Raw genomic sequence first — 105,267 nt, forward strand, 5'->3', positions numbered from 1 at the left:
ATGATCATGCTCTGCTTCGGAATGTCACAGCAGATGTTTCCCTCAATGAGCAGCAGCTCCCAAGGGCCAGCAGCACTCATGCAGCCCCAAACCATGACCTTATCACCACCATGCTTGACTCTAGGTGAGATACAATTATCTTTACTACTCACTTGTGGTGCCAGCTATATAGGCAGTAATGGCTGTGTGTTGAGGCATGTTCAGTGGCTAGTGAATCTATACTGCTATACAAGCTGTACACAGACTAATCTAAAGTATATACTGTATATAGGTTTCATTTCCACAGTTTTGTCCCCTAAGAATATATACTGTAATACAAATTGTTGAAATGTTGTGGATGTACTCTCCTTTGTGAGATACTGAGCATGTTTTTGGAATGTGGGAGGAAACTGGTTACTTCCCAACCCACTGGCACAGAAAGGCCTGTCTCGTTCTCCTTTGAGGTGATACTGGTAATCACTGTGATACCAGAAGAATGGGTGAAATGCAACTCAACTCTACATATATAGTCACAGTTCTTTTTGGCAATATTAATGCATACATTTTTTCATTTTTAGTTGGTATGGTTTGGGGCAACAGTTCAGTCAAATAGAGACTAAGAGTATTAAACTATTATCTGCCCAAGCCCCACAGTCCCCAATAGATAAATCGCCCCATTGTCAAATAGAAAAAAAGTGTGTCAAACAAATGTTTATTTTTCATGACAGCACCCTTGGGTGGGTGGATACAGCCATTAATCACATCCCCATACACAAGCTATTGCATCACCCAGATGGCTAAACTATACAGACAACGGCAAGCCCATAATTATGGGCTTTTCAAAAAGTGTAATTTTAGCCGTTGGCAAGGCTTGGTCACCATACCCACACACTTAAGTACAGTATTTCATTTGAACCCTTCTTTGAGTTTTGGCAAGGCATGATCATGATCTCCGCATCCTGAGCCAGATTCAGTGGATCTGACTGGTACCTACAGCAAATGGACTGCAGATGTTGTTCTGAAGCTGTAAACACTTGAATTGACAAAATTACATCAATTACTTTTGGACTTGACCAAGATGGAGTGTAAACAAATGATACCTCATCCCACAGTACAATAGTTCTGGAATTGGAAGATTAGCAGAAATCAACTACAGTACTGGGAACTGTACTCCAAAGAGTCTTGGACAGAAGTGGATCCACTTTTCCTGTTGACACTGATCTTGGGCCAGATTTAACAGATGGAAGTCCAACCGAAGTGTTTACCTGGCCAGTGGGTGGCTTGGCTGGGAGGATTAAAGGAAAACACCTTTTTGGGGGGGATTTTTTCCCATCATCCACAATCCTTATGTGAAACATGAGCACACATGTCTTTCCCTTGTCTGTGCATTCTAAAAAGAGAAAAACAGTTAGCATGAGGGAGGTAACAATGCACGTTATGGGACACACCTGCTGTATTTCAACTATAACGCCCTCTAAAAACCTCCAGCAACGTTTTATCGTTTTATATACATGTTGTGACCATGCACTAACAGGTACATTCATGATAACATGCAATACTTACAGTATTTTGCCGTATTTTGATCATCTTAAACATTAACAGAACTTCTTTCCTGGGCACATTGATTTCACATCAAACTCTACTTCCACCAACAACAGCAGCATGTAAAGCGTGTGTCTGTTTGCTGCTACTAATAATGGAAGACTTTGTGAGAGCCGCCGCCAGAACCTTATCTTTTTGAGCCTGAATATACGGATGATGACCTACAGAAGAGCGAGTGAAACTTTGAAGGAAGCAGATGGGGGGCAAGTTATTATACCGGCATGACTTGGTGGCGTAAATACGGAGCTTGTCTGGATAAATAAACTGGAAAAGACGCCTCAGACCAGCTGGACCAGGCGGACAACTGTCCATCGAGTAAGTCAACATTATATTGATTGTGATACATGAACACATAGCACATGATATCACAACACAGTCCATCTAGCCGTATATAAACAAAACATGGAATGTGGGGTAATACTTTACAGATAATTTGCTTGTCTATTCGTAGTTGTTCATATGCTTTTTCTTGTCGTAGTGGCGTGAGGCGCTGCGTCACTTCGCCAGAAAAATAGTTCTTTGTGTTAGCTAATAACAATGTTGCTGTAACTTGGTTTATATACAGGTCAGTTATGTAAATAGAACATTGTTGGTGTTTTTTTGGGAGGCTTTTTTTCAGGGCTTTATAGTTGGAATACTGTAGGTGTGGCCCGTTATGTGCACTGTTAGCTCCCATATGCTAGCTGTTTTTTAGCTGTTTTTCTCTCTTTAGAACATGCAGAAAAGAGACACATGTGTGGTGATCTTTCACATAATTGTGGATGATGGACAAAATTCCAACATAAGTGCAGTGTTCCTTTAAGGTCCATTCAGGTGGAAGGCCCAAGACTATTATCAACCCAATTTTGAGCCAATTGGGCCATGCCGACGACACCAGAGTGACCACAATTCTCAAAATAGCCTGACACTGGTGCAGAACATACAAACCCAGCTGTGATGTGAACCCAAGAGATGTGGGAGTAAAGAGCAGTTGGACTTCCCCTTGACCAGAAATCCCAGTTTGCTGCAGTGTTGAGATTAGCTGTGACTCCTTTAGAACAGCTCTAAAGCTAATTAGGTTACATCTCTATTAGCCTGTTGGACATGCCTGAGCTCAGAAATCACACTCTTCACAGTGAATGTGAATGTGTCATCAGTTAGTGGGTCCTGTTTGCACTTATTATCTGAAGTACTTTGCCTATTTTCAAACAAAATAATCAGAGTATTATTACCTTTGATGCATAAATATCCTCACAAGCCAGGTGTATTTACATGAGAAACCCAGTAATACCACAGGAAAAACAATAATCCTGTAAATCTTTTAAGCTGGCTACATCGTGTAGCTTGTGAGCTGAATGTTTGCTGCGCGTAGCAAGACAGAAAATTCTCCATCGCTAAAATCACTGCAAGATGTACATCCAAACATAGTCTCATATCTCTTTCAGTAACTATGGAAGAGAAGAAGAGCCGTTATTGTAGCCGTACATTCAACATCGCATAGGAAATAATGTTTATTACCACATTAATTTCACTGTAGCTGTTGGGACTACACCCTGTGGTGAACCACAAGCCTGTGAGTGAAATGAATGCAATTGTATTCTGAAGATTTAAACCAGACAACGAGAGGAGCCTCATTTAACACAAGGAAAATATCTAACCCATCTCAAGGGAAAAAAGGGAACGTAGATGCTAAAATGTGTTCTACTCTACTAGTTCATCAAAGAGAAAGCTCTGTTAGATTTTGGATCCGAACAGATTAGTGAGTGGGTATTCATTGTTATTTAATTGCAGCAGATGTAGATGTCAGCCACCACCAAAGAGTGTGAGGGCGTTGGCACTCTTAGAATAACTGTGGCAACTATTGTGGTTTGTGCTAACACCTCATGTTGCCTATATGTGCATGACTGCACTTTGTGGCTGAATGGGGAGAAGAGCAGATGGCGTTTGACATGTGAAAGTTAATCTTTCTCAAGCATTAGTCTCCATATAGGGCATGAATCAAATCTGATTAGATTGCTCAAAATCTGATTTGATTTGTGAAAAACAAAAAGAGCAGCACAACTATGCACAACCCTATTTGTTATTTTTCCATCTTTGCATTTTCAATGATTCATTTGAAGAGCGATACTTTAGAAAAAATGGAGCATGTTTTCTGACCTGTTATAAATTGCCATGAGGTAAAATGATTAAAGTTTTATTTCCGCAATTAAATATGACCTACACCTAGCAAAACTCCATAGTCTTGGGGATTACTAATAAATTAAATTAAAATGTGACAAACTTGTTATTGCTGAATTTGGTGTGTGACACTGGTGTTCACCCAATAAAACTGTTAAGACACCCATTTTGAAACACAGCAATTTAAGAATCATCCATGGAAAAAGGGCAGTCACATGACTATCGGTATGATACCACCACCTAGTGAGCGCACAGAAAACATAACCCTACAGCACGAGGATGCAGTCCAGACTGTGCAGTGTCCTTGATTCTGAGCAGATAATTGTAACATGAACTTAGACCAAAATTAACTCACACACACACAAACAGCAATGGAAACTTTTAATAAAGCTTCGTGTGCTTTTTTGTGTATGTATGTATGTATTTATTTATTTTATCATCAGTGAAGTAATGCTTTTTTGGTGCACTTCATTTGAATGGATGGGTGTGATATTGTGTGCAGTCTGTCAGCTAAACTGCATTAGTAGGACAACTTTCTCTACCTAAAAAAACGTATTTAGGTTTCTTTTTCTCCCAGTGGCAACACCATTTCTAGTTTAGTACCATACTAGTACCAATAATAGTATATATACTATTATTTGGTGAGAAAATTACTAGGGGTACCCATTTTGGTATTGATCGGAGTAAATATGTGACGTATCAAGACATTATATAGGTGGTGTTAAGTAGTTCTATTTTAGCTCAGTGCCAGGCAAATGTAAAAAATATTAAACTTCTATAAAACAAATACATATAACAAATAAATAAAAATATACAGTGTAACAAATGGAGATAAATGGTAGGACAGTAAAGGTCCCCCTTCCCCCAATGGTCACGTGACTGCTACGTGTACTGGCCCTTTAACAACTTACCACTGCGCTATCTTGCTATTTAGTTGCTTGTTTTCATTGTCACTCTTCGAATCATGGCTACCCATTCTACCGAAGAGCCGTTCCCCTTTCACGGGTTGCTGCCTAAAAAAGAGACCGGCGCCGCGTCCTATATCAGCCGGTTCCCCGAGTACGATGGCCGAGGGGTGCTCATCGCGATCATGGACACCGGTGTTGATCCTGGGGCCCCCGGCATGCAGGTACAACTGCCCGGCGTTAGCTACAAGCTAGCTGGGCAACTGTAGCTAAAGGCCATATAATCTGTACAGTCACTAGCTAGTTAGCTAGCCTGCTGGGCTCGACAAGTAGCGTACACAGTATGACATTTCAATCAATATAAAAATGACAACTTAATATACACAAAGAAGATTTGTCTCGTCTACTGCAGTTGTCAGGAGTGATTTGCTATCAGACAAACGGGTTGTTAATAACCGTTAGTAGATCGTCTATTCGCACAATAGCCTAGCATCCAACATTTGACCCACTTTTATGCTTCATGTGACTATTTTAAGTTTTTACTTTTTATATTTTATTAAATATTGTTTAGAAGTTACGATATACTCAATGTAGAAACTTTTTTTAATTGTGACGTAAATGCATAATAACGGTTACGTTTTCTAAAAAAAAATAATAAGAATGAAGTACGGTATGTTTTGAATTTAGATACTATTTTCTACTACCATATTTGTTTTATTAAACGATAAAGTTGGATCATATAATATTATGTACAGATATTCGGATGAGACAGGGATGCAATGCACCTGCAACATATTTCTGTCCTAAAAGGTCTGCTGATTTATGATTGTGTCTTCATCTCCAGGTGACCACAGACAGGAAGCCAAAGATTGTTGATATTATCGACACAACAGGCAGTGGTGACGTGAACATGGCCACAGTGGTAGAACCGAAAGATGGGACAATCACTGGCCTCTCTGGCAGAATACTGAAGGTTTGTAGATATATAGTAGTTACTAAATTGCAGCTGTTTGGGGATTAAGAATTTATATGTTTTTATTTCTGAATGTGGTCTTTTATTGTATACATTTGTTGTATTCTTCTCTAGTTTCCTAAACGTTTCATACTGTCTTTTTATGTCATCCAGATCCCTCCTGCTTGGGTCAACCCATCAGGGAAGTATCACATTGGAGTTAAAAATGGCTATGAGTTTTTCCCTAAGGCTCTTAAAGAAAGAATACAGGTAGGAAGATGTAGTATTGTTCGTCTTTCACACTGTGCATGGGTCATTCGGTGACTATCCCTTTGTCAGTGTTAAATAACTATCTTGTTCACAATCTAATCAGAACATTAGATTACAGTATTAGAATTAGAATACAGTAGTTGTTACACAACACATTCTTTCTGATAGCGTCCACAGTGAGTCAAATGATACAGTTAATAGGACTGACAGCATTGATTTAAACACTGTTGTACATTTTTTCCTTTGTTGATGTTGTGATTTTATTTTTTAAATTCTTTCAGAAAGAGCGAAAGGAGAAGGTGTGGGACCCAGCACACAGAGCAGCAATAACTGATGCCTGTCGCAGAACAGAGGAGTTTGATCTCACACACCCGACTCCATCACAGGTTGGACATGCTTGTTTGTGTCTGCAACCTCTATTGGTGCTTACCTCTTCAAGCTAGCTTGCATGAGTCATTAAGCCTGCTTTCTGTCTCTAGGTAGAGAAGTTACAGAAAGAAGAACTGCAAAGTCAGTCAGAGCTGCTTCTGTCTCTAGAAAAGAAATACAGTGATCCTGGTCCTGTATATGACTGTGTTCTTTGGCATGATGGTGTCACATTTAGGTAAGTCTTACATATTTAGTATTTACTGTATACAGTATTTAAGAGAGATGTTCGATATTCGCTTTCTTACCGATATCCGATATTGTCCAGCACTTCATTACCAATATCAACCGATACCGATATAGGCAGCAGCTCTTTCCTGAAACTGATGTTGTGATCAACACATTATGCTTCTTCTTCTGTGATGCCACAACATACATTTCACAAACAAAGACTGTTTGTGCAAAATGAGACACATACTGCAATATGCAACACAAGTTGTCGTCCCAAAACGCTGCGTGTGACTTTGAGTATTTGAGTGACCAGTGCTTTATGTCATTACAGGTTTGACTTTAGTTTTGGTTTTCCTAAGTTGTCACGTTGTTTCATATTTTGTGCTCTTATTTTGTTTTTTAGTTCCTGTTTGGTGAGATGGGCAGCTGCTTTGCAGTTGCTGGAAAGTGCGTGCAGTTGTACCTGTTTTCATGAGTAGTCAGCTCAACTGACAGTCAAGCCGCATTAGGTGCAAAGAGCAAAACTTAACACTTTATAGTCATTGCAAATTGCGTATTTACAATCTGAAGGTGAAACTTGGAAATAATTGCAGACTGGTCATACTGAGCTATCAAGCTTGTTGTTGCGTGGAGGCGGTGCAGTTTGATGAGGTCTCACTTGTGCACTGATATCAATATCGACAGAAAACTGATACAGATATGATCCAACATCTCATTTTTATGCTAATATCGGCCAATAATATTGGTTGGTCAATATTAGCAGACATCCCTTATATTTGGTCTTACTTGTAATGATTAGCGATGTCCTCATGTTGCTGCTTTTCCTTTTAGAGCTGTAATGGACACATCTGAGTGTGGAGAATTGTCAAAGTGCACTGTGCTGAGCTCCTACAGAGAGTCGCAGGAGTATGCAACATTAGGGAATGCTGAGATGCTAAACTACTCAGTGAATATCTACGATGAAGGAAACACGCTCTGCATCGTCACAAGTGGAGGTGAAGTCTTTGAAGATACACTGTCACCTGACATGCACCAAAATCAAATGTTTGGATCGTTCTGCATATACGAAAAGGTCTGATACTGATTTTCTTGTGTGTATTTCTAGGGGCCCATGGAACACATGTTGCAAGCATTGCAGCAGGTTACTTCCCAGAAGAACCAGAGCGTAATGGGGTTGCCCCTGGTGCTCAAATTTTAGCTCTGAAGATCGGAGACACACGGCTTAGCACCATGGAAACAGGCACAGGACTCATCAGAGCGGTATGTTACCTAGATGCAGTCAAAACAATCTTCGTATACCTTTTGCATATTCACTGTCATGCTCCAATCCAAAGATGATTGAAGTGATCAACTACAAATGTGACCTGGTTAACTACAGCTATGGCGAAGCCACCCATTGGCCCAATTCAGGGTAAGTGTTGTGAAGGATTACACAAAGGTGTGTAGATAGTGTGTGTGTGTGTGTGTGTGTGTGTGTGTTGGTCACTTTCATATTTTTTTGTGTTTTTTTTTTTTTTTTTTTTTTTTTTTCAGGAGGATTTGTGAGGTGATCACAGAGGCTGTGCACAAGCACAATGTTATATTTGTTTCAAGCGCAGGAAACAATGGCCCCTGTCTCTCCACAGTCGGCTGTCCCGGAGGAACCACCAGTAGTGTCATAGGTAAACAGCAATGTCATAAAGTGTTCTTTACTGATTAATACACAACAGCAAGCCACTGGCAAATTAATGTATTTTTGGACCTCACATTAATTGATAAAAATCTAGAAAGCCTCTAGTCGTAATAAATTAATACAATATTGTTAGTGAATGGCTAATTTGGGAAAATAATCCACCACAATACACCAGTGAAATGCACTTCTTCTACTTAGGTGTTGGAGCCTATGTGACCCCTGACATGATGGTGGCTGAGTATTCCCTGAGGGAGAAGCTACCCCCCAACCAGTACACCTGGTCCTCTAGGGGTCCCAGTACAGACGGGGCACTAGGAGTCAGCATAAGTGCCCCTGGTGGTGCCATTGCATCTGTACCCAATTGGACTCTTCGTGGTACCCAGCTGATGAATGGCACCTCAATGTCATCCCCTAATGCATGTGGAGGCATTGCTCTTGTTTTGTCAGGTAGGTCAGGGCTTCACACTAGAAGGTACTGTGGACTTCACAGTTGTTTATGCTACTGTGTGACTTTGACAGGATTAAAACAGAATGGCATACATCCCACTGTTCCTGGTGTGAGGAGAGCACTAGAAAACACAGCTTTGAAGGTTGATGACATTGAAGTGTTTGCACAAGGCCATGGAATCATTCAGGTAACCCACCTCCTGCTGCTTGTGGATGCTTATTTTTTATTATCATATGCTTTACAGGAGGTCGTCAGTCAATGACCGAGTTTCGTTTGTATGGCGCCGTTATAGGTTGAGTTTTAGTGTAAGTCAAAATTTAGACCTACATTAACACCTTCTGTAAGTCACTCACACTGTACACAGAACACATGAAAGGCATATACAAGTACAATGCAGTAATACAAAGATTAAATAACAAAATTAAATGAAACAGTAATAAAAAAAAAAAAGAGAGTAGTACTCCATACTTTTATCCTTGTGGTTGTCTTGCATAGTGGAAGGTGTGTTGCAAGGGGATGGAGAAACAGGCTTAATGGGGGAAAGAAGTCTCTCTTTCATAGGAGCAGATCCCTTCACATGTTGAAGGATATAATCTTTATCCTTGACCTGGTTGTCATGACGGTCAAACGGTTTAGACCAAACATGCAGGTAATGTTGGTCTTTTCTTTGATGCACTACCATTAGAAGAGTATGCCTTGCAATTGGGAAACATAACAAAGGGTAAAAACGTAACAAAAAAGAAGAAAAGTGATGTCCTTCCTCAGTGGAGGAACAGGCAGCTACGTATTATTCCACCTCATACACTTAACTAGTTCTCTTTTTCTTTTTGCACAGTATAAATAATTTATGAGAGTGCGTCAGAACCACGAAGCATCGTAATGCGAAACGTGGTAAACCGAGGACCGCCTGTATGTCCATTTCATAACATATTTTGTCTCAAGTGTGCTAGTTCATCCATGTGTTCTTCACATATGGCCAGGTGGACAGAGCATTAGACTACCTCACACAAAATGCCTCCTTGCCCACCGCCCATCTGGGCTTCTCAGTAACTGTGGGAACACAGAGAGGCATCTACCTCAGGGATCCAGCCCACCTTCTGTCCCCCTCAGACCATGGTGTAGGAATAGAGCCCATCTTCCCAGAAAACACAGGTATTTTGTCCTTGACTACTATTTAATCACTGTGGGATTGTGTACAATTTCTCAGCTACAATTTGTAATACATTAGCCTGGATTTTTTTTTCATGATGTAGTCATTTTTGTTATTTTTTTTAGATTCATTGTTGTTTGATTGTGTCATAAAAATCTGCATTGTTTATAATGGGCCAAACTATCTGATCTGTCCAATTTGTTGTGCTTATGTAGTATTTATTTACATTGTATGCCCAAAAGACGTCCTGGATCTGGACATACCTTACCTTTCTTTTAGATCCTTGATCGTAGTCGTTGACTCACTGATTTTCTGGAGGTGTGCACTGTCTGAGTACTCTTACTTTTTCCTTTCATTTACAGGAAACCTGGACCGAATCTCCTTGCAGCTACACTTGGTCCTTACGTGTGCCGCTCCATGGGTTCAGTGCCCCTCCCATCTCGAGCTGATGAACCAGTGTCGTCATGTCAATGTCCGTGTGGATCCTGTTGGACTGAGAGAAGGGGTGCACTATACAGAGGTAGGAAAAAAGAAATGAGGAAGAAGAAACTGATTGATTTCTGTGTGTCTTTGTGTCAACTTGTGTGTATTTTCAGGTGTGTGGTTATGACACAGCAGCGCCTGGTTGTGGGCCTCTGTTCAGAGTCCCAATCACCGTTATTATTCCCACCAAGTAGGTTCCTACATATATTGCTATTTGTCTCAATAAGAGGCAGGTGGAAGCATGTTTGTGATTGTTCTCTTTCTTCCTTATCTGTCAGGGTGACAGACAATCGGAATCAGCAGTTGTGTTTTGAAGACATCCACTTCAGACCAGGACAAATCAAACGGCACTTCATCACTGTGCCTCAGGGAGCCTCCTGGGCAGGTTTGAACAATTTATGGGCAGTCATCAATCATGCCATTTAGAATCTGCTGCTCATTCATGTTTCATTCACATTATTAATGGTTTCAAATTACAATCCACAGCTACAATAACTATGTAACTACACTGACACATAGTACTTTAGATTTCAGTGTAACTAGTTCAAGTTGGCAGAACTCTGCTTAAATAAAATGTACTTGTGAAGTCTTGTTATCCCTCTTGTTTCCAATTTCAGCCCTTCACCTCTGTCTCCTCCTTTTCCCCAACAGAGATCACACTGACCTCTCATTCAGGAGACGTGTCCTCAAAGTTTGTTCTGCATGCGGTGCACCTGGTCAAACAGAAAGCTTACAGAGCTAATGAATTCTATAAGTTCTCCTCACTTTTGGAAAAAGGCTCATTAACCGAGGCCTTCCCTGTACTGGTTCGTATAGTTCTTTTTAAGAAGCTTTTATGAAAATCATAAGGAACACATGGAGTATATTATAGTGGAAACCCAAAATGGGGAAAAAGGTTATGATCATTAATTCCGCTGTGTTTTTCCCCTCTCCAGTCAGGTAAGATAGTAGAACTGTGCATTGCACGCTGGTGGGCAAGTCTGGGTGATGTCACAGTAGACTACAGCATCTCTTTCCATGGACTCAGTATTTCTCCTTCACCGCTGCACATTGTTAGTAGAGCAGACATACACACACATATGAGCAAAACTTGAAAATGACATTCCAGACATCATCAGTCACTTTCCTCTGTCTTTTGCCAGCATGCATCAGAGGGAGTGACAAGTTTTGATGTGTTGTCGCCTTTGAGGTATGAAGAAGTGTCTCCGACTATCACCCTCAAATCTTGGATTCAGCCCCTAAGGTAAGTAAGTTCAGACCACTTTTTTCCCTTGTTTTATTGTGGCTGGTTTCTGGTTCATTTTGATATCTTTTTTTTGTAGGCCCTTAAGTTCAAAGATAAAACCTTTGGGAGGGAGGGATGTGCTGCCTAGCAACAGACAGCTCTATGAGATTATTCTCACCTACAGTTTTCACCAGGTACTGCCAGGACCATCAGCACAGCACTCCATAACTTTTATTTTCTTTTCGTATTTGTAACTTGATTCCTCTTTCTGCACAGCCTAAGAGTGGAGAGGTCACCCCGAGCTGCCCCATGCTGTGTGAGCTGCTTTATGAGTCTGAGTTTGACAGTCAACTATGGATGCTGTTTGATCAGAACAAAAGACTACTGGGCTCAGGGGACGCTTACCCACATCAGGTACATTTTTACACGCTTGTTTTGGGTTTGTCTTTGTAATCTTAACATAAAACAATGCTTGGTGTGTTGTTATATAAAACACACACAACCATTATTATTTTCCCTCTTCAGTATTCCCTCAAGCTGGAAAAAGGCGACTACACCGTGCGGCTGCAGGTGCGCCATGAGTTGTCAAGTGAGCTGGAGCGCCTTAAAGACCTGCCATTTGTTGTCTCCCATCGCCTGGCTACCACCCTTAGCCCAGATGTCTATGAGACGCACCGTGCGGCCCTCATGGCCAAGAAGAAGGCAAACTCTGTCACCCTGTTTCCAGGAGCCACACAGCACTTCTTTGTTACGGCCTTGCCGGATGACAAGTGAGTTGCCATTGACACATTAAAATAACATTTATTATATTAGTCCTCCCTGACAAGGTAGCTGAGATATATATGTATATATGTGTATATGTGTGTGTGCGTGTGTGTATATATTGGGGCTGGGCGATCATTTTTATATACCGGTATACTGGTATAAATTCTTCCAATGATGAGAAAATGACTTATACAGGTATGAATGATCATTTTAAATGGGAAAAAAACAGAGTTGATGACGTGTTTTTCCTGCGACTACGCGCCACGGTGTGCTGTATTGGCGCATTGGCGCCTCACGTGTACCACAACATTGTCCAGCGGTGGCAAATGAGAGAAAATGAGCATGGCTGAATGCGGACAAACCAAATACTATAGACAAAGAAATTGCTAAACGGGGAGGTATCTATGGATTATGGAAGTGGTTTGGTGTCGATATAGCAGAACTGGAGCAAGAGACCATAATATGCAAAGTTTGAGAAGCAACAGTGACGGCAAGAGGTAGGAACACCACAAATTTGTTTTACCATCTCAAATTGTAAAGCACATTAATTGCTTTACAATTTTACATCTTTTGGATCTTAAGGAGGTTCTAAGTAGAGCTTCAAAATGCAAAAAGAAGAAATAAGAAATGGGAGTCAGACAGTTTTTGGGGGGAGTAAGCAATTTATTGTAAACAAGCATTAAACTGAAAAGGGCTGTTCATCAGCTGATCAAAAGACCACAGCCTTTAAAAGCCAAAATCTTGGCAAAAAAGTGGATTCAATTTTACTTTCTGTTAGGTATTCACACTGTCAGGATCTCTTGATGGCAAAGGCAAAAAAGCTTTCTCTCTTTGAACGCAGTCAGTTTGTGGAGCTCCATAAGCAAGGCTTCTCGCAGTGCGCCGCTGAAAGACAGTCATTTTAAACTTCTGAAAAGAGCTTAAGGGTTATGGAACAGAAAAGTCAATAAAATGCAAATTATGCAAATTAAATAACGACGCATCATTCATTGCAGTCTTGTATATTCAGTGTAAACACTGAATTGTATACAGGCACATAGTTTTTGTATCCACTCGCTCTCTGTTTAATTATGTTATTTTTCTGTCTCCGTTGCCTGTGTTTGTCCTTTCTTCAGGATTCCAAAAGGGACAAGTCCAGGATGCTATCTGTCAGGGTCTCTTATTGTGGCGAAGAGTGAATATGGGAAGAAAGCAGTGAGTGACTTGAGTTCTTTAAGATTTGTCAATTCTGCCCCGCAGATTATACAAATAAATGTGATCTCAGTTATTGCGAAGACAAATCAGATAATTGAATATGTTTTAGGTTTGGGGTTTTCGTTTCAAAAGTGTGTCACCTGAGCTGGTTGATCGTGTCTGTCAGTGAATCAGTGGTTGATGTGGAACTTGCGTTTATTGCATGTGAACATGTTATCCCCTTTCCGCTTTCATTCATCTGCTGCCAAAAAAACATGTTGCTCTTGTGCCTCAACCCATCTGGTTTTTCTGGTGTGTTTCTGTAATTAGATGACACATTTATTAGTCATAATATTTTTGTGTTGACTTCTGACTATGTGTCTTTGGATCACATGTTCACCTTTGGCCACAAGGAAAGCTCTGAGGAAATAGGAGAAAACAGTTTATAGGAAAACACGATTTATGGGGAAAATACAATTTTATACAACCATTATGTGAAACAAATGGATGAAAATATTAGATGATGTGGAAGACCATGACTTGCCCTGACCTCTAGCCATCAATTAGCTCCAATCTGACAAATTCTCTACTGGATCGATAAGCAAATATTCCCCACAGACACTCAAAATCTTGTCTTACTTTTAGATTTAAATGTGTTGTTGCTGCAAAGGAGAACCACCTCAATATTTGATCCTGTTTTTACTTCATAGGGCCATGTTTCCTAATACCTTTGTTAGTGTAGTTGTCTTGGCAGAAAACAACACAAGTATTTTATTTAATAGTCCAAATCTACATGTGTGAGTATTGTTGGAAGAGCCTTAGGCATAACTTTCCTCAGTGGCAACAGTGCAAAGGCATATTTTTATTTTTTTTGCATTGAACTGCTGAACATTTTTCTGTCTTCATCTGAAAGGTTTTTCCCAGTGTGTGTGTTGTTTCATACACGGTAGTGTCAGGGTGGGAGCGTGTCAGCAATGAAAGTTGAAAAGTTGTCTTTCAGTTTAAAGTTTGTGTAAGTCTAACAGGTAAGGTGGCTCTACATTGAATCCCTAAGTGAGGATGGAACGTAAATGAACGAAAAAGAGTCCTTTTTGGTGTGCTTGTATTGTCTCTTCCTTACTGTGTGTTATTCTGACCACCAGGGGCAGTCCTCTGCAAAACGACAAAGAAAGTTTAAAAAGGTACTGGATGAGCTAGAAACACCGTACAACAGAGCGCCCTCTGCTCTCCTACCTTGTGGAAATGGCTTCTACCCCACGTTTAAGATTGTATTTGTTTCATTTATTTCCACTTTAAGATTGTATTTGTTGCATTTTTTTCCAATTTTTCTGTCAAAGTATGTCAGTGTGTCTTAATTGAAGTCTTACAAATCTGGTGATGAGTGAAATTTTATGACTGGTTCTGTAATCACAGATATTTTGTGCTACCACAGACTTAACTAGCTTTGACTAGCTGACTAGCTGTTTTGACGGGACCTCATAGTATTTTGTTTGATCTGTCTATCTTGTCAGCATTAACAGTTAGTTAACAGCAGATTTTCTTCCAAATAAAAAAGCATGATTGTCAGATGTAAGCAAGAGCCCTATTGATTTTGTGGGTAATCTGACTCAAAATGGCAGCGTTAATTGAGGTGTGGTCAGAATGACAGATCTGCTTTAGAGCCTGCAATGTTGAAACTCTTGCGTTCAGACTGTCATGAACTTTTGTTTATTATGAAACCAAGGTCAAATCTGTACACGTCCTAATCTATTTTATGGGAATAAGATTCAAGATTCAAGAGTTTTATTGTCATATGCACAGTAAAACAGCAGTTATACTATGCAATGAAATTCTTGTATACCAGAGGATGTTTGAAATATCTGGGGCCAGAGGTTATATTGGCATGATTTATATTTTTTTGGCGCAGGTTGCAGTGTTGATACTGATGTATAGTTGTTACTTGACTTTACCACTTTTTGTGTTTGTGCAGGACATCGTTTCCGTCGTCTACCACTTAATCCCTGCACCAAATAAAGCAAAGAATGGAGGGAAGGAAAAGGACAAGGACGCTGACAAAGAGAAAGACATTAAAGAGGAGTTTGCAGAAGCCATGAGAGATTTGAAAATTCAGTGGATGACAAAGTGGGCATTTATAAACAAGGTTTCCTTATAATGCATTTTTATTCTTAGTTCCTTTCTTAACCAGCATGTTCCCCTTCTGTCAGGTTGGACACAACGTCGCTTTATGATGAGCTAAAAGAAAAGTACTCAGATTACCTTCCTCTACATGTGCAAAGATTACATCAGCTGGACTCTGAAAAAGTAATGACCCATCATTGACACCTACTTGTCAATGTTCCTTATAAAATAGAATGTATAAGTTTATACTAATGTTTCCTTCTGGCACTTTTTTAGGAGCGTGTAAAGCGTTTGAAAGAAGTGGTATCAGCCGCTGACATGGTCATCTCCCACATCGACCACACAGCCTTGGCTGTTTTCTTCACCATGAAGACAGACCCTCGACCTGATGCTGCTTCCATCAAGTCGTATGTGACACTGAAGTTGCTTATTTTACCACAAATACACATGAAGTCACAGTACCAGTAACAATAATGTGAGTCTTGACATGCCTTTACACTTATAGTGACATGGAGAAGCAGAAGGCCTCTCTTCTGGATGCTCTGTGTAGGAAGGGCTGCGCTCTGGCCGACCAGCTTGTGACGCTGGCGCCCCAGGACAATAGTGGTGCTGTTGGCACAGGCCAAGCTGATGCTGAGGACGTTGGTGTAGAGTTGGCAAGCAGTTCTGACGACACACTGCAGGGTGTGTCTGACACTCTGACGGAAACATTCTGGGAGGTGCAGAAGTGGGCGGAGCTGACTGACTCCAAGGTTTGTTTTTTTTGAAAAACTGGTTTAGAGCACTCAAACCTAATTTTGATTTAAAACTCTGCCTGTATGGCTGTGTTGAAGGAGAAAGTTTGAATGTTACAATGGCCCAACAAAGGTTCCTCAGTTTAAAGAAAAATGCTTTTATTAGTGTACCATATACCGAATGTGACACACAAATGTCACATGTTAAATAATGGCACCTCCCCAAGAGGCAGCCCTTTGCATAATTTTGCATAATTCCCCTAAAGCCTAGGTTCCCAAAGTGGGGTACGCCAATTGTCACGGGGTACATGGAAAAATTTTTTTTTTTTAAACAATTGGCGCCTGACACTCACAATTACGCATGTGCTTGAACGCCGCAGAGCGCACAGAGCAAAAAGAAGGAAGGAGACAGAGCATGAAGTTCTTCATTGCTCTGTGTGAGTTGTATTAACATATAAGTACGGTAAGTTGAATGATTATGTTGTGTATTAAGAGTGTTTAATCTTGAAGATTTAATTTATATTGGTGTTCCAATTCCTGCCCTGTGAAAACTTGGTTTGGTTGTCAGGGTGCGAGAGTGGGGATTCCCCCGAAAATTAAGCTTTATCGCTGGTTGTATGTATTTTTGTACTTTGGATACTACTTTATTATGTTTGTTAAACATTCCCTTTCAATTTGGCATCAAATTAATATGCAGACTGCGTGTGGACAAAAGTGAAGCTCAAGTTCAACCCATTCAAACCGGATTTCAACATCCGGTTGAAATAAAAGATGTAGGACAAATACTTAACAATTGTTTTTTTGTTGGGGGGGGGGCCCGCACGGTGGTCTAGTGGTTAGCACGTTGGCCAATACAGGAACAGCCTGGAGATCGGGAAGACCTGGGTTTGATTCTTCCCCTGGGCATTTCTGTGTGGAGTTTGCATGTTCTCCCCGTGTGCGTGTGGGTTTTCTCCGGGCACTCCGGCTTCCTCCCACATTCCCAAAAACATGCAGGTGAGGTTAATTGGCGACTCTAAATTACCCATAGGTATGAATGTGAGTGTGAATGGTTGTTTGTCTATATGTGCCCTGCGATTGGCTGGCGACCAGTCCAGGGTGTACCCCGCCTGTCGCCCGAAGTCAGCTGGGATAGGCTCCAGCATGCCCCCGCGACCCTAATGAGGATGAAGCGGTATAGAAAATGGATGGATGGATGGATGGATGGATGTTTTTTTTTTTCCCTGGCCAGCCATTAGGGCGGATATTATTGTTGATATAAACAGATTTGCTCTGCCAGGGAAAAGTGTGAGATACTCTTCCCCTGTAATACAGAATTTATTTAACTTTGATCTTTGTTGTTATGCAAATTTGGAGCGACCGGAGCAGGAGGGGATAGAGAAGAAGAGATAAGAAAACAGGGTGGGGGGGAGTGCGGGGACAAGAGGGAGGCAATAAAGAGAGAGAACAGGACAACAACTACAACAGCAACGAACAGGACTACATCAACAAATGTCTGTGACGGCTATAAGACCATGACAGAGAAGACAAAATAATATCAGCAACCACAATGATAATACTGCATTGAAACAGTCATACATATTAGTAGTAATAGTAGTAATTAAATTGATAACTATGACAGTGAACTCGGCTCACAAAGCAGGGTACGCGTACCCCAAGGGGTACGTAGATTGCCGTAGGGGGTACATGAATAAAAATGTAAAATGGCTTGATACTGAGATTTACAAAATGTGCTCGTACAGTAGTTGCATTGTACTGATTATTTCTATGTTGTTGCAGACCAAATCACAGCAAAAGATGAGTTCACCACATCTTAGCACATCTTATCACCACTTGTTAGAAATAAATTCACCAAACAGAAGAAAAACCTGCCAGGAGATATCTTACACCTCCTAAACCCCTCTCCGTTTGAAAAATAAAACACATGATTTTTTTCAATGTAATGTCATAATATACAATATCTATTTAATTTTATATCATATTTTGTATTTAATTTTAATAATATATCAAAGATGTCTCATTGTGTGGTTTGTTTTTTAAGTGTGCAGTGTTCCAGTCAGATGTCTGAAGGGGTACGTTACTGTGAAAACTTTGGGAACCACTGCCCTACAGCATTGTGTGATCTCTCTAAGTATGTCTGCTATCTAAAGGTTGTGATGAACAAATGTTTTTTTGTTTTGTTTTGTTTTTTTATTTCAGGTACTGATGTTCTCCTACAAACACGCTCTGGTGAACAAGATGTATGGCAGAGCCTTAAAGTATGTCTCAAAGATGGTGGAGGAGAAACCCAGCAAAGAAAACATGAAGAACTGCATCCAGGTATAAGCAACATAACGACGTCTGTTTTTGATATTTGGGTTTTTTATAATTACTGAGGGACGTGTCAACTAAATAACACTCACTTCCTGTGTTTTTCTAGCTTATGCGTCACCTCAAATGGATGCACTGTGCTACTTTCACTGAGAACTGGCTGCCTGTCATGTACCCAGTAGACTACACTCCCTTCTAGAAACAACATGCACTGCATGAGCAGCACAGTCCATCGCATGGTATCACAGCCCCTCAGGGTCACGTGGTTGTGGTCACCTGACCACACCTCCTCAGACGATTTTCTTTACTTTCTACGACAATGAAGGCCGACGTGGAGTTGACAGGTCCTTTTTAAAAGAACTCATTGAGTCTGTTGATCCGAGTGCCACCAGCAGCACAACAGCAAATCATTCAATTTACCGGTATTTATATTCTTTCAAACCTTTATAGTTTTACAAGCTGTAGTTGATATTGTAGCTTAGTCTTTTTTTGGTACTCATTTATTCTGGATCATCATACTTCCTCCTGTCTTCAGTACTCTAGCAACACCGGGGATAGCGTCCCATGTCTTTGTGCCATGCTTACTGGGCTTTAAAGTTCACTTTTAGACTAAAATCACCAGACCTCAGAACATACACCAGTATTGTGGTGCCTTGCATTTTACTGACGCAAGGTGAAAGGACGTGCTTACAAAAGAGCTGCATGATGACATTTAGCGTCAGTCCACACTCAAAGCAGCATAGAGATGCTCCTCTCATCAGCCTCTGGTGTCAAACGGACCACTTGTGACATGGCACCACAGCCTCACCTTGAGTCCTCTTCTTCTGCGCCGCCAAGTTTGCTGAGCTGCGGCACGTGATGACCTAACGGACCTCAGCAGAATTCTGGAATATGCTCATTCGCTGTTAGTTTTAGTTTAGCTTTTCTGTGCAGCATTGAAAATGTTGCTTATGTACACAGTGTCCTAAATGTATGTACATACACACATAAGAAAGCATAGTACAACGCAATAAGTATATACTGAATACAAATATTATAATTGATGTATTTTGCATTTATGCATGTCTTGTAGGATTTCAGGAAAAGTGATTTTATTTTTAAGCTAATTTCAGTTTGAATGATTTTTAAATCTCAAGCAATTTTTTTCATTCTCATAGGGCGTGTGTGTGTGTGTGTGTGTGTGTGTGTGTGCGTGCGTGCGTGCGTGTGTGTGTGTGTGTGTGTAACTGAATGACTGCGAAACTTTTTTCCTTCAATTTCATCAGTTTGTTTAAAAAGAGTCAAATGGTGTTTTTGTTTGTACTGAGTGATTTTTTTGCATGTTACTAATATTTTACCTCAAGTTACTTTCATTTTTTTAATCACTGCTCCCCAACTTGCACCAACTGTGACATTTTGGATGTGTTTTTCCTTCAGTTTAGTTTGATATTAACATACTTTGCAAACTAGAATTGTATAGTGAATATAGACATACATATGCCTGAATGTTTATCAAAAGTCCTCAGTTCTTTATGCATTCGCATTGCAGAATGATTTGAAATGTCATGAACTGTTTTCCAGCGACAATGAAGCTGAAGATGTGTTCACTGGAGGGAAAATGCATCTGAAAATGTCAAACTGGGCAGCATGTTTCTGTTACAGGCCAGTAAACCATATTTTATAGATCAGCTAGACACTGCTATGGACCTTTTAAAATATACAGAACAAACAATGTACAAAAAAACAAATGACAAATCTTGTTTGGCTGGACTTGGAATTGTTAAGAAGGACAATATGCCATCAAATGTTTGTGGTGAAAGAAAAACAGGTACGGTACTTGATAATGTTTACTTACGTTAGAATGCTGTCTTCTTGTTCACCTCAGTGTATTGTCTTTAGTAATGGTATTTTTAGTCTCTTGAGTTTATGCTGGTATTCTGATGTCATGACAACTTTTACCACCTGCACAGTTCTTTAGTTTATTGAGTTGTGCATCACTCTTCCCTTCACACCTTTACCTGTATTTGTGTGGGTCTCTGGTCAGAGTTCAGGTTTCTGCTCTTTGTGGCGTGTGTTGCCATTGACAGTCTCTGGAAAAAAAAAGGCCTTAACTTTCACCATAATGAATGCCGTCCATTTCTTGCACCAAATAGAATCCTTATTTCTGTTTCTCTCGCTCTCTCTTTCTCTACTGGTGTCAGGATATTTGAACGGCTTCTACTGCTGATGACTTTTGCAGTTACAATATTTTAGGTCATAAGCTCTAGTAAAGGCAAATTAACTCTTGATACTGATCCATTAGTCTTCAATGACTTGTTTAAAAAAAAAAAGAGAGACCAGAGGGAAGAAGGTGATGAAGAAAAAACACAAAATAAAATCTTTTTCAAGAAAGAGAATCAGTGACCATTACTTAATGTGTGATAGAATTAAATGTTAATGTCATGCAATGATGGTACACCAAGGTTTAATGCATTCATGTGAAATTGTGTTGTGACTGCAACAAATCTGTTTTTTTTTATTTTGATAGGACTATAGTCTTTCCCATAGCCCATTCTCTACTGAAAGCATGATGAATGATGGTGGAGCTTTTTTTTAATTTTTTTTTTTATAGGACAAAGTCTTACTAATAAGGAAATAACAGCTCTGTAATTACATATTTTGCATCTAAAACTAAACTACATGCCACAAAACTACTGGAATATTGTGTTAATTAGTAGCTTTTTATATAAATTTATATTTCTGTATATAAGACAAAAATGACTATTCTCCAGCATTCTGAATTACTGCATGTTTGGTATATATGCACATTATACACATTCACAATAATGCAAGGGTTCCCAACCTTTTCTATAAAACATATAATTTTCATGCATCTCCTTCAAAAGTAATGACATTTGAAGAAAGTGAATAGACAGTACATACTAAATTTGAATTCAGAATTCAGTCAAATACAATTCAAAGTTTTAAATGGCACGATGCCACTACCATAGAAATGTTACAACACCACCCCAGGTCAGTATATGTTACAATTAGTGGTTTCCCAAAACAAACTGTACAAAAAAAATAATTATTCTTCACAATTACCAGGTCAACTGAATGAGATTTGGTGCTTGGACAGAAAAGGGGGAGTGGCATTAATGGCTGTCACTCACTCATTCACGGCTCGTGCACAGGCTCGTGCCCGTCGTGCGCACGCACATACACTTACAAGCAGTCGCAGAGAAGCCCACTTCACCTTTCCCTGCACGTGAGTGTTTTACGTGGGGTGTGGCTGGGGTCTTTACGCAATCCGTACCAGAAACGCCATCGATTCTGCGCAAGCGCGGGACCATGTCGCTTCCTCGCAAATTTTTACGACAGTGCTTCTGCGACGTCACGTTGTATGGTAGTTATTATTTTTTATATGTATGAACATAAATGGTCAATAATCATATTTAATATATGTAGTATATTGGGGGGTTATTTTATTAGTAACGCTTATTAAAAGACTTGGTTAGCATGCAGATGTTTCAATCGTCTTTATTCACCAAGACTGAGCTACGTTAAAACTTACGCAATGCGCCGCAGACGCAAACGCCATATCCGGTTACGTATCTATGCATGAATAAATACCATAAAACAACATAAAATGCAGTGATATTTGAATGTAAACAACCATAAGCAGAGTGTTATAATGGATTAACCTAGAGGATTCAGCTAGAGTTTTTTTCTAAACAGAGAAATACCATCCATCCAAACATATCTCGCTAGCAAATGCTTTTGTCTGTAGCTTTTCAGTGGAGAAAAAAAACTTAAAATAATTTATGGAACCAACAAAAGAGTGCTTATAATTTATCCACTTGCACCATGGATACGAAATAAGGAAAAAAATCACTAACTATATTCTATAAAATTGATTATGTTGTAATTTCTTAAATCTTAATAAAATTTATTGGGAGGGGGGAAGTCTTGGTGCCTGACGTCCACGCTCTGCAACTACTGAAAAAGAGATCAACAGATTACGTAGATTTCACAAGCGTAATAGTACAAATCCGTTTGCTCAACACATGACTGCCGAAAAATAAGTCAACCGGATGTTCTGCGTTTCCAGTACGGATTGTGTAATGACAGCTTGTATGCTTTGAGCAGGAAGAGGGCAGGATATTTTACGTTTGAAAGCTAGCGCCCCCATTGCAGTACCCAACCATGACAGATAGCACCTTTGAGGTAATACTGCACACAACAGATATTTGTGAATTTATTGTTGTTCGTCAAACTACTCCAAATGAACCTCAGATAATGAGAATAACGATAAATATGTTTACATGTATGTAGTCAAGTTGTTAGGCGATTGTTTCTATTGTGGTGATGTTAGCGGTACGGTATGCGTGTCTTTAAAGAACGGGACTGGCAGGACGTTACACGTTATTCAGTCAGTTGTCCATGTCTCTGCATCTTCCCATGTAGATCTTCATCTCTTCATCTTCATCCAGCAAACTTGTCTTAAAGGCCTCCTTAAATTTCTCTGTGAATGTGAGGTCAGACTCCAGCCTGACCTTGTTGGCCCAGATCAAGGTGGTCCCTGGCTGACAGAAGTGCTTCATGGTGGCCAGAAGCTCAAACAGGAAGTCATGATGGTAAACCACATCTGCTGCAAGAACATAGTCGAACCGATGCGTCGATGTGGGGAAGGTGTGCTCCATGTCACCCCCCCAGGGCAGCGCCACCACAGTGGGTGTGAACCTGCAACGCCCCGTAGTGTTCCTCATCACATTTGACCTGAGGTTACTCAGCACCTCAGGTAAGTCTGTCGCTGTAACTGCAGCTCCTGATGTCACAAATCATATCATCGTAGCAGTCAATGCTTGTATGGAGAAGTTGTGTGTGAGTTGAACTGGTGGCTGCTCACCCAACAAACTGGCCACAATGGAGACCAGTCCAGTTCCGGCTCCCAGTTCTAGCACCTTCTTCCCCTGTAGGTCCACTCTGTGCCTGTTGTTGTCGAGAAAGGAGCACAGAGCCAGTGCCTGGAAGATGAAGAACGCAATAAATGAGGAGTAGATGTTTAATGTTGGGATAAGTGATTCTCACCGCCGGCCACATTACAGCTCCAAAGGAATCTATGGACTCGTGAATGACAATATCCTGTCCTGTGTAATGATACACATCTTTACCAAAGCTGCTGTTGATGCTGGGGACCCAGGCTGGTGTCCTGTCAGGCTGGCTGTGTTTGGCCTCATGAACGTCTCCTAAACAGATAAAGCAGATGCATCAAATCATCAACAGATTGCACACATGGAACATGCACAAGCCAATGGCATTACAAATTGTGCCTTTATGAAGATAATAATGCTCAGTTCTGATTGACACTGTCAGAGAGGTGCAATATTTCAGATTGATGCTGTGTACACCATCACAAAAACTATAAGAATGGCACAAACCTCCTCCAAGGCCAAATAATCAGTCTTAATGACGTATTTCAGGCCTATGCAAGAGGTAGGTGTAAAATTTAGTCAGGACAGAATGGAATATGTGGTAGTGACATAACACTATTTAATTATAAATTGAATTAATACATTTTGTCCATTTGGTTAATATTCCTCCCGTGCCACCAAACGTGAAGCCTGAGCTGTCTGAATGGCTTTTATGCAAATTTGAGTTTTTAGTGCTTGGTTTTCATGACACCACCAACAGAAACCATCCTTCCTCACGGACACGGTGCCGTCCCTGAGCTGCCCCTCGCTAAATGAGTTCACACCTTGTAAATGCCCACCGCCTCTTGGAAAACAGCATTGTAAAAAAGCAGGCTTTGTTACACATCTTAAAATAAAGCCAGTAGCTCCTCCAACCATCCGCCAGTCATCTACAGACATGGTAGCTGTAATTTCAGAGCATTGAGAAGATGTTTCGCCCCTCTTCTGAGCAAGATTCATCAGTTCATGCTCAAAGATTAGATAGGACAGCTCTTGTCTAGTCACCTCAAGTCTGAGGGGATGGTACAAAATCTAAGCAGTCTTGATTAGGACGTGCTTTTACCTTTGGGAATAAATGATTGTATCTCGCACCATACCCTCACACTTGAGGTGACTACAGTAGACAAGAGCTGTCCTATCTAGTCTTTGAGCAAGAACTGATGAGGCTCGGATGAAAGGCGAAACATCTTCTAACACTCCAGTTGCCATTGATTCAATGCCCTGAGAACACAATCACCGGTATGAATGACAATATTTACAATCATGGGTGCTGTTTTTATCATTTTGTTGTTTCTCAGTGAAGGCTAACCTAGCATGATGACTGGTAACTGCTAATGCTTTAATGTTACATTAGTATGTATGCAGCACTTGTATCGCGCTTTCCCACCTCCACTCTGTTGCAGACAGGTGGTGACAAACACAGCTCATTAGCAGTAAAGCTACAGACACACAAAAACCCTGTTCCCAGTAACGCTTACTAAAAGCACTTTTAAACAGTTTAAATTGCAGTATCAAGACTAGTGTTTGAGCAATACACTGAATAGACAATTGTGTGACTTTTGGTCAGATTTAGGGGTCTCAAAGTCGTGGCCCGTGGGCCATTTGCGGCCCGCCGAGTCACATTTTGCGGCCCGCGACTTGTCTTCAAAGATGACTGTAATACGGCGTGCGACAAGCCAATGTTACTCGTAGGATGCACACATAAGCTTACGCTGAACTAAGAGTGAGTGAGTCACTTAAAAAATGTGGTAAAAAAAATTCCACCCATTTTCTATACCGCTTGTCTTCATTAGGGTCACGGGTAAGCTGGAGCCTATCCCAGCTGAATGCAGCAAAACATCAACTGTGAAATCATTTATTTATTTATTTGATTTACCCTATTACTGTATCAAGATATTATTGTTATTGTGAGCCATGTATCGCGTGTCATATCGTGAGGTACCCCGAGATTCCCAACCCTACTACCCAATACTTGATGCCGCTCAGCCTCAGTCAGACTCTACCTCCCGCAGGTAAATTGTGTTTGAGACCCCTGTTTTAAATGATTAAAAATATTATAATATGTGTCCTAAAGCATTATAATGTCAACAAACCTCAATGAAAACTCACCTGAAAAATCTTCACGTGCAACTGAGATGTTCTCAGCCCAATTCATCTCATGTTCTTCTCGGCTTCTTCCCACAAAGCTCACTGATTGGCTGGTCTTCTCCGCCTCACATTCATCATTTCTTCTAGCTTGTCCAATTTCTGATTTGATGACAGACTCTCCATCCTTGTTTCCATGGAAACAGCCGCCCTCCCCTAGCTCATTTCTCGTTCCATCCTCTCTGCAAGTGGCCATGAAGATCTTTATCTCTCCGTCCTCATGCAGAACCCTTGTTTTAAAGGCCTTCTTGAATTTGTCTGCGAACGTGAGGTCAGACTCCATTCTGACCTTGTTGGCCCAGAGCAAGGTGGTCCCGGGCTTGCAGAAGTGCTTCATGGTGGCCATGAGCTCCTCCAGGAAGTCATGGTGGTAGACCACATCAGCGGCTAGGATGTAGTCGTAGCGGTAGACCGATGTGGGGTAAGTGCTCTCCAGATCGTATCCCCATGACAGAGGGGCCACCTGAGGGGTATGTCGGCACCGCCCCCTGGTGTTCTTGCACAGGTTGAATCTCAGGTTGCTCAGAACCTCTGGAAGGTCGGTGGCAGTCACCCAGGCCCCTGTAGACCACATAGGACCTTTTGAATTGTGACAACTCACAAGTATGTCTGTTAACCGGGCCGGTTCTCACCTACCGAGGAGTGACGCCACAATGGACAGAAGGCCAGTTCCTGCACCAATCTCCAGGACTGCTTTGTCCACAAGACTCAGCTGGTTCCGATGAGAATCCAGGTACTGACAGAGAGCCAAAGCCTGGTGCAAGTGAACACAACCTTTAAAATGACCTTTTTTGATGATGACATTTTAAATATGTGGCAAATGGTACTCACCGCTGGCCAGATCATGCCTGCATATGAGTCAAAAGCCTCCTGGATGATGATCTCCTGCCCGACGTAATGATACAACTCTTTGTCTGGCCTCTGGAAGAAACATGGAGTCCATCCTTGTCTATGCTCCTTGTGTGAACCATCTATATGACACAAAAGACAAACCCAGACTTTAGTCACATGCGCTACATTAGTCTGTGAGACATTCACTTACCCTTTTCCTTCTTCCCTTTTTGCTCTTCATCTTCCTCCATCCCCACTCTGCTGCTCACACAGCTGCTTTCCCCCAAAGGGTATGCGGCCAAAGTGTCCATTCAAAATCCCGTGTACTGCTTGACAGCCACAAAAAATACATCATAATTATAAATGATCAATTCATAAAAATAAGCTTTGCAATCGTATAACACGTTCTTTGAACTTGACTGAAAACTGACGAAAAACCTGACAAAACGTGCTCATTTTTTGCAGTGTTCAATCACCGCCACATCATAAAAAACAAGTTCATGGAAAATAGTGGCAAATAAAACCTTGCACTCGCCGAAATATATATCAGTGATAATAATTGTGAAGATTTGGACACAATACATAATTAACCTAATAACGTTTTATTCACATAGAGTAAGATCACCCCACAACTATAGCTTAGCTTCTTGCTTTGCAACTGGTGTGTGTTGGAAGCAAAATAGAAGGCGTTCAAGACACTTACCATGCTAAATAACGCACGTGATAGATATATAGTTATTGGATTTCCTGTAATTTGTCAATGTTATCTGTATAGCAGAAATCGTGTGTGTATTTTGCATACAGCACATCAATAAAGACTTCCAGTGGAAGTCATTTGACAGAATGCAATCACAGTTAATATCATCCAGGATTAAATCATTAATGAAGAAAAGGCCAGTATATTCAATATAACCATAGAATTTCCATTTGACCGTCGACTAACAATTTCAAAATATACAGTACCAGTCAAAAGTTTGAAGACACTTACCCACACACGTTCAATGAGAAAGTGTGTCTAAACTTTTGACGGGTAGTGCACAAAGATCGGAAGACCCTTGTAAAGATCTCTGCAGGTTCGGCAAGATGTGTCACATTGCCATAAATATGGCATCGAGGCTGTGCATCTAAATGGAAGAACGCAAGCTCTAACAAACAAACCACAAAAACATCACAGGTTTGATCTCCCCTTGTCGAATCCCACCTTACCTCTGACCTTTAACCGACCTGCCGCAGAGCTTTATTCCTGAGCGCAATCAGAGTGCATTTGGAGTCATCTGTTCACGAGCGTTATAGAGACTCAGCATCTTGCTGGACACTCCCATCATCATCATCACCATCATCACAAGGGCACGTGGGTATTTTTAGAGCTGCAGCCATGATAAATAAACACGAGCGGCGTGAGACACAGACACACACACACGTACATGCACACAAAGATGATTTGCGAGGGAGAATGACAGGTATGTCATGATAGCAACAGCAGGCCATGAATCTGCTTCCTGTCTCTTCAAGAGGCCTCCTAAATGTCCTGGATGGAATATAATGAATGTGCATGATCTGGCTCGGGGATTTAGCGTATGCTTCATTTACTTCAAAACAATGACTGTTGCTTCCAACTGGTTGACCGATCAGGAACAGATGGGTGAAGCTTGCTAAAAATATCCCCGGCGACTCATAAATACTTGATTTGTGTTTATGTGACCCGAATGTGTTTTATGTCTTTAAAAAAACACAAGGACACGGTTTTCTTAAGCGAGGTGTTACTTGTGAGGTGACTGTAGGTGAAAGGTGGTCTGATCCTGCAACAAGTATAAAAAAAAAAAAGGTGCACGTCGACTGAAATGTGGTGGCGGCTTCGGTTTCTTCACCAGAGATGGACCGTAACAGGATCAGGCTTGCATGCAACCCCACCTATCAGCCCCCTGAGACGGAAAAGTAGGACGCAGCTACAACATAAACCCCAATTAGAGCTCACTCACTTACTTTTTAATAGCCTTTGACCTGCGAGTTTAGTTCACGCTCAGGCACCCACCTCTGCTTTGACATGTTAGCTGGAAATGCACAGTGGTTAGATCATCGCTCCACATTTATTGGTGATGTGGAACAGCCGTATATGGGGAAAAAAAGAGATAAGACATTTTTAAAGCTTGATGACAAGCAGCAAATTAGCTGTGTGCCTCAGCAGGAGCTTGTTTACAATGTGTGCGCCCAGGGATTCAGTTTTCAGCTGCTGAGTTTGTTTTGACAAAGACAAGCGGCGCGTCGGTCTCGTTGGATCACGCAGCTTCTGCTCTCTAATCCGACGTTCCGCTCGGCGCTCCGTTCAGCTGCCAAGTTCATGCCCATCACTTGGCCACCGAGACAAAGTGGTCGGCAGAGCAAAGACTGCAGAGGGATTGTGGATTCATAAATTTTATATGAGATTTAATGTGTCAAACAGCTGGCAAGTGGCTCGGAATCCACAGCGCAACGCTGCCAAGATAAAGCGTCTGCAGTACAGTATTTAACCGTGGTATGTCCGTATCACCAAGGCCTTTAATGCACCAGAGACAGATTGTACAACCCGCTAATGAGATCATTGATAAATAAAGAAAAGTGGAGCTATAGTCATCTGTTGAACTTATATTGTTACTGTTTTCTTACTGAACCATCACTCTCCAATGTCTCGGCTCACTTGTGCGATGTGCTAAGATCCATTCATGTTTATAAGATATTAAATTCAGCCTTTACAGAAGCACTTAAGGTGCTAAAACCTGATCATACTGTTCATACTCTTCATACATTCATTTAGATCCAAGTTGTCAACTGACTCCTGTAGGAGAGATTTTATAATAACCCGTGGTCAAAGATGACCCTGTCAAGTTGGCCCTCAACCTCAGGGTCACTGAGGGGAGCGATAAAGTCCAAATACAACCACAAGGCTTGAGTATTAAAAGACATACTGTCCAAACAGATAAAACAGCTTGCTTGAATGTTGCCTTGCCAGGAGAAATTAAAAACTTCCTCAACTTCCTCAATTTTGACAGTTCTGACAGTGTGGAAGCATATGATATGGGTCACAGAAGAAACTAAAAAATCACCATAGAATATATTATTTATTCATCATTGTGAAAACCGCAATCCGCAATGCAAAAACTGGAATCTGTAAGCAAGATTCTCTGTGTGTGGAGTTTGCATGTTCTCCCCGTGCGTGCGTGGGTTTCCTCCGGGTGCTCCGGTTTCCTCCCGCATTCCAAAAACATGCATGTTAGGTTAACTGGCGACTGGTGAATGGTTGTAGTCAGCTGGGATAGGCTCCAGCATATCCGTGACCCTAGTGAGGATACGTGGCATAGAAAACGGATGGATGGATAGTCATAAATATAGTGGTTCACCACACATTCACGATTCCACCTTTTTTTGTTTTTTTTCCGCAGAAAAGACATCTCATTCAATGGTAGTCATTTAAAAATAAGTGATAATACAGGTGAAATGTATAGCATACACATAACACTGTTAGAAAGTCCACTGTTTTTGCATGTTTATGTCTTTATGCTTCATTGATGATGTTTTTTTTTTGTCAAGCATTGAAATTTCGCACTTTGTTTGGTGGATCTTGAACGCACCATAATTGTGTGTTGTGAGACACAAAAGTTTGTTTGGCTAGGGAATCACTAGCTTCAACAGCCAATCGTGCTGCAAAACTTTCAGTGAGGTGAACACAAGTTATGATATGATTGTAAGTCGTTAATGGAATTGCAACAGACAAGCAGTGTGGATTATTTAGATTTGGCTTGGAGAAACGCCTTCTCTAGCCTGCTAGCCTCTAGCCCAGGGGTAGGGAACCTAAGGCTCGGGAGCCAGATGTGGCTCTATTGATGACTGCATCTGACTCTCAGACATTTCTTAACACCATAAAATGTGTTTATTTTGATTTGTTGTCCTGACATTTTAAAGTAAAACATTACAGAAATCACAGTGTTAAAAATAACATTAAAAATATGCATTCTAATGCATTTTAATACATCCATTTGATTTTCTAGCGCAATGCCAGCTGACCTTCCCATGTTTTCTGTGTCAGACACCAAAACTCGATTATCATTGGGGTCGTCCCTCCTTTAATCAAATAGTCAGCTAGCTAACTGTGCAGACACAACCCCTTTGACAAAAAAGAAAAGAAAGATACGGAGTAGGGCGCAAAACCATGCAGCACCAGAAGTCACATTAATGGTGAAAAGTAATTTATTTATTATTGGTTAGCTTCAATATAACAACATTATTAAAAAGAATAAATTCAGAGACTTACTATATTCTAAAATTGTTGGTCTTCCTTAAATATACACACATTTGGTTGTATTTGGTGTTAAAAAATATGATATGGCTCTCACGGAAATACATTTTAAAATATGTGGCTTTCATGGCTCTCTTTGCCAAAAAGGTTCCCGACCCCTGCTCTAGCCTGACGACCAAGCTCAAGGCCACACCGTGAATACAATTCCATTTGTTCATAGACCATCTTACATTGTCATTCATTAGTGGTGAGTACCTGTACGTTTTATACTTTAAATGCTTTTAACAAGTGTGTGAGGCATATTTAGCACTTAAACCTGGATTTCGTTGCGAGAGAACAATGCAATTGAAGAGAAAAGGGGAGGGTTCTGGAAATGAATCGCATCTAATAATTCCAACGGTAATTTTTATTGCAAATGCTGATCTTGAAATTAGAGAACATCAGTGCAGAAGGGTATTGGGGGTGGGGATGGGGTTGTTGTGTGTCAAAACCTGACATTTTTACGGGCATATAACTTTTTTTACCATTCGCTGGTGGTCCCGGAATGTGACCCCCACCAGAAGCAGGGATCCTCTGTACTTTTTTTGACTAGCAAAATAGTTTTTCTTAAATGTCACTTTTTATGTCAGACGAATGTATCTTAAGTACAAAAATTTGAGGTGTATCACGTTAAATAAGATAAATAATCTGCCAACAGCAAATTATTTTGCTTAATAACTATAAAAATAAGTATTTTTGACCTTTATTGCAGTTATTTAATCGTGCTTAGACTCCAGTTTTTGCATATACACTTAAAAAAAACTTGTATTATGAAGAGAACAAGTTTACAAAGGTCTCCATATACAATACATTTGTTGTTCATAATTCGGACGCAGTAAAACAGCAACTACAAGGACAAACACAATTAGCAACGTCACACTCAAAATATATATCCACCAAACTTTCAACAAGGATTGCACATGGACCACGGGAGACGTCATTCAATTTAGGTGAGAATCTGGATAGAGGGGCTAAAAAAATGAATTTATGATTACAGTTTGAGTCACCATGGCATCAAAGGAACTGTACACCCTCCAGAATCATTATGGTACCGCCGTGTGTTTGTCACCCTTCATGAACAAATTCAACAATTCAGCCTTGGTGGAGGTCTGCGCTCTCCCAAGTCCTTCTAGTTCATGTGGTCATTAAAGTACTTCTAATCGTTTTGTGAAAAGAGACATTTACGTGGGGATTGTGAGATTCTGTCTCCAAGCTGAAATGCGAAAGAAATGAAGCACATATCACTGCATATCATAGCAATCTTCAGTAATACAGAGGATGGCGTCAGAGCAGTCCAGTGGCAGCATTATTGTTTTTTCCATGAAAATGCATTCAGAACTGATCAGTATTTGAGTGAAACAATTTACGCATTTTGTTCGCTGATTAAAGTTCAAATCTAGTGGGAACATGTGACACCACCGACGACATTAATACTAGCATTGTTGCAAAGCGTACAGCGGAAAGTTGTAAACAGTTTAAAAAGCAGCCTCTTCTTGGTTCTCTGTCCCCGTGTCCCTCCTCCAGGCTCGGTACAGTTTGATGCTGAGACTGGGGAGGTCGTACAGCTCCTCCAAGTGAAAGCGCTCTCTGAAACGGTCCACAAAACTGTTCTCTGCGTCGAGGCGGAAACGCATGGCCCACAGGATCTGTGTGTTCGCTTGACACAGGTGAATGAAGGTGTCCAACAGCTGGTCCAGGTAGGGGTGGGCGTACACCACGTCCGCAGCCAGGATGTAGTCAAAATAGTGTGTGCTGTGGGGGAACCTCTGCTCCACCTCTGGGCCCCAGACCAGTCGTGTGACCTGCCAACCACATACGAGGCAAAGTATATTTGAGTTGTGTTTTAGATGTATCAGGAACTTTAAGACCATACCAGGGGGGTGTATTTACACCGTCCTTTTGTGTTGCGAGTGATGTTGCACTGGAGGTTCCCTAGCAAATCTGGGAGATCAGTGGAGGTGACCTTAGCACCTGAGCACGTAGGACAAAATGAAAGAGACTTTGACTGATTGAAATAAATAAATGCAAACAAGATTAGACTTGTTGGAACAAAGCGTGGAATGGTTTTATTATACCTAGAAGGCTAGAAATGATGGATACGAGACCAGTTCCTGCACCAAGTTCAATCACATTCTTGTCCATCAGGTTGTACTTGCCACAGTTGTTCTCCAGGAAGTGGCACAACACCATAGCCTGGAGGGTCATACAGTAGTGTTAAACAATCTTAGTCCTTACATACTGTTCATATTTTTTACCTTCACAGTATGGTCCGGGTCAAAATTGACCCAGGACCCAAGAATTCCCTTGTAGCAAGTATTTCTACCAATTTTTTTTAAATACAAACTTATTCAGAATGTTTAAATGCCACTATGCCACAAAAACTAATGATTAATCCTTCATAAATATTTCACAGGGCAGGGAAAGTGTATTTTTGAAGTTTTACACCTCCCGTTTTTGGTGAAAAATATCTAACACACAGTATAATGTTAAGAGTTAAATATATGCAGGAAAAAAAATATAAAAGCCATAATGATTTGAACCTTTGGACTTCAAAATATAACCATTGAACACTGTCCCCACCGCTACAACATGAGATATTCACAGCAGAGGTGTGACACTTTATCCTTGTGGATGCTGCATGTGTTCCCATATTTGCAGCTTAGTTGTCTTTCGAGTCTTTTTTTGCAAGGCAGAAGCTGCATCTCCTTCTCTTTGTTCCCTCGTGTTTGCTTTTGATCAGGCCCAGGGTTAGTTTAGATTGCTGCATTTACCAAGGCTGATGTGTGGTTGTGGTTGGTCATCACCTCCCTCTCAACCCAGACAGATTCTAATTTGTTACTCTGTATGTTTAGGTGCTTGCAGGTGCACATATTGTGTCTCTGTGAAGGCACCATCTAACCTCTGGACAACTTGTGTTTCCTTTACCATACAGCCTCAGTGTGCATAAATGTGTAGCACCTACGCAAAACTATAAAGTAACAGAATATGTTTATTTTTATGGATTTTAGGTCACTTCAGGAAAAGTCATCAAATTTCAGGCTAAAAGAATGACGTTTAGGGTATTGTTATTACTGTCCAATGTCAAAACGAGTCAAATTTGACCCGAACAGTAAGTAAGCGTTAAGCAGCTCCTTACTGCTGCTGTCAGCTCCGCACAAGATAAGCGGTATAGGCAGTGGACAGATGGGTGGAAACACATACAGACGGCCAGAGTACAGCTCCGTAGAGGTCTGTGGATTCTTTAATTCGGATCTCCAGGTCAGAGAAGATGTAACCCTCCCACGCCTCTGGGCCCAGGACAGAAGGGTGGAACTGGTGGGCCATGATGGCTGTGGCGAGGTCTGCATCCACAGTAGGGTCTACTTGGATTGAAAGAGTCCATTATTTCATCACTTTGTCATAGGATGGATGCATCATCACATAGATTCACGAGTTCCATTCAATGTTTCATGAAGCTCCAATTTGCCAACTTGCGTGCCCACACTTTTAACTGGGGTTGTACTTGTCAGTGTAGTATGAATATATATGAATACAGCATTTTACTCACATATCATTCCAACTCAAAACAGAAAAATTACAGAACAGTATTTTCACACAATGATTTTTTCATGCTAAATATTGCCATGTGTCCTCAAATCCAGCCGATGCAGTGTTTCCCACAGAAGCACCTTAATTTCATAGTCTCTTCGCTAGACTTGTCGCTTTCTTGAAAAAGAGTATCTTAAGGGGTCTGATTACTCGCTAAATATAGAGGCAAAGTTGGAAAAATGATCCCACCCACTCCATCCTCTTAGTCTGTGGCAGACCAGGTGCGTTATGAGCGAGGACGAACATGTAACGCCAAATCTACAATGGTGGAAAAAAAGTATTTGCCCTCTTCCTGATTTCTTATTTTTTTTGCATGTTTGTCACACTTAAATGTTTCAGATCATCAAACAAATTTCAATATTTGTTTGAACACAAAATTCAGTTTTTAAATGAAACATTTTATTATTAAGGGAGAAAAAAAAAATCCAACCTACATGGCCTTCTCTGAAAAAGTGATTGCCCCCACCTGTTAAAACATAGCTTAACTAAGATTAATTGAGATGTATCATTGGTTAACCTTCCTTGGAGTGGCCGGCCAACCAAAATTACCCCAAGAGTGCAGTGACGACTCATCCAAGAGGTCACAAAAGACCCCACATCAACATCAACAACTGCAGGCCTCACTTGCCTCAGTTAGTCTGTGTCCATGACTCCACCATAAGAAAGACACTGGGCAAAAACAGCCTGCATGGCAGAGTTCTAAGACCAAAACCAATGCTGAACAAAAAGAACATTAAGGCTCGTCTCAATTTTGCTCGAAAGCATCTTGATGATCTCCAAGACCGTTGGAAAAATGATCTGACGAGACAAAAGTTGAACTTTTTGGAAGGTGTGTGTCCCATTACATCTGGCGTAAAAGTAACGCTGCATTTCAGAAAAAGAACATCATACCAGCAGTAAAATATGGTGGTGGTAGTGTGATGGTCTGGAGCTGTTTTGTTACTTCAGGACCTGCAAGACTTGCTGTTTCAAATGGAACTATGAATTCTCCTGTCTACCAAAAAATCCTGAAGGAGAATGTCCGTCAATCTGTTTGTGACCTCAAGCTGAAACCAGCCGAGGTTCTGCAGCAGGACAACGAGCCAACAGCAACACAACAGCAAGTCCACCTCGGAATGGCTGAAGAAAAACAAATTGAAGACTTTTCAAAGTCCTGAACTGAATCCTATTGAGATGCTGTGGCATGACCTTAAAAAGGCGGTTCATGCTGGAAAACCCTCCAATGTGACTGAATTACAATAATTCTGCAAAAAGGAGTGAGCCAAAATTGCTCCACAGCGCTGTAAGAGACTCATTGCAAGTTATCGCAAACGCTTTATTGCAGTTGTTTCTGCTAAGGGTGGCCCGACCAGTTATTAGGTTTAGGGGGTAATCACTTTTTCGCACAGGGCCATGTAGGTTTGGATTTTTTTTGTCCCTTGATAATAAAAGGTTTCATTTAAAAATTGCATTTTGTGTTCAGTTGTGTTGTCATTGACTAATATTTACATTTGTTTGATGATCTGAAACATTTCAGTGTGACAAACATGCAAAAAAAATGTGAAATCAAGGAAGAGGGCAAACACTTTTTCACACCACTGTATATGTGGCAGTCCAAATGTTTTGGGCAGGTAGCTTATGGGAAACCGCAAAGTGTTTTTTAAATGGTAAAGCAATATCCCAAAATGATAGTCAATATTGAACAACCGCACCAACGTCATGGTGTCAAGTACAAAGTATTGTATTACAAAAACATAAATGCTTACAGTTGGAATTTGATTACAGAAAATAAATTGATCACGTGCCTTCCTATCATCCTGGTCTTCATCCAGTTTGTGTTTATAATCATACATCACACTGCTGCTATGTGTCAGCGCGACCTGCCATATCTCACGCACTACCTGAGTTATGTAACACTAGCCTGGAGGGAAGGTCGAGGGGACCCCATGCAGTGACAACCCCAGGACACTTTGTGTGTGTACACCTCCACCGGGCAAGACACAATTGTTGGTAAGTCACATTTTCATGGTTACATAACCCTGTCATGAATTACATGCTCACTCCCACAACTTGCCATGATCTTGGCAAATGGCGTGAGGCTTGCAACTAATGTGTGAAGCTGGATGTTTACCATTTACAAGAAGAGGTTATGAGAGTTAAGAAAGGATGCAAGGCAGCCTGAGAACAAAGCACCGGTCACTCTTCTAGTCAAGCTGTAATGAATCCTACTGCCATTATAAAATAAAACAATTGAAAATCATTGGATTAAGAAAGATCCTCACCTTTCTCTCCAGTCTTGCAACTCTCCTCGCACCGCCGAGTCTCCATGTTCAAATAAGAAGGCAAGATTACCCACAAGAGAATAAGCGTGAAAGCCAAGAGCCGTTTTCGGTTTCTCGTCACAGTAAATTCCTACGGGATTAGCTCGATCAGGGGCCAAATCTCTGGCAGGCCTCTATCTACCACCTGGTTTTAGGTTACACTGAGCCATAGCACCAAATCCAGCATTTCCCAACTTCTTATCCAAATATCTCATCTGGCCTCCACCATGCATTTCAAGCTCTCCGAGACTCTGGACGTTTCTGACTGACAGAGACAGCTGCCTGCTGAGCTGAACTAAATAGGACACCTTTATGGTTTTAAATAAAGACAATGTGAAACTCTAGCGGCAGGTTTATAAATAAATAACAGAGTTTAAGATCTGTGAAAAAGTGACATTACGGATGTCTTTGTGAGGTAGCTTTAGGAGCACGGACAGGGTCACAGAAATAGAGCTGAAAAGAAATGGAACACTCTCAGCCTCACTGAATGACTGATGTGAAAACTGAACTACAGACATTAAAAGAAAAAAAAACATAAAAAGGGTTCTTCAAAAGCTGTTGTACTGCAAATGTTGACTGATTTGCATGTTTACAAGCGCTGTAATGACTACCGCAAAGGTACAGCATATTTCTTACTCTTTTGTTTGCAAGCAGGACACTTCCTGGATCAATGAGAATGGTGAGCAGATGGGTCATTATGATTCTTTAGAGTGGACTGTCCAATTTATTCTATAGGGACTCAAGTAAGTGTATTAATTAAGCACTACCACAAAAAATATTTTCTGTGAAAAAATGGGTCAGCAAAGCCAGTGGCAGCCTGCACTGTACTTTCACTGTCGTCTAAATTTAAAAAAAAAGTAATCAGGTAATGTATTCATGATTACAATTCAATTCATAGACTGTATTATTACATTACAATTATACACACAAGGTGTTTTTTTAAAAGTCATTTGTAGTCGTAGTAGTAGTGGTCTTTCAGCTTCTCCCATCAGGTGTCGCCACAGCAAGTCACTCGCATGATTTAATTGGCTTAGTTTTGACACCTGATGCACCTTCTGACACAACCATCCCACTGGAAAACTACAATGGCTGTGTGCCGGGACCCTAGGCTAAGAACTCAATCCATGCCCTCCTCCCAAAAGGCAAAAGCGTGGACTCCTGCAACACCAGGGCAAGTCATTTGTATTACATTATTCAGCAAAAAACAATTAATGTTTTCAGTTTTTCTTTCCCCTTCCTCTTCCTCTCCTGCTTTTCGCACCACATCCTCTCACATTTCCCTTAAACACAGATCGGGCAGTCACCATCGCAACTTCAGCATCGTTGTCGTCTTCGCTGTCCTCGCCAGAGCTGCTGTTGCTCTTGATGCTCTGTGCCGTGTTCTGTGCTACTGCCGTGGTAACCTTTGGCAGGCGTGACTCCTGGATGGTGCGGGTCACATCGTTCAGAGATGTAATCATAGTTTCTTTACTTCCCTCTGAACCCAAGAACCCTCCTCCGACCACAGATCCTTCCTCTTCTCTCACTTTTCCATGTGAAGCTTTCCCCTGGCTCTGCTCTATTGTCTTTCCCCTCTTGGATTTGGATGGAGACACAATTTCTTCCTCAGACTCCTCATCTTCCTCCCCTTTCTCCTTTCTTTTCATGCAGGTGATGGCCCGGCGGAGTCGCTGGCTTCGGATTGCCTGCTTTTCTTGTTGCTCTATGCGGAAGAATGTGTCTATCCTCAGCTGAGTCTAGGATAAAACAGTGTAGAAATGATGCAAGGCTACAAGGTGGATGGATTTCCATTCCTACTTGGAATGGAGTCTCTCAGTACGACATCGACCCAAATTAACTCCTAAAGTTCAAGTGATCCTTGTTGTTGAGTAGCTTTTAAATAGTGTACAGTGTATATATATATATAGCTATAGTTATAAGATATATTTCACTCTTTACTTCTTCTACTGTCAGCTGTTACAACTGATAATGAATTATCTGTACTTTTAGCTAGAATGGAACTGTTCTTTATTACTTGTTACTCTCTTTTAATATACTAGAACTATAAATGCATGGTTCTACATGACCACAAATCATACATACTGTATCCCCTCAGTATGTGCACATACATTCCAGTAAGCAAGTACAATGACAATGCAGTGTAAAATCTATCTATGGTGTGGAGTTGCCCGAGGGAGAGGGTTTGTGGGGGCTAGATGAGCATCACCCAATTTGTATAATTGGCCATGACACAACTCAGGCCAGAGTGGAGATTTGTGTTTGTGTGTGGACGGGTAAAACTGAACTTTTTGATTTGTGTCATAAGAAATGTAAGACATAAGCTCATGTTTTTAAACCTTACTTGACGACAAAACACAAAGTTATTGATTATGGGTGTTAGTTTCGCCCATGCGTGCGCCTTATAACACAAAGGCGTGATTAAAAAAAACATGAATTATGTGTGCTGGGCTCCATGTAACTGTGCACTGATTTTAAAAATAATGTACACTTCACTGTACAGCTAATATCTCATTGCAGTCGTCCACCATTTATCGCGATTAATTGGTTGCAAACCTGATCACGATAAGTGAATTTCTGCAAAAGTAGGATTCAATATTAAGAAATGGAAGATTTTTGTAGTTAGAGTATAGGAAACCTGTTTATGACCTTCTAAATACAATTTTTAACATTAATATCAGAGCCCAGAAGACATGAAGTAACATCCCGATAGTCACCTTTATACTCGCATAACCTAATATAGTAGACATGATAAGCGATAATAAAACATACTGTAACTCACATTATACACCACTGCTGGCTTTGTTTACACCACATTGCACAACTCTTATGTGGAGGCTACGGATCTCTGCAGGAACATAAGAGACGGCCGCTGCTTTAAGCATAGCAAGCTACCGGGCTAACTAGTTAGCCTCCAATTTATTTATTCTAAACTTAAGAAAGGGTTTGAAACTGAGTCGGGAAGAAGGACAATGTAAGAAGCTAAAAACGTACCACTTCCACAAAGAATGGGAGAAGAACGTTTTTCACTGTGTCATGTCGTACTCTACATCCATGGTTGACTCTATGTGCAGTGCAACTTAAGGTAATGCTATGTAATGTCACGTCTCATCGATGTAAGATTACTACTAGTGACCAGAATACTACATATGACTTGTCTTTCAATATTTTTTGACTATTAAGAGTTCATAGTCAACGGTTAAAAGTTACATGTCATTTAAGTTAGCGCTTAATCGTTGTTACCCATATAGAATGGCATTTCATGTTGTGTGTCGACTTACCTGTGATGAAGTTGGCTGTGGTATGTTAGTATGAGGTGTAGTAAGAAGCAGAGGTACGATGCCCGCACAGAGTAGCGCCAAATCTATCTGTGGCGGTCCAAATGTACTCATGGCGGGCCACCACAAATAAATGTAATTGTTCTACACCTAGTAGGAAAGTTGCTAACATCAAGAGTAAAAGGGAGTAACGTCTGAATGTCACACCCCAGGGTGCACATACCACTCGTTCGTGAGAAAGTTACCTGCTGCATGTTGAGCTGCTTGATCACAGGCTGAAGGGTCTCCGTGGTTTTTTGACCGCTCCAGCCGAAACGAATTTGACAGAAAGTAAAAAGGGGCCGGTCAAGGAAACTGTGCGCCACCAGTATTCTCATGCATTCATTCAATCAAGAGTGAAAAGATATTCTTTGATCATGTCCAGTTGTGGGCGTCCCCAGCTGAAGGAGCTGTCCGACTGGTCGACAGCCGGCTGCAAGTAAGCTTGAGCTACCGCAGGGTTTGGGAAGCCAGGCTGAAGTTTGAGCTCCCTGAGCTTCTTCTTCACTTTGGTGTCCCGAGGATTAGCGGTCAAACGCTTTTTCTCTTGAGCCTCTGACCACCATTTGCTACGAAGACAAAGCCATATTATAACATATAGCTAATACTACAGCCATTCTTCATTGTGTTCAGTACAGTTGTTAATTTTAGAAGAAAAAAAAAGCATATTAAAATTTTGAATCAGCTTAATCATGGTTTTAATTAATTAATCATGATTAATCACCATGTCACACTATGCTACCTTATATTACCTTATCATATTACCTTACCTTATCATTTTCCTACGTATTTTAAACTAGCAAAGAGTACATTTGGAATACAGGAAGTGAACAAATGTACTGCAATTGATGTGAAATGGCCGGGTGGTAGGATTAAATAAACTTTGCTTCTTCATACTCCTTTTTGGACATGTAGAACAGTAAATTATACTATGTGATGTATTCCAATGTAACTTGTATGCATGTTCAAAATATTTTAAACCATTACCATAATCATGTCTAAAATATGCACATTTTTACTGTATTTTATTGAAAGAAAGATAAATGACTGGGCAGGATTATATATATTTGTATGTATTAACAGCGCCAAATTAACTTCAAATTTAAATCAAGTTAAGAGATGGCACACATGTCTGACAATCTATTTACTTAACACTGGTTTCTTTAATAGCAGAATATTTGAATCAGACTTTAACTGTGTTATTATGAGCAATGAGGAGTTGTGTTCAAATACACCACTTCATTTAACTTAAATTTACATTTAGAGTGAATTTACAAAGTGAGTGATAAGAATATCCACTTATTGATTTTCTTTGCATATCTGTTCAGGCAGTGGTTCTCAATTATTTTCTGTCATGCACCCAATGGGAGACAGAAATGTTTTCGCACCCCCTTCGATTTGAAATACTATGGAGAAATTGATAATATCTATTTATTTATCTGTACTGTACAGACTGAACTCGAAACTGAAACCAGCAAAATGGAGAGCAGTGAAGCGTACAAACGTATTCAAGAGTCAAACTGCATGCCGAGTATGACAAATTCATACATGTTGATAGGTCTGCACTAATATTGAAAGTCCTCCCTGCCTCTCCAGATCCCCATGCCCCCACCACCCCTGCCCGACAGCTCCTCACGCCCGCCCCACTATTTGAGAAGCACCGCCTTAAGGTGTATATAGATTTTGCTAAAATCGGGTTTCACCAATTTTGTGATTTCTTATGGAATTGAATCCTGAAACACACCAGAACTCTGTTAGTGGCTCCAATCCGGGTCCCGGGAACTCGTTGAGTATTTCCATGCCAGTCACATACCCAACCCCGGGCACGCCCTCAGTGTAGTCACTTCCCAGCAGGTATGCCAGGTTGATCAGTTTTGTTCTGTCCAAACCTGTGTTGGAAAACAAGAACGAGACAGAGACGGGACATGAAGAGGACAAGCAACATAATTACAGTTCAGACATTACATCACCGATAAAGCTGACTACACTGACACCTGTTACTGACATATGAGATGTAAACATATCAGATGGTGGGCTGTGTCTTCATAGCAATTTGTCAACACAATTTTGATTTATTACAATGTATGCATACATAGCCTTGGAACTAGAATAACAAATAGTATCAAAAACAAAATTGGAGCTTTAGGATTGCTATACAGCTGAAAAGGGTACCACGGGCATTCTTCCATCTGTACAAGCGCTTGCACAGACATGGCTATCTGCACTTTGGACAGTAACCTGACGGAATTCATTAACTATCGTACTGATACGTATAGAAGACTAGTCTTTTTCAAGACCTGTTTTTAGAAAAAGTATTTTTAAGACAAAGACAAAAACAAAAAACGCCAAATGTATATTTTTAAAAGATCATGTTTTCAATATTAGTGAAATGACTGGGAGATTGCAAAAAAATTAAAACTAAAATCTGAGCTGTCTGATGCCTTTGCTTCATTGATCGCCATTATCTTAAAATGATCATCATAACTTCACCAGTCTGCTAACTTACCCAACATTTAACCCAATTTTTTGAGCTGCTGACCAAGGTCACTGGCGTGTGTGTGTGACAAGAAGAAAACCTTTGACTTGCTTGGGGAAAAGTCATTTGGTGCCACCTGTTGGTTTGCATGTATAAATCTAAGACGGCAAGGAGAAGACGACCAGACTTTTTTCCAGGAAAAAAAAGCCAAAAAATGTTCATATTGTCTTATATTCAGGTCAGTACAGTACTTCCAACTTTGTGGCAACCGCATTTAAGCAGCTAGCATAAAGTTACAAACGGAAGAACATAATGTCTCAAGGACACTTGGCCTGGGACGATAATAAATAAATTAATTAATCACACAATAAATGAAAATGAACTTGATTATTTTGCCGCCCTTAATATCTTTCCATGTGTATGCGTGTCTGTTGTCGCCGTCTCCCGCCTCCAAACAGGCAGGAAGAGGGTTCACTCTATGCATTTGTTCCACAGACCATCGAGATGAACCGAGTGAGCCCTTTTGTCAGTGATACGGTCTCTTTGTCTCGGTGGGTGGGGGCGGGGCCGCTAGCGTACACACACAGAGTGCTGAAGAGTGTAACGTAGTAGAAATGAAATTAGTAGACTGCAATATATTGTCATATTTTTTTTTTTTTATAGATTTTTTCATTCTACTTTTCTTAAAAGTAATGTTCAAATCTTGTCTCGTTCTTGTAGACCCAATCTCGTGTACCGTCTTGTTTCATGAACTTAGTTTCTCGTGACACCCCTAATTATTAGTACTGTATTACTACTTAAGTAAACACTGATTATAATGATGGCAGCCACTGACCCAGTTGGTTCTGAAGGTCACTGTACTGGTAGTGCTCCACATATTTGTTGTGGCTGAAGAAGTTCTTGTAGACGTGTCGCCCTCCAAACAGCCAAACATCAGAGTCGTCAGTGATGGTCCCGTTAGTGTGGTCGGTTCGGTCTAGTGCAGCGCACTGCGCCTCTGCCTCCATTGGCGCCACAAGGAATGGAATCCCAAACAGCCGCAAGAGCTCCTGGTACCAAGAAGACAACACTCACGCACTTTATTTACACGCACATTATGTTACTAGCACTGTTGAGGAGAGGTGCCACAAACATTTACTCAGCAGGACACCAGAAATTAATTGCATCACAGTAGAAGTTATGATGATTTGAACAAATACTGTTTGTATTTCAAAAAAATGTTGATGTGTTCTTCGGTTCACCTGGCTCTCCAAGTACATCTGCCCTGTGACCGTGTTGGCCATCCTCTCCTGCTGCTGTTTCTGCTCCCTCAAGCTGCTCTGTTCCACCTGCAGAGAACTCTCGAGAGACTGCAGCTCGTCCTGCAACACAGAATGCACAACCACTGCATTAGCTGAGACACGGTGTTGGAAGACAGCTACACAAACACTTCATACACTGGAGGAAAACTTTGATAAACTAGAAATATGCGTACAGCAACAACAGCAATGTATTCCACTAAGCATCTCTACATTGCTGTGCCATAAAAGTGGTTCAACAAAATAATCTAGTATAAATAATAAGGTAGGCTTAAGTGAAACCGAAACTGAACGTATGAGGAAAACACGTTATATAACTTCATCGATGGCAGCAGACTTTGTGGAGGGCCGACTATGAATCTAATATAGAATACAAACATATATATATATGGCATCAGATGTGAGGAAACCAATAAAGATGATTTTACTTTAAATATGTTCTGGGTTGGTTACAGTTAGTGTCTGATTTAGTATTTTATGTCATTTACCACATCAAAATCTTCCCATTCATTGACTGAAGGAGGTCTACATGCTTTCTCTTTTCCCTCCTCCAACTCTTCCCCCTCTTCAGTGTGTGTTTTGTTGTCTTTTTCTTCTTCCAATTTCAAAGACTCTGCAGGACTGACAGGGGCATTGGGCCAACTTTCCGCTTGCATGGTCTCATCTTCATGGACCGCCTCTGCATCCTCTTCAGGTTTCTCTTCTGATACTTCATAGAAGCTGTCTGGAATAAAGAAAAACATATTTAATTACTCTCAAGTCAGCTGTTATGAATCAGCCTGCTCTTAATCCAGTCAGCACCTTCTGAGTCACTCCCGTCGTCACGATTCGTCTGTGGAATAGCGGGTTCATTATTTTGCTGCTCAGCGTCTCTGGGAGGTTTTCCATGCAGCTGCACTGACACACAAGCAGCCGTTTCAGGATGGGTGTGATGTGCCTTCTCAAACATTAATCCCTGTGCCCAGTCTCCTCTCTCATCAAGTATTTTTATTTGACTACAACTTCCAGCCAGCTTGGCTTTAAGCATCTCACTCCTCTCCCCACGGTCCGATGCTTCATTCAATTCCTGAAGATCTGCTGCAAAGTGGAAAGCTTTATTTCTCTGTCCGATTACTTCGTCCATATCTTCTGAACTAATGTCTAACAAGATATCAGGTACATTTATGGCTGGTGGGTTCTTTGTAAAGTCAGACTTTTCTTGGGCTACATCTCTGATAGGTTCTGTCTCTTCGTCAGAACTGCTAATTACTATTTGTAACTTGCTGCTTTGAGTCTTGCGCTTTGCTTCATCCTCGTCCTCCTCAGCCAGAGCTTGTTGGATGGCGAGCAGCGTACGGGGAGAAATGTTACCATCTCTCCTTTCCTGCTCCACAGTTTCCACATCTGAGTCGTCACTCATAGCAGCCTGGATAGCCTTCAGTGTGCGAGGCGAAGGGGGTGATGCTTGTGTAGATACTGAGGGTTTACAGTCTTCTGAACAGGAAACTTTCTTTTTATCTTCTTCCTCAGACACCGGACACCAAAGAGGCTCTGGTTTGTCCACTGCTCGCTTTTTAAAGGTTGAGTTCCCAGTCCAGGCGGCAGTGGCAGGCTGGTTCTCGGGGGGCTTTTTACATTTGTTAGAGCCTGCATAGCAAAAAAACAAAAACAAATCACAGTTTTGTCCTATCTCTTAGCAAATCAAAAGCATCAAAAGAAGCATTAGTCATCATTAACTTATACTTACAATTTATGCAGCCCTCACTTGAAATGAGCTGTTGCAAGGACCTGCTGGCACCTGCTACCTCTCAATGACTACTAAAGGTTTATATATACAGAATGCTAAATGCATTTATTAGACCACCAGTCTGTGTAAGCTTTATGCCACCGCTGCCCTAAATGAACAGCATTGATAATTACCAAATCATTTGTTTGCCACATTTCTATAAAGGTTCATACACCAGTATGTAAATGTTCTTTTAATACTGAAATATAATTATTATTGTTACCCATGTTTGTATACATGTACAGTACAGGCCAAAAGTTTGGACACACACACAACACAACTCCATGGTCCCAACCCCATTCATAAGGCAAGAAATTCTACTAAGTAACCCTGACAAGGCACACCTGTGAAGTGAAAATCACTTCCGGTGACTCATGAAGCTCATTGAGAGAACACCAAGTGTTTGCGGCGCTACCAGAAAAGCTACTTTGAGCAATCTAAAATATAAGACATATTTACAGTTATTTCACACTTGTTTGTTGTGTACATAATTCCACGTGTGTTCACTCGTGTGTTCACCACGTGTGTTCACTCATAAAAAAATTAAGAAAACAAACTGAATGAGATGGTGTGTCCAAACGTTTGTCCTGTACTGTACTTTTACAAAAAAGGAAAGTATTATTTCTTGATTAGTTCTTCTTCTAATTTTTAACATTCCTGAACAGAAGGAATTTGTTTTATTGTTTCTTACTTCTCAGAGAAGCACAATGAGCCAGCTCAAGTTTGGGTATAAAAAGGTTCGTTCACTTTGACGTTTAGATTTATAAAATATTAATTGTTTCTCGTTTTTATGACAGGTGGCTGTTTTTTTACACTTCTCTTTCACCATAAGTCCACAATTTTTACACGTTTGTTCAGCAGTCCTTGAATGCACCACAGTTGTGTACTGTGACTGGCTCCACCATGATTCTATAGAGTTTTGGTTTTGTGAGTGTCTATCTTTACATGATGCAAACAGTTAAAAAAAAATCTACCCATTGTCTGATATCCTGTTCCTCTTGGTTAATGAACTCACCTTTAATAAGGATGTAGTGGGAGTTGTCTTCTGAAACAAGTCGACGTGACTCCACGTCATGACTCTCCTGGTCCTCTCCATAGACCTGTGCCATACTGCCAGCACTGCGCTGGTTCATCTCTTTCTCCACTCCCTCCAGATGTTGATTCAGCTTGTTCCTATGCAGTAAGCCGGCCAGCTGGTACTGAGAGAAGTCATCAGAGAGCTAGGAAATAATTAAGAGGTTAAGATGTTTTTACGAGTCTAAGTTGCTGTGCAGACTCGGAGAACATGGCTGAAGTACCTGTGGAGGTGTGTGGTACAGGGTTCGGCGTCTTTTGGAAAACTCTTTCATGTCTTTGAGTATCTCGTGTTTCATTTCCAGTGGAAGGCAGGCAAACTCCTCAGAGTTGATGTCCATGGAGTTGGGGTCCGCATACATTTCTTCCACCTGAGAGACAGCAATATCATTATATAAAAGTTAGGCTGGGTCTTTATGTAAATTATCTAAGCAATATGAACACATCTATACTCACAGGCCACATCATTAGGTATACCTGCACAATCTAATGACATTCAATACATGTTTCCTCTTTTGTACAATATTTGGTCATCCTCACAACCATATAATTCTTAATTTATCTAGTGCAATCGTAAATTTGACCTCATACCTGCTCAACCACATCCTCACACTCTTTCTCTTCCTCTTCCTCTGAACTTTGACAAACAGGGAACACAGCATTTAAATTACAGCTTGACATTGAGAAAAATCTGATTGAAATAGGGTTACGTTTTTTTCCTGGGCTTCTCACCTGCTTTTCCGCTCCTCCTCTGCAGGTGGCAGAGCTGGTAGAATATACATGTCATCCACCTCATTTCTCCTCACAGTGGAGAGGCTGGGTAGAGGATCCTTACTGAGGAAAGTGTAAATTCAATGGTTTGATATTGTAGTTTGATATTGACACAATTTGTAAAAAAGGCATTGTATTTGCTTTTTACTTGTTGTCTCCAAGCACAGCTTTGATAGCTTGTCTCTTCAGGAATGTCTTGAGGAGCTTCTCATTAGTCTTTTTGGACTCTTGGCTTAACTCTTCCTTCCTTTGCCTCCTCAAGGCCTAGGCAAGTTTAGTTTATTTATAGAGCACAATTCATACACAAGGTAATGTAAGGCCTACATACAGTTCCATAAAAACCGATGTAGATGTGTCTCAATTAGGGAGAAAAGGCGTGGACCTACCAGTGTCTGTTTCTTAAGTAGCGGAGCATCCCCATCAAACACAAAAACTGGTCGGATGCGGAAAAAGAGCAGTTTGCAAATTCGGTGGAAGAGCGTGAGGAGGTGGGCGTTCTTGACACTGTTGCCTTCACGGTCCCGCACCCCTTTCACTGCCTGATTGAGCCATATACTGATATCTAGTGGTGTCATGTTAAGTTTCATATTTAACAGATCAATAGCAACAAGACATTACACATGAAACAAAACTTGTTGATGAGATGCCTCAAGTTTGGATACCAACAGCAAGAATCTTTCCCTCCAGTGTCTCGGGATTGACGGGTTTGCCTGTACTCTCCAGCAGCCTCCAAAGTCCGTGCACTCCCATGGCTCCTACTGTAACAGCACAATGTGAGCAGAATCAAGCTATAACAACACAGCGATACAAACTATGCACCGTCTTGACAACAATACCACTGTCCCAGTGTCCTCCCAGCAACAAGTGACAGTACAAAGGTTCCGTTTAAAACATGAGTCGTTTCTTTGACATTTTCTTACTAATCCCCAAATTACCGCTCTCAGGCTGCTCTATTTGCGACATTGCTCAACATAATCTACGCACTATGAAAAAAAAATCTATACAATGATATAATATGACTGTCAAACTTAATAGGTTTTTAAAATTAAAATAGAATAAGTATTATTGAAGAACGGTCTACCTGAGAGTCTAAGAATAGGGCTTGAATAGGACCCGAATAATGCTGAGTATCCGCTTATCCTGTAACAAAATGAACAACACCAGTGTGGAATCGAATGTTAGCTTAAATACAGCCTGGGAGTCTTACTTAAACCCCGTATACAATTGTTAGTACGACTATTGGCTGAATTATTTTAATTTGTGGACGTTTGGCCATTTTTACCTCTCTCATTCTCTACCATGCCGGTGAATTAGCTCGACACGAAATTAGGCTTGTAGCTCGCTAGCCTGTCTTTATCTTATCGACACTTGGGCTGTTAAACGTGACTGGGAAACAACTATCTTATTGAACCCACAACCAGTGACTATTAAGCAACATTTTCTTTTTTCAATTCGAATGCGTCCCAAGAGGAGTTAGAGAAAGTCACTCGGTCTGGATCCTGATAAACTCTGAACCATTGAAACAACCGCCATGACAGCTGCAATCAGGGGTATGTAACAGTACGTTTTCACACTCCGACTTTATGGTCGCTATTTTACCATAAGTGAGCTATTTGTGACTGGTTTTCATTAGGATAGAGATTCTGTTCCGTTTTATTGTCTTTAAATATCCAAGCAACTCAAGCAACATTTACCACGATAGTATTTAGTGGCAACCACTCAATCTCCATGTATTTATTGTTGATTGCTTTAGCATGTTTAAGCCTGTATCCTGACAGGCTTGTATCTTGTTATTTTTCCAGAATCTGCCCGTGTCCCAGTCCGAGTAGCTGGTGATGGCATGGAAACGGAAAAAAACCCCTCCATCTTGGAGGTCAGCGCAGATAAGATGCCACTTGGGCTGGCATCCGTTCCCCTCTTGCAGGCAGCAAGTCCCAAGCACAGCACAAAAGTTTCCCAACTTCCTCCCCCTATTACGCCACAACCTCTTGGGGTGCTCCACCTGGGCAAGGTGTGTAGGGAGGCCTGCACAGAGGTTGAGGCTGTAAGGATCGTTGTCCCTCGTGCTGCCATAAGTAGAAGTAGCCGTGCACCTGAGGGGAAAGGAGATGCAGGGCAACAGGCAGAGGAGCGAAGTTCATCCCCGCAGCCTATGGTGGAGGACTGGAGAGGCCAGCTAGAGAAGCTTCAGAACTCAGAACGCAGGCTGCTCCAGGACAAGGAAGGCCTCTCTAATCAGCTGCGTGTGCAGACAGAGGCAAGGCCCAGATATACTTTGACATCGGAGATACTTTTGCAGGGGTAGACTTATCGCTGTTGTTTTATTATATATGACAGGTGAACCGTGAGCTCAAGAAGCTGCTGGTGGCGTCTGTGGGTGATGACTTGCAATACCAATTTGAGCGTCTGGCACGCGAGAAGAATCAGCTAATTCTGGAGAATGAGGTTTTGGGTCGAAGTTTGTCACACACGGCAGAACAGCTGGAACGCATGAGTATCCAGTGTGATGTGTGGAGGAGCAAGTTCCTGGCCAGCAGGTACGAAACATACATGGATGGGGACCTTTTTTGTTTTAGACTACCACCACCTGCAGTTTTTCCCTCAGGAAGATTACTATTATGTATCCAATCAATCTAATGAGGTCCAATACAATGTTTTTACAAATAGTAATGCATGGTTTTAATTGACACTGCAAGACATTTTTGTTTATGATTGTAATTTAAGCTGGCAGTGTTGTTGAACTGATCTACATCTTTCTGAGAGCTGTTTTGTAATATTTGGTTACCCTATTTAGGTACTTGGGGTTGTTGTCTTAAGGCAGAATTATCTGGCACCACTCTAGTTTGTGATCTCATTAGTCATAAGTCATGGACACATTCCAGAATGTCACAATTACCAGCTGAATGAACACATGCTTCATTGGTCTACAGAGTGATGGCAGAGGAGCTGACAAATGCCAGAGCAGCTCTGCAGCGTCAGACCAGAGAGGCACAAGGAGCCATCCAAGACCTTTTGTTAGAGCGAGAAGAGTACTCAAGAGAAATGGTGCACACTCACAGGTAACGTCAACACTGTGTGTCACACCACTGGTTTGATGACTTGAGTTATAAAACTGCAAATTCAAAATCATTTTATCTCAAGGGCAGCCTCCAATTGTTAATTTTATTATACTGCAGTGTTACCCACAGAATTGCAATCTAATATATATCTAATAATATCTCATTTGCATAATTGGCCATGTCACATGAGTGCTTTGAGACCATGTCCACATGAATATGGGTATTTTAAAAACGCTTATTTTTCTATGCATTTTGGCCGCTCACCCACACGCAAACGTTGGCTTTTGTCCTTAATAGCTGAGCTTCTGAAAAACCCAGAAGTGGAGATTTTTAGAAACTCTGGATCATTGTATGTGGACAATAAAACTGAAAATGTTGGTATGTGTCATAAGAAATGTGAGACATTATTTCATGCTGTTAAACCTTATTTAACAACAGAACATTAAGTCATTGAATTACGTGTTTTGGTTTCATTTTGTGCAGCAGTGAACGCATGTGTGGGTGCCTTTTAATATGCGCAGGCTTTAAAACATATTTATGATGTTTCCGGGGCTCCATGTAAGTGTGTGCTAATTTTAAAATAAACTCATGATCGTGTGTGCCGCAGTAAATGTGTTCCGGTGCTAGTAGTGGAGCAGAATAGATGGCGGACGGGAAGTGACTTTGGGTGTTCGTAGATGAGGTTTAGCTTGTCGTGGGTTATGGCTGCAACAGTAGTCCGTGTAATTGTCAATACGATGATGATTATTGTTATTGTGCCTGTTGTACATTCACAATTTGAATAATCTTAATGGCTTATATTTGTATTTTAGTTCATTCAGCCATTTTTATTGATCAATTTTGGCAAAAAATGTGCTCGATTATGCATATTTTTTGACTAATTGACTAATATTCAACCACGAAACAGCATGATTTAATAAGCAATATATGTTTGAAAAATGTTAATGCTTGTCTGAGAACAGTGTATAAAGTGTATGGCGAAAGGTTTTACAGCCTTAAAACATATATAATAATTGTACAAAAATATAGTTGGCTTCTTGTGGATTTCTCTTATTGCGAGCTATTTTGGGAACCCATCCCCTGCGATAAACGAGGGAACACTGTAATAACAATGGATACAATGGATTTTTATACATTTACATATATATTCATTGTTTTCAGTAAATAACGTTCATCCATTTCATCAAAGTGTACGCACAGCGTTTTAACTTTATTTCATGCTCAGAGCTAGTGAACATTGTACACTGTTGTACGCCAAGCCCCACCCACCTCTCTTGCTAACCATCATGGTGTACTACACTCTGTTCCATTCATTTGCGGTTGAGTCGACAGGTCTTAAATTCTAGTGTCCTTGATGCTGACGCAACATCGTTGTTGTTGTTTTTAGATCTCTGGAGCAGCTCTTGGTTTCTCTGCAGTGGGGCAGACAGCAGACATACTACCCCAGTGCACAGCCGCTAAGCACAGGAGAGCTGGCAGCGGCCAATCACAAGCTAGCAGACACCATCAACTGTCACCTGTTGGGCAAGGACACTAGCAGGGTGGTCAAAAGTAGCAGAGAAACGTCTGAGCAGGTCTGCAGCACACCAGCAGAGAAGATGGCTGAGAAGGTACAAATTTGTCTTATTTTTAGAATATACTCAGTTTCAGTTGCCCATGTTCATGAAATCCAACAATTTTGAGTTTTTTTTGTATTGTAGGTGCTGAAGATTTTAGATCCAATTTCCTGCACAGAAAACCAGACAGAGTCTGCGCTAAGTGACTCACCCCCTTCGACCTTTCTGAGCAATAAGAAGAGCATTGGCAGGTTCCATCCATACACTCGCTATGAGAACATCACTTTTAACTGCTGCGAACGCTGCACTGGAGACATTCTCGTGCTGTAGACAAGCAGCAAAACAGTACACACCATCTTTTCATTACATTATCGCCAAGCAATAGACGTTGGATGTGATCATGATCGTCTTCATATTATTGGCAGTTACTCTCAAAAGAATAACCTATCTGCAGTGTATCAAATGGTATCAAGTATCAACACGTGCCGCCCAAGGTAGTGGAGGTCACGGGAGAAATGAACCTGTTGTTTTCAGGACTTGACCAGTGAAACTCAAACTTTCTGAAATCATTGTTCTTTGGAAGAATGAACACTCTTAATACTTTTATATATCAAATCCAAGATCCTTTGTACCTTAGGTCCAAAGTCATGTTGTACATTTTTTTTAGTGCTCTGGCAGTTGCAACTGTCATCAAATGTCCTTATTTTTCCTCAATGATCTTTGTGAATTGTGTTAACTGAAGTGTAATATATGCTAATTACTATTCTCTCATACCAGTGTCTTATTACATTTTTCTGCTTATTGTATTTTATGATTTGGATGAACTGTTGAACATACCTTAAACTTTTGAATATAATTATTTATAATGTAATTATGAATTTAAAATCTTGCTTTAAGTTAGAATTTTTGAGTAAACAATGCATTTCAGAGCCTGGTTCACATTGATGACAAAGCCAGTGGTGTCAATGGTCCCACTTTAGGATCTTCTGTAGATATATACCGGTTTATGTTCTATGTTATAACATGGAAAAGACCTTAGCCAGCTATGACATGAAATTATTTTATTTAAAGGACTTTAATGTTACAAGTACTCTTCAAGTAAACTTTAACTTGTATTTATCTTATTTTAAAGTTTTGGAGAGAATATTTTGTGTTAAGGATGTTTTTCAAAACACAGCACAAAGACGTGTAATTGTTTTTATTTACAAAGAAAGCATTCTCTGAAAATAAAGATCAAAGTAGTTTCTACTGTTAAAAATGAGTCAAGTATTTTGTGAAAAGTATTTTGATAAGGAAAATGATTGCAAATAATTGATCTACTTCAGTTTGACATTTCTGCAACGCAACACAGTGTCCTTAGACATCATCATCATTCCACCACATCTTGCTTTTGCTTTCACGTCTCTTCTCCATGCTGGTCTTGAGAGATGTCCGTACCTTGGGTGCAGCTTGTGGTCTAGACGCTTTGTCTGTCCAAGTAAACCCAGACACTCTCTGGGATTTATACGCACTTTGGTCCTCGCCACTAGAAGTCTTTTTACATTTTTGCTCTTTGGATTTTGAAGACCTGTTTTCATAATCTCCTGATACAAGATCAGTGGCATGCTTCCTCTTCGGTACAAATTTCAGGGCCTCCTCCCATTTCCCTGTTTCCTTGATGGTTATCATGATGCGAATCATCTGGTCCAGGGTCAGGTTTTTGGCTCCAAGCCCCCAGTGAAGGAACTCATCCAGTGGTAGTCGGGCTGTGGCCAACTTTTGACGCTTGGCATTGGCCAGTGACACACCAGAGAGGATGGACCTGTCCACTAGAGCACCAATGATGTAGACTTTAGAGTGGTCGTAGGTGCGGAGAACATTGGGGGAGTCTGCAGTGAGGTAAACAAGGCGATCACGAGGAAACAGGTCTACCGCCTGGCGCTCTGTGTTGGTGATGAGCAGGCGCTCCCAGGCGTCTGCACCATAGCGCTTGAGGAGCTCCTTCATGTAAGGTCCATCTGGCTGGAGGTTACAAAAGTGTAGATGGTAAGGCTCATTGGCACGTCTGTTCCACCCTTCCAGTTCCATCAGCTGGGAGATTGTGTTTTCAATCTCCCGCTTGGACATGTTGGACTCGTAGCTCATGTCAAAGACGAGAGGCTGATCAAACAGCATGCCCTGGGCGCTCCTCCAGCCCAAATGACGGTCCAGGCTCCGTCCCCAGAACTGAAGAAGGAATGTGTTTTTAAATTCTTTCTGGTTCTCATCTGGTTCTTTTCTCTGCTCCAGTGAGGCTTCCCTTGCCGCCGCCTTCTTCTGCTGCTTCTCCTTCCGTGATCTTTTATGACCTTCCTTGATGGCCAGGTACTTCAGGTACTTTTTTCTAGCAGACTTTGTGGTGAGGTCTGCCACAGTCTTTAACTCTTCATCAGTCATCTCTTGAGGTACCAGTCTACGAGATAAACGCCACAATGCAACCATCTCCCGCATCGTCTCCAGACTGTTGTTCAGACCTTCTCCAGGCATTTCCTCATCATCACTTGCATCCTTATCCTCAGCATCTTCTTTCTCAACTGGTGACGCTTGGGACTTCATTACTAATTTCCATTTGTCCAAGTCCATTTTCTCCTGTCTCCTTGGACTCCCAGTATGGAAGGGACGACTTAGAACATATTGAGGATGGCAAGAACCAAGGAGTGGCGAAACCGTGGTACCTTCCCACTTGATGACACGGGATAACACAAATCTTGTGTTTTTCCATAGTTCGTTCACACATGTTGTACAGAAGAGTCGTCCTAACATGGCAAAAAAAACGGTAACAGCCGTACAACTAGCAGCAGCAACAGGAATGGGAGGATTTTGCCTTTTTCACACTGTCTTTATAGTACAAAATTCCGTTGAGCCGTGTGACTTGTCCATGACAGCCAATTAATTGCCGATGAATTGCTTATTTCGCCTTCCATGCACTGTAAACGTTGTTGAGGTCACGTTGTCTCCGTGTGCCACATCGTAATACGTCGTACTAAAACAGCATCGAGACAACTCTTTTAGTTTTATTTTGATATTACATTATAAACACAATTTTGTGGCTTTCAATCTCCCAAAATGTTAAGTTTACGTTACTATTATTACAATGTCAATTGTAATTTGTAAGACTTTATCTCATAACATTATTTATTTTAATCGACAAAAATTTTAATGCACTATACTTTCCTCACGGAACTTTCCCAGTGTTGCACTTCAGTGACAGCTTCCTCCTCCGGGTGAGGCAGTTCCAGAAACACACAAAATGAGTTTATTTTTGCCTAAATTGACTTGCAAAAAAGACATAGATGATGTCATCAAGGTAGTAGCAGAAAAGGTGGTTGTTTTAAGGTTTGGAAGAGATGAAGACTCGGTATGTCTCCAGCTAGATGAAATTGTAAGTATTTAAAATTATATTCGCCGTAAAAAAATATCCTCTGGACGTTAACTTGCTTCTTGTGTTTTTTTGTAGCTGTCCAAAACTGCCCATGACCTGAGTAACATGGCGTCCATCTACATCGTTGATGTGGATAAAGCTCCCATTTACACAAGATACTTTGATATCAGTTACATCCCCTCGACTGTTTTCTTTTTCAATGGACAGCATATGAAAGTGGACTATGGGTCAGATATATTTAATTTTACCTCTAACATGAGCAAATTTTCAAATTGCTTAAGAACAAAAACATATTCATCCGTCCAGCTTTTATACCACTTGTCCTCATTCTCACGAGTGAGCTGGAGCCTATCCCAGTTGGCTTTGGGTAAAAAGGCCGCGCCGTGGACTGGTCACCAGTCACATATAGACAACCATTCACACTCACATTCATACCTATGGACAATTTACAGTCAGTTTACCTAACATGCAGCGAAAACACACACACACACACACAGGGAAAAAATCCACATAGAGATTGATCTATGTTGATTCAAGCCCTCGATCTCCTTGTCTGTGAGGCCGACATGCTAACCAATAAAAATGTTTCACGGTGCTTTGTAGAGGGGTGGTGCATGGGTCAATGAAGAGCCTGTGAAATTTTGTTAAGGATCTGGATAAAAGTTAAAAGGGTTTGATAATATCGGAATTTTTTGTCATTGATTCCTTTTGCTATGGCATAAATGAAACTGTCCACCCCCACCAGAATCTTAATGGCACTGCCACCTGTTTGTTTGCCATTTTCCATGAACCAGGAAGCATCCTTCTAACTAGCAAACATCCAATAATTTGGCCTTTGTGCCATTAATTTTTCTTCTGATAACTATATCGTATCCTTACAATCATAGAAAAAGAAGTTGAAATTTCAAAGAAAATAATTTTTTTGTCCCTTTCAGGTCACCAGATCACACCAAGTTTGTTGGCAGCTTCAAAACCAAACAGGATTTCATGGATCTGATCGAGGTCATATACAGGGGAGCCATGCGGGGGAAAATGATTGTCCGGAGTCCCATCGACCCTCAAAATATTCCCAAATATGACCTGCTGTACCATGGCATTTAGCATCAACATCTACAACTTTATCTTAATCAGATGATGTGGGATGTCTGTTAAAGCAAAGTCTGCAACTATATGTAACTTTTTTTGTATTTTATGTTGTCATGTTATGTTGTCATGTTTTGGATTTTCTAAATTTCTAAGTATGGAAAATATTTATGTTCCCAAGACCGTTAGCACTGTTTTGTTTTCTAAAAGATAAAATTATGAATAACTAAAAAACAAAAACAAATGGATCGATCTGTCTTTCTAAGGCGCTTGCCATCGCAGCTAAGATGTTTGTGTTACATCACACAGTGGGCGACACATCCCGGAAAACATTTGGGAAGACTGACAAGTCGAATGGCCAGCCCTCTGCTCTTGTCCTCTTCAAACCCTTTGTATGAGTTAACATTATCTAGCTATAATGTCCTGGAAATTATATGGTCACATAATGGCATCCATATTCAGAATAATGAAAACATGCTTAATTCCGTAATTTATTTATATGACACTCGGGCTGCAAATAACAATTATTTTCTTAGTTGGTTAATCTGAAGCTTGTTTCGATTAATTGAATAATGGGTTAGGCCCTGGACGGACCAAATCAGCATCAACCAAATGCATACAGTGGTTTGGTGTGCAACATATCAGAAAAGAGGCAAAAATGGCAATCACTTGTTTTCCAACGTCAAAGCAGTTTTGTGTGAATGTCTTGTTTTGGCAAAAACACAAAGATAATAGGTCTGCTTTCATGGATGGTTAAGGAAACAAAAAAATACAGTATTCACATTTGAGAGGGTACATTTTAAATAAAAAAAAGATTAATCGGATACCAAAATAGTTGTCAATTAATTGAATAATGGATTAATCATCAATTCGTGATTGTTGCAGCAATGGCAAATGTGTAGGAATCCTGTAAATGTGTACTAATCCAATACGAATGTTGTAATAAAGTTTTCTATTCTGTCTATAATTATGGTTTACTTGACAGTGGCATCTTAGGGTTTTTTTCCCCTACATTTTGCAGCGCAAGCAAAACGCTAAAAGCACCTCCACTAGGATTATATTTTGTAGTATATCCACTTCAAATGGAGAGAACTTTAATGATTGTCACAATTATTGAAAAGGAATTATGCTGCTTTGTTTCACTAACACTTACTAAATACGTTATATAAAGTGATTCTGGAAAAAAAAAACGTGAACGCAAAAAGCCCAAATTTAAGTTCACTTGCCAAATGAATACTGTATGTTGTCTGCACAACATACACTCCTGGTCAGAATTTTAAGACAAGTTGAAAAATTGCAAACATTTACATTTTGCACTGTTGGAGGTTCTAAGTAGAGCTTCAAAATGCAAAAAAAAGAAATTGGAAATCAAACGTCTTGCATAAACAATTTATTGCAAACAAGCCTTAAAGTGAAATAGGCTGTTGATCAGCTGATCAAAAGTTTAAGCCAGTTCACTTTCATGGTTGTTCGCAATAAATTGCTTGTTAATTTTTTTGTCTCACTCGTAATACTCACTCGCATTTTGAAGGTCCACTTAGAAGCTCCTTAAGATCCCACAGTGCAAAATGTAAATTTTTGCAATTTTTCAACTGGTCTTAAAATTTTGACCAGGAGTATATGTGCTGTATATAAAAGCAGGGGATGTGAGGAATAGATTTACATTTTAATTATCGGGAAATAGCTGAAGAAATTGCATACTATGCAACAAGCGCAGCAGAAACAATGATTGCGCAATGAATCTGCCAGTTCATATTGTCGGCCACACGCTTACTCGACAGATGGCGGTGTAACACTCCGAGAGCTATGTGCATAGCAACACGCGAAGAAGACCGGCGGAAGTGACGACAACCATTTAAGTGTTCGCGACCTTGCGTGGTGCATGGGATTTTTATTAAATTAAAAAGCCACCTAAAAATGTTCTTAATTTGCATGTTTAATTTCTCATAGTGTCAAGATTCACAGGATGATCTCTTTAATCAAGGCTGCTGTGGATAGCGTGGCTGCCGTCTGTGCCCACAGTCACCAACACGGTAACTTATTTCTGTCAAATAGCTAAATTCCGTTCTTTTTGTCAACAGTTCAATAGGTTGAGCAATGAATTAATTATCCTACTCATTTGTTTTGTGTTACATGTTTTACCTCAAGAACATTATGCTGTTAAACCGGCTGTAAAAACGGAAAACCTCGCAGACAAGAGATAGTTGTATGCAGCAAAAGTCATAGTATTGTTTATCTACAGGACTCCTGCACAGCCACTTGAAAGTTCTAACCGCCGGACTGAATACATTTGAAATCCCTCCTGACTACAGAGGTAATGATTTTTGTTTTAAACTTACGATTTAATCCTATTTGGTTGGATTTCCTTCAAAACGCATCTCATGTCTGAGTGTAGCTCCAACAATATAAAATGAAAGCCTGTTATCATTGTGTGGCAGTTCCTTCACCTTTGTTTTTCATTTTGAAAGATGTGATGCTGCCACAAAAACCCAAACTGAAGTTCATGAATAAGGTACCCAACTTTAAAAAAGCTAAGAGAGAGATGAAGAAGCTGCGTGACATCCAAGGCCCTGCTCGCGCAGCAAATACCTTCACAGCTGGACAGTATGCCATAGTGGTAAGGTCATACATTATACATTGGGATGAATACACGAGTGTGACCTTTAACTCCCTTCTGTTGCTGATGCTCAGGCAATGGGCGGGGGCTACCTCCACTGGGGACACGTGGAGATGATCCGTCTAACAGTCAACCGCAAGATGGATGCCAGCACTACGTTTGCTCGCTGGCGCATCAACGCGCCCTACAAGCCCATCACGCGTAAAGGGCTCGGTCAGCGCATGGGTGGAGGCAAGGGAGCCATTGACCACTATGTGACACCTGTTCGCTGTGGTCGCCTTATTATCGAAGTAGGAGGAAAGGTGGAGCTTAAGGAAGTGGAGCATTACTTGACAGAAGTAGCAAAAAAGCTTCCCTTTCCTGCTAAGGTGAGACTCACCACCAACAACAATAGGTACACTTGCACAATCTGATGAGTGCCAGTACTACAGTGGTACAAGTACAACTGGGGGTACTTGGGATAAAAAAAAAAACAAAACAAAGCTTTTTTCGTAATTATTTTGTAGTTTACAATAATGAGATATTTTATATGTATATTTATTTCCAAATGTTTAATGTAGGACCACTACAAATGACCGCTGTTTTGAACAGTAATCGGACAGTAATTTTTCTGGCTGTACTTGGCTGAAAATAATTTTCCACAGGGGGAACTTCCCCGAGAAAAGGATAAGATCAATGCAATATTAAAGCAAATCAAATAGTCCGCCTGCTTCAACCATCAGAAAGGTTTTTATTTAAAAATGTGTCTATTGTGACGGCAGCTTGTAATGTTGTGGAAGTGCATTGCAATGTTTTTCATACAGCATCAGTGTGACAGAGTTGGAGTTAGACCCCTGCAAACTACAACAAAATGAAACCTGCTCTGAAATTACTCTCGACGGCTTCAAAACCAAATATTTTTGTAAATACATAATTTACATACAGCTCTTATATTGGATATCTTTGAAGGACTGCAGTTCTTATAATGATATTTTTCAACTTTATGTCTCCTACAGGTGATGAGTAGAGAGAGCTTAGAAGCCTTCAAACAGAACCAGATCGATATGGAGCAGAATAACCAGAACCCATGGACCTTCAGGAGGGTCGTCCAAGGAAACATGCTTGGTATCAGGAGGGTCCTCAGCCCGCTTGACCTGAAGAATCATGGACGCTTCACAGGCAAATTTCAAATCCCCGGGAGGGTGTGACAGTCCCCAAAGACACTTATCTTCAATGCAATTGGAAGAACCTTACATTCAAAAAGCTTCTGTTTGTTAATGTATGAGAGTCATCTTTCAACTTTGTATTATGCATTTTCATTTATTTTCTTCATCCTCTTGGTCTTGTCCTGACAAATCCACGCTAACTAGATTGAGCTTGAAAGTGATTTTACCTTATCAATAAAACTATTTCAATGTGAAAACAGTTTGACTCAATTGCATACATAAACAATTAAAACAAAAGTAAGAAGGCCATGTTTGTCATCTAAATGTGAAAGTTAATTCTCAATAAGCATCTTTTTAATGGTTGTTTAGGGTTCGACATTCCTTGAATACTGAAACATGCGCCTATACGTTTCAACAATTATTTAAAATGTGACTAAATATTTGTCACTTGCAGTTTACTGTACAAAAAATCTAGTTGATGATTTTGTTAAATCATTTGAAACCCCAAATTGCGAAGGTCAGTAGTGTACAAACGTTTCCCAACCACATACTGCACACTTTAAAAAAACGATGCGGCCATATTTTTTGTTTTGTCAACAGGCTAAAACCAATCCAAAGCAGGTATTTTAAGAAATAGACGACACGAAAATATTATAAACCTTTTAACTTTTTGCTGTTCTCCCTCATTTTGCGGTAGTTTTCTTGCTTAATTGTATTTTTAGAATGTGCCTTGAACCAGTAAAAAACGAGCTGCCGGATACAAATGGCGACTGCGCCGCTCTTGGGAAATCATGATGGTCGTTCTAGGTTTGCCCTGCGGTTTTACTGACAGGTTGTAGTCGTTGCCGTAACTTGAGGACATGGGATATGATTTCTTCTCGGAGACCAGCTGAGCGACAATTCTAGGAAGAGAAAATGACAAAAATGCAGGGTGTTTTTCTGTATGTTTATTTTATTTCTGTAGTTTGAAAATAGTTAGTTTGCAAAAGCGAAAAGCTTGCCTGTTAGAGCAGTTTGAGGAGTAACAGTTGAAATATACGCATGCGCGTTTGGGTACACTTCGAAAACTCGCGCGGAAACTGCATACCGTAAATAAACGCGACCGGGTTGGAAGTTTGTTATGAATGTATCTAAGTACTGCTAAATGGACGTAAATGCTAATTAAATGGAGCCTGTACGCGGTTCTAAACGAGGGGCCCACAAAATACCCAATCTGAAAAGCAAGACTAAATCTCAAAAGATTAATCCAGCATCAGAGCATCCGGTAAGACAACGTTAACACTTTGTCTGTTGTCCACTTTAGGTACTTCCTGTCAGACAGACTAATGCCATATTTTTACTTGAGGATTCCCCACTCAGTGACGACAATGACAAGAACACTCACCAGAAATCGCCAAGGAAAAGAAAAGGTCTGAAATACATGTTAAACTCCACTTGCTATACATTGTCACCACCATATAAAACAGATAGTTAACTGTTAAGACCTCTGACAATCAAAACTGAGCGTTGTCGTTATCTTTATATTACACAGCTCTTGTATTGGATGCCTTAAGAGTGTGCAGGTTTTTCCTAATGTTGTGGCCGTTGACTGCAGTCACCAATGTTTTTGTATAATCTTGTGTGAACGTGGATGCATATCTCCGTGTCATTTCTCAATAGCGATATAACGTATTTTAAAATGACACTGGTAGATTTGTACTGTAAATGTTACAAGATTACAGCCAAAGTTACTGTCTCTAATGCGCTCCCCTTGTCTGCTGCTTGGTTCAACAGTTTCCCGCAAGGTCACCGGTCAAGAAGGAAACCTAAAGAAGATCGGGAGGTCCTCCATCACTACACTGGAGAGCATGATGGACCTGGCAATACTGTGGGTTTCGTTCCGCTGTTAAGCATTTTAATAGCTCTGAGTCTACAATTGGCAGAATTTTCAGACATTTGCTGTTGCTTTCAACCGATCACCATGTACATTATTACTGTTATATACGGTATATTACCAAACTCTGTTCACAGAGCAACTCTTGTTTTGAGACGGACGGAGAAGGAGGAGAGCCAGGAACATTTAAATATTCTGAAAAACAGGCAAGTAATACGATGAAAACACCAGCGTAAATGTTTGTTTTAGAATATTGATGGTATTTATAACCTTTCAAGTTGTACGGTTCTTCCCTGATTAAAAAAAACAAAACAAAGGAATTGTGTCAGGATGATTCAATCAAAGCCATCTGTTACATTTTTCAAACTTTTTCCCAAGGTTCCTAACTCATTGTGCAGAGCTTCAAGTCCCAGTGAAGAAACAGGAAGCGTTAGGACATACTTCACAACGCCACCAGGAGGAACGCAAAAAGTCAGCAGTCGGGAAGCAGACTCTTAGCTCTCTTGAGGTGAGAGTTCCTGAGATTGGATTATATCTTGCTTTAAATCTCACTGCGTTCAGCGCCATTCACTTGATTTTATTCGTAAGTTAAGTTATGAAGTTGATCAATCATTAACCCTTATTTCACACATAGATTGTGCAAAGTCGTCCTGGTAACGGTTCTGTGCAAGCAGCACGGAGTGGGATGGTGGGGGGTGGGCGGCAAACTTGACTTGCAAATTTGCTGGCATGGAATGGTGGTTGTATGAGAGGGAATAAATAGTCCCAACACATCAAAACTAGCGACTATTTTTTGTCTATACTACATGAATGTGAGCCAAAGGTGTCCGAAGTGTGGCGCGGGGGCCATTTGTGGCCCCAACTTGTTTTTTTATTGGCCCACCGCACATTGTATAGATATAGTTGAACAAAAAAAAAACAGCAAAAATGGGAAAAACATAGCAAAAGGGCAAAATATAAAGAGAAGAAGCTGAAATGTCCATACTAATAATAAAACAAAGTCTTTTAATATATACAGTAATCCCTCGTTGATTGCGGTTAATTGGTTCCACACCCGACAGTGATATGTGAATTTACGCAAAGTAGAATTTCTTCCTCAGTGGAAAAAGTTTGTATGTAAGCAATTCTTGCTTGCCTAAAGTCAAGTCATACGGTGTTCTTATGTTTCCAGAAAGACCTGAAAGGTGTGGTTAGTGCGCTGGAGAGCACAGAGCAGCAGATGTCCTCTTTGCAGAATGCATGCAGTTCTCTGAGGGAACGAGTGGAAGAAGAGGAGGAGAACGCAAAGGAGGTGCGAGGGGCACACAACTGATACACAAACAGAATTAAGGAGTGAAAAACGCAATATAAGATAGATGCTGGGGATCCAAAAATGGTACGCAATAAAGCATTTTAATGCAAAGTCCTGCATTAGTTTTAATAAATTATGAATAGTCTTGTAATATAGAAATGGAAATTTTCCTCTCGCACCCAAAAAGGATGCAATGTGAAGTACTGCAGTATCCTTCGGTCGGGGCAGTGTAGACCTACGCTGACGTATAGCGATACATAAAGCATTGCAGCCTGTGCCCCAAATGCACCTGACAACAAAACTGATATCACCTTTTTTGCTCCTTGAACTTAGAATATCACATGTGCAAGACAAGGAAATAAAAGGCATTTGATCTGGCATTTCCAGCCGTCAGATGATATTCCCCAATGACTGTGTTTACTTAATGACAACTGCAAAGTCGTCCAACTTTATGGTAAACTCACTTCTATCAATTCGCCAGATCTGTTTTATGTTTGCTTTTTTATCAGCAATTCTGTACGGTGAGATTCATGGCTGGTGAGGCACTGATTCTTTTGGATTTTTTTTTTTTTTTTTTAAGTTGCGCACCAATTGGATAACAACAAAAAGATGAGGAAATGAAAACACTTAAAAAAATGTCTTGAAATTGTTTTGAAATACTTCATAGTCCCATTTATTTAACTTTTTTTTAACTGGAAAAAATGTGTGTTCTTACTTTTTATCTGCGCATGAATACATGCAGCCTTTCCTTCTCCAGGAAAACTTCTGATACTTTGTTGCAAACGTCTGATCACCTCCAAGTGACCTTGGGTATATAATCCTCCATCTTGGCAGTCAAATTCATGCATTCATTCAGCAAATACATTTAGAATACAGTTCAATGGACAAACATTAATACTGTATTCGTTTGATGTTAGTGTTATCATTAGTGGTTTTTTTAAATGTATTTTTCATCATGACTGGTGAGGCTCTGCCTCCCCTGACTGAACGTAACTGGATAGAAGTGATTCAGAGTTTGAGTGATATGTGGTTCTCAATATCCCGTCTATTCATACAGATTTTACAGAGAAGCCATCAGTCAGTCCTCAGCCTTCCCTTTCATGCACCACGGAAAGATGAAACAACTTTAGAGGTGAGCATGAGTGGGGCACGCTTTCACAATAGCTTGAATGTGTTTCACAAGTACCTATTGCGTAATAGCTGTTTTCATTCAGGAATGTATCATGATCAACCCTGTCAAAAAATGTGGTGAAAGTGTCGGAATTGCATTTCTTCTTCGGAGGAACTGGAAGTTCTACAGTAAATGGTGTTGGTGGAGTAATTTCCTCGCTATATTGTGTAAAAAAAAAAGAAGAAGAAGAAAAAACGTGCAAAAAGCACACGACAAAAATGTGGCTTACAGTGTGTAAATGTGGTTTATTGTAATTTCAGTGTTTCCCACAGGACTGCAATCTATTTGTGGTGGTAGGCTGCTCGATTCACATAAATGTGGACGACCACAAATAAATGAATGTATGGGAAACACTGAGTTTCAAAGACCAACCTCCAAAAGTCAACACTTGCAAAAAAAAAGTCCATCCTCAGTTCTTGGTGTCTTTATTTTTCCTCAGGCTCGCTTGAGAAAGCAAGTACCAGACACAGAATGTGACAGCACTGCTCGCAAATTGGGAGAAATCTTGCAAAAATCAGAAGCTGTTAAAAATGCAGAGGCCCTGCTTACTCAAGCACACAAACATTTGGATCAGCTGTGAAACTTTGTTCCCTGTCCATGGTGGTCCTTGTTCAGAAGGTAAATACCTGCTGACTTATTTAGAAAAGAAATATTAAAAGGAACGATTTTGGCGTATTATAGGCATTGCAAACTTAAATAGCTGCAGAAATGTGATACTCAAAGCCACTATGTTTTACTGCAACATTACCAAAAAGACTATTTGAAAATTCACATTTGGAAGTTTTAAGTAATTCAGAAAAAAAGCATATGTAAGAATAATAAAATAATGCAACATCAAATATTCATCTATTTATTGTCACTTTCTGTGCATAACTGCATCATCATTCTCTATAGCTCCTTGCTTTTCAGCTACTTGATAACAACTTTCGAGATTTTCTTCAAGATTTTGGAGTGCATCTGCAGGTATGATTGAGTTGAGGTCAGAGCTAACAAGTACTTGCTCACCAAACTCGTGCCTTAAAGGATCTTGTTGGGAGCGTAGAATGCCCCAAAACAATCAGATGAAGAATTAAGATCGAAGGGAACCCAGCGGCTCAAGTACAGCCATCCATCCATTTTCTATACGCTTGTCCTCATTAGGGTCATGGGTGAGCTGGAGCCTATCCCAGCTGACTTTAGGTGAGAGGCGGGGCACACCCCGGACTCGTCGCAAGTCAATCACAGGGCACATAATGACCATTCACACCAGTGGAGTTTCCATTTAACTTAATATGCTTGTTTTTGGGATGCGAAAGGAAGGTGAAGGACACTGAAAAAACCCATTTGAGCACAGGAGGACTATGCATACTCCACACAGATGCTTCAAAAGTTTGAACTTGACGCAGACATGCAAACCACTAAGCCACTGTACTGCACGAGCTGTAGTCGGATGTCTAATTGGGAGCTTTTAAATTTTTTACATTAAAAAAACAAAGTTTTTACTTGTTACTGCTATCAATATCAAAACGTATTTCACTATACAGTCGTCCCTCGCCACATTGCTGTTTGAATTTCGTGGGTTCACGCTCACGGTTAAAAAAAAAAAAAAAAATTGTACAAATTCTTTTTTGCATATTTAAGCAAATTTGATTTATTTGCCTAAATGAGGCCTTTTCAAGCATAAAAATGGCTGAATGAGCTAAAATACAAATATAAGACATTAAGAAGATGCATTCAATATGCAGTATTGTACACTGCTCAGTAGGTGTCAGTAGTTGAAACATACAAACACCAGACTCGATCGGTAGAACAACAGGCTTTTATTGCAGGTTGATCCAATAATAATCATAATAAAAACACGGGCTACTGTTGCGGCCGTAATCCAGCTAAAACTCAACTCGGAACCCCTGACATCACTTCCTGAACACACTTTTGGAACACATTTACTGCAACACACTTGAGAATCTTAAGTGGCTTTTTTTCCCCTTACTATATCTACTATATTGATTAATACAAGTGTAAAGGTGACCGTATGGCTGTTATTTCATGTCTAGATAATATTAAAACTCGGGCTGTCAACGTTAACGCATTAATAACAAGTTTTATTTGTTACTATTTTTCTGATGCACGATTAACGTGTGCATGCCCTGTTTGACCCTCGGCCCACACCGCAGTTTGAGGAAACGCAGAGGTGTGGCAGTTGATGTGGAGGCACCAGCGGGAACAAATATTGAGCAGAAATGGATAAAGGCAAAGGTATTTTGAATAGTACTGAATACTATTTTGAATAGTATTTTGAAAAGTTTAGCGCCAGAGCCCTGGCAGATCTCTCGAGAAGACTATCTACTATCGCTGTGAGTTGAGTTGTCACGGAGTACGTCGCGTCTCAAATGAAATGTCTGAAATGAGAGAAGACAGAAAGTACTGGAGCGCTGCAAGTATTTTTCTAGTCATTTATACAGTGCTACCTTGGCATACGGGTGTCCTAAATAATAAGTGTTTTTTAGACGCAAGTCGGCTGATTTTTTTTGCTTTGAACTGTGAGCTAAAATTTGGATTACGAGCTGCTAGATACCGGCAGGCATAGCCGAGGACAGCTGTTTGGGGGGGCTATGTCAATGTGACAATGAGATGGCAGTAAAGGCTCGCGAGGGAATTTAGTAGCGTTATTATTTACTAGCGTTTGTGCTTGAATGGCTGTTTGTCAAAATGACAGAATGTTGGCTGTTGAAAGACCTGCAGTGTCAACTTAGTTGTTGGGTGTTTTTGCAAACCTTTATTTGTAATGTTAGTCACAATTATATTTGGCAAGATTATTTGCTTGAAGAGAATGTGTGAGTGATGGACAGTTTACCTTACCAATGTCTTTCTGTTGTACATAGTTTGTTTATTACTGTATATTTTGAGGTCCATTTTGTGTTGAGCTGTTTCAAAAATCAGCAAAAAATTGCATAAAGCAAACATATTATCTGGTCTCATTTTGATAGGTGTATTAATAACCTTAAAATGATCTTTCAAAGATACACTTACTATAGATAAAAATGTCTTTCTATCTGTGATTAACTACGGGTTAAGGATGGACAACATGTGATTAATTGCAATTAACTATTTTAATCGACTGCCAGTCCTAGTTAAAACCCATATTTAGAAGGTCGTAAACAGGTTTTCCATGCTCTAACTATGAAAATATTCCATTTATAAAGAAGGAATCCTACTTTGCGGAAGTTCACTTATCATGGTCGGGTCTGGAACCACTTCACCTCAATGAACAAGTCATTACTGTAGTCACGTATTTTTTGTCCCTATATGATGCTGATTTAAGCCACTGTATGGAATCTGTTACAGATACAAGCATCATCTTGTCTGTCTTCACAGCAGGGAATCCCTTGTTATGACTGATTTTCCAGGATTTTGTGTTAAATGTAAAGATACAAAAGGTGGCTAGACCTGTGAGTTTTTGAGTGATTTGCTCCGTATGGACTCAGCAGTGTCATCGCTGAAGAGTCGTACAATGGTGGAGGTGACCGAAGCTCGGACTGCACGGCCGAGGCCCCTGGCGGCGAACACATACAGCACAGGGTTAAGAGCGCTCTTGGTGTAGACCAGGTACAGAGAGATGTATGTTCCATAAGACGCCCTTTTATGTAGTGCAGCTCTTTCGGGTAGTCCTTCAGCAAGGGCCCGCAGTAGTCGACACACAAAGTAGGGCACCCAGCCTATGAGGAAGAGCAGCATGGTGAAAAACAGAACGTGGTACATCCTGGTCATCTTGCGGGAAGCTGAGGGGGATGAAGAGGTTGGCGTCAAAGGCGCTGCATGCTTAATGGTGAATAAAACTGCCAAATTGCTTCCCAAAAACACCAGTAGGGGCAAGATGAAACCTGCAACAGTCTCAGAGACAAACAGCCCTGTGTCAAACTTTCCACTGTCCAAGCATTGGAACGTGCTGTTGTTTTCCTTTAGAACAGCGCTGTGCAGGTAGGGGGCAGATAGAATGGTGGCTAGTAACCATAACAAGCCACAGGCCAAAGGAACAGCCCAGGCGGGACGGCGCAATCGAGCCCATACAGGCCTCAGGAGGCACAGGCAACGTTCCAGGGCCACGGCGCAAACCAGGAAGGCTGAGGCGTACAACCCCAGGCCTCGCAGAAACATGACCAGGCGGCACATGGCAAAGCCGAACGGCCAGCTGCTGTTGTGGGCTAGGTAGCCCAACATGAGGGGGGTCCGAAGGACTAGCACCAGGTCGGCCAGAGCTAGGTTGAGAACGTAGATTCGAAAACTGCTTGCGGCACGCGTCTCTCTGCCGCTGCCTCTGCGTACGTGACGCCGGCGACCCTGTCCTAGTGCCCAAACCACCAGCACATTCAAAGGTATGCCCACCTTGGGGAGGAAAGAGGGTCAGCTGTCACAAACATTCATTCATCCTTACATTAAGAGAATTCTTGTTTGTCATTTGATATATAAACAGGGAATATAAGCCGTCAACCAATCTGTCCTGAAACAATGAGAAACATCTCAATGAATGAATCAATTTCACTGTACTGAACCTTACTTCATCATAATCTTACCAAAACGTTTTGGACAATTCTATACCTCCACCTTTGTGGGAACAGTTTGTTCCATAAAAGTATGCTTGAGTTTGGTGAAGAAGAACTGGAGGGCCCTGACTGCAAACCTGCTAAGAGACGTTGTGAGCCAAGCCTTCTTGTCCTCTGACTTAACCCTTTCTGTGGTGTATAGCCCAGGTGTTCCACTTTTGTTCATAAACCGAAGCAGCAAACTCAGTAACACCCCCCTGCAAAGTTCCCTCTAATTTTTCAAGTATCTGAGCATACACAAAAACGACATGAGCATTCCTTGGCCCTCTGTGAGCAGCACCAGACGTGCACACTGTATTATCGCAAAACCTGAGAACTTCGATTCTGTCTATTTTGTATATGAGTGGTTTCAAACAGACAACAAGCAGGATTCCACAATGTAGCTTTCTTTATTCTATATCTCAGACAAAACAAGCCATGGTCTCTTACAATTAACCATCTGAATCTTGTAGAAAACCCCTAGTTTATCATTTTATTTTCAATTTATTAGCTTGTTTACCATTTATATTGTTAATTAGGTATAGTTTAATTTGCTTATTTGACTTTCACTTTCTGTTTTAAAGCAGCCCGTTGTGGCACTATTTCATCCTGAAAATTTACTTGCCATGTTTGTTGTATATATTTACTTTTGTCTATATTAAAATTAATTTAATTTAACTCACAATCGAGGCCGCATGGTGGTCTAGTGGTTAGCATGTTGGCCACACAGTCACAGTCTGTAGATCAGGAAGACCTGGGTTCGAATCTCCGTTGGGCATTTCTTTTGCATGTTCTCTCCGTGTGTGCGTGGGTTTCCTCCGGTTTCCTCCCACATTCTAAAAACATGCATGTTTGGCTAATTGCCCGAAGTCAGCTGGGATAGGCTCCAGCATGCCCCCGCGACCCTTATGAGGAGAAGCGGTATGGAAAATGGATGGATGATAACTCACAACCGACCTTTCAATCCCTTCAGCGACACAAACTCAGTGTAACACTTCCTGTATGGGGTACGTCCGGCCATCAAAATAAAAGCACGGCAGCAAACCGTGCACGGTTCCGCCACACATTCAGTCCACACTTTTCACTCAGAAAACTGGCTTGCTACTTCGGCTTTGCAGCATATTTTATAAAGCAATGTTTTTGCAGATGCTGTTGCACTGTTCGTTTGTTTCGCCATAATACAGGGTTAGCAAGCAGCATTAGCTGTATGCTACAGTCACCTGCCACATGGCATGTACCATGTAACACACTGTTAATAAATTGATTGGCTGTGGTAGTAAATACGTGCAAACAGGATGTTATCATTGGCTGGACAGTGCTCATCATTGTGTTATATGTTCCGCTTGTTGTTGTTTCCTGGCACTCACTCCATTGCACTGGAAAGTACTACAGAATAAATTATGTGTTTATTTCATTTACAGTTCAGATTATATTGTATTTTGTGCGCAGCATGGTTTTGCGGTGCGCAGAGAGCTCAAGAGCGCAGCTTAGAGGGAACATTGCCTCCCTGTCATGTATTTGTTACAAAGTTTGGCCTGCCATGCAGTCACACAGGAGATATTTGCAATGAAGTGCATCTCTCACCAGGAAAATAAGCAGGGTAGCTGCAATCTGGACTCCGCGGTTTGCCTCTGACTGCCAAGAACTCGTGGGGCTGCTAGAGGTGGTCGCAAGTTGGTCCATCTTGTATGTGTCATTAACGGGGGCCATGGAGGGGATGAGCATGCTGAAACACAGAAAACATATTGTATGTTTAGTTTATTCACGAAAAAAAAACAAAAAACAATATTTTCACTGAGAATGAAGTAACATGGCCAACCTCTAGATTGCATATGAACATGGGTTTCATGTCTCATTTGCCAAAGATTGCCACATCACAAACATACCACATACAAACTTCCGTATCTCTTGGAGATAAAGTATCTATCCATCTCTCTATCTTCAATCTTTTCTGGCTGACCTTCCCTATCTTTACCTTACCTTGCATGCATGTGTCAAAACTTAAGCATACTGTGGTGTGAAAAAGTGTTTTCCCCTTTCCTGATTTCTTATATGTGTGACAAACAAACTTAATTAGTCGATGACAACATAACTGAACACAAAATGCAATTTTTAAATGAAAGTTTTTATTATTAACGGAGAAAAAAATCCACACCTACATGGTGTGAAAAAGTTATTGCCCCCTGTTAAAACATAATGTGGTTTATCACACCTGAGTTCAACTTCTCTATCCACAACCAGGCCTGATTACTGCCACACCTGTTCTCAGTCATGAAATCACTTAAATAGGACCTACCTGACAATGTTAAGTAGACCAAAAGTTCCTCAAACGCTAGACATCATGCTGAGATCTAAAGACATTCAGGAACAAATGAGAAAGAAAGTAACTGAGATCTATGAGTCTGGAAAAGGTTATAACGCCATTTAGAAAGCTTTGGGACTCAAGCGAACCACAGTGAGAGCCATTATCCACAAATGGCGAAAACATGGAACAGTGGTGAACCTTCCGAGGAGTGGCTTGCCAACCAAAATAAGGCAGCGATGATTCATCCAAGAGGTCACAACATCCAAAGAACCGCAGGGCTCACTTGCCTCAGTTAAGGTCAATGTTCATGACTCCACCATAAAAAAGACATTGAGCAAAAATGGCCTGAACGAAAACTACTGCTGAACAAAAAGAATATTAAGGCTTGTCTCAATTTTGTCAGAAAACATTTTGATGATCCCCAAGAACTTTGGGAAAATACTTTGTGGTCTGATGAGACAAAAGTTAAATTTTTAGAAGGCGTGTGTCCCATTACATCTGGCGTAAAAGTAACGTCATATTTCAGTAAAAGAACATCATACCAACAGTAAAATATGGTGGTGGAAGTGTGATCTGGGGCTGTTTTGCTGCTTCAGGTCCTTTAAGACTTGCTGTTACGAATGGAACCATGAATTCTGCTGTCTACCAAAAAATCCTGAAGGAGAATGTCCGGCCATCTGTTTCTGACCTCAAGCTTAAACCAACTTGGGTTCTGCAGCAGGACAATGATCCAAAACACACCAGCAAGTCCACCTTGGAATGGCTGAAGAAAAAAAAATAAGAAGACTTTGGAGTGGCCTAGTTAAAATACTGACCTGAATCCTATTGAGATGCGGTGGCATGACCATGAAAGGCACGTCATGCTGGAATACCCTCCAATGTGGCTGAATTACATTAATTTTGCAAAGATGAGTTAGAAAATTCCTCCACAGCGCTTTAAGAAACTCACTGCAAGTTATCACAAATGCTTGATTGCAGTTGTTGCTGCTAAGGGTGGCCCAACCAGTTATGAGGTTTAGGGGGCAATCACTTTTTCACACAAGGCCATGTAGGTTTGGATTTTTTTCCTCCTTAATAATAAAAAGTTTCATTTAAAAACTGCATTTTATGTTCAGTTGTGTTGTCATTGACCAATATTTCAATTTGGCTGATGATCTGAAACATTAGAGTGTGACAAACATGCAAAAAACAAAAAAATCAGGAAGGGGGCAAGCATTTTTCACAACACTGCAACTACATCATGCATCACTATATGCTGTCGTCTGGTTACGGACTACATATGGAGCATATAGTGGCACCACTTTATAATAAGTGTTAAAACATTGGTTATTCATGTGTTTGTTCACAATGTATGTCTTAATGAGCTGCGGTCTATCCAATCCATCTTTCCATGTATCTAAACACACATTGTATGCCGTACACTTGGCGCATGTGCCAGTTGTTCCACTACAAAATCATGACCTAAGAGAAAAGTATGTGTTATTATTTCTCAAAGTCAATGCTGCCTCCGGGCCCTGTGCAAACATGCACCTACACCTCACCTGCTTGTCTGCAGTGGGCATGGGGGCACACCTACTTTGGTCTCCATATCGTAGCACATAGAAAATGTTAGGATTGCACATAGGTTACACTTTTTACATTTTTTTAGACCCCAGATGAACCTAAAGGATTACGCAACACCCGTTCTGCATGTATGTATACAAGGCAGCATTTAAAGACACATTTCAAAGTTGGCTTGAAAGAATTTGCTCCTTACCTTCTTTTTTGATGTGTGGGTTGAAGAGATGTGGCACGGGATAGAAAGAGAGTGCCTGATGGCTATTAAACAACAATCTTTCTCTCCCTCATACTCTCTCACCCCTTTTTCTCTTTCCTGTGTGTGATTACTTCACTGACTTCTTCCTATGAACACCCCAAAGCAAGTTTTTGTTTTCAAACCAAATGAATTGCAGTACAATCAGATAAAAAATATATACTTTTTATAGATGTGTTGATTGGATGCAATGCATTTACATATTAAACACACATTATATTGTTTTCTGATGGAAAGTATTTAAAAAGAGCAAAACTTGAGAAGATAAAGTCAAGACTCCTTTCAGCATTTGAAGGTATTCACAAATTACATTCCACATTACCGTTTTTCATGTGACGATAATACGTCACCTTCCATTTTTTTAAAAAGCCCATCTTTGGAAGAAAATACGCTCCCGATCCAAATTTTGAGACCAATCGAAAAATTGCAAGAATCAACATTTTGCACTGTTGGATCTTAAGGAGGTTCCAAGTCGAGCTACAAAAATGCAAAAGAAGAAATGGAAGTGAGACAAAAACAATTTAGAGTTAGTAATTTGTTGCAGGCAACCATTAAACTGAAACAGGCTGTTCATCAGCTGATCAAAAGTTTAAGCCTAGCTCAAACCCCCCCCCCAAAACAATCCCTAAAACAAAAAGAAAATGTTCAAAGAAGGACTCAGTAATTCCAGTTAACTACCTAAAAAATTGGGCATGCTTGATACCAGTGTTTCGAGGAGGGTAGTGGGAATGTTGCTCCAGCTGGTGATGATGGCTTCACGGAGGGCATCCGCTGTCTATTTTTGTCAACTTCCCTTGCCATCCATCTCCAAATGTTCTCAATTAAATTTAGATCAGGGGAAAACGCAGGATGGTCCAAAAGAGTGAAGTTATGCCTCTGGAAGAAGTTCTTTGTGCTCTGTTGAAAAACCCAGTCATTACCACACAGATGAGGGCCTTCAGTCACATATCCACTACCGTTTGACGCCCCTGCACAACCTAGAGCTCCATTGTTCCATTGAAGGAAAAAGCACCCCAGGTCATGATGGTGCCCCCTCCATTGTGCAATGTGGAAAACATCTCAAGTGGGCTCTCTTTGTCCTCGCAGTAACATAAGAAGCCACCAGGACCGTCAAGGGTTTTCATCAGAGAATAAAACTTGCTTCCACCTTTCAATATTCCATGGTTGGTGCTCTCGTGCAAATTCCAACTGGGCAATTTTGTGGCATTAAAGGAAACAATGCCTTTTGAAGACATTTTTTGTTCTTAAAACCCTTCTCTCGCAGATGCCGTCTGATGGTTATTGAACTGCACTCTGCACCAGTCACAACCTTCATTTGGGCCAAGGATCGTCCTGCGTCTTGATGGACAGCCAATTGGATCCTCTGGCTCAGAGCCGGTGATGTTTTTTTGGGTCTACAGCTTGACGTTTTCGTTCCATAACCCTCAGGATCTTCAAAGAACTTTCAAATGACTGTCTTACTGTGTACAACCTCAGCAGCAATGGCACGCTGTGAGAGGCCACGCTTATGCAGCTCAACAATTTGACCGCCTTTTTTGCCTTTGCCATCAAGAGATCATGGCAGTGTGAATACCTGACAGGAAATCACACTGAATCCACATTTTTGCCAAGATTTTGACTTTCAAAGTCTGTGGTCTCCGCGTACTCCGGCTTCCTCCTACATACCAAAAACATGCATGTTCAGTTAATTGACGTCTCTAAATTGTCCACAGGTATGAATGTGAGTGTGAATGATTGTTTGTCTATATGTGCCCTGCGATTGGCTGGCGACCGGTCCAGGGCGTACCACGCCTGACGCCCAAAGTCAGCTGGGATAGGCTCCAGCAGACCCGCAATTCAGGATAACATGCAATGCTTACAGTACAGTATTTTTCTGTATTTTAGATCATTTTAAACATTACCGGAACTTCTTTCCTGGGTGCATTGATTTCACATCTAGTGGTACTTACGTCAACAACAGCAGCGTGTCAAGCTTTATGTTTCCTACTACTAATCATGGCAGACTATGAGAGCTGCCGCCGACTACCTTTGGACGAATGAGGATCCAGAACCTGATCTTTTTGAGCCTGAATATACGGAGGATGAGCTACAGGTTTTAGAAGCTGAGCCCACAAGAACAGCGAGTGAAACTTTGAAGGTAGCAGATGGGGGGCAAGTCATTACATCGGCATGACTTGGTGGTGTAAATGTGGAGCTTGTCAAGCCATGAGATGGAGCGTGGAATACAGTGTTACCATTGATGGAAAGGCTTCGTGTGTATGGAGGTGGACATTGCTTCAAGAGATTGCATCACAACGAATGAAGAATTATTAGTGTTAACAAACTCTGTAGTGATAGAAACTTTTTTCCACCTACCCAAAATAAACTGGAAAGACGCCCCAGACCAGCTAGACCAGATGGACAACTGTCCATCGAGTAAGTCTTCATGACATTGATTGTGATACATGGAGCACATAGCACATGATATCACAACACAGTCCATCTAGACATGTATAAACAAAGCATGGACTGTGGGCTAATACTTTACAGATAATTTGCTTGTCTATTCGTAGTTGTTCACATGCTTGTTCTTGTTTTCTAGCCAATACAGATTGGTGTCCTATCGCATTGTTTTGAGCCGCGCTCGGGAGTGGTGTGATGGGCTGCACAACTCCAACAGAAAAATAGTTCTTTGTGTTACAACAATTTCACTGTGGCTGTGTTTATATACAGGTCAGTTATGTAAATAGAACGTCGTTGGCGTTTTTTTTAGGGCTTTATAGTAGAAATAGGTGGGTCCCGTTACGTGCATTGTTAGCGCTCACATGCTAGCTGTTTTTAAGCTGTTTTTCTCCCTTTAGAACACTATTTTCTACTAAAGCAGCTAAAAAGACACAGCTAACATTACGCGTCATGGGAAACATTTATTCCGCCGATAAAGACTTCTGAACAAATTCCAAAAAGCGCCAACAACGTTCCATTTACATATAATGTGACGTACACATTCAAGAAGCTACAGCGACATTGTTATTGTTATTATTAACATTGTTACGCCAATCAAACTTCTTTACTGGCGTATTGACAGCTTGTCATACCACACCGGCTAGCTACTAGCCGCCTAGCGACGAGCTTCACCACACACTCATTCACTCATTCACGCAGGCTACTACCAAAAGGTAAAAGGTAACGCTACATATTGGAAACGCTGCTGCCTCTGCTGTGTGGTTTTGTTTCTGAGTTTGGAAAAGTTGATGTAAGTGTATGCTAGGTGTTCCTTTCTATGTTGCTATGTGAAATCTATGCGCCCAAGAAGAAAGTTCCGGTAATGCTTGAAAGGACTAAAATATGGCAAAATACTGTAAGTATTACATGTTTTCATGAATGTACCAGTTAGTGCATGGTTACAGGATGTGCAAAAGTTTATTATTTAATTTCTCTGGAGGAAAAATATACATTTTTAAGGGTTAAGATGGTCTGTCTCTCTTCAATTGTTAATTCCCTTTTTTCTTGCCATTTTTGTAGCAAGAAATTACTTTCTCCAGTGCAATGCTGTTCAACTGATGTTAACCAGCGTATAGTACCACAGTGTGTGTTCCGAACACCGTTTTTATGCAGACAGAGGAGGTAGTAAGTACTCCAGAATTTGGAACACCTGTAGGAATTAGTTGCACCAACTGCCAAGGCTTGATCAACCTCCGTTTCTGCAGAACAGCTTTAAATTGGTGACCCATTTTTCAGCTATTCATTAGACTTGAACGACTTGAATGTCAATAAATAACTGGAAAAATTGGGTTGTTCTAAAACCTTTGACCGGTAGTGTGTATAAAACCATAAAGCCTTGTTGGAGGTGTTTTAATAGCAGCCTTTGCATCCCATTATGTGCAGCAATGAGCCGTCTGTTTTTATCTGTTTTTATAGCTTTAGAACACACAGAAAAGAGAAAGACCTGTGTGGTCATGTCTCACATAAGGATTGTGGATGAAAAAGTACAGTTTTCCTTCAAGATCCAACAGTGCAAAATGTGAATTTTTGCAATTTTTCAACTAGTCTTAAAATTTTGATCAGAAGTTGTATATACGTTTCATCAATTTGAATCTGGATTTTGTTGTCTCTTTAAAAAAACTACCAATCAGTACATTTGAGCGCTACTTTGTAATAATAACAGTGTAAATAAGTAATCTATGAAAAGGACTGAAGTCAAATTAGGCTAATTATTTACTGAAACAATAAACTCAAGTTGGAACTGTATATAGTTGTGTAATAAGAATGATAAATATGATTTAATGTGTCGCTGAATGAAGCTGATGACAATACTAAGACAGGCTTTAGTTTGCAGAAATATCATTGGCTCTCTGAAAAAGATGAACGGAAGCGATGGACTGCAATAACGAACGCTCTCCTCTAGATGTCGCCATTACTCATTTCTTGTCACATGTCATGTGTAAACGGAACAAGGAATATAATCGGGATATAATTGATCTTCATGGATTCAACTAAATAACTGCGATGAAAAAGTTGAAATGAATTACTAGAGCATTTTATAGCTCAACTTGCTAGACTTTTAATACAAGGACACGATACAGACAACCAGAATACTGTATTTATACATATTGTATATATATATTTAATTTTTAAATTGATCACATTATTGTAAAAAAAAAAACGTTTTTTTTTTTTTTTTTACCTTTTCGATCCTGTTTAAAAATATAATTGCAACCAATGGGCATTCCATAATATAATAAGTTGTTTACAGCATAGACTTTATGGTGTGATGTAAAATATGGCCACTAACCTGAAATTATGAATACTCCAAGTACAATGAATGCGTCTGTCAAACAAAAAAGAAAAGACAATTTAAATTAACTTTAAATGACGTAAGGCAAAGTAATGGTGTTAAAAAGAATTACATGAGTCTCCGTTTGGTTGTTATAAAAGTTCAAGTTAGTAAAGTTGCAATTATGGAATTAATATTAATAATTAATAACTTTTTCTGCTATAGTTTTGCTGATTAGTTTTGTTGTTTTTTTTTAGTACCTAATTGAGAAAATGAAATACTGTAGCAGTTTTCATTGTGGAAGATAGTGTGATAGAACTTTGTCATAGTAGCTTTGACTTTTCAGAAAGAATGTTTTTACATTAATAATGAAATTGTCTCAAAAACATTTGGTTTTTCTAAATATTCCTAATATCTCTTTATGTCTATACCAACATAGTTTACTACTGTACTACTAATATTAATAACAACAACGCCAACAAAACAGCGTCGGACAAGCCAGAACTGCCACGGAGTGCAAGTGTAAATAGTGTCAGACGTTAATACAACGTTTATACAAAGTTTATACATTCATGTTTATGCAAAAGGGGAAATATCATTTATTTTGGTGACATTTACATTTTAATTTAACCTCGTATTGCAAATTTGAATAGTCCACAGAGTGTGTTATTAAATTGAATCTTGAGAGTCTTTGCTCGCTCCCCCTCTGAAGAACACCCACACTTCCTTTAAACCGACTAATTTTAGATGCTGAGTTTCGGGGAAAGCAAAAGCTTTTATGTCACAGAACCAGAGCTAGAATGAAAGACGGCTGTCTGTGGTGCCTCATTTTGTTGTTGTGTATGTGTATCTAATATTACTTGTTGTTGTGAAATGGTTCTAGATGTGGTTTCTAGATGTAAAACCAGATAGATTCCCCTCCTTTTGGCTGCCAGGTGTCAGACAGTATGTATACATGCAGACATTAATCATCATTAATCATCACATAGTTTGTTTTCTCGATTTCCCCACTTGTCTGTGAAGTCCCGGTTTAGATGCACTGGGTCTAATGGTCGAAACAATGTCTTCCTCCGTAACGCTAGGTGGCGATGATGCTCCTTTCCACTCATTTAGCTGTGGGGCTTTTTCAACAAGGAAGTTGCGGATGGCCACTTGCTAGGAACTGGCACCAAGTCCCGTGGTTAAATGTGTAACCTTACAGTTTAACTGAGGAATTTATTTTACAGCAGGGGCGTCAAACTCGTTGTCACCGTGGGCCACATCGCAGTTATGGTTATCCTCAGAGGGACACTTTTTAGAATTCTGTTTTAGATATTAGTTAATAATTCATGATTACATGAATTAATAACTAATTTAAAAAGTCATTTTAAATTGGATTTGACAACAAAAAAAAAAAGGTTTTCTGTCAATATTGACAACAAATACATTTAGCAAGAAAGATTGTCTTTTTGATATATATGTAATGTTAATTTTGTTTTTACTTTCCTATTTTATTATTTATAGTAAACGTAACGGCAAATGTTAATTAAATTATTGTAAAAATATGTTTGAAATATTACATTTTTTATATTGTAAAAATATTTTGTATATATTCAGATTTGTACTTATTTAAATATATTTATGTTAAGTAAAAAAAAAATAATTACAGCATCCATATAAAAATACAATAATGTAAATATAATTTTACAGTAATATAAAAGTAAAATAATGCAAAATAAAGCTTAAAAAAGTAAAGACAATATTAATATTAATAACAAAATTACAATATATATATATATATATATATATATATATATATATATATCTATACACAAATATTTTTAAAAGTAATATTAAAAGAAGTGTCCTTTTGATATGCATTATTTCAAGGCTTTCGTGGGCCACATAAAATGGCCAAATCCAAAGTGTGGCTCAGGGCCTGTTTATGGTGGGTAGCTGATTTTTTTTATTGGCCCATTTTAAAAATACAATTAAACAAGAAAATGGAAAAAGAGCAGACATTTTACGAGAATAATGAAGTCGAACTATTACCATAATTTCCGGTGTATAAGCCGCTGCCTTTTTCTCATGCTTTGAACCTTGTGGATTGCGGTGATGTGGCTAAAAACTACATTTGCCTTGACGCTTAGTGTGTAACTTCAGGACGCAGTGACGTGGGCGAGTGAAGAGGAAGCTAATATCACGTTTTGAAGTCATGTGCAGCGACAGGTGCGCCCAATAGATGTAGAAATATTTTTTTCTCTTTAAATATAGTGGGTGTGGCTAATCTACTGGTTCGATCCATAGTCCGGAAATGATGGTAATATAAAAAATTTTAACATTGTGACAAAAATTTACAAGCACAATATCGTAACACTGTAAGAAAAAACATCACAATAATTTCCACAATTATTTTCACAACATTAGTAACAAAACAAAGGATAATGTTGCCATTTTTGGAAATAATTGTGATATTACGAGAATAATGGGAATAAAGTCACAATGTAAAAAAAAAAAAACAAGAACAAAGGTGAAATTGTAAAACAAACATCAGCAAAAATGGAAAAACGAGCAGTGGAGAAAAAGTAATTGTACACTTTGTCACCTGACAGGAGCGAGTGCTTCCTGTCCTGCGTTCTTATTTTGGCAAGGTATACTTCCTGTTGGGTGGAAGAGGCAGCCACTTCACGCCTGGTGGTCGCGCAGCTGTCGCCAGTCACCATTAGTGGCTGTTAAAAGGCCAGCGTCGTCAGACGTACGGCGCTGGTTCGTTGTCGTTACTGTCTGTGTTACTCATGCTCCTCGTCTCCTAGTCTGTGCCGTCACTTAGACTTTACTTACCTTGTTTCTACCTGTCATATGGTTTTCCACAGAGCCTTTTTCTCTGTCGCTTTTTGTTACTCCTTTCGTGCACCATTAAAGAACCTTTATTTTTGCAAGCCATCGCCTCGTCTCTGCATACTGGGGGTCAAACACTCGACAGCCGCTACCGCCCCGTGACGCCTAGAACACAAAGCTGTTTTTTTCTTTCAATACTGTGTTCCCTCATTTATCGCAGGGGATAGTTTCCCAAAATAGCCCGCAAAATAGCCAACTATATTTTTGTCCAATTATTATTTATGTTTTAAGGCTGTGAAACCCCAACACTGTACAAACCATCCACTTTATACACTTTTCTTGGACAGGCATTAACATTTTATCACACTTCTCTCCTGTTTAAACATTCTCAAACTTCAAATTTTGTTTACATTTTAATGATCACCAACGTGATTGGACACAAGAAGTTAAGTGACTCACGTGTATTCACTCGTCTGGTCGTGGCTTGTGCTGGTGCCGTTAGGCTGTAGTATTTTTGTATCCTTGTTAAAACATATTCCTCCTTGTAGTCCTCCATGAACCGAAGATTAATATAAAGTATTCCAGGCGCCTCACAGCCGCATAACTTCTGCCTTCATTCAGCATGCATGATCGCTAGCAGCTAGCGATCATGCAACAGGAAACAGGCAGCCATGCACGAAGGAGATTGATTGACACTGGTCAATACTTAATCAGAACGCAAACCACAATGGGCGGGTCCTCCCTTAGCCAATCAGGACTATTGTGGCTCTATATTTACTGAGACAACCCGACATTTCTTCAACTCTTACATGAGTATACAACACCCTCTACTGGTAGCAGTAGTAAAAACAATAACAGACACATACAACAGAGCACCAATAGATCACTGTAATACACCACAAGGATGCAGAACACAATGGCCGTTCATATGCTGTTGCATATGAACTTGCAAAATTGCCCTTAAAAAATGTGCAAAAGAGCAAATCCGCGAAAAGTGAACTGCAAGGGAACACTGTATGCAGTATATAACTTGCTAGCATATCTACACGGGTTGGTTTACAAAATGTAAACCCATATCCTTTGATTTTACCCTATCCTGGGAAAAGTTTGGATACACCTGATTTAGGCGCTTTGTCTACCTTTTGTTTTGGAAAACACACTGTCCAAGGAAAAAGCTACTTAATGATATCATTTCTGGGACCAAAGCTTACTTCTGCAGTGTTTGGGTGACAACTTTTAGCAGCTAGGTGAGCCAGGATTGTAACAGTCATAAAGAGAGCATATGAAATGTTAGCACATCATATGATCTGGCGAATATGACAAGGCATGGAAGCATATTTGAATGAAATGCCAAAGAATGCAGTGTGTGCCTGCTAGGCCACATTGTTTATTAGCTAACTTTTTGGACTTTTTGGACATTAGCGGCAGTGTGGAAAAAAAAAAAAAAAAGGAAAGTCATCACCTTGGAATTGAAAATGAATGAATCATAAAAAACACCCACCAATATTGGTCACTTTTTTGGTCCGAACCGCTCAACTGTTGCGACCATCATTAAGGATAAAAATGACTGAATCCTAATGAATGCTAGCGGGGTCATGGATTCAATGCGCTGTTACATGGAAATGTGGGAGGAGATGAGGCAGTTATCCTTCCAGACTATCTGGGGACAATAATTCAAAAAGGTAGAAAGATTCGCCCGTGGCGGTCTGACATGTCCTGATATAAAACGATATCACTGGCTGGCAACAGTTGAGAACGATAACATTTTATTTCTCGGCAGCTGACCCCCCTCATTGGGTTGAAATTGACGCTTATGGTTTGCACTTGCCGCTCTCCCTGTTTATGTATTCAAATTCTGAAAAAACACCAAAAATGTACACAAACAAGTGAAAAATCCGATCTTAAAACACATGCTGAAGATATAGAACATTGTTAAAACATAAACAGCAGAATCACGGGAGCTCTCGCATTCTGGTCCGATATGGGGTAACCATTTTCAGGGCGGATGGTGCATTCAAATCTTGGTGTGGAGGGGGGATGAAAAAGATTAAAGACCTATATCGATCAGAATCAAGCATATTTGTATCTTTTGACCAAATGAGAGCCAAGTATAATCTTCTATAAATATTTTCAAGTTAGAAACTATATCAGATCGAGCCAAAATGACCTAGCGGCAGGATGGTCTGCAAGACAACCACAGGGATAAAAGTAAGGAATTGTTCTCTTCTTATGACTGTTTCATTTAATTGTTGTATTTCATCTTGAACAACTGCATTTCGTATTTCCTTCATGTGTTCTGTGGACTGAGTGACTTAGGAGTTAATGTAAGTCGAGTTCCAATTTACACGATTACCCACCTTACATCACGTCTAGGAATGGAACTCGTTCGTAACCCGAGGACCGCCTGTACAATGAAAACAGACTGAGACAATTTAATTAATCCCAGTGAGCAATTCATTTGCATGTTTCAGTCAGACAGTCATTTGCAGAAACCAATAGGTTAAAGTATCAAAACTAGGACACCCTTGTTTGTGTAAGCTCGCTCTTTTACTCAGAAGGGTGAAAATGTGTCAATGCGTGTGCCCCTATAATGCGTTGCATGTGTGCTATTATTTTCCTGACAAGTACACCACATGGTGGTGCTGTTACTAAACCCCAAAGTTTGACCCCATAAGTCATTTTGTCTTGAAATGTGTCATACAGATAAATGTACACTGCAAAACACCCATTGTAACTTCAGGGTGTTTAGCTGGATAACCACAAGGTCTGGCACGCGTGTTTATGGGACTCACAAGTACATGTCTGTAAAATTAGAGGTAGAAAATGTATGGATTTAGCAGCCAATGGCCCATACGTCATTGACCAACTGTGTACAGTATATCCCTGCTTTTCGTGAGGGTTATCTTCCGGGCCCGCCAGGCGAAAATCCTTGAGTAATTGATACGCGCAGAAATGCTCCGATCGATTGGCCACCGATCACTATCAGCCGTTTTCCATAAAAAAGACGTGATGGGCATATGCCAATAAATGCCATTCAAGCAAATCACAAAAAACGATCGGCATGCGGCGGCAAACACTGCATGTGTGTTGTGTCACGTAGGGTTGCCAACACCCATGTTGCGCCGACAACAGACGCACTTTGTCACGACACAGGCCAAGCCGATCAATGCCAGCGTGTTTGATCACTCCCTTATGAAACGTATTGCCGTTCGACTTATCTTGTATCTTTGTTTACACGCTTTGCCTACCTGTCAGTGGCGAGGCGGCGGAGTTATCCGCCCACCTGCTTCAAGTGACTCCAAAAGTGACTTTTTACCACAATGACTTTTTGTTTCTAAAACAAACAAGCAATGCTGTTAGTTTGGAGCTCATTTTTGTCCCACAAGAAAGTGACAATGCAACCTGGACACTGAATTTATGACCTCCGGCAAGTGCAGCGTGGAGGTTATGTTTTTGCCGACCTTTATCTGTTTGTTTGGGTAAAAAGGCCAAAAAAAAAAAGACGATCCACCCAAACGTTTATTTTTTAAAAATAATTAGCTTTTTGCCAGAAGCCCTTGGAATTGTCAAGCGGTGCCCCCGGCCAATACCACATACACTCCTGATCAAAATCTCAAGACCATGTGAAAAATTGCTAGAATTTGCATTTTGCACATTTGGATCTTAATGAGGTTTTAAGTAGAGCTACAATATGCAAAAGCAAGAAGGGGGAGTGAGACAAAAAACATTTTGAAAAAGTAATTTATTGAAAACAACAATTAAACTGAAATAGGCTGTTTATCAGCAGATCAAAAGTTGAAGACCATCGCTCATAAAATAACAAAAAACCCTCCAAACAAGAACAAAAAATGTTCTCAGTAGGACTCAGTAATGAGTAGCTCCACTGTTCTTGTTCATCACTTCAAAAATTGCCGGGTAGAAAACATCTCAGGTGGGATCTCCTTGTCATGCCAGTAACGTTGGAAGCCATCTGGACCGTCAAGGTTACATTTTTTCTCATCAGAGAATAAAACTTTTCTCCACCTTTCAATGTCCCATGTTTGATGCTCCCTTGCAAAGTCTAAACGGGCAGTTTTGTGGCGTTGAAGGAGACGAGGTCTTTGAATTTCTTTTTTTTGTTTTTTAAACCCTTTTCCCGCAGATGGTTATTGCGCAGCCAATCGGATCCTCCGGCTCAGCCCAGGTGTGATTTTTTTTTGGTCTACCAATTGACCTTTTTGTTCCATAATGCTCAGGATTTAAAAAAAATGTAGAACTGTCTTACTGCACCCAACCTCAGCAGCAATGGTACGCTGCGAGAGGCCTTGCTTATGCAGCTCAACAATCCGACCACGTTCAAAAACAGAAAGCTTCTTAGCTTTAGCCATCAGGAGGGCATGACAGTGTGAATGCCTGACAGAAAATGAACATTTTGAGCAGATTTTGGCTTTTATAGCCTGTGGTCTTAAACTATTGATGAGGTGAAAAACAACCTGTTTCAGTTTTGGGTTTTTTTGTGTTTAAATTACAAGTTCCAAATGTTTTTGTCTCACTCCCCCTTCTTGCTTTTGCATATTGTAGCTCTACTGAAAACCTCATTAAGATCCCAAAGTGCAAAATGCAAATTCTAGCAATTTTTCAACTGGTCTTAAGATTTTGATCAGGAGTGTATATAAAGTGAAAAATCTACAGTTAATCCATGTGATCGATATCGGTATCGGACGATCACACTCATGGATGATTGGTATCGGAATAGGCAGCATAAAACCCTTTTTTTTCGGAGCGTCCCTTTTTTTAGCACGACTCACTCCCCTCCTCCTCCAAACTCTCCTGCTAGCTTGATGTTGACATTCTCCTCCAATTTTGGATCAATAACAGTCATAATTGTTAGTTTAGTTTCAGCTCCAGAACCCTTCCCCGTGTTTCTTCTATATGACTCATACACTAATTAAACACATTCTAATGTAAAATGTATAGATACCCACCACTCCATCCATCCATCCATTTTCTATGGCGCTTATCCTCATGCGGGTCGTGGGGGATGTGCTGGGGCCTATCCCAGTTGACTTCGGGCGAGAGGCGGGGTACACCCTGGACTGGTCGCCAGCCAATCGCAAGGCACATATAGACAAACAACCATTCGCACCCACATTCATACCCATGGACAATTTAGAGTCGCCAATTAACCTAACATGCATGTTTTTGGAATGTGGGGGAAAACCAGAGTACCCGGAAAAAACCCACGCACGCACGGGGAGAACATGCAAACTCCACACAGAGATGCACTCACCACTAATGAATGATAATTTAAGATGATAGATGAACAGATGGAATCGGAGGCACAGTGTAGAAGTTCTACACAGTGGAACCTTGTTTAGCGTCATTAATTCATTCCAGAAGGTCCGACTTTAACCAAAACATACACTAACCAAATCATCTTTTTACATAAGAAATAATGTAAATACAATTAATCTGTTCCACAAAGGCAAAAATGGGCAAAAAATAATTTCACAGTTATAGTTTTTACATGCAGAAAACGCATATAAACGCATATAAATGATGAATGAACGGCATAAATGAACATTTAAGGTTACTTTACCTTCACTGAAGAAATGAATGTTGACCAAAACAGCAAGATCAACACGGACCCCACCTTCACGTTTTGCCATGAGTTATCCCTTGAATTGAATAGTGTTTCTCAAGTGGCTGCTTTTGTTTTGATCACGGCTACAAAATAACCCAAAGTGGAGCCACAGAAGGTTGCAAGTGGCAGCATTTTGATAAAGATGGTGAGAAGCTTTATTGAATTCAACAAATAACTCGTGGCAAAACACAAAGGTGGTGTCCGTGTTGATCTCGCTGCCACATCATGTCATTGTCAACAATCTTAGCATGCTTCGAACAAGGACATTTTCTGATAAAAATATATTAGGAACATAGTTGTGCTCACTGAAATCTCAATGCTTACCGAAAAACATTATCAGTGAAGCTTAAATACATAAACATAAAAAAAATGTGATGTGTTTTCTGCAGAAAGAGCTTATTTTTGGAGAAAACAATAAAATAAAACTTAAAAAACTATTTTTTGACCAAAAATCTGTGAATGCTGAATCACGAGTAAAATGATTCTAAAACTATGAAGGTACTGTATCTGCACTGTATTATTACATGCATGTCTTCCAAAGCATTTTGACCACAACCCATAGGGGGCGCCACAAATGCCCTTTCGAAAAGTAAAAGCTCCTGACATGATTGTCAAATATAGCACCAATATAAGTAATAACAATGATTTTCCCCTAAATGCATTCTAATTTGAAAACTCACCTGTGAATTTCCACAATGACAAAAGGGCAGAGGGGCTGCCCCTAATATGACAACTTCTTCCCCCACCCCCTCACACAGGACGTCATCTCTTTTCTCATTTGCTTTTTTAACGTGCTCGCAGGAATATTGCACGTTTATACACCAAAGAACATGAAAGCATAGTTTGCGTGAGGCGAAGCGGTTGTGCCATTGATTGTGAGAGTGGATGGGGGGGGCACCTCGCCTTTTCACAATCTCATCACTATGACTCGCCTGTTGTGTTGGGTTGAGCGCATGCAAACGCTGCGCACGTTGTCGTTTACAGGCAGTTGCAGGTCGTGAGGTCTAATGAGGATTTCGTGCACACTCACAGTCATTTAGTGGAAAAGAGTGTCAAAATCCCCAAGCATCGTGACTCCTGACATTGGTCCAATTCATCTCATCACCTTGCACAGTTAAAGGTGTCACTGTGAAGGGGATTTTACATGACTCACACAAAAACCTTTAAAAGACACCCACATTTAGATGCACCGCTCATTGGGAGAGATGCTCACAGGGTATGAGGAAGAGACGCAGTGAACCAGCACCCGTTGGTGAAAGAGGAAGTCACGGGTAAGTGATAATCATCAGGCACACAAAAACCTGATTCAGATTTGTATGCATTCTTCACATCGCCGACGTCAGCGTCTCGCATTTTTGCTTTATTTTCATTGAATAACCTCTTAGTGGGCAGCACGGTGGCGCATGAGGTTAGCACGTCGGCTGGTTCTGGGTTTGAATCTGTGCGGTTTGCATGTTCATCTCATGCTTCAACGGGTTCACTCCGAGTACAGTACAGTACTCCGGCTCCTCTCAAAGTCCTAAAACGTGCATGTGAGGTTAACTGGAGACTAAATTGTCGCTGGGTGTGAATGTGAATGTGAATTTATGTGCCCTGTGATTGACTGGTGACCAGTTTAGGGTGCACCGTGAACAAGATAAAGACCTGTTAGTGACCAATGTAGTGTTTAGTATTAATCACACTCTCCATTCGCCTTGTACTCTTGTGGCTCGTTCTAGTGTACGAAACCTCACTATCACAAAGCCTCGCTCTAGGCTATCACTATAATTAAATAAGAAAATAAATGTATACATCAAAAATGCACCTCAATTTGAATTTTCATGTATTTCAGTGACTGTATGCATAATGTATGTGATGATGATGCAATTGTTTTCCCGTCGCAATTGAAATTGCACTGCAAAAAACTGAATAGTCAAATATGTGAAATCAAGATCAAAACTACTATTTTTGACTAACACCATATTGTTTTCTAACTATTTTAGCTCAGTACGTACTAGAATCTGAGCTCTTGTATAATATATAAAATACAATAACGTATATATAAAATACATAAAACCTATGTAAAGTAAACAAAAGGAAATCAGCCCTGAAACACAAAAAAAAGCAAATTGGGCCAAAATAGAAAGCTTCTACTTGAAAAAATACCACGTTTGTGACCTTTCAGATATTTCATATTTCTTGCTTGAATTTCTGGTTTTGCAGTGCAACTAAACGAACCTAAAAATTGTCAGAATTCCCCAGTGGTTGCATCTTCAAACACTCCCCAGTGTGATGCAAAATTCCAACTCACAAGCTGACTATGAGACACAATAAGGCCAGAGCACAATGACGAAACGAGTCAACGTTGACACTAATAATGTCACTTTTAACCCTCGGATACTAACTGTTCCAAATGATCTTTTCCAGCTAACGAGTAGCAGCAAGCTCGCCATGTGGGTCCTGATGACACGGTCCCAGATTGAGGTTAATGCTAATCGTGATAGGGGTTGATTTCATCTGACACCTGCCATGTTAGCATTAGCTTCACTTTGGGAGATTTCATGCAAGTTCATGGAGGTCTTCACCGCCACAGAGGAGTATGGAGCGCACACGCAAAGGTACAATGTTTTTAAGCAATGAATCACCATTTCATTTGGTAAAACAGTGTTTAGCATGTGACCCTTCAGCCTGTATGAATAATTTAATCAAAAAGGATTATATTTTATTGTTTTTGGTAATAGTTAGACATGCAGATTATAATGTGTTCTCTGTTTCCTTTGTTGTGCACGGATTTGCCAAAAAGAGTGATGGACATTGTTTGTGCAATGACAGTATGTGTGTAACTATAAGTTTATTATTGACTATATAACAAATAAAGTTTAAAAGACAGCGTTCCGTGTTCTGATCCTATGTATTCACCCCCAGGTAGACTGCAGGACAAACATGTCATGGGTCTAAAGATTGTTTTAACCAACGACTGAAAAAGCCAGACATGTTTACAAAATGTCACTGTGTATGCTTTCCTTGTAGTCAAAACTTGAAGCTTAAATGAATTATAAATACGATGTTTTGAGCACTTTAGGCTATGCAGCTCTGTGTGTTCTTGACACCAACAAACATTAGAGTGCAGTTCACTCATCATTTGTGCAGCTTTGGTCTTCGCACTGAAGTTCATGTAAGAATTTATCAATAGAGATCTCAGCACTCCCGAGCACCAACATTTCCAATCAGATCCTTTCATTTGTTATACCTTTGAAGTCAGCTCAACATGGGGAAGGTTCATGTAAGGTCACGACTGGACAACGTTTTCCCGTTCTTGCATTGAGTGGATCCGTCATAGCTCAGGTCCTCATGAATATGATTCCTCCAGTAGTCTTGTAGTCTTTTGAAGTCGCTGAAATAGTGAATTACTTGTTTATCACTGATAAAGTGGACTAGTCACAATAGTAACGGATGCCAGCTAGTCCTCACTCCTCCTTGCCTAAAGAGCCGCGCTGGTCAGTGGGTGCGAAGCCTAGGCTTTTAACCTACTGGCTAGCGTGATTGAGTCTCATTCATTGGGGATGTGTGGTTGCGGGATCGAACCCCACGCTGGACCGTGCAGGATGACCACTGTTACATGCACGATCTAACGAGAACCCTTGCATTTTTCAGAAAGATATTTTGACGTGGGGTTAACATCTGGAGTTTGCGTCTCCGTTGCAGCATCTCTGTGAGGCGTTTGCATCTTCTCCCCGTTTTCTTTTGGATACACTATAATTAAGCATGCATTTTTGTTTTCAAACCGATACCGATAACTTCCTGCTTCTCAAGACTGACACAGACCACCGATCATTTTTGTATCTGTTATTTTTTAAATTTACATTTAATTGTAGTTTGTGCACACCTGGAGGTAAGATCACTTCAAACAAAACTGGGTTTGACAAACAGTACCTGTAGTTTTGTGCTAACCAAATATCATGGCCTCACTACTATTAACACAACGTTAAAAACAGTAGCAGCGGCTCAGAAGTCCAAATCGTGGCTCCAAAGAGTTAGTAGCTGACAAAATGATGGTAAAGGCCATAATTTCCATGATGAAATCACAGATCGCTTTAGCCCTTGGGTCGTCTCTGGCAAACTTTTTTGCACAAGCCCCAAGTATCGTAGCAATGCTGGCGTTTCATGTGGTTTATAAGCTGTGTTGAAGCTCCGTGTTTTTCTTTGCAGAGCATTTGGCAAAATGTCTTCCTCTGAAACAGTGAGAAGTCCCGCACGATGGACACCATGTTTGTTTACGAGGGAGCTCGGGGGAAGTTACGACAGGCCGTTTGCAGCATGTCACAGAAACCCAGCGTTTGATTTGCTCACACTAACCCACCTACAACATAGTACGGGTAATCTCACCTCATTGGAGCTTTTTAACATTTTTATCGGTTATCGGAGCTATTTTTTAATGTTATCGGATTTATGGATATGACATCATAATCCCTCGTATTATCCAATAATTATCATGCATTACCAGTCGAGGGTGTACCACTGTAGGCCCAAAAAGTCAGTTGGTAGCACTCCCGTGACCCTTTGAGGACAAATGGTATAGAAAATAGGTGGAGGGATGTTTTCACATAGATTGCACAAAAATCGGAACATTATGCTGCATTCTGGACATGACAATATCAGCACTGCATCCAAACCTTTCACACAAAAATGTGTCAAAAATGTTTATGATTATGGTTCTGGCATAGATATACTGACACTCTTTATGGACACTGATCTTGTTCTGTGCATAAACAATGGGTTTTTCAGTGACAGGGAAAATTGCAGTTTTAGGATTTCAGTTTCCTAACACATAGCTTGGATACATTTTTGGGGATCTTAATAAAGGAATAAAATAACAAAACACAATTATGCAAATATATAATCTGCAGTAATGCACCCATAATCTGCCTTGTGGTGGTTTTGCAGTCCCTGCATGTTGACAACTGCAGACTTTATTCAATTATAAATGACAAAAACTGGGTCCTGTACCATTTCCAAGTATCCAATGTGATGCGAGCGTGTCCAAAATGTGCCAACCAACCCGGGTGGCCCCTCCACGCATGAACCGGCAAATGGGCGGGCCGGCCGCTCAGCTGATGGCTGAGCATCCCCACACACTTCCCGTCTTCGGTGCGCGGATGTGTGGTCACACGAGAAATTTTCTCGCCAATTACTCCCAATGTGGAAAGCTTCATGAAAGTGCGTCGGGAACTTGATGGCATCTCTCCGCCGCGGGATGCACCTGAAGGCACCACATGCACGCAAGCACAGGCGACACATGTTGACCCCCTCCCACCGCGTGTTATGATAGTGAACCCCCGCGTGGATTTAGTCCGGTGATGGGGAGAAGAATCCCATGGAGCCTCGGAGCTGCTGTCTTCCTGCTGGCCGTCATCATGAGCTTTTGTCGGGCCATTACTCTGGAGTCCATCCTGTGGAGCAGCGCCAACACAAAGTAAGTACAGTATTTCTTTCTACATTGTGTTAACATTACTGGACATGTTTGTACTACCGTGTTCATAATATTGCGTGCATTCTGCTGTATTCTGGATAAAATAAGATAAAAAGCACTTGCACGTATCTTACGTTCAACAGGGCATCAGGTTATTTGTACATGCTTTTATTATGTATTTGATCGTTTTTTAAGCAACATTTTAAATTTCCTTCCATCATCCAACACAAACGACCCGTGTATCATTACATTAGTTTGTAATGATCGTGTGGCTTAATCCAAGTACTGTCCTGTATTACCAACAGTGACATCTTGCTGCATGCTTTATACACAAGGACCAACACACTGCATACACAGCACATGCATGTCATGCAGGCAAGGCAGCACTACACCAGGGGTGTCCAAAGTGCGGGCCGGGGGCCATTTGCAGCCCGCGAATTCTTTATTATTAGTGCGCGACACATTGTGGAAATAAAATTAGACACCCAAAAAAACCCAGCAAAAATGGGAAAAATAGAGCAAAAAGGCACAATGCAAAGACAAAAGCTGAAATTGATAACACCTTCACTTTTTCTGTATGCGGCCCTCGGTGGAAAAAGTCTGGACACCCCTGCGCTATACAGACGAGACAGGCAGGATTTTTTTTAAAAAGGTGCCTCCCTCCATCGGCGAGTTACATATGCTTAAAGAAGAAATTCAACGGAATTTTTTTACCGTTTTTTTACATGTGTCACCCAATTTACGTACTAAACAAATTACAAAAGATCTGAAGTGCAATATCAATACCCTTACCACAATATAAACATTGTATAAACATGTCATTATAAGTAATTATATAAATATAAATTATATAGAATCATAAATACAACAACCAACATCAAACAATTTAAATAACCACACAGTTTGGAAACAATAACTCTCTCTCTCTCTCTCTCTCTCTCTCTCTCTCTCTCCATATATATATATATATATATGTATATATAAATAAGCTACATTCACACCATGCAATAAGTATGTACAAAAATGTATAAAATAACTACATACAAAAGCTATATAATATACTTCCATACAACTGTATGCAAAACTGTGGACAAAAATGATGCATTTATTATCATTTGTAGTAATACTAACTGGAAATTGCTTTATATTTGAATCAACTTGAGGTCTTCTAATTTAAGAGTTAATAGTAGTAACTACTTTTAATATAATTACTGTATATTGAAGGTGAATTTTCTCATTTTTTTGGAGCCCCCTGGAGGCCACAACACCCTTATCATTTGCCTATAGTGTATTGCCTAATGGGCCAGCTGACTCTGGCACGACAGGTGCAGTTTAGGGGGTCCGTTGAACCCGAAACCCTGCACTCCCCAAGCCAGGCTGATGACCGTCCCTGATGCTGTAAAAGCTTGGGTGATTTGGGGCATTTAAGCTTCTGTTTTTACTGATTAAATCCATCAGATTTTAGAGCGTTCCAAATCACCTCCCTGTTTTAAGGAGGCGGTGCTAAAATGGTGTCATTCACTCGTAGGAGCAAGTGACAAGATGATTGTTTTCCTCACGCAGATTTACTCCGGGTCAAGGTCTGGTGCTCTATCCTCAAATAGGAGACAAGATGGACATTGTCTGCCCACGGGCGGACGCCTCCAAGGGGGAAAAGGAGGAGTTCTACCGAGTCTACCTCGTCCCCCGAAATCAGATGGAGAGCTGCTCCATAGACAAGAAGAATGCACCGCTGCTGAATTGTGACAAACCGCACCGGGATGTCAAGTTCACGTTCAAGTTTCAGGAGTTCAGCCCCAACCTGTGGGGGCTGGAGTTCCTCAAGGGGAAGGACTATTACATCACCTGTAAGTCACTTTGTGCAGTCGTGTCACACGTGTGTGAGTAGCATCTTTAAATCTGCACACTCTACAGGTGGGACGGTGTTTGCCTCACACAGCCCTCCCCCTTGCCCCCCCGTTCACCCACCCCCATCCGAGAAGAGGTTATCGTCCTTGTTGTCCTCTCATTTAGTCAGCTTGCGTGAGAATCACTAGTATGGCCTCCTTATCAGACTGCTGTCAGTGGAACCCGCGCATCTTAGCGGCAACTGATGCATAAGATATTGAGCAAGTGTGACTGTGCAGCCTCCTCCACCTCGCCACGCTGTCACAGCACACTCGGCTCTGGCAGGACAGTGCCATTCCCAGGGCTTACATGCCCCAAATCACACAAGGCTTTTACAGCATCAGGCAGATTTGACGCGAGCTTTCATGGCAACGGGGCGTCTTGCCTGTGAGATGTTGTTATCTGACCTAAATGCTCCTAACAAGTGTGGATTTGTGTGTGTGTGTGTGCGTGTGTGTGTATGTGCATACGACAAGGGTGACCAAGAGTTCTTGGTGTGTGTGTGCGTGTGTGCGTGTGTGTGTGCGTGTATGTATTTATCCTCCTTAAAACAGCTTAGCTTCAGACGTAAAAACCATCAGATACATTAAGCATTTTAAGCTGAAACGGTATTCAGTTCAACTGTCAAATAAAACGTATTTGTTAAATAATTCATGAAAATAATGTATCAAGTCTAAAATGTCGTTCAGGGTTGGGGTTTGTTGATATCGCTATATTTTTCGTAACTTTTTCAACATTTGACGCACTGATGAAAGTGTTTTTGTGTTGGATTCTTGGTGACAACAAACGCTTACAATATCCAGCGAGATCCGATGAGAGAGCAATATCAAAAATGTATGGTAACGTTATGGTACGTGTGTATGTTTCAGACGTGCTTAACAAGTTAGATTTGCACAATTCAACATGTCCGAAAAGGAGCAGGAAGAAGCCAATCTTCTCCACGTCCATTACTGATAATTCATTCACACCATAACTTAAGTTACATAAGTAAGTAGATACATAAGTTGATAAAAGATAAGTAATTCATTTTTGTATATAGATTGAATCAATAAATTAAATGTGTTTCTTAATATTGTTGAATTTGGCCTAATCTATATTATTGTAGAGTTACAGTCCATTGTTGTAGACTTCCATCTGCATGAAGTGTTTGTGAGTTTTGTGTCTTTTATTAGTGATGTGCGGATCGATACCGAAATATCGATACTTCCGAGACCAGCTCTTCATGCTCTAAAATCGATTCTCAAATCAAAATATCGATACTATCGGTACGTCCATCATTTCAGGTAATGTTTGTTTGAAACGTTTGTCTCTTGAAAGGATGACTGATCGTAAACGGAGCCATGTGTGAATTGTGAATAAAGTTTGAATTCTTACAGCAGTTCTTAATAACGTCTTATGTAATTATTTTGTTTTATTTTACGTATTTTTTTTAATTGTTTAAAATACCATTTTCACATATTTTATATGTTTTTTCTGTTGTTGTTGCGTATTAGCTGGGCTGTGTTGTAAATCAACCCGCTACCTCAATGTACTTCAGGGTTTCAAATAAATAAATGACCTAAATTAATTATTAAACCCGCAACCGTAGCGAGGATGAGCGGCATAGAAGATGGATGGATGGATGGAATTAATGATTAATTTGTATTTTATTTAAATTATGTTATTTAAATGAGTAATTTATTGAAATTGATAATTTATTTGATTCATAAATTAATTAAATGTCTTGTATTCTTTATGCTATGATATGAAATACACTACTTTTTCAAATTTACCAAGCACAAAGCATCGGTACGAAATCAGTATTTCTGATACCAGCCTGAATTTTACTCAGCATCAGATCGTAAACGAAATCAGTGATATTGCACACCACTATCGATTATTATTATTATACTATTTCCTTGTCGTCAAGATGATGTCATAAAGGGATAAATGGACATTTCAGGTTACCTTTTACCTTCAGAGAAGACATAATTGTTGACATGACTGAAAACAGGAAGGTGGTGGTGGTTGATCTCGCTGCCAGATTGTATCTTTGGGAACAATCACGTCTTCAGTGAAGGTAAAAGTAACCTTAAATGTTCATTTATCCCTTTCATTCATCATTTATATGCATTTAGAATTGATTTATGCATGTAAAACTATAACTGTACAACTATAAAAATGTGTTTTGTGTTAACATTTTTGAGAGTCAACCGCTGATGCCACTACACGATCCATACCGGAAACATGATCGGAGCACGTCTACATCTGGTCGGCCTATTTTTCGGCAGTCACGTGATAAGGAACTGGATTTGTACTACGCATGAGTAAACTATGTCATTCATCGATCGATTTTACGTAAGCGTCAGGCAACACGATTTTGACTATGCGTGTGCAATATACGTCATTCCCCCAGCCCCAAACAATGTATCTGTAATTGTATTTATTGATGTATTGTACGTGACCAGATATGACGTGTACGTCACATGCTACGTGTATTATGTAAGTTTTTACGTAGGGTCACGCTTGGTGAATAAAGACGCTAAAAATGTCCTCACGCTAGCGAGGTCTTTCAATAAGAGTCACTAAGAAAACAACCCAATATATTAAATATATGAAGTACAGTAGACGCCCCTACAACGTAAATAATCCGTTCCGAGAACCTGTAGGTTGTAGGGTTTTTACGTTATACGAAGCGTAAAATACATGTAAATAGCCTAATCCGTTCCAAGATCTTCCCAAACTCACCCCTTTGGCCCTTCAAAATATTCAAAGTCCACCAAATATGGTGGGAAAATATAAGAAAACGTTAGCATAAACATAGTAGAGTAACATTCCAATATAAAATAAGGTAATAAATAAGATTACTGTAAATGAATAAAACTGAAAGGCGTCACCAAGTGTACAGGACTCTGTTAGTCTGAACTTGCACCGACTTTAAAAAAAAAAAAAAAAAGAAAAAAACTTGCACCGACTTTAAATTTGCCAAAGTGAAACCCCTTTTTTATGTTTTCATGAAAGAACTGCACTTCAAATCAATATCCTCTGCTAATAACAAGAAAGCTATCAAGACTATAAATCTGTGCTCCCACTTCAATATCCTTAATTCAATTTAATTTTCATTGCTCATGTCCCCTGGTGTAACTTACTTTAATTATTATTATTATTTTTATTATTATTACTATTATTATCTTTATTTTTTTATTTTTATTTATTTATTTATTTATTTATCACTTTTCTGTTATGTTTTTATTTCTTTAATTTCGATTTCTGTGTGATTTATTTTATGTGTTTTTGTTATCCAACTGTTATTTTTCAATGCCCATGGTTTGATGCACTGTTAGTGTAATTTGGACGGCATTAATAAAGTTGATTGAAAAAAAAAAGACGCTTTACGTTATATGGAATTTCTTACGTAATACGATGCAAAAACTTTACATAAATTCCTTACGTTCAGTGGAATTAATGTAAAAGGAGGTCTACGTTATGTGAGGTACTACTGTACTTGTTATTGACCATTGGTGTTTGTATATATAAAAAATATATATATGGAGGAAGTGCCGTAGGTCTTGCGCGTGTGCAGAACTGATCGTGTTTCTGGTACAGATCGTGTAGTGACAGCTAACAAGAAAGGATGTATTGTGCTAAAAAATAAATAAATACATGAACACAGTTGGACTCACGCAGTGTGCTAATGACACAACAAGACGGGCCATATTGTACACCAACCGAATAACGCATGCAAACTGAGGCAAAAACTGTGACGCTAACCGGGGCAGACGCTAACCGAGGTTCCACTGTATTAGAAGCACCTCTTATGATGCAATGCAGCCCTACACACAGCATAGCGCTACAACAACAATCTGCATCTTCTTGCAGAGTGTGTTTCTGTGCTTTTTTTTTTTTTTTTTCCTCAAATGTGATGCAACATTTAGTAACAGGCTAAACTTTTCCAAGAAAATTGTACTCATGTTTGCTTCTTCTCTGTGTCAGCCACATCGACAGGCTCTCTGCAAAGTCTGGATAACACTAACGGAGGGGTGTGCAGGACCAAATCCATGAAGCTGGTGCTGAGGGTCGGACAAAGTAAGAACTCGGAGAGAGGTCTGTGTGTGTTGGGTTGGATGGGGATAGGAAAGATGGAGGGATGTATGTATGTGTATCAGACAAACAATTATCTCCCACTACTTATTAATATTACTACTTATAAATATAGTGATATCATGTCCTCCTAAGTGGTAGGATAATCTCAGCCAGCTAGTCGTTCGCTTACAGAGCGAAAAACTGCAGTCATGAATACTCAAAGCCCTACTTCTGCTTTCCACCATCAGCACCAACTTGCATGCAATCATTGAGAGTGGCTGAAGCACTCAGTAATCCCTTCCCCCATCTTGGTTCATTTTGATCTCATTGCATGTAAGCATAATCAAGCAGTGTGGATGCATATTCTGTAAATGACCTATAGAGGAAATCACTGTTCAAAACCCTTTTCTAGAATAAATGTCTTTATGGTTTTTGACAAGCTTATGCTTGTGCTTTTACTTCATTATTGACTTATCATACAAAGAGGCTTAGCTCCATGCATTCATGCACATATGTACCACATTCTATATGATGTCTGCTAATATACTGTATATATATATATGTATATATATATATGCTTCATAGAAATGGTATGTTTCTTTTTATGTGAATGGAAAGGGATGCAACAATTGGGACATTTCCAAATAGCAGACACACGCAGTGTTTTTGTGTGCAGCTAAATGCTTAGAAATTATGAATTTGTTCTAGCCCCCAGAATGCAGTTTTGCAGTCTTTTTTCACATGAATTATTGAACAGTTGGACTTCAAGATGAAAAATCAGCATTTTTTGTGTGTTTCTCATCTGATCTTGGGAATACGAGGTCGCTTTCATGCTGGGTTTAGAAAACACCACCGGAGTAAACAAATATTTGTTAGCAGCAGAAAACAGTCATTACTAAAATGATGTAGTTGTAACTCTGTGTTCAATTCCTGCATATATTAATGTCAGTTAATGGGAGTCATCAGTGTTCCAAGCTTGTCATTTTGATATCTCTATTTTCAAAACTTTAAATTATGCCTTTCACTTGAAATTGAACTTTAAATGGTGTTGGTATAACCATACATTATTGATAAAGGAACTGCAGTGTGAGATAGGATGTCTGAACACAAAATCAATTTCAGTTGTTTTATCTTTAAATGACTCTACACACCCAAAGCAATATTTTAGAGAAATAAACGGTCCACATTCTATTGTATTGAAAGCTCATTGTGTGTGCTTCAATTAATCACGCACTGCGCTCAATAATTGATACGGTTGGGTTATACTTAGCTTGATAGTTGCAATATTTGTCCCGATCCACTTTTCACTTGCTGTAATCTCATGTTTATTCATTCCATGTTATCTCTCTTCCAGTATTCCTGATTGTAGTCATTGACTAAACACAGCCTTGAGAGTGGATGTTTATCTCCTCCATGGTGTGTACGATTGTTGCTGCAGGTTCTTCGGACCCTCGATCAACACTTCAGGAGTCCCCAACCAGATTTCCCCCAACACAGTCGAAGCCTAAAGGAAAGGATGTTGCAAAAGACAACGCTATCAAGAACAGCACTGGTAAGCATAATGTTTCACTTTTTGAAAAATCACCACAACAGATGATGACAAGCTGCCTCTGATCACCAAATGAGGCAAAGGCCTTTTATGTTTGATTCAGGTACATTGCTAAGAATGATTGACAAGTGGTCTCTCTGTATGAGTATGTTTACAGGACAATGAGCAAGTGCCTAAACAGGGGTGTCCAAAGCGTGGGTCGGGGGCCATTTGCAGCACGCGGCTCATTTTTTATTGGCCCACAACACATTGTAGAAGTAAAATCAAACAAACAAACAAAAAAAAACCCCACACATTTTGAACAAAAGAGCAAAAATGCGCAATGTAAAGAGAAAAAGTTGAAATGTTGGCACTAATACCTAATAAAGTTTTGTCTTTAAATTAGGGCTGTCAATAATAGCACGTTAACGGTGGTAAGTAATTTATCTAATTGTGTTGACATTTTTAGCATAATTAACACATGCACATCATGTTAAGCCACATCTCTCTATTATGACAATATTTTGTCAATATTTTGATAATATATTATGACAATAGCGTCCCCACACAAGAGTCTGCCGCTCTTTTATAACTTTTTTCTGACACAAACACAACAACAGCAGTGCAATTAAAACACCATGTAAATGGAACTTGTAATTTACACATACAAAAAAAAACTGAAATAGGTCTTTTTATTACCTGATCAAAAGTTTATATAAAAGCCAAAATCTGCTCAATATTTTCATTTTCTGACACACATTCATACCGCCATGCTCTCCTGATGGCTAAAGCTAAGAAGCTTTCTCTTTTTGAACGTGGTCGGATTGTTGAGCTGCATAAGCAAGGCCTCTCGCAGTGTACCATTGCTGCTGAGGTTGGGCGCAGTAAGACAATCATTCTACATTTTTTGAAAGATCCTGAGCATTATGGAACAAAAAAGTCAAGTGGTAGACCCAAAAAAATCACACCTGGGCTGAGCCGGAGGATCCGATTGGCTGTCCAACAAGACACAGGACGGTCTTCGACCCAAATTAAGGCCTTTACTGGTGCCGACTGCAGCGCAATAACCATCTGACGGCATCTGCGGGAAAAGGATTTAAAAAACAAAAAAATAATTCTAAGACCTCGTCTCCTTCAACGCCACAAAACTGCCCGTTTAGACTTTGTCAGGGAGCATCAAACATGGGACGTTGAAAGGTGGAAAAAAGTTTTATTCTCTGATGAGAAAAAATGTAACCTTGACGGTCCAGATGGCTTCCAACGTTCCTGGCATGACAAGGAGATCCCACCTGAGATGTTTTCTACCCGGCACAGTGGAGGGGGTCCATCATGATCTTGGGTGCTTTTTCATTCAGTGGAACACTGAAGCTTCAGGCGGTGCAGGGTCGTCAAACTATAGAAATAAAGTTTGATTTGATTTGATTTTGAGGGTTATGGAACAAAAACATAAGAAGCGGTATAGAAAATGGATGGATGGATGGATGGATGGATGGAACAAAAACAGTCATAGACTGAGTCGGAGGATCCGATTGGCTGTCCGTCAAGACACAGGACGATCCTTGGCCCAAAAGAAGGGTGTTATGTGCAGTCCAATAATCATCAGACAGCATCTGCAAGAGAAGGGTTTTAAGAACAAAAAATGTCTTCAAAGGCCTTGTCTCCTTCTAAATATGGTTTTTAACATTATTAGAACCCTGTAGACATAAAATAACACTCTTATAGTCACCTTTACACTCGTATTGCCCAATATAGTAAACATAATAACAGTAAATAAGCTATTTAAGACATAAATAAGACTCATGCTTGTGTGTGTTGTAGTAAATGTGATCCCTAGGGGAGAGGAGTGGCGGGCGGACAGGAAGTGACGTCGGGTGTTCAGAGTTGAGTTTTAGCTTGGTGTTGGTTACATTTGCAACAGTGGCCCGTGTTTTTATTAGGGATTATTGTGCCTGCTGTGAGATAATTTAGACCTGCAGGAAAAGCCTGTTCTCACCGAACATTACAATAACAGTATTGACACATAGTGACCAGTGTAGAATACTACATATCATTCACAGCGTCTTTACGGCAGTTAATTGGTTCCAGACCCAACCGTGATGATTGAATTTCCATGATGTAGGATTCCTTATGTATAAATGGAAAATTTTTGTAGTGAGCATAGAAGACCTGTTTTACGACCTTCTAAATATGGTGTTTAGCATTATTAGAGCCCTCTAGACATTAAATAACACCCCTATAGTCACTTTCACGCTCATATTACCCAATATTGAAGATATAATAATAGAAAATAAGATATTTAGACATTACAAAGACTCACACGTTAGCATCGACAGCGTGTTTACTGCCGTGGCTGTTGTCTCATCTCAACCAGTGTAGAATATTACTATAATGGCCTTGTTTGTGGTTAAGGAGAGACTCTCAATGCGCTTCAGTTGTTTATTAACAAGCAGAGAACATACGCAGTGAATATTCATGCAGGAGCTGCTGTTGTCCACAACTCACGCCAGTCACTGCGCTCTGTACACTGCTAACTATAGACGCCACTGCTATCACTCAGCTAAACGCAACTCTAGCTAGCTGGTGTCACACACGTCACTTCCCAGGCACCGCTTCTTAAAGGCGCACACAACAAGTCCCGGATATTACACGACACATCACGTCTTCTGAATGCCTTGCATTTGTATACAGTAGACGCCCCTACAACGTAAACAATCCGTTCTGAGAACCTTTGTGTTATAGGGTTTTTATGTTATACGAAGCGTAAAATACATGTAAATAGCCTAATCCGTTCCAAGATCTTCCCAAACTCACCCCTTTGGGCCTTCAAAATATTCAAAGTCCACCAAATATGGTGCGAAAATGTAAGAAAATGTTAGCAAAACATAGTAGAGTAACATTCCAATATAAAATAAGGTAATAAATAAGATTACTGTAAATTAATAAAACTGAAAAACAAAAACAATCTTACCGTTCAGGAGAACGAAAGTGGAGAGGAAGAGGAGGAGGACTAGCCTGAGTCGAAACGCGACTCAAAGAGTCAGCTGGTCTCACAGACAAACGCACTACACGGTAATGCTGTGTGCAAAATTTTAATTTGTAACTTAACTTAATTGTTTAAGTAAGTTTAAGGGCGACTACGGAGAGGAAAGGAGGTTTAAGGGAGAATCCTGTCTCTCACACAAACGCATGTACCTGCTGTGTATGTCAGCCAATGAGATGAGAGCGTAGGCGGTGCCCCGATAATCAGCCAATAAGATGAGAGCGGAGGCGGTGCCCCGAAAATCAGCCAATGAGAGCGTGAAGCGTCAGAAGGCGTCACCAAGTGTACTCTTTTTTTTTTTTAAATCAACTTTATTAAACAAGTGCACCGACTTGACGCATTATGTTATATGGAATTTCTTCCGTAATACGATGCAAAAACTTTACATAAATTCTTTATGTTCAGTGGAATTTACGAAAAAGGAGGTTATGCGAGGTACTGCTGTATTTGTTAATTTGGCCATTTTTATACGTAAAAATACATAATTTAGGCCAAGAATATGTACAATTTGCTTAAATATACTTTTTTTTATACTAATAATAGACCACATTCAAGTGCTATACAGCGATCATTTATTAATTTATCAATTTTTGACAAATTGCAATAGAGTGAGGGTGCGATGTTTGAACCACGATGTAGCGATGGACGACTGTATTTCCGTTTTAGTTCATTTAGTCATTTTTATGCTTGAAGATGGTTTAGTTGGGAAAAAATGCGTAAAATTTGCTTCAATGTGCATTTTCTTTTAATAATAATAACAGGTGTATTCAACCACAAAACAGCATGATTTAATCATTAAAATACTTTTAAGTAGAGTGACGCTGCGAAATTCAAACCACAAAGTGGCGAAGTATGACTGTACGTGTAATGGACATTTAAACGGAAGACACTTGCTAATGTCTTTGAACGCTTGTTAAGTCAAGTTGTCAAAGCTCATGTTGTAACCATGCACATGCGATCAGCACCACCTGTTGTTACTCCTGCCGTCTTCCTCTGCTTTTGCTTGACTTGCGCTTCACACTTATGGATCACGTGTTCTCTTCATGTGAAACCAAGTGGAAGGCCCTCTGGTTGTTTTACTGTCAACAGATATGTGATAAATGCCTCTATGCTTCAGTTTTAATAATGCACTGCGTGCTCACACGTCACAACTTTTTGAATGTCCCCGTCCCCCACCCTGATTCACTCTTTCATCTCAGTTTCTCCTTCGCTCTCTGTCTCCTGTTGCCCGTGACAGACGCAGGCTCAGAAGCAGGGCAGCTCAACCCCGGTGGCGGTGGCGGCTCGCAGCCAGGACTCTTGATATGGGTTGTCTCGGCCTGTGTGATCCTCCTCCTTCTCATCATCATCCTGTCGGTCGTGGTGTGGAAGTGCCATCGCTGTGTCCCAGATAGGCAGCAGTCTGCGTCTGTGTCCCTCAACACTTTAGCTGTGCCAAAGCGGGACAGCATCAGCAGCGACAACATCGGCTCGGACCGCAGCGAGGTTGTCTTTCCTCTGCAGGCCTCTGACAGTAGACTCTGTCGACATTTTGAGCGTGTGAGCGGCGACTATGGACCCCCTGTGTACATAGTTAAGGAGATTACACCTCAGAGTCCAACCAACATTTACTACAAAGTCTAATGGTGGCTGCTTGTGCTGCCATTCCCTCCTCACTGATAACATCAGGATGGATGTGAGACCTGAGGACAAACTTGAATAATTTGCCTGTCGCATCATTTTTCTCGTCAAGAGACAATCGGAGAGGCACATCCCCGGCCCTCAAATGGTTCTGATTTGTATTTAAAAATGTTTTAAATATATTTGTTGAACATAGACAAGCAGTGCATTTGTGGTCTCAACCCGTATCTTCAGTAAGTGTGTAAGTCTGTGGACAGATCTGATCTTGCTTCCCAACATTGCATTGTAAAAATACACCGTCATGCTTTTTCTAGAACTTGGCAACAACTTTAACACATTTTACATTGAATTTATACATTTCTATCGTAGGGTTTTGTCTTTTTATGGCCCCAATTATTAGTGCCATGTAGTCAGGAGTGGTAGGGGAGGTAGAGCCTCGCCTGTCATCATGAAAAAAAATGTTACTATAAAATAAATATTAATATTTGTCAATTGAACCGTGTTAGAATTGTATTTTCTGTAAGATTTCAACCATTTAAAAAACATTTTCTGAAGTAAAAATTGCTGATTTTGCACATTTTCGATTAAATACCAGGCAGAAACGTGAGATGAGGCTGCTCCTCTCGGCTTAAGTGCGCGAGCCGAGCCTGCTGTCTGAGTGCACTGAGTTGGGTGGCGGTTTCTGTTCCGACAATATAATGTTTGCAGAAACATTAATTTTACACCATGACTTTCTACAGCCCGTGTAATGTGTTTCATGTAAATGTGACATTATTATTTTTGCCAATCGGACAATAAAATACCGTGAAGGGGCGGGGGCGTGCGTGAGGTGGAAAGTGCTTCTCACTGCTGTCCTTCTGCAGTGAGGAAAAGCCATTACCAGCTTTTAAGAAAACTTTATTAACATACACAAACAGTAGTGACAGCTAGAGTCAGCAATGAGTCAAATGCAATAAAGATATTTTTATGCCCTACTGAATGAATGAATGAATGAACTGACTGCCAAGGTGGACGATTATATATCCAAGCTCAACAGAAAGTGATCCGACTTTTACAACAAAGTATCACAACTTTTCCTGGAGAAGGATATAGGGTGCATGTACTTCATATACAAATAAAAGGTAATACCAAAAATGCTTTTAAATGAATAAAAAATTATAATAAATGGCACTCAGAAGTATTTCAAATCAATTATTTTTAACAAAAGTGAATTATCTTCTTCTTAATGAACAAGCTCTATTAACATAAAAAACTCCAATTGAGTCAGTGCCTCA

General features: G+C 40.3%; 12 protein-coding genes across 17 annotated transcripts; 6 read left to right on the top strand and 6 right to left on the bottom strand.

Moving 5' to 3' along the window:
- The first annotated feature begins 4,631 nt into the window (after positions 1 to 4,631).
- Positions 4,632 to 21,192, top strand: tpp2 (tripeptidyl peptidase 2). Of its 3 annotated transcripts, none has more exons than XM_054771580.1 (29): positions 4,632 to 4,867; positions 5,488 to 5,616; positions 5,770 to 5,865; positions 6,147 to 6,251; positions 6,345 to 6,469; positions 7,294 to 7,457; positions 7,568 to 7,722; positions 7,797 to 7,873; positions 7,996 to 8,123; positions 8,333 to 8,581; positions 8,654 to 8,769; positions 9,563 to 9,734; positions 10,095 to 10,252; positions 10,329 to 10,405; positions 10,494 to 10,600; positions 10,867 to 11,021; positions 11,151 to 11,267; positions 11,358 to 11,458; positions 11,538 to 11,634; positions 11,717 to 11,854; positions 11,966 to 12,210; positions 13,321 to 13,399; positions 14,521 to 14,559; positions 15,348 to 15,499; positions 15,583 to 15,679; positions 15,773 to 15,903; positions 16,002 to 16,248; positions 18,272 to 18,302; positions 18,430 to 18,544. In XM_054771580.1, exons 1-28 carry the CDS (start codon positions 4,703 to 4,705, stop codon positions 18,296 to 18,298), a joined length of 3,648 nt encoding a protein of 1,215 aa, XP_054627555.1. In that variant the 5' UTR covers positions 4,632 to 4,702; the 3' UTR covers positions 18,299 to 18,302; positions 18,430 to 18,544. The 3 variants fall into 3 exon arrangements, with proteins under 3 accessions (XP_054627555.1, XP_054627553.1, XP_054627554.1); XM_054771578.1 differs by lacking the exon at positions 18,272 to 18,302 and adding an exon at positions 18,650 to 21,192 and having other exon boundaries at positions 4,633 to 4,867; positions 18,430 to 18,549; XM_054771579.1 differs by lacking the exons at positions 14,521 to 14,559; positions 18,272 to 18,302 and adding an exon at positions 18,650 to 21,191 and having other exon boundaries at positions 4,633 to 4,867; positions 18,430 to 18,549.
- A 1,735-nt stretch (positions 21,193 to 22,927) lies between these two features.
- LOC129178725 (protein-lysine methyltransferase METTL21C-like) lies at positions 22,928 to 25,656 on the bottom strand. Its single transcript, XM_054771219.1, has 4 exons — positions 25,581 to 25,656; positions 23,590 to 23,747; positions 23,408 to 23,525; positions 22,928 to 23,326 (listed from the first exon to the last, which is right to left on the bottom strand). The coding sequence occupies exons 1-4, from the start codon at positions 25,624 to 25,626 to the stop codon at positions 22,932 to 22,934; spliced, it is 717 nt and encodes a 238-aa protein (XP_054627194.1). The 5' UTR covers positions 25,627 to 25,656; the 3' UTR covers positions 22,928 to 22,931.
- Positions 25,657 to 25,658: 2 nt separating this feature from the next.
- Positions 25,659 to 26,698, bottom strand: LOC129178560 (protein-lysine methyltransferase METTL21C-like). Its single transcript, XM_054770893.1, has 5 exons — positions 26,659 to 26,698; positions 26,448 to 26,587; positions 26,253 to 26,370; positions 25,736 to 26,177; positions 25,659 to 25,674 (listed from the first exon to the last, which is right to left on the bottom strand). The coding sequence occupies exons 1-5, from the start codon at positions 26,696 to 26,698 to the stop codon at positions 25,659 to 25,661; spliced, it is 756 nt and encodes a 251-aa protein (XP_054626868.1).
- Positions 26,699 to 30,375: 3,677 nt separating this feature from the next.
- Positions 30,376 to 36,727, bottom strand: mettl21e (methyltransferase like 21e). 2 transcript variants are annotated; one of them, XM_054771216.1, is made up of 5 exons: positions 36,606 to 36,727; positions 33,958 to 34,118; positions 32,832 to 32,949; positions 32,630 to 32,727; positions 30,376 to 32,558 (listed from the first exon to the last, which is right to left on the bottom strand). In XM_054771216.1, exons 1-5 carry the CDS (start codon positions 36,649 to 36,651, stop codon positions 32,232 to 32,234), a joined length of 750 nt encoding a protein of 249 aa, XP_054627191.1. In that variant the 5' UTR covers positions 36,652 to 36,727; the 3' UTR covers positions 30,376 to 32,231. The 2 variants fall into 2 exon arrangements, with proteins under 2 accessions (XP_054627191.1, XP_054627193.1); XM_054771218.1 differs by having other exon boundaries at positions 33,958 to 34,115; positions 36,606 to 36,708.
- A 1,134-nt stretch (positions 36,728 to 37,861) lies between these two features.
- Positions 37,862 to 48,192, bottom strand: ercc5 (excision repair cross-complementation group 5). Its single transcript, XM_054771215.1, has 15 exons — positions 48,005 to 48,192; positions 47,729 to 47,904; positions 47,491 to 47,606; positions 47,304 to 47,405; positions 47,163 to 47,208; positions 46,796 to 46,942; positions 46,513 to 46,717; positions 44,534 to 45,358; positions 44,221 to 44,456; positions 43,676 to 43,795; positions 43,270 to 43,483; positions 41,703 to 41,847; positions 40,327 to 40,527; positions 40,165 to 40,249; positions 37,862 to 38,380 (listed from the first exon to the last, which is right to left on the bottom strand). The coding sequence occupies exons 1-15, from the start codon at positions 48,090 to 48,092 to the stop codon at positions 37,862 to 37,864; spliced, it is 3,225 nt and encodes a 1,074-aa protein (XP_054627190.1). The 5' UTR covers positions 48,093 to 48,192.
- Positions 48,193 to 48,479: 287 nt separating this feature from the next.
- Positions 48,480 to 53,195, top strand: blzf1 (basic leucine zipper nuclear factor 1). Its single transcript, XM_054770677.1, has 6 exons — positions 48,480 to 48,892; positions 49,145 to 49,599; positions 49,680 to 49,879; positions 50,273 to 50,401; positions 51,789 to 52,011; positions 52,102 to 53,195. Exons 1-6 carry the CDS (start codon positions 48,874 to 48,876, stop codon positions 52,285 to 52,287), a joined length of 1,212 nt encoding a protein of 403 aa, XP_054626652.1. The 5' UTR covers positions 48,480 to 48,873; the 3' UTR covers positions 52,288 to 53,195.
- trmt10c (tRNA methyltransferase 10C, mitochondrial RNase P subunit) lies at positions 53,053 to 54,932 on the bottom strand. Its single transcript, XM_054770676.1, has one exon. It carries the CDS (start codon positions 54,736 to 54,738, stop codon positions 53,314 to 53,316), a length of 1,425 nt encoding a protein of 474 aa, XP_054626651.1. The 5' UTR covers positions 54,739 to 54,932; the 3' UTR covers positions 53,053 to 53,313.
- Positions 54,933 to 55,188: 256 nt separating this feature from the next.
- txnl4b (thioredoxin-like 4B) lies at positions 55,189 to 57,360 on the top strand. The gene is made up of 3 exons (XM_054771062.1): positions 55,189 to 55,357; positions 55,433 to 55,584; positions 56,293 to 57,360. The coding sequence occupies exons 1-3, from the start codon at positions 55,226 to 55,228 to the stop codon at positions 56,456 to 56,458; spliced, it is 450 nt and encodes a 149-aa protein (XP_054627037.1). The 5' UTR covers positions 55,189 to 55,225; the 3' UTR covers positions 56,459 to 57,360.
- Positions 57,361 to 58,272: 912 nt separating this feature from the next.
- Positions 58,273 to 60,452, top strand: mrpl16 (mitochondrial ribosomal protein L16). Of its 2 annotated transcripts, XM_054770767.1 has the most exons (6): positions 58,273 to 58,473; positions 58,683 to 58,754; positions 58,909 to 59,057; positions 59,132 to 59,425; positions 59,861 to 59,958; positions 60,053 to 60,200. In XM_054770767.1, the coding sequence occupies exons 1-5, from the start codon at positions 58,407 to 58,409 to the stop codon at positions 59,909 to 59,911; spliced, it is 633 nt and encodes a 210-aa protein (XP_054626742.1). In that variant the 5' UTR covers positions 58,273 to 58,406; the 3' UTR covers positions 59,912 to 59,958; positions 60,053 to 60,200. The 2 variants fall into 2 exon arrangements, with proteins under 2 accessions (XP_054626742.1, XP_054626741.1); XM_054770766.1 differs by lacking the exon at positions 59,861 to 59,958 and having other exon boundaries at positions 60,053 to 60,452.
- A 798-nt stretch (positions 60,453 to 61,250) lies between these two features.
- On the top strand, positions 61,251 to 65,362 carry cenpq (centromere protein Q). Its single transcript, XM_054770765.1, has 8 exons — positions 61,251 to 61,466; positions 61,548 to 61,611; positions 61,976 to 62,069; positions 62,213 to 62,281; positions 62,454 to 62,583; positions 63,247 to 63,366; positions 64,424 to 64,498; positions 64,977 to 65,362. Exons 1-8 carry the CDS (start codon positions 61,368 to 61,370, stop codon positions 65,115 to 65,117), a joined length of 792 nt encoding a protein of 263 aa, XP_054626740.1. The 5' UTR covers positions 61,251 to 61,367; the 3' UTR covers positions 65,118 to 65,362.
- A 973-nt stretch (positions 65,363 to 66,335) lies between these two features.
- LOC129178625 (C3a anaphylatoxin chemotactic receptor) lies at positions 66,336 to 73,247 on the bottom strand. Of its 2 annotated transcripts, XM_054771009.1 has the most exons (4): positions 73,158 to 73,213; positions 71,393 to 71,447; positions 70,681 to 70,822; positions 66,336 to 68,899 (listed from the first exon to the last, which is right to left on the bottom strand). In XM_054771009.1, the coding sequence occupies exons 3-4, from the start codon at positions 70,819 to 70,821 to the stop codon at positions 67,958 to 67,960; spliced, it is 1,083 nt and encodes a 360-aa protein (XP_054626984.1). In that variant the 5' UTR covers position 70,822; positions 71,393 to 71,447; positions 73,158 to 73,213; the 3' UTR covers positions 66,336 to 67,957. The 2 variants fall into 2 exon arrangements, with proteins under 2 accessions (XP_054626984.1, XP_054626983.1); XM_054771008.1 differs by lacking the exon at positions 71,393 to 71,447 and having other exon boundaries at positions 73,158 to 73,247.
- Positions 73,248 to 91,503: 18,256 nt separating this feature from the next.
- On the top strand, positions 91,504 to 104,932 carry LOC129179102 (ephrin-B2a-like). Its single transcript, XM_054771942.1, has 5 exons — positions 91,504 to 91,859; positions 93,420 to 93,703; positions 97,716 to 97,808; positions 99,244 to 99,357; positions 103,611 to 104,932. Exons 1-5 carry the CDS (start codon positions 91,744 to 91,746, stop codon positions 103,994 to 103,996), a joined length of 993 nt encoding a protein of 330 aa, XP_054627917.1. The 5' UTR covers positions 91,504 to 91,743; the 3' UTR covers positions 103,997 to 104,932.
- Positions 104,933 to 105,267: the final 335 nt, after the last annotated feature.

The sequence above is a fragment of the Dunckerocampus dactyliophorus genome, chromosome 3 (assembly GCF_027744805.1).
Source record: "Dunckerocampus dactyliophorus isolate RoL2022-P2 chromosome 3, RoL_Ddac_1.1, whole genome shotgun sequence".
NCBI lineage: Eukaryota > Metazoa > Chordata > Actinopteri > Syngnathiformes > Syngnathidae > Dunckerocampus > Dunckerocampus dactyliophorus.

Bases quoted from the DNA above. Each gene is read 5' to 3' on its own strand.
- tpp2 (XM_054771578.1), top strand. From the start codon at position 4,703: ATGGCTACCCATTCTACCGAAGAGCCGTTCCCCTTTCACGGGTTGCTG. The intron at 11,022-11,150 runs GTTCGTATAGTT...TCCCCTCTCCAG, and splicing joins CCGAGGCCTTCCCTGTACTG to TCAGGTAAGATAGTAGAACT. The intron at 15,500-15,582 runs GTGGGCATTTAT...CCCTTCTGTCAG, and splicing joins AAAATTCAGTGGATGACAAA to GTTGGACACAACGTCGCTTT.
- LOC129178725 (XM_054771219.1), bottom strand. From the start codon at position 25,626: ATGAATTGGGCTGAGAACATCTCAGTTGCACGTGAAGATTTTTCAG. The intron at 23,748-25,580 runs GTGAGTTTTCAT...TTATCTGTTTAG, and splicing joins TGCACGTGAAGATTTTTCAG to GAGACGTTCATGAGGCCAAA. The intron at 23,526-23,589 runs GTGAGAATCACT...TTCATCTTCCAG, and splicing joins GAGCTGTAATGTGGCCGGCG to GCACTGGCTCTGTGCTCCTT.
- LOC129178560 (XM_054770893.1), bottom strand. From the start codon at position 26,698: ATGGAGGAAGATGAAGAGCAAAAAGGGAAGAAGGAAAAGG. The intron at 26,371-26,447 runs GTGAGTACCATT...CACTTGCACCAG, and splicing joins CAGGCATGATCTGGCCAGCG to GCTTTGGCTCTCTGTCAGTA. The intron at 26,178-26,252 runs GTAGGTGAGAAC...TGTGGTCTACAG, and splicing joins CATTGTGGCGTCACTCCTCG to GGGCCTGGGTGACTGCCACC.
- mettl21e (XM_054771216.1), bottom strand. From the start codon at position 36,651: ATGGAGACTCGGCGGTGCGAGGAGAGTTGCAAGACTGGAGAGAAAG. The intron at 34,119-36,605 runs GTGAGGATCTTT...TTTCAATCCAAG, and splicing joins TTGCAAGACTGGAGAGAAAG to TAGACCCTACTGTGGATGCA. The intron at 32,728-32,831 runs GTATAATAAAAC...CTACGTGCTCAG, and splicing joins CATCATTTCTAGCCTTCTAG to GTGCTAAGGTCACCTCCACT.
- ercc5 (XM_054771215.1), bottom strand. From the start codon at position 48,092: ATGGGAGTGCACGGACTTTGGAGGCTGCTGGAGAGTACAGGCAAACCC. The intron at 47,406-47,490 runs GTAAAAAGCAAA...CACTTTCCTCAG, and splicing joins GCTGTGCTTGGAGACAACAA to TAAGGATCCTCTACCCAGCC. The intron at 45,359-46,512 runs GTGAGTTCATTA...TTTGCTATGCAG, and splicing joins CCACTACATCCTTATTAAAG to GCTCTAACAAATGTAAAAAG.
- blzf1 (XM_054770677.1), top strand. The intron at 49,880-50,272 runs GTACGAAACATA...ATTGGTCTACAG, and splicing joins AGCAAGTTCCTGGCCAGCAG to AGTGATGGCAGAGGAGCTGA. The intron at 52,012-52,101 runs GTACAAATTTGT...TTTGTATTGTAG, and splicing joins CAGAGAAGATGGCTGAGAAG to GTGCTGAAGATTTTAGATCC.
- trmt10c (XM_054770676.1), bottom strand. From the start codon at position 54,738: ATGTTAGGACGACTCTTCTGTACAACATGTGTGAACGAACTATGGAAA.
- txnl4b (XM_054771062.1), top strand. From the start codon at position 55,226: ATGAGTTTATTTTTGCCTAAATTGACTTGCAAAAAAGACATAGATGAT. The intron at 55,358-55,432 runs GTAAGTATTTAA...GTTTTTTTGTAG, and splicing joins GTCTCCAGCTAGATGAAATT to CTGTCCAAAACTGCCCATGA. The intron at 55,585-56,292 runs GTCAGATATATT...TGTCCCTTTCAG, and splicing joins CATATGAAAGTGGACTATGG to GTCACCAGATCACACCAAGT.
- mrpl16 (XM_054770766.1), top strand. From the start codon at position 58,407: ATGATCTCTTTAATCAAGGCTGCTGTGGATAGCGTGGCTGCCGTCTGT. The intron at 58,474-58,682 runs GTAACTTATTTC...GTTTATCTACAG, and splicing joins TGCCCACAGTCACCAACACG to GACTCCTGCACAGCCACTTG. The intron at 59,058-59,131 runs GTAAGGTCATAC...GCTGATGCTCAG, and splicing joins CTGGACAGTATGCCATAGTG to GCAATGGGCGGGGGCTACCT.
- cenpq (XM_054770765.1), top strand. From the start codon at position 61,368: ATGGAGCCTGTACGCGGTTCTAAACGAGGGGCCCACAAAATACCCAAT. The intron at 61,467-61,547 runs GTAAGACAACGT...TTTTTACTTGAG, and splicing joins ATCCAGCATCAGAGCATCCG to GATTCCCCACTCAGTGACGA. The intron at 62,584-63,246 runs GTGAGAGTTCCT...TTATGTTTCCAG, and splicing joins AGACTCTTAGCTCTCTTGAG to AAAGACCTGAAAGGTGTGGT.
- LOC129178625 (XM_054771008.1), bottom strand. From the start codon at position 70,821: ATGCTCATCCCCTCCATGGCCCCCGTTAATGACACATACAAGATGGAC. The intron at 68,900-70,680 runs GTGAGAGATGCA...TTCCTCCCCAAG, and splicing joins CTACCCTGCTTATTTTCCTG to GTGGGCATACCTTTGAATGT.
- LOC129179102 (XM_054771942.1), top strand. From the start codon at position 91,744: ATGGGGAGAAGAATCCCATGGAGCCTCGGAGCTGCTGTCTTCCTGCTG. The intron at 91,860-93,419 runs GTAAGTACAGTA...TTCCTCACGCAG, and splicing joins TGGAGCAGCGCCAACACAAA to ATTTACTCCGGGTCAAGGTC. The intron at 97,809-99,243 runs GTAAGAACTCGG...TTGTTGCTGCAG, and splicing joins GGTGCTGAGGGTCGGACAAA to GTTCTTCGGACCCTCGATCA.